At 50.7% G+C, this 142,909-nt stretch overlaps 2 protein-coding genes across 2 annotated transcripts; one reads left to right on the top strand and one right to left on the bottom strand.

The window, feature by feature from the left end:
* The first annotated feature begins 54,718 nt into the window (after positions 1–54,718).
* LOC129326441 (erythroblast NAD(P)(+)--arginine ADP-ribosyltransferase-like) lies at positions 54,719–114,622 on the top strand. The gene is made up of 4 exons (XM_054974601.1): positions 54,719–55,118; positions 108,501–108,505; positions 110,322–111,060; positions 114,272–114,622. The coding sequence occupies exons 1-4, from the start codon at positions 54,719–54,721 to the stop codon at positions 114,370–114,372; spliced, it is 1,245 nt and encodes a 414-aa protein (XP_054830576.1). The 3' UTR covers positions 114,373–114,622.
* Positions 114,623–118,602: 3,980 nt separating this feature from the next.
* Positions 118,603–134,857, bottom strand: LOC129326440 (uncharacterized). Its single transcript, XM_054974600.1, has 7 exons — positions 134,771–134,857; positions 132,889–133,158; positions 125,164–125,236; positions 123,822–123,856; positions 122,532–122,603; positions 121,529–121,563; positions 118,603–120,111 (listed from the first exon to the last, which is right to left on the bottom strand). Exons 1-7 carry the CDS (start codon positions 134,855–134,857, stop codon positions 120,048–120,050), a joined length of 636 nt encoding a protein of 211 aa, XP_054830575.1. The 3' UTR covers positions 118,603–120,047.
* Between the last annotated feature and the right edge of the window lie 8,052 nt (positions 134,858–142,909).

Raw genomic sequence — 142,909 nt, 5'->3', positions numbered from 1 at the left:
CCACTCAGAGCGGTTTACAAAGTGTGTCATTATTATCCCCACAACAACAAACATCCTGTGAGGGGGTGAGGCTGAGAGAGCTCTGAGAGAGCTGTGACTGACCCAAGGCCACCCAGCTGGCTTCAAGCGGAGGAGCGGGAAATCAAACCCTGTTCTCCAGATTAGAGTCCCACTCTCTTAACCACGACACCAAACTGGCTGTCTCAGCGCCACTCAACGCACAGGGTGATTGTCGTGGGGATAATAATAACACATTTTGTAAAACTCTCTGAGCGAGTGTTAAGTTGCCGGATGTTGTCATTGTTGTTAAGCCCTAGCCCCTTCCAAGCCCCAGCCCTCTCACCTAGCGGGGCTCTGCACTTCAGGCCCCTTACTCGCCACACGTCCCAGAGGATCTGCTGGTCCCAGTGGAGGCACCGAGGGTGAGCTTTGAAGGGCCTCCTGAGCAGGGACGCACGCTGCAGAGGGCGAGAGGTTCTGGCAGCCCCTTCCTCGTACGGCACGCTCGGCTGTGACACTCCTCCCCTTGCCCTCCGGTCGTCGCTGATCCAGGCTCTCAGCTCCAGGTCCCGGATGGCAATGGCATGCTTGATAATGTCGTCCTGTCCGTCTGTAGAGCAGCCGGTCCGGCAAGTCCAGCTTGACCTCCTTCGTTTGGGCCCTGGCTCTGAGACTGCGTGCCCACCGCCTCTTGAACACAGGTACGTGCAGCCTCGCAGCGGAAGAAGCCAAGACCTGGACGTGCGCCACCTGCTTCCCCTTGCATCGATAGAAGACACGGAGGAGGTAGCCCTGCTGCTCCAAAGTCTCTGGGGGGTTGAGGAAGCGGATGACTGGGCTGCCCCCCTCTTCTCTGTCCTGAGCCAGAAGCAGCTGGGGAAGAGGTGAGAATGCTTGTTAGGACCCCCGCTGGGCTCAGATCAACAGGCCAAGAGACTCTCATCCCCCTTGTGCACCAGAAGCACGGGGATGGAAGAGAGTTACGCGGACAGAACGGCAGGCCTGGATGGAGAGATCCAGATTTAAATCCTCCTTCGATCACAATCTCCATTTAGTGGCCTCTGGCAAGCCACTTCCTCCCAGATGGACCTTCCTTCTAGGACTGTTGTGAGGACAAATGAGTGGGAAAGGAAGGACAGGAGCATCTCTTTGCTGGCTGAAGGAGCTCCGGGCTGGGTTTCTCTTTCTCCTCTGGCGCAGGGTTTCCCCTTAGGCACAAGGGCTTGGTGCAGGCGGAAGGGCGAGAGCCAAGCGCTCTCAGAGCCAGACTACAAGTGACGCCTTACACAGGTTGGACACTTGTCAGCTTCCCTCAAGTTTTGATGGGAAATGTAGGCGCCCTGGTTTTACAGCTTGGCTCTCCATTACAGCTGCAAGTCCAGGATGCCTACATTTCCCCTCAAAACTTGAGGGAAGCTAACAAGTGTCCAACCTGTGTCAGGCGTCACTTGTAGTTTGGCTCTCAGTCCGGGGCCTCTGGCCTGCAGTGAGCCTGCCCCCTAGATCTTGGATTAGCCCCAGCGATAAGAGGTCAACGGTATCTGTTTTGTGTGTCTGTCAAATGCTTCACTAACGAGTTAGGGACCATAGACTTCACCACCGTGTTGCCTCAAATCCTATCAGTTGCTTTAAGTGTATGCTCCTAGGTGCTACCTGTGCTTCAAGTATGATCCTACTGGGTACTTCTACGGTGTCTATTGTCAGCCCTAGAATTGCTTATGTTCTGTTTCAGAATTTCTTCTACTCTGTGTTGGATTCCTGCTAATGCTCGGTCTTTGTAAACTTATGTTTATTCACCCTATGGCATGGTTTATGGAAATGTAATCTGCCTGGAGTCTCAGTGAGAAAGGCAACCTATAAAAGACATAAGCAGGGGTCACTTCATAGAAAAAGAGCTGGAGGAACTCATTAGCATCACCCATTAGCATATGCCACACCCCTTGACATCATTGGAAGCGTGTCATTAACACATCTCATCTCATAAGTCATAAAATGTGATTTATATACCACCCTTCAAGATGACTTAACACCCACTCAGAGCAGTTTACAAAGTGTGTCATTATTATCCCCACAACAACAAACATCCTGTGAGGGGGTGAGGCTGAGAGAGCTCTGAGAGAGCTGTGACTGACCCAAGGCCACCCAGCTGGCTTCAAGCGGAGGAGCGGGAAATCAAACCCTGTTCTCCAGACTAGAGTCCCACTCTCTTAACCACGACACCAAACTGGCTGTCTCAGCGCCACTCAACGCACAGGCTGATTGTCGTGGGGATAATAATAACACATTTTGTAAAACTCTCTGAGCGAGTGTTAAGTTGCCGGATGTTGTCATTGTTGTTAAGCCCTAGCCCCTTCCAAGCCCCAGCCCTCTCACCTAGCGGGGCTCTGCACTTCAGGCCCCTTACTCGCCACACGTCCCAGAGGATCTGCTGGTCCCAGTGGAGGCACCGAGGGTGAGCTTTGAAGGGCCTCCTGAGCAGGGACGCACGCTGCAGAGGGCGAGAGGTTCTGGCAGCCCCTTCCTCGTACGGCACGCTCGGCTGTGACACTCCTCCCCTTGCCCTCCGGTCGTCGCTGATCCAGGCTCTCAGCTCCAGGTCCCGGATGGCAATGGCATGCTTGATAATGTCGTCCTGTCTGTCTGTAGAGCAGCCGGTCCGGCAAGTCCAGCTTGACCTCCTTCGTTTGGGCCCTGGCTCTGAGACTGCGTGCCCACCGCCTCTTGAACCCAGGTACGTGCAGCCTCGCAGCGGAAGAAGCCAAGACCTGGACGTTCACCACCTGCTTCCCCTTGCATCGATAGAGGACGCGGAGGAGGTAGCCCTGCTGCTCCAAAGTCTCTGGGGGATTGAGGAAGCGGATGACTGGGCTGCCCCCCTCTTCTCTGTCCTGAGCCAGAAGGAGCTGGGGAAGAGGTGAGAATGCTTGTTAGGACCCCCGCTGGGCTCAGATCAACAGGCCAAGAGACTCTCATCCCCCTTGTGCACCAGAAGCACGGGGATGGAAGAGAGTTACGCGGACAGAACGGCAGGCCTGGATGGAGAGATCCAGATTTAAATCCTCCTTCGATCACAATCTCCATTTAGTGGCCTCTGGCAAGCCACTTCCTCCCAGATGGACCTTCCTTCTAGGACTGTTGTGAGGACAAATGAGTGGGAAAGGAAGGACAGGAGCATCTCTTTGCTGGCTGAACGAGCTCCGGGCTGGGTTTCTCTTTCTCCTCTGGCGCAGGGTTTCCCCTTAGGCACAAGGGCTTGGTGCAGGCGGAAGGGCGAGAGCCAAGCGCTCTCAGAGCCAGACTACAAGTGACGCCTTACACAGGTTGGACACTTGTCAGCTTCCCTCAAGTTTTGATGGGAAATGTAGGCGCCCTGGTTTTACAGCTTGGCTCTCCATTACAGCTGCAAGTCCAGGATGCCTACATTTCCCCTCAACACTTGAGGGAAGCTGACAAGTGTCCAACCTGTGTCAGGCGTCACTTGTAGTTTGGCTCTCAGTCCGGGGCCTCTGGCCTGCAGTGAGCCTGCCCCCTAGATCTTGGATTAGCCCCAGCGATAAGAGGTCAACGGTATCTGTTTTGTGTGTCTGTCAAATGCTTCACTAACGAGTTAGGGACCATAGACTTCACCACCGTGTTGCCTCAAAGCCTATCAGTTGCTTTAAGTGTATGCTCCTAGATGCTACCTGTGCTTCAAGTATGATCCTACTGGGTACTTCTACGGTGTCTATTGTCAGCCCTAGAATTGCTTATGTTCTGTTTCAGAATTTCTTCTACTCTGTGTTGGATTCCTGCTAATGCTCGGTCTTTGTAAACTTATGTTTATTCACCCTATGGCATGGTTTATGGAAATGTAATCTGCCTGGAGTCTCAGTGAGAAAGGCAACCTATAAAAGACATAAGCAGGGGTCACTTCATAGAAAAAGAGCTGGAGGAACTCATTAGCATCACCCATTAGCATATGCCACACCCCTTGACATCATTGGAAGCGTGTCATTAACACATCTCATCTCATAAGTCATAAAATGTGATTTATATACCACCCTTCAAGATGACTTAACACCCACTCAGAGCGGTTTACAAAGTGTGTCATTATTATCCCCACAACAACAAACATCCTGTGAGGGGGTGAGGCTGAGAGAGCTCTGAGAGAGCTGTGACTGACCCAAGGCCACCAAGCTGGCTTCAAGCGGAGGAGCGGGAAATCAAACCCTGTTCTCCAGATTAGAGTCCCACTCTCTTAACCACGACACCAAACTGGCTGTCTCAGCGCCACTCAACTCACAGGGTGATTGTCGTGGGGATAATAATAACACATTTTGTAAAACTCTCTGAGCGAGTGTTAAGTTGCCGGATGTTGTCATTGTTGTTAAGCCCTAGCCCCTTCCAAGCCCCAGCCCTCTCACCTAGCGGGGCTCTGCACTTCAGGCCCCTTACTCGCCACACGTCCCAGAGGATCTGCTGGTCCCAGTGGAGGCACCGAGGGTGAGCTTTGAAGGGCCTCCTGAGCAGGGACGCACGCTGCAGAGGGCGAGAGGTTCTGGCAGCCCCTTCCTCGTACGGCACGCTCGGCTGTGACACTCCTCCCCTTGCCCTCCGGTCGTCGCTGATTCAGGCTCTCAGCTCCAGGTCCCGGATGGCAATGGCATGCTTGATAATGTCGTCCTGTCTGTCTGTAGAGCAGCCGGTCCGGCAAGTCCAGCTTGACCTCCTTCGTTTGGGCCCTGGCTCTGAGACTGCGTGCCCACCGCCTCTTGAACACAGGTACGTGCAGCCTCGCAGCGGAAGAAGCCAAGACCTGGACGTGCGCCACCTGCTTCCCCTTGCATCGATAGAAGACACGGAGGAGGTAGCCCTGCTGCGCCAAAGTCTCTGGGGGGTTGAGGAAGCGGATGACTGGGCTGCCCCCCTCTTCTCTGTCCTGAGCCAGAAGCAGCTGGGGAAGAGGTGAGAATGTTTGTTAGGACCCCGCTGGGCTCAGATCAACAGGCCAAGAGACTCTCATCCCCCTTGTGCACCAGAAGCAAGGGGATGGAAGAGAGCTATGCGGACAGAACGTCAGGCCTGGATGGAGCGATCCAGATTCAAATCCTCCTTCAATCACAAACTCCATTTAGTGGCCTCTGGCAAGCCACTTCCTCCCAGGTGGACCTTCCTTCTAGGACTGTTGTGAGGACAAATGATTGGGAAAGGAAGGACAGGAGCATCTCTTTGCTGGCTGAACGAGCTCCGGGCTGGGTTTCTCTTTCTCCTCTGGCGCAGGGTTTCCCCTTAGGCACAAGGGCTTGGTGCAGGCGGAAGGGCGAGAGCCAAGCGCTCTCAGAGCCAGACTACAAGTGACGCCTTACACAGGTTGGACACTTGTCAGCTTCCCTCAAGTTTTGATGGGAAATGTAGGCGCCCTGGTTTTACAGCTTGGCTCTCCATTACAGCTACAAGACCAGGATGCCTACATTTCCCATCAACACTTGAGGGAAGCTGACAAGTGTCCAACCTGTGTCAGGCGTCACTTGTAGTTTGGCTCTCAGTCCGGGGCCTCTGGCCTGCAGTGAGCCTGCCCCCTAGATCTTGGATTAGCCCCAGCGATAAGAGGTCAACGGTATCTGTTTTGTGTGTCTGTCAAATGCTTCACTAACGAGTTAGGGACCATAGACTTCACCACCGTGTTGCCTCAAATCCTATCAGTTGCTTTAAGTGTATGCTCCTAGGTGCTACCTGTGCTTCAAGTATGATCCTACTGGGTACTTCTACGTTTTGTAATTTCAGCCCTAGAATTGCTTATGTTCTGTTTCAGAATTTCTTCTACTCTGTGTTGGATTCCTGCTAATGCTCTGTTTTTGTAAACTTATGTTTATTCACCCTATGGCATGGTTTATGGAAATGTAATCTGCCTGGAGTCTCAGTGAGAAAGGCAACCTATAAAAGACATAAGCAGGGGTCACTTCATAGAAAAAGAGCTGGAGGAACTCATTAGCATCACCCATTAGCATATGCCACACCCCTTGACATCATTGGAAGCGTGTCATTAACACATCTCATCTCATAAATCATAAAATGTGATTTATATACCACCCTTCAAGATGACTTAACACCCACTCAGAGCGGTTTACAAAGTGTGTCATTATTATCCCCACAACAACAAACATCCTGTGAGGGGGTGAGGCTGAGAGAGCTCTGAGAGAGCTGTGACTGACCCAAGGCCACCCAGCTGGCTTCAAGCGGAGGAGCGGGAAATCAAACCCTGTTCTCCAGATTAGTGTCCCACTCTCTTAACCACGACACCAAACTGGCTGTCTCAGCGCCACTCAACGCACAGGCTGATTGTCGTGGGGATAATAATAACACATTTTGTAAAACTCTCTGAGCGAGTGTTAAGTTGCCGGATGTTGTCATTGTTGTTAAGCCCTAGCCCCTTCCAAGCCCCAGCCCTCTCACCTAGCGGGGCTCTGCACTTCAGGCCCCTTACTCGCCACACGTCCCAGAGGATCTGCTGGTCCCAGTGGAGGCACCGAGGGTGAGCTTTGAAGGGCCTCCTGAGCAGGGACGCACGCTGCAGAGGGCGAGAGGTTCTGGCAGCCCCTTCCTCGTACGGCACGCTCGGCTGTGACACTCCTCCCCTTGCCCTCCGGTCGTCGCTGATCCAGGCTCTCAGCTCCAGGTCCCGGATGGCAATGGCATGCTTGATAATGTCGTCCTGTCTGTCTGTAGAGCAGCCGGTCCGGCAAGTCCAGCTTGACCTCCTTCGTTTGGGCCCTGGCTCTGAGACTGCGTGCCCACCGCCTCTTGAACACAGGTACGTGCAGCCTCGCAGCGGAAGAAGCCAAGACCTGGACGTGCGCCACCTGCTTCCCCTTGCATCGATAGAAGACACGGAGGAGGTAGCCCTGCTGCTCCAAAGTCTCTGGGGGGTTGAGGAAGCGGATGACTGGGCTGCCCCCCTCTTCTCTGTCCTGAGCCAGAAGCAGCTGGGGAAGAGGTGAGAATGTTTGTTAGGACCCCCGCTGGGCTCAGATCAACAGGCCAAGAGACTCTCATCCCCCTTGTGCACCAGAAGCAAGGGGATGGAAGAGAGTTACGCGGACAGAACGACAGGCCTGGATGGAGAGATCCAGATTTAAATCCTCCTTCGATCACAATCTCCATTTAGTGGCCTCTGGCAAGCCACTTCCTCCCAGATGGACCTTCCTTCTAGGACTGTTGTGAGGACAAATGAGTGGGAAAGGAAGGACAGGAGCATCTCTTTGCTGGCTGAACGAGCTCCGGGCTGGGTTTCTCTTTCTCCTCTGGCGCAGGGTTTCCCCTTAGGCACAAGGGCTTGGTGCAGGCGGAAGGGCGAGAGCCAAGCGCTCTCAGAGCCAGACTACAAGTGACGCCTTACACAGGTTGGACACTTGTCAGCTTCCCTCAAGTTTTGATGGGAAATGTAGGCGCCCTGGTTTTACAGCTTGGCTCTCCATTACAGCTACAAGACCAGGATGCCTACATTTCCCATCAACACTTGAGGGAAGCTGACAAGTGTCCAACCTGTGTCAGGCGTCACTTGTAGTTTGGCTCTCAGTCCGGGGCCTCTGGCCTGCAGTGAGCCCCCTAGATCTTGGATTAGCCCCAGCGATAAGAGGTCAACGGTATCTGTTTTGTGTGTCTGTCAAATGCTTCACTAACGAGTTAGGGACCATAGACTTCACCACCGTGTTGCCTCAAATCCTATCAGTTGCTTTAAGTGTATGCTCCTAGGTGCTACCTGTGCTTCAAGTATGATCCTACTGGGTACTTCTACGTTTTGTAATTTCAGCCCTAGAATTGCTTATGTTCTGTTTCAGAATTTCTTCTACTCTGTGTTGGATTCCTGCTAATGCTCTGTTTTTGTAAACTTATGTTTATTCACCCTATGGCATGGTTTATGGAAATGTAATCTGCCTGGAGTCTCAGTGAGAAAGGCAACCTATAAAAGACATAAGCAGGGGTCACTTCATAGAAAAAGAGCTGGAGGAACTCATTAGCATCACCCATTAGCATATGCCACACCCCTTGACATCATTGGAAGCGTGTCATTAACACAACTGATTTGCATATGCCACACGCCCCGACCTCACCTATCCTGGCTCTTTTGGACCCAATCCTGGCCATTCAGGGCCAAAATTAGGCCCAAAATGGCAAAAGGGGCTGAAAATGGCTGAAAAGTGGCCCAAAATGGTCAGGATTGGGCTGCTGCTGAGCAGGAGAGTGATCCACCACCCGTCAGAGGCCTGATCTGGGCCATTTGGGCCCCAATCCAGCCCGAAACAGGCCCAAAATGGCCGAGAGGTGGGTGGGGCCACCTGACATGTGACCTCTTTGGGGAACTGCTGGAACTGTGTTCCAGCATGTTCCCCCTTGAAATGAGCCCTGGACAGACGTAAGTAAGTAAGTAAAGTAAGTACTTTTTTATTCTACAGAAACCACTTTAAGTACCCATGAAGGAAGAAATGGGGTAGATACATGGAAAAGAATTGGCACTGGGTCTACTTAAAAAAAAAAAAAGAGTTATCTTAAGCCCTCCCCCGTCTCTCCTAAGCCCGTCCAAACCCCGTTCCTGCCAGCACTTAGGCTTCAATCCCCGCTCCGGAGGAAACGTGAAGGGATCGTTAGTCCATTCGTTCAGTTAGCTTTGGGAATCTACAGTCAGGTTCCTGAAGCCCCGCGGCAGCCGGCCGCACCGTGCTTAAGAGTTTTAAGGTACACTCTTGGGCGCACCGTGCTTGAGAGTTAGTAGGACTCCTGAGTGCACCTCGCTTGGGACTTAGTAGAAGTCTTGAGCGCTTTTGCTTGGGAGTTATTTGAACTCTTGAGCGCCTTCCTGCTTGGGAGTATTGTGGTTTTACTCCTGGGCACTTTTGCTTGGGGACGTGCAGAGGCAGTCCTTGAGCGCTTTAGTCTTTTGGTCTAGGCTTGGAGACAGTTTAACCGTTTGTCTCTGAGCACGAGGCCTGGGGACTTTTTCAGTGTAGTTCTTGGGCAGAGAGCTTGAGAGCATTTTCGCTTCTGAGCAGAGGCTTGGGAGCATTTCTGGTTTTCTGAGTACAGGCTTGGGAGACCCCTGAGCTTTGGCTTCTGAGCAGAGGCTTGGAAGCATTGACAGTTTTGATTCTTGGGCTTAGAGAAGCTTGAGAGCACCTTCTGAGCCAGTAAACCGGGCAGTACCGCTGCTAGTCCGGACTTTTCCCGGTCCCGTGGCCTGTAGGCAGGCTTGAAGCGGGGATAGGAACTTCACTTCTCCCCCGGTGGAGAAGAACCAAGTGTAGGACCCTTAAAATACCCTTGTGAACCTAAAAAGTAGGACCCTTAAACACCCCCGCTAAAGTAAGCTTTGTAGAACCCAGTAAAATCCTTTGTGTAATTTTTTTAAAATGCCTTGAGGACCCGAGGGAACATATCCCCTAGACGGCCCATAGAGAGGAGCTGGCCCGCCAGCCCCGAAATAGTCTCAGCCCTCAACACTTATGTTTCTAACCAAAGGCTAGCCACCCGCAGCCAGTATGGGGCCATTAAAGAGTTGTGCGCATTCCTCTGGCCCACCAAGAGTTTAAAGGCCCTGTACATTGCAGAGTCTCAAAAACCCGGAGAGGACCCAGAAGCATACTTGGCCAGGAAGCAGCTCCTTGCGGAGCTAGCTGATGAAGTGGATTTAGATACCAGTGACATACCCGACTTTGACGAGCTAGAGTTCAGAAGGGCAGTCATAGATGGACTTAATAGCACTACCCGCCTAGCCCTAGCAGGAGTAGAACCCGGGAGCATCACATGGGGAGAACTGGAAGCTCACATCAGAAGCATTGCTGGCCTGTTGCGAGAAACCGGAGCGATCCGCCATGTGAAGTCCCCAGCCCCACGTAGGAAGGAGAGCGAGCCAATAAATACCGTAACCTACGCCAATAACGGCCCCCACTCCCAGTACCGATCACAAGGATGCAACTTGTACCCGGAGTCGCAGGGAGGGATCCTGCGGGGAAGGAGCAGCAGTTTCAACCGAGGAAGAGACCCGAGGGACTACCGTTCGGGAGTCTCCTTCGCGCCCACCCCGAGCTACGGCTCTTCCTCCCAGCAGGGGCCCCACGAGCCCCGGACGCAAGAAGCGCCCTGGACACCCTCCCACTCTCGGGCATCGCACCCGTACAACCACCAGGTCTGTCCCCCTCCAGATCAGTCTAACGCATGGGGAGTATCTCAGGGCAACCACGAGGGCTACTTGGACCACGGCGGCGCGCCCCAGTCCAAGGACCCCCTCCGTTGGGAACTTTGGATGCGCCTCAAAAAGCTCGGAGCAGACATGGAGCTATTCCACGGAAAGCCCACGTCTACTCTGATGAAGGCGATCATGGACTGGGAAGACCAGCAGCAGCCTCCGGCACTCCCAACGGCACCCCCCTTGCCGCCTGAGCCCCCCTTCTCGGACACCCCGATAGCAGCCGTTCGGGAGCACTCGAGCTCCAATAACCCCTTCCGGGGAAGCGCCACCTCCACTGGCCAGGCCGCAGGGTCAGACTAGGGTTGCCCCGAGTCCCAGTCTCCCTCCGTGGGCATAGTCGCCAGGCTAAAGCCGGACACATGGGGGAGACCGACAGTGAAGGCAGGGATCGGGACTCCCGGGGAAAAGAAGAAGCCTGCCACCCTCCTTATAGATACCGGAGCATCACTTAATATACTCCGGCCCACCTTAGTCACAAAGGGAACCCGGACCCCTACTACCATGCAGCTCGCCGGTTTCGGAGGCGGCATGCAGGAATCCTCGGTCTGGCAGGACATCCCCCTCACAGTTGGGAACATGGCCACCCGGATTTCGGCATGCGCGAACCAGGGAGAGGACGATGGACTTTTGGGCATGCTGTTTTTCAGAGCTGAGGGACTGACGATTGACTTAGCGAATGGGCTCCTTTGGTGAATTCCAGGAGGCCCAGACTTTGTCAATGCCGTCCACCGGTGCGCCGCCCTCAAGGCCCCCCTGCCTCTCGCCCCCATCGCAGAAGACCCCTGGGTTCAGGATTTCCTTGAGGTTTGGGTAACCGACAAGGCCGAGTGCGGGAAAGTTAAGGGCGCTTGCGTCCTAATCGAAGGGAAAGATCCCCCTCCCCAGAAGCAGTACAAATACCCCGCCGAAGCCGAGGCAGGGATAGCTAAGACAATAGAAGGACTCCTTAAGTGGGACGTCATACTCCCGATGCAGTCCATCTGCAACGCCCCGTTGTGGCCGGTCCTGAAAGCAGATGGAGTGACCTGGAGAATGACGGTCGACTTCCGTGCCCTAAACGCCACCACCCCTCCAGTTGCCCCGTTCGTGGCTAAATACAACGAGATCTTGACGGCCATTGCCGCTGGATCCCGGTTCTACTCGGTCATAGACCTGGCCAATGCTTTCCATTCCATCCAGTTGCATGAGTCTTGCTGGTATAAATTCGCATTCACTTTCCGCGGCCAGCAATACGCATTCAAACAGACACCCCAGGGATTTCACTCCAGCCCCAGTATATGTCACGCCCACGTGGTCCAGATGTGGGAGCGCCTCCAACCTTCCTCGAGGCCCCACGTCCTGAGCTATGTGGATGATATCCTGGTCCACGCCCCCACGGAGGAATTAGCCCACCAAGTCACCCGGGAAGTCCTAGAGCTTCTCCGCGAGACGGGATTCAAGGCCAGCAGGGAAAAGGCCCAATTGGTTCAGACCAGTGTCAAGTACCTGGGTCTGACCCTGGGACCCGAGGGTCGCACCCCGGACGCCCAGCGAATGGAGGTCATTTCCAAGCTGCCTGCCCCCACCGACGTCCCCTCTCTCAGAGCTCTCCTAGGGACCTTTAACTTCTCCCGGGACTTCATCGAGTCCTTTGCAGATAAGGCTCGCCCCCTCTATGCTCTCCTTAGGAAGAACACCCCTTAGGAATGGGGACCTGACCAGCAGAAAGCCCTAGCCGAACTTAAACACAGCCTGGCCGCAGCTCCGGCATTAGCTCACCCAGACGTTGCCCAGCCATTCTACATTCAGTTAGCCGTTTCCGACAAAAGCATAGGAGCCACGCTCACTCAGCAGCAGGCAGGAGCCGCACGAGTAGTAGCTTATGCCTCTCGCAATCTAACTCCGGTAGAAACCAAGTTCAGCCCATGTGAGAAGACTTGCCTTGCCCTAGTTTGGAGCCTGACCCATTGGGAATTTATTATAGGAGGCTCCCGCACCATCGTGCAAACGACCCACACGCCCCTTAAGTACATACTCTCGGGCAAGATCCAGGACGGGCAGGTATCGAACGCCCGCATAGCGCAATGGACCTTGGCCCTAGTCAATTGTGGCGTAGAATTCAAGAAGGAAGCTACCGAGCCACCCGCCCCATATGGCCTTTTGGTAACCGGGACCGAGAATGAGTGCCCTCTAGATCCGCCACCGCATGTTGTCTGGCCAGTCACTTGGGGGGTCCCGCTAGAGGAAGCCCGGCTGAACGGCTTCACGTGCTGGTTCTGCGACGGCTCCTCCTTTCATGTCGGTGGCTCCCCTCGGACAGGCTATGGCGCAGTGCGAGTGAGCGATGCGTTCACCCTCAAGGGACCAGCCCACCCCCATTCCAGCCAAGCGGCTGAGGTGCAAGCGCTTCTGGCGGTGCTTGAATTTGAGCCCCCAGAGAGCCCCCTTGCCATTTACACAGACTCGGATTGGACGGCCAAAGCCGCCACGGTCTGGCTCCCGGTGTGGCAGAACCAAGGATGGAGAGCTAGCGACGGGAAACCCGTAGCCCACCTCCAGCTATGGCAGCACGCGGCCGTGCTCTTCCAGTCCCGCACGGGTCCCACACAAGTGACCCACGTTAAGGGGCACCAAAAGTCAAACTCGGAGACCGCATATTGGAACGACCAGGCAGACCTGGCCGCTAAAGCCGCCGCCGCTGAGAGCGCCCTTTTGCCAGAACCAGCCCCAGGCTTCCCCCTCCATCCTGTTACTACCCGGGCACGGGCCCGTGATCAGGCTAGGGAGCCAGCATGCACACTGGACCTGGCCCAGCTGCAAGCATCCAACCCCGAAGTAGCTAGCCTTCTAGCCGTAGGAGGAGACCAGACAGGAAGACTAGCCATTAAGGAAAAAGAAGAAGGTGTAGTATGGGCAGTAGGTGCGGATGGCGAACGCCACTGGGTGGTACCGCTGGAAGTCAGGGCCGACCTGATTCAGTTTGTCCACAAGCAGGGACACCGAGGCAAGGATCTGACTCTGGAGAGGGTAAGAGAGGTCGGTTGGTGGCCTGGCATGCGCACCGAAGTAGCACAATGGGTAGACAACTGTCTGTCCTGCACTATGGTCAATGCAGACCCCACCGGACCCAGAGCTCCCCTCCAGCATCAGAGAATTGATGGGCCCTGGGCTCGCATACAGATTGACTTTATCGGTCCCCTTCCCCCAACACCCCGCGGCAATCGCTACTGTCTCACTGTCATAGATCCCTTCAGTAAATGGGTCGAAGCGTTCCCATGTAAGCACAACACCGCAGCCACCACAGCCAAACTTCTGTTTAATAATGTATTTTCACGATGGGGCACTGTAAGAGTCATGGATTCAGATTTGGGCTCACACTTCATTGGAGAAGTCACCCAGGAGCTTTGTAAGGCGCTAGGCATTCAACAGCGCTTTCACATAGCCGGCCACCCTCAGGCCTCCGGCGCCATAGAAAGAACCAATCAGACCCTCAAGGAGGCTCTCCGGAAGATGGTTCGCTCCTCCGGGAGAGACTGGGATGAAAAACTCCCCATCATTCTAATGGCCATCAGGGGCACCAACGCAGTTCACGGACTTACGCCCCATATGGTCATGACAGGACGGAAAATGCAGCTCCCAGAAGCCTTCTGGCTAGACACGCAGCTCCCTTCCGACATGCAGCCCGTAGTAATCAATGATGCATGGGTTCAGGACCTAATCTCGTCAGTACACGCCATCCTCATGCAAGTGGCCCAGAAGTTAGGTGTAGCACAGAAAGACATGGACCGCAAGCTAGGATGGGTCAGGAACCCAAGACAGTGGGAGGAAGGACAGCTCGTTTTATATAGGAAGTTCTCACAGAAGGCCCACTCGCTAGCAGCCAAATGGCAAGGCCCCGTCCCGATTACAAAAAGAATCTCCCCAGCAGTCTACCAGGTAGCCATTCAGAGAAAGACAGGAGGAACTTGGCTCAAATACTTCCACGCTTCCCAACTGAAGGAATGGAAAGGGAAGCCGCTCCAAACACCCCCGCCGGTGTATGATTCTGGGGGAGCAGCCGCCAGCCCCATCCCTCTCCGCCCAGTAGTTCGCCAGATATCCCTTCACCCTGGGCCGGAGATACCCTGTGTTCCTCTAGATCAAACCTTTGTTGCTTTAGTATAGAAAAAATCAGAGTGTATAAGTGTTAAGAGTTTTTTTCAGTTCTGTTCTTCAACCTTCATAGGCGGGCCCCATAGTTGGGACCCTTGGGGGAAAAACAGCCCCATCCCTCTCCGCCCAGTAGTTCGCCAGATATCCCTTCACCCTGGCCCAGAGATACCCTGTGTTCCTCTAGATCAAACCTTTGTTGCTATAGTATAGAAAAAATCAGAGTGTATAAGTGTTAAGAGTTTTTTTCAGTTCTGTTCTTCAACCTTCATAGGCGGGCCCCATAGTTGGGACCCTTGGGGGGGAAAACGGCAGCCAAAGCCAAAGAAGACCACCAGCAAAAGTGATTCTTAATAGGATTTTTAAGCCGCATGTTCGGGAAAAAATTACACAGGCTAAAGAGAATTGCCTGGTGTCAAAGTATTTCGAGAGGCTTTAGCCCAAAGGTGATTGTAGCATTTCCAATATTGGGACCACCAAATAAGGTGATCCCGTTGTTTGAAAATGTTTCACCCGCGCCGTGCTGGTGCAGATCCCGCATCTATGTAGATTCGGGGTCTCACCTGCCAGACCCATGCATTTGCATAGCGGTCGGCTGTGGCTTTGAAGGCCGTGCCTCCCCTTGAGAAAATTCCCCCACTAGGTTCGCCACCCCTCTTTTACCAATGTTCTTATTCGTCATGGTGAGTTGCTATACGGCGCCGCCATCTAGTACACTTTAGTGCAAGGATAAAAGACCCGTCAGTATTTTGTAAATATGTGCCCTCTGGAATGTGTTATTGAGGTGCGTTCGCTACGCACAGATGGCAGCGTGCCTCATTTACATAGCCAGAAGCCCCCGCGCCAAGATGACCCCTGAGCAACCCAGACCCAGTGGCGCCGGAAGATTTCCGCCGCCTTCGCCGCTTTTCGATAAACGCCGCCGAGCGCCCTTGGCTCCCCTTCGGCCCTTTCCGCCCGCCCGCCCGCCCACCCCGTTTTATGTAGTCTTTTCCCTTGCCCGTACCATATAAGGGAAAAGAAGGGGGGGAGACATATTGAAGTTATAATGAAGCCATGCCAGGCCTTCCAAGTGAGGGCAACCCGAAATCACCCCACGCCCGTGTGCTTTGCTTTGTGTGTTTTTCTTTCTTTTAACCAGAAAATTGGGGCCTCCCGAGGGAGTCCCTCCAAAAATTGTTCCTAGGAAAAAATATGGTCTGCTGAAATACATAGATGAGGTTCTGCAAAAAAGCAGAGGGAAAAAGGCAAAGCAAAGCAAACCATCATAAAACATACCTTCAACCCTAACCACACCTACTTAAAAATAATTTCAGAAAAATTAGATGAAGGTCTCCGTTAGCAGTAGCCCTTATGGTCACCGAGAACCGCTCTCTAACAAAACAAACGGCAAGGCCAGGCCAAGCCGGACCGATAGCTCTCAGCCCGCAAAATAAGTACAACCCGCCACCGAGCAAGGGACACCTGGAGGCCACATAGTCTAGGCACCCAGGCACCCTTGGGGCGAGTTTGCATAACCCCGCCTAACGCACAGCCGATTTTCGCTCAACGTAAGGACGTTCCCCCTGAAATATACATGCTATAGAAAGGAGCTCCCGCACAGGAGTTCTCCAGGGTAACAAGCTGGAAGGCCCGCTTAGTGCCCTGGGCCTCCTCGTTCGAGCCCCAACTAATAAACAGTGCTGGCAGAAAGACGCCTTCCCTTTTCCTCCGCTTCATTTATTTTATGTGTTGCAACAAACTCAGGGGACCTGTATTTGTACCTGCAGGTCTCCCCAGGAAATTCTTACTGCAAAAAGGAAAGGAAAGGCCAGGAGATGAGGCACCTGGCTACTCTGTGTTTGCTCGTGCTGACCGGCACCCTAATAGGGGGACGCCCGTCCAAATTAATGCCCTACCCCCACTGGAGATGCATCAATGCCCTAGCCGAAGACGAAATGATGGTCTGCAAGGTTGTGCAGCAGAACAATATAACCTTCCCCACGGATCGCACCATCTTCCGCGGTTGTGAAGAGCAGTGGATCCGACCCCCCGAGCTCGTTATATTATGTGTGGGAGGGACTGTACCACACGTGTGCATCCTAAATACACGTGTCAGTTTCCTGCCTGTTTGTTAGTCACTTTGCTGCTGCCATAGACTGTGTCAGTTACCTGCAGCCATGCCTGGATTACGGCACAAAAGGACTCTCTTTCTGGGCAGCCCTGCCTGGACCTGTATCTGTGCCTCCCAGTGGGAGTGTTTGGACTTTGCTACACGTGTGCCCCGTGCCCGCCTTGCCATCTGCCACGGACCGTGCCTGTTCCCTGCTATGGACTGTGTTTTACATGCTGTTCCCCCTGCCTCCATGGAAGCCTGCCTCATTCGGGCCCAAGCCGCTGCTAGCAGCCGGGCACCAGCCGCGGAAACCTCCAGCGAGCCTGGCCAGGCGCCCCCTGGCTAGTTCCCGCCTGGAGCCTCCCGCGGGCCGGTTGCCGAGCTTGCCCTCGCTACCGGGAAGCCTGCTATCCAGCCCCAGCCTTGCCCAGCCGGCGTCCATGTTCCCAGGCAGCCAGAAGACCGAGAGAAGAAGCTTGCTTTGAGAAGCCGTTTCGGAGAAGCGGGCACACCACGTCTGCAGCGAGGGAACCTCGCCCCGCTCTGCATATCTTAGGAGCCGCCCCGGAGAAGGAACTAAGTGCTGACCATCCCAAGCACTTAGAGAATGCATCTCAAAGAAACCTCCGCATTCCAGAAGCTGATGACATCAGGACAAGCCCTGTCCGCTGGAACATCCTTCCAGCACACTTGGGCTTCCCCCTCCCTCCTTTGTTCCCCCTTCCTGAGGTGTCATTATAACTTGATCAGATTCCTAAAGTGGCCCATCCAAACCATTCAGTGGATCATTAAAGTCTTTGTTTTAATCTGTGAGAAACACCAAGTATAGCACCGGCCCCAGGGTACATCCTAGGGTATTTAAGCCGGCCTCTCAGACCACACGTTGTTCGTGCCATTCCCATCCTGTCCCGGCGCGTGCCATCCTATCCAGACCCCTTGCTGTCTCTCTGTGGCTCCAGTGCGGGCATTTGGCCATCTTGCTGTCGTGTCTCTGCTTCGCTTCAGGAAAGTGAGTATTCCCCACCATCATTGGGATCCTGCTAATGCGAAAGTCTCTGTATGTCATACTCTGTATTCCTAGTTCTTGTATGCTCTTGTGTGTATGTGCAAGTTCAGGCTTACGCCACATTATTAGCAAAATACACGTGTTTGAACCTATTTTGTAGTCTGCCTCTTTGTCACTTGAGTGTCTGGAATCGGGACCTCCGTAAACATAGGTTATGATCCGCGCTTATTTTTAGTTCCAGACTGCTAAAGCTAATTTCCCCATTTAATAAAGAGCAGTTCTGGTAACACGCCACAAGGGGTTGCCATAAGTCAGCTGTGACTTGATGGCACTTTAAACACAAATCATAAGGAAATTTGCAGTTGTGGTGTCAGAAGCAACTGCAAGCTGCAGAGAAAGGCGTAAGAACACTGAAGACTGGAAAGAGTCAATGGACTGCCTATTGAGGGACAAGGCCTTGTTAGACTCCCCCCCTCAGACATGTGGTGGATTGTCAGCCCCCAGACTCTTTACCTGGGCAAAGTGATGTGTTCCTGCCTCCTTTTCTCCAGGACTTTGTCCTTGAAAGGTTCCAGCTGTTTCAGAACCCCAAATTTCTCTCCACTGGAGGCATAAACAAAGGCCAACAAAGGCTCAGCATCTGCAGAAGCGGGGAGAAAACTGTCTTCAGAATCACACCCAAATCCCAGTTCTGTCAAGAGAACTCAACATTGGGTGTGCCGGGTGGCGATCCAAGAGGCACCAGCTTCAATCTAAGGCCGTCTCTTAAAAAGTGCAGCTGTGCTTCTTGCTGCCTTATATACAGAGGAAAGATTCGAGAAGAGAAACACCCATTCAGGTCAATGTCAGTTTCACATTTGCAAAGACCGAGTCTTAAAGGGCTCACAGACAGGAGAGGAAGATCTCAGCACTGCTTCCATCCCTAAAATGCAAAGCCCAGCCTCAGCTTGCCTCGGGGCAGTGCAGAGGAGCCTGAGGGAGCTTAACCCTTCAATTGCCACTCAGTTTTGCTCGTCCAACCAGGCTAACCTGCTTTGTAAATCTCTCTTTTCCTTTAAAATGCTCATAGCAGAGAGGGGTGAGCCCATTCCAAACAGAGAAGCCAACTGGGGGTTCAAAGGTTAAGCCCCCTCTCCCTTCCCTCCGTGGCCCTGCGGCAAACTGGAGCTGCACGAGTCTGCACTTTGAATTGTAGTGACTGGAGAAGAAGCCGGAGCTTCATCTCAGCTGTCTGGGCGCGTAGGGAAGCCTCCTACATGTAAACCAGTTTGGTGTCGTGGTTAAGAGCAGCAGGACTCTAAGCTGGAGAGCCGGGTTTGATTCCCCACTCCTCTGCTTGAAGAGAGCTTTGTAACCTTAGGTCAGTCACAGCTTCTTGGAGCTCTAATAATAATAATAAAATGTGATTTATATACCACCCTTCAAGATGACTTAACACCCACTCAGAGCGGTTTACAAAGTGTGTCATTATTATCCCCACAACAACAAACATCCTGTGAGGGGGTGAGGCTGAGAGAGCTCTGAGAGAGCTGTGACTGACCCAAGGCCACCCAGCTGGCTTCAAGCAGAGGAGCGGGAAATCAAACCCTGTTCTCCAGAATAGAGTTCCACTCTCTTAACCACGACACCAAACTGGCTCTCTCAGCCCCACTCAACTCACAGGGTGATTGTTGTGGGGATAATAATGACACATTTTGTAAAACTCTCTGAGCGAGTGTTAAGTTGCCGGATGTTGTCATTGTTGTTAAGCCCTAGCCCCTTCCAAGCCCCAGGCCTCTCACCTAGCGGGGCTCTGCACTTGAGGCCCCTTACTCGCCACATGTCCCAGAGGATCTACTGGTCCCAGTGAGGCACCGAGGGTGAGCTTTGAAGGGCCTCCTGAGCAGGGACGCACGCTGCAGAGGGCGAGAGGTTCTGGCAGCCCCTTCCTCGTACGGCACGCTCGGCTGTGGCACTCCTCCCCTTGCCCTCCGGTCGTCGCTGATCCAGGCTCTCAGCTCCAGGTCCCGGATGGCAATGGCATGCTTGATGATGTCGTCCTGTCTGTAGAGCAGCCAGTCCGGCAAGTCCAGCTTGACCTCCTTCGTTTGGGCCCTGGCTCTGAGACTGCGTGCCCACCGCCTCTTGAACCCAGGTACGTGCAGCTTCGCAGCGGAAGAAGCCAAGACCTGGACGTTCACTACCTGCTTCCCCTTGCATCGATAGAAGACATGGAGGAGGTAGCCCTGCTGCGCCAAAGTCTCTGGGGGGTTGAGGAAGCGGATGACTGGGCTGCCCCCCTCTTCTCTGTCCTGAGCCAGAAGCAGCTGGGGAAGAGGTGAGAATGTTTGTTAGGACCCCGCTGGGCTCAGATCAACAGGCCAAGAGACTCTCATCCCCCTTGTGCACCAGAAGCAAGGGGATGGAAGAGAGCTATGCGGACAGAACGTCAGGCCTGGATGGAGCGATCCAGATTCAAATCCTCCTTCAATCACAAACTCCATTTAGTGGCCTCTGGCAAGCCACTTCCTCCCAGGTGGACCTTCCTTCTAGGACTGTTGTGAGGACAAATGAGTGGGAAAGGAAGGACAGGAGCATCTCTTTGCTGGCTGAACGAGCTCCGGGCTGGGTTTCTCTTTCTCCTCTGGCGCAGGGTTTCCCCTTAGGCACAAGGGCTTGGTGCAGGTGGAAGGGCGAGAGCCAAGCGCTCTCAGAGCCAGACTACAAGTGACGCCTTACACAGGTTGGACACTTGTCAGCTTCCCTCAAGTTTTGATGGGAAATGTAGGCGCCCTGGTTTTACAGCTTGGCTCTCCATTACAGCTGCAAGACCAGGATGCCTACATTTCCCATCAAAACTTGAGGGAAGCTGACAAGTGTCCAACCTGTGTCAGGCGTCACTTGTAGTTTGGCTCTCAGTCCGGGGCCTCTGGCCTGCAGTGAGCCTGCCCCCTAGATCTTGGATTAGCCCCAGCGATAAGAGGTCAACGGTATCTGTTTTGTGTGTCTGTCAAATGCTTCACTAACGAGTTAGGGACCATAGACTTCACCACCGTGTTGCCTCAAATCCTATCAGTTGCTTTAAGTGTATGCTCCTAGGTGCTACCTGTGCTTCAAGTATGATCCTACTGGGTACTTCTACGGTGTCTATTGTCAGCCCTAGAATTGCTTATGTTCTGTTTCAGAATTTCTTCTACTCTGTGTTGGATTCCTGCTAATGCTCGGTCTTTGTAAACTTATGTTTATTCACCCTATGGCATGGTTTATGGAAATGTAATCTGCCTGGAGTCTCAGTGAGAAAGGCAACCTATAAAAGACATAAGCAGGGGTCACTTCATAGAAAAAGAGCTGGAGGAACTCATTAGCATCACCCATTAGCATATGCCACACCCCTTGACATCATTGGAAGCGTGTCATTAACACAACTGATTTGCATATGCCACACGCCCCGACCTCACCTATCCTGGCTCTTTTGGATCAAATCCTGACCATTCAGGGCCAAAATTAGGCCCAAAATGGCAAAAGGGGCTGAAAATGGCTGAAAAGTGGCCCAAAATGGTCAGGATTGGGCTGCTGCTGAGCCGGAGAGTGATCCACCACCCGTCAGAGGCCTGATCCGGGCCATTTGGGCCCCAATCCAGCCCGAAACAGGCCCAAAATGGCCGAGAGGTGGGTGGGGCCACCTGACTGTGTTCCAGCATGTTCCCCCTCGAAATGAGCCCTGGACAGACGTAAGTAAGTAAGTAAAGTAAGTACTTTTGTTATTCTACAGAAACCACTTTAAGTACCCATGAAGGAAGAAATGGGGTAGATACATTGAAAAGAATTGGCACTGGGTCTACTTAAAAAAAAAAAAGAGTTATCTTAAGCCCTCCCCCGTCTCTCCTAAGCCCGTCCAAACCCCGTTCCTGCCAGCACTTAGGCTTCAATCCCCGCTCCGGAGGAAACGTGAAGGGATCGTTAGTCCATTCGTTCAGTTAGCTTTGGGAATCTACAGTCAGGTTCCTGAAGCCCCGCGGCAGCCGGCCGCACCGTGCTTAAGAGTTTTAAGGTACACTCTTGGGCGCACCGTGCTTGAGAGTTAGTAGGACTCTTGAGCGCACCTCGCTTGGGACTTAGTAGAAGTCTTGAGCGCTTTTGCTTGGGAGTTATTTGAACTCTTGAGCGCCTTCCTGCTTGGGAGTATTGTGGTTTTACTCCTGGGCACTTTTGCTTGGGGACGTGCAGAGGCAGTCCTTGAGCGCTTTAGTCTTTTGGTCTAGGCTTGGAGACAGTTTAACCGTTTGTCTCTGAGCACGAGGCCTGGGGACTTTTTCAGTGTAGTTCTTGGGCAGAGAGCTTGAGAGCATTTTCGCTTCTGAGCAGAGGCTTGGGAGCATTTCTGGTTTTCTGAGTACAGGCTTGGGAGACCCCTGAGCTTTGGCTTCTGAGCAGAGGCTTGGAAGCATTGAGAGTTTTGATTCTTGGGCTTAGAGAAGCTTGAGAGCACCTTCTGAGCCAGTAAACCGGGCAGTACCGCTGCTAGTCCGGACTTTTCCCGGTCCCGTGGCCTGTAGGCAGGCTTGAAGCGGGGATAGGAACTTCACTTCTCCCCCGGTGGAGAAGAACCAAGTGTAGGACCCTTAAAATACCCTTGTGAACCTAAAAAGTAGGACCCTTAAACACCCCCGCTAAAGTAAGCTTTGTAGAACCCAGTAAAATCCTTTGTGTAATTCTTTTAAAACGCCTTGAGGACCCGAGGGAACATATCCCCTAGACGGCCCATAGAGAGGACAGCTTTTAAAAGCTCCTACCACCCCAACCTTAGTAACACTGATCCGCGGTTTAATTGCCTTCGGATCAGCCCCAAACGCAAGATAAAAATGTACCGGGCAACCCCCACCGTGCCCCGCCTAGAGAAATGGTTAGTTAAGAAGGGAGATTGCCCTTGGGAAGCCGGTTCCTTCAAGGGACCCGACCTGCTCTAGATAGTTAGGAGTGCCTCCCAGGATTTCTGTGACAAGGAGAAACCTAGGTCTAGCAAGAAGGACAGATATGGAGCCTGGGCCCTTTTCACCACCCTCCAGGACAGTGTGTCCCTAATTAATAAGCTACAGGCAGCTCAGGAAGAACAGGAACAGGAGATAGAGAAGCTAAAGAAGGAAAAGAAAGAGTATGAGGAAAAAGCAGCCGAGTGGCGTTCCGAGCGTGTTAATTTCATGCTGGAGAAGCAGGGACTAGCTGCTGCTCTCCAAGACGCTCAGCACAAGGCTGAAGTGGCCACCGCTCGTGCCGAGATGGCCGAGCACGCTGTGATTGAAGGCCAGGAGAAAATTGCAAAGTTAACTCATGCTGCCCAGTTCATGGCAGAGCAGAAAGTTGCGAAGGTAACCGCAGCGGACCACTCCGCTTGTAAGAGGGAGCTAGAGGCCCTAAAGCAGCACCTGGGGATGCGGCAGGCAGTAATTTCAGCCGTGCATCCCACAGCCCTCTTGGCCCTCCCAGAAGATAGCACCGATAGCTGGGCATCTCACTCACCCCAGCCCGAAGAAACCCCGCAGCTCCTCCATCCAGTAGCCACTAAAGAAATCGTCTCCACAGACGAAGATGGCAGGAAAACAGATCGAATTGTGAAAGAGACCCGCAATTGGAGGCCCGACAAGCTCCAAGCCATAGCAGACCGCATGGGACCCCTAAACCGAGACACAGCCATCCAGTGGTTCACCCACGTGACCACCTCCCAGCCCTCCGCTAGTGGCTCCAATGTGGCCCAGCTGGCCCGCCAGCCCCGAAATAGTCTCAGCCCTCAACACTTATGTTTTTAACCGAAGGCTAGCCACCCGCAGCCAGTATGGGGCCATTAAAGAGTTGTGCGCATTCCTCTGGCCCACCAAGAGTTTAAAGGCCCTGTACATTGCAGAGTCTCAAAAACCCGGAGAGGACCCAGAAGCATACTTGGCCAGGAAGCAGCTCCTTGCGGAGCTAGCTGATGAAGTGGATTTAGATACCAGTGACATACCCGACTTTGACGAGCTAGAGTTCAGAAGGGCAGTCATAGATGGACTTAATAGCACTACCCACCTAGCCCTAGCAGGAGTAGAACCCGGGAGCATCACATGGGGAGAACTGGAAGCTCGCATCAGAAGCATTGCTGGCCTGTTGCAAGAAACCGGAGCGATCCGCCATGTGAAGTCCCCAGCCCCACGTAGGAAGGAGAGCGAGCCAATAAATACCGTAACCTACGCCAATAACGGCCCCCACTCCCAGTACCGATCACAAGGATGCAACTTGTACCCGGAGTCGCAGGGATGGATCCTGCGGGGAAGGAGCAGCAGTTTCAACCGAGGAAGAGACCCGAGGGACTACCATTCGGGAGTCTCCTTCGCGCCCACCCCGAGCTACGGCTCTTCCTCCCAGCAGGGGCCCCACGAGCCCCGGACGCAAGATGCGCCCTGGACACCCTCCCACTCTCAGGCATCGCACCCGTACAACCACCAGGTCTATCCCCCTCCAGATCAGTCTAACGCATGGGGAGTATCTCAGGGCAACCACGAGGGCTACTTGGACCACGGCGGCGCGCCCCAGTCCAAGGACCCCCTCCGTTGGGAACTTTGGATGCACCTCAAAAAGCTCGGAGCAGACATGGAGCTATTCCACGGGAAGCCCACGTCTACTCTGATGAAGGCGATCATGGACTGGGAAGACCAGCAGCAGCCTCCGGCACTCCCAACGGCACCCCCTTGCCGCCTGAGCCCCCCTTCTCGGACACCCCGATAGCAGCCGTTCGGGAGCACTCGAGCTCCAATAACCCCTTCCGGGGAAGCGCCACCTCCACTGGCCAGGCCGCAGGGTCAGACTAGGGTCGCCCCGAGTCCCAGTCTCCCTCCGTGGGCATAGTCGCCAGGCTAAAGCCGGACACATGGGGGAGACCGACAGTGAAGGCAGGGATCGGGACTCCCGGGGAAAAGAAGAAGCCTGCCACCCTCCTTATAGATACCGGAGCATCACTTAATATACTCCGGCCCACCTTAGTCACAAAGGGAACCCAGACCCCTACTACCATGCAGCTCGCCGGTTTCGGAGGCGGCATGCAGGAATCCTCGGTCTGGCAGGACATCCCCCTCACAGTTGGGAACATGGCCACCCGGATTTCGGCATGCGCGAACCAGGGAGAGGACGATGGACTTTTGGGCATGCTGTTTTTCAGAGCTGAGGGACTGACGATTTACTTAGCGAATGGGCTCCTTTGGCGCATTCCAGGAGGCCCAGACTTTGTCAATGCCGTCCACCGGTGCGCCGCCCTCAAGGCCCCCCTGCCTCTCGCCCCCATCGCAGAAGACCCCTGGGTTCAGGATTTCCCCGAGGTTTGGGTAACCGACAAGGCCGAGTGCGGGAAAGTTAAGGGCGCTTGCATCCTAATCGAAGGGAAAGATCCCCCTCCCCAGAAGCAGTACAAATACCCCGCCGAAGCCGAGGCAGGGATAGCTAAGACAATAGAAGGACTCCTTAAGTGGGACGTCATACTCCCGATGCAGTCCATCTGCAACGCCCCGTTGTGGCCGGTCCTGAAAGCAGATGGAGTGACCTGGAGAATGACGGTCGACTTCTGCGCCCTAAACGCCACCACCCCTCCAGTTGCCCCGTTCGTGGCTAAATACAACGAGATCTTGACGGCCATTGCTGCTGGATCCCGGTTCTACTCGGTCATAGACCTGGCCAATGCTTTCCATTCCATCCAGTTGCATGAGTCTTGCTGGTATAAATTCGCGTTCACTTTCCGCGGCCAGCAATACGCATTCAAACGGACACCCCAGGGATTTCACTCCAGCCCCAGTATATGTCACGCCCACGTGGTCCAGATGTGGGAGCGCCTCCAACCTTCCTCGAGGCCCCACGTCCTGAGCTATGTGGATGACATCCTGGTCCACGCCCCCACGGAGGAATTAGCCCACCAAGTCACCCGGGAAGTCCTAGAGCTTCTCCGCGAGACGGGATTCAAGGCCAGCAGGGAAAAGGCCCAATTGGTTCAGACCAGTGTCAAGTACCTGGGTCTGACCCTGGGACCTGAGGGTCGCACCCCGGACGCCCAGCGAATGGAGGTCATTTCCAAGCTGCCTGTCCCCACCGACGTCCCCTCTCTCAGAGCTCTCCTAGGGACCTTTAACTTCTCCCGGGACTTCATCGAGTCCTTTGCAGATAAGGCTCGCCCCCTCTATGCTCTCCTTAGGAAGAACACCCCTTAGGAATGGGGACCTGACCAGCAGAAAGCCCTAGCCAAACTTAAACACAGCCTGGCCGCAGCTCCGGCATTAGCTCACCCAGACGTTGCCCAGCCATTCTACATTCAGTTAGCCGTTTCCGACAAAAGCATAGGAGCCACGCTCACTCAGCAGCAGGCAGGAGCCGCACGAGTAGTAGCCTATGCCTCTCGCAATCTAACTCCGGTAGAAACCAAGTTCAGCCCATGTGAGAAGACTTGCCTTGCCCTAGTTTGGAGCCTGACCCATTGGGAATTTATTATAGGAGGCTCCCGCACCATCGTGCAAACGACCCACACGCCCCTTAAGTACATACTCTCGGGCAAGATCCAGGACGGGCAGGTATCGAACGCCCGCATAGCGCAATGGACCTTGGCCCTAGTCAATTGTGGCGTAGAATTCAAGAAGGAAGCTACCGAGCCACCCGCCCCATATGGCCTTTTGGTAACCGGGACCGAGAATGAGTGCCCTCTAGATCCGCCACCGCATGTTGTCTGGCCAGTCACTTGGGGGGTCCCGCTAGAGGAAGCCCGGCTGAACGGCTTCACGTGCTGGTTCTGCGACGGCTCCTCCTTTCATGTCGGTGGCTCCCCTCGGACAGGCTATGGCGCAGTGCGAGTGAGCGATGCGTTCACCCTCAAGGGACCAGCCCACCCCCATTCCAGCCAAGCGGCTGAGGTGCAAGCGCTTCTGGCGGTGCTTGAATTTGAGCCCCCAGAGAGCCCCCTTGCCATTTACACAGACTCGGATTGGACGGCCAAAGCCGCCACGGTCTGGCTCCCGGTGTGGCAGAACCAAGGATGGAGAGCTAGCGACGGGAAACCCGTAGCCCACCTCCAGCTATGGCAGCACGCGGCCGTGCTCTTCCAGTCCCGCACGGGTCCCACACAAGTGACCCACGTTAAGGGGCACCAAAAGTCCAACTCGGAGACCGCATATTGGAATGACCAGGCAGACCTGGCCGCTAAAGCCGCCGCCGCTGAGAGCGCCCTTTTGCCAGAACCAGCCCCAGGCTTCCCCCTCCATCCTGTTACTACCCGGGCACGGGCCCGTGATCAGGCTAGGGAGCCAGCATGCACACTGGACCTGGCCCAGCTGCAAGCATCCGACCCCGAAGTAGCTAGCCTTCTAGCCGCAGGAGGAGACCAGACAGGAAGGCTAGCCATTAAGGAAGAAGAAGAAGGTGTAGTATGGGCAGTAGGTGCGGATGGCGAACGCCACTGGGTGGTACCGCTAGAAGTCAGGGCCGACCTGATTCAGTTTGTCCACAAGCAGGGACACCGAGGCAAGGATCTGACTCTGGAGAGGGTAAGAGAGGTCGGATGGTGGCCTGGCATGCGCACCGAAGTAGCGCAATGGGTAGACAACTGTCTGTCCTGCGCTATGGTCAATGCAGACCCCACCGGACCCAGAGCTCCCCTCCAGCATCAGAGAATTGATGGGCCCTGGGCTCGCATACAGATTGACTTTATCGGTCCCCTTCCCCCAACACCCCGCGGCAATCGCTACTGTCTCTCTGTCATAGATCCCTTCAGTAAATGGGTCGAAGCGTTCCCATGTAAGCACAACACCGCAGCCACCACAGCCAAACTTCTGTTTAATAATGTATTTTCACGATGGGGCACTGTAAGAGTCATGGATTCAGATTTGGGCTCACACTTCATTGGAGAAGTCACCCAGGAGCTTTGTAAGGCGCTAGGCATTCAACAGCGCTTTCACATAGCCGGCCACCCTCAGGCCTCCGGCGCCATAGAAAGAACCAATCGGACCCTCAAGGAGGCTCTCCGGAAGGTGGTTCGCTCCTCCGGGAGAGACTGGGATGAAAAACTCCCCATCATTCTAATGGCCATCAGGGGCACCAACGCAGTTCACGGACTTACGCCCCATATGGTCATGACAGGACGGAAAATGCAGCTCCCAGAAGCCTTCTGGCTAGACACGCAGCTCCCTTCCGACATGCAGCCCGTAGTAATCAATGATGCATGGGTTCAGGACCTAATCTCGTCAGTACACGCCATCCACATGCAAGTGGCCCAGAAGTTAGGTGTAGCACAGAAAGACATGGACCGCAAGCTAGGATGGGTCAGGAACCCAAGACAGTGGGAGGAAGGACAGCTCGTTTTATATAGGAAGTTCTCACAGAAGGCCCACTCGCTAGCAGCCAAATGGCAAGGCCCCGTCCCGATTACAAAAAGGATCTCCCCAGCAGTCTACCAGGTAGCCATTCAGAGAAAGACAGGAGGAACTTGGCTCAAATACTTCCACGCTTCCCAACTGAAGGAATGGAAAGGGAAGCCGCTCCAAACACCCCCGCCGGTGTATGATTCTGGGGGAGCAGCCGCCAGCCCCATCCCTCTCCGCCCAGTAGTTCGCCAGATATCCCTTCACCCTGGGCCGGAGATACCCTGTGTTCCTCTAGATCAAACCTTTGTTGCTTTAGTATAGAAAAAATCAGAGTATATAAGTGTTAAGAGTTTTTTTCAGTTCTGTTCTTCAACCTTCATAGGCGGGCCCCATAGTTGGGACCCTTGGGGGAAAAACAGCCCCATCCCTCTCCGCCCAGTAGTTCGCCAGATATCCCTTCACCCTGGGCCGGAGATACCCTGTGTTCCTCTAGATCAAACCTTTGTTGCTTTAGTATAGAAATCGTCATGGTGAGTTGCTATATAATGAAGCCATGCCAGGGGGGGGAGACATATTGAAGTTATAATGAAGCCATGCCAGGCCTTCCAAGTGAGGGCAACCCGAAATCACCCCACGCCCGTGTGCTTTGCTTTGTGTGTTTTTCTTTCTTTTAACCAGAAAATTGGGGCCTCCCGAGGGAGTCCCTCCAAAAATTGTTCCTAGGAAAAAATATGGTCTGCTGAAATACATAGATGAGGTTCTGCAAAAAAGCAGAGGGAAAAAGGCAAAGCAAAGCAAACCATCATAAAACATACCTTCAACCCTAACCACACCTACTTAAAAATAATTTCAGAAAAATTAGATGAAGGTCTTCGTTAGCAGTAGCCCTTATGGTCACCGAGAACCGCTCTCTAACAAAACAAACGGCAAGGCCAGGCCAAGCCGGACCGATAGCTCTCAGCCCGCAAAATAAGTACAACCCGCCACCGAGCAAGGGACACCTGGAGGCCACATAGTCTAGGCACCCAGGCACCCTTGGGGCGAGTTTGCATAACCCCGCCTAACGCACAGCCGATTTTCGCTCAACGTAAGGACGTTCCCCCTGAAATATACATGCTATAGAAAGGAGCTCCCGCACAGGAGTTCTCCAGGGTAACAAGCTGGAAGGCCCGCTTAGTGCCCTGGGCCTCCTCGTTCGAGCCCCAACTAATAAACAGTGCTGGCAGAAAGACGCCTTCCCTTTTCCTCCGCTTCATTTATTTTATGTGTTGCAACAAACTCAGGGGACCTGTATTTGTACCTGCAGGTCTCCCCAGGAAATTCTTACTGCAAAAAGGAAAGGAAAGGCCAGGAGATGAGGCACCTGGCTACTCTGTGTTTGCTCGTGCTGACCGGCACCCTAATAGGGGGACGCCCGTCCAAATTAATGCCCTACCCCCACTGGAGATGCATCAATGCCCTAGCCGAAGACGAAATGATGGATGGTCTGCAAGGTTGTGCAGCAGAGCAATATAACCTTCCCCACGGATCGCACCATCTTCCGCAGTGGTGACGAGCAGTGGATCCGACCCCCCGAGCTCGTTATATTATGTGTGGGAGGGACTGTACCACACGTGTGCATCCTAAATACACGTGTCAGTTTCCTGCCTGTTTGTTAGTCACTTTGCTGCTGCCATAGACTGTGTCAGTTACCTGCAGCCATGCCTGGATTACGGCACAAAAGGACTCTCTTTCTGGGCAGCCCTGCCTGGACCTGTATCTCTGCCTCCCAGTGGACGTGTTTGGACCTTGCTACACGTGTGCCCCGCGCCCGCATTGCCATCTGCCACGGACCATGCCTGTTCCCTGCTATGGACTGTGTTTTACATGCTGTTCCCCCTGCCTCCATGGAAGCCTGCCTCATTCGGGCCCAAGCCGCTGCTAGCAGCCGGGCACCAGCCGCGGAAACCTCCAGCGAGCCTGGCCAGGCGCCCCCTGGCTAGTTCCCGCCTGGAGCCTCCCGCGGGCCGGTTGCCGAGCTTGCCCTCGCTACCGGGAAGCCTGCTATCCAGCCCCAGCCTTGCCCAGCCGGCGTCCATGTTCCCAGGCAGCCAGAAGACCGAGAGAAGAAGCTTGCTTTGAGAAGCCGTTTCGGAGAAGCGGGCACACCACGTCCGCAGCGAGGGAAACTCGCCCCGCTCTGCATATCTTAGGAGCCGCCCCGGAGAAGGAACTAAGTGCTGACCATCCCAAGCACTTAGAGAATGCATCTCAAAGAAACCTCCGCATTCCAGAAGCTGATGACATCAGGACAAGCCCTGTCCGCTGGAACATCCTTCCAGCACACTTGGGCTTCCCCCTCCCTCCTTTGTTCCCCCTTCCTGAGGTGTCATTATAACTTGATCAGATTCCTAAAGTGGCCCATCCAAACCATTCAGTGGATCATTAAAGTCTTTGTTTTAATCTGTGAGAACCACCAAGTATAGCACCGGCCCCAGGGTACATCCTAGGGTATTTAAGCCGGCCTCTCAGACCACACGTTGTTCGTGCCATTCCCATCCTGTCCCGGCGCGTGCCATCCTATCCAGACCCCTTGCTGTCTCTCTGTGGCTCCAGTGCGGGCATTGGGCCATCTCGCTGTCGTGTCTCTGCTTCGCTTCAGGAAAGTGAGTATTCCCCACCATCATTGGGATCCTGCTAATGCGAAAGTCTCTGTATTTCATACTCTGTATTCCTAGTTCTTGTATGCTCTTGTGTGTATGTGCAAGTTCAGGCTTACGCCACATTATTAGCAAAATACACGTGTTTGAACCTATTTTGTAGTCTGCCTCTTTGTCACTTGAGTGTCTGGAATCGGGACCTCCGTAAACATAGGTTATGATCCGCGCTTATTTTTAGTTCCAGACTGCTAAAGCTAATTTCCCCATTTAATAAAGAGCAGTTCTGGTAACACGCCACAAGGGGTTGCCATAGGTCAGCTGTGACTTGATGGCACTTTAAACACAAATCATAAGGAAATTTGCAGTTGTGGTGTCAGAAGCAACTGCAAGCTGCAGAGAAAGGTGTAAGAACACTGAAGACTGGAAAGAGTCAATGGACTGCCTATTGAGGGACAAGGCCTTGTTAGACTCCCCCCCTCAGACATGTGGTGGATTGTCAGCCCCCAGACTCTTTACCTGGGCAAAGTGATGTGTTCCTGCCTCCTTTTCTCCAGGACTTTGTCCTTGAAAGGTTCCAGCTGTTTCAGAACCCCAAATTTCTCTCCACTGGAGGCATAAACAAAGGCCAACAAAGGCTCAGCATCTGCAGAAGCGGGGAGAAAACTGTCTTCAGAATCACACCCAAATCCCAGTTCTGCCAAGAGAACTCAACATTGGGTGTGCCGGGTGGCGATCCAAGAGGCACCAGCTTCAATCTAAGGCCGTCTCTTAAAAAGTGCAGCTGAGCTTCTTGCTGCCTTATATACAGAGGAAAGATTCGAGAAGAGAAACACCCATTCAGGTCAATGTCAGTTTCACATTTGCAAAGACCGAGTCTTAAAGGGCTCACAGACAGGAGAGGAAGATCACTGATCCCATCACTGCTTCCATCCCTAAAATGCAACGCCCAGCCTCAGCTTGCCTCGGGGCAGTGCAGAGGAGCCTGAGGGAGCTTAACCCTTCAATTGCCACTCAGTTTTGCTCGTCCAACCAGGCTAACCTGCTTTGTAAATCTCTCTTTTCCTTTAAAATGCTCATAGCAGAGAGGGGTGAGCCCATTCCAAACAGAGAAGCCAACTGGGGGTTCAAAGGTTAAGCCCCCTCTCCCTTCCCTCCGTGGCCCTGCGGCAAACTGGAGCTGCACGAGTCTGCACTTTGAATTGTAGGGACTGGAGAAGAGGCCGGAGCTTCATCTCAGCTGTCTGGGCACGTAGGGAAGCCTCCTACATGTAAACCAGTTTCCAAGCCCCAGCCCTCTCACCTAGCGGGGCTCTGCACTTCAGGCCCCTTACTCGCCACACGTCCCAGAGGATCTGCTGGTCCCAGTGGAGGCACCGAGGGTGAGCTTTGAAGGGCCTCCTGAGCAGGGACGCACGCTGCAGAGGGCGAGAGTTTCTGGCAGCCCCTTCCTCGTACACCATGCTCGGCTGTGGCACTCCTCCCCTTGCCCTCCGGTGGTCGTCGCTGATCCAGGCTCTCAGCTCCAGGTCCCGGATGGCAATGGCATGCTTGATAATGTCGTCCTGTCTGTCTGTAGAGCAGCCGGTCCGGCAAGTCCAGCTTGACCTCCTTCGTTTGGGCCCTGGCTCTGAGACTGCGTGCCCACCGCCTCTTGAACCCAGGTACGTGCAGCCTCGCAGCGGAAGAAGCCAAGACCTGGACATTCACCACCTGCTTCCCCTTGCAGCGATAGAGGATGCGGAGGAGGTAGCCCTGCTGCGCCAAAGTCTCTGGGGGGTTGAGGAAGCGGATGACTGGGCTGCCCCTCTCTTCTCTGTCCTGAGACAGAAGCAGCTGGGGAAGAGGTGAGAATGTTTGTTAGGACCCCCGCTGGGCTCAGATCAACAGGCCAAGAGACTCTCACCCCCCTTGTGCACCAGAAGCAAGGGGATGGAAGAGAGTTACGCGGACAGAACCTCAGGCCTGGATGGAGCGATCCAGATTCAAATCCTCCTTCGATCACAAACTCCGTTTAGTGGCCTCTGGCAAGCCACTTCCTCCCAGATGGACCTTCCTTCTAGGACTGTTGTGAGGACAAATGAGTGGGAAAGGAAGGACAGGAGCATCTCTTTGCTGGCTGAACGAGCTCCGGGCTGGGTTTCTCTTTCTCCTCTGGCGCAGGGTTTCCCCTTAGGCACAAGGGCTTGGTGCAGGTGGAAGGGCGAGAGCCAAGCGCTCTCAGAGCCAGACTACAAGTGACGCCTTACACAGGTTGGACACTTGTCAGCTTCCCTCAAGTTTTGATGGGAAATGTAGGCGCCCTGGTTTTACAGCTTGGCTCTCCATTACAGCTGCAAGACCAGGATGCCTACATTTCCCATCAAAACTTGAGGGAAGCTGACAAGCGTCCAACCTGTGTCAGGCGTCACTTGTAGCTTGGTTCTCAGTTTCACATTTGCAAAGACCAAGTCTTAAAGGGGTCACACGCAGGAGAGGAAGATCCCATCTCTGCTTCCATCCCTAAAATGCAACGCCCAGCCTCAGCTTGCCTCGGGGCAGTGCAGAGAAGCCTCAGGGAGCTTAACCCTTCAATTGCCACTCAGTTTCGCTCTTCCAACCAGGTTAACCTGCTTTGTAAATCTCTCTTTTCCTTTAAAATGCTCATAGCAGAGAGGGGCGAGCCCATTCCAAACAGAGAAGCCAACTGGGGGTTGAAAGTTTAAGCCTCCTCTCCCTTCCCTCCACGGCCCTGCAGCAAACTGGAGCTGCACGAGTCTGCACTTTGAATTGTAGGGACTGGAGAAGAGGCTGGAGCTTCATCTCAGCTGTCTGGGCACGTAGGGAAGCCTCCTACATGTAAACCAGTTTGGTGTAGTGGTTAAGAGCAGCAGGACTCTAAGCTGGAGAGCCGGGTTTGATTCCCCACTCCTCTGCTTGAAGAGAGCTTTGTAACCTTGGGTCAGTCACAGCTTCTTGGAGCTCTAATAATAATAATAAAATGTGATTTATACACCACCCTTCAAGATGACTTAACACCCACTCAGAGCGGTTTACAAAGTGTGTCATTATTATCCCCACAACAACAAACATCCTGTGAGGGGGTGAGGCTGAGAGAGCTCTGAGAGAGCTGTGACTGACCCAAGGCCACCCAGCTGGCTTCAAGCGGAGGAGCGGGAAATCAAACCCTGTTCTCCAGATTAGAGTCCCACTCTCTTAACCACGACACCAAACTGGCTCTCTCAGCCCCACTCAACTCACAGGGTGATTGTTGTGGGGATAATAATGACACATTTTGTAAACCTCTCTGAGCGAGTGTTAAGTTGCCGGATGTTGTCATTGTTGTTAAGCCCTAGCCCCTTCCAAGCCCCAGCCCTCTCACCTAGCGGGGCTCTGCACGTCAGGCCCCTTACTCGCCACACGTCCCAGAGGATCTGCTGGTCCCAGTGGAGGCACCGAGGGTGAGCTTTGAAGGGCCTCCTGAGCAGGGACGCACGCTGCAGAGGGCGAGAGGTTCTGGCAGCCCCTTCCTCGTACGGCACGCTCGGCTGTGGCACTCCTCCCCTTGCCCTCCGGTGGTCGTCGCTGATCCAGGCTCTCAGCTCCAGGTCCCGGATGGCAATGGCATGCTTGATGATGTCGTCCTGTCTGTAGAGCAGCCGGTCCGGCAAGTCCAGCTTGACCTCCTTCGTTTGGGCCCTGGCTCTGAGACTGCATGCCCACCGCCTCTTGAACACAGGTACGTGCAGCCTCGCAGCGGAAGAAGCCAAGACCTGGACGTGCACCACCTGCTTCCCCTTGCAGCGATAGAGGACGCGGAGGAGGTAGCCCTGCTGCGCCAAAGTCTCTGGGGGGTTGAGGAAGCGGATGACTGGGCTGCCCCCCTCTTCTCTGTCCTGAGACAGAAGCAGCTGGGGAAGAGGTGAGAATGTTTGTTAGGACCCCCGCTGGGCTCAGATCAACAGGCCAAGAGACTCTCACCCCCCTTGTGCACCAGAAGCAAGGGGATGGAAGAGAGTTACGCGGACAGAACCTCAGGCCTGGATGGAGCGATCCAGATTCAAATCCTCCTTCGATCACAAACTCCATTTAGTGGCCTCTGGCAAGCCACTTCCTCCCAGATGGACCTTCCTTCTAGGACTGTTGTGAGGACAAATGAGTGGGAAAGGAAGGACAGGAGCATCTCTTTGCTGGCTGAACGAGCTCCGGGCTGGGTTTCTCTTTCTCCTCTGGCGCAGGGTTTCCCCTTAGGCACAAGGGCTTGTTGCAGGTGGAAGGGCGAGAGCCAAGCGCTCTCAGAGCCAGACTACAAGTGACGCCTTACACAGGTTGGACACTTGTCAGCTTCCCTCAAGTTTTGATGGGAAATGTAGGCGCCCAGGTTTTACAGCTTGGCTCTCCATTACAGCTGCAAGTCCAGGATGCCTACATTTCCCATCAAAACTTGAGGGAAGATTTCAAGTGTCCAACCTGTGTCAGGCGTCACTTGTAGTTTGGCTCTCAGTCCAGGGCCTCTGGCCTGCAGTGAGCCTGCCCCCTAGATCTTGGATTAGCCCCAGCGATAAGAGGTCAACAGTACCTATTTTGTGTGTCTGTCAAATGCTTCACTAACGAGTTAGGGACCATAGACTTCACCACCGTGTTGCCTCAAATCCTATCAGTTGCTTTAAGTGTATGCTCCTAGGTGCTACCTGTGCTTCAATATGATCCTACTGGGTACTTCTACGTTGTCTATTGTCAGCCCTAGAATTGCTTATGTTCTGTTTCAGAATTTCTTCTACTCTGTGTTGGATTCCTGCTAATGCTCGGTCTTTGTAAACTTATGTTTATTCACCCTATGGCATGGTTTATGGAAATGTAATCTGCCTGGAGTCTCAGTGAGAAAGGCAACCTATAAAAGACCTAAGCAGGGGTCACTTCATAGAAAAAGAGCTGGAGGAACTCATTAGCATCACCCATTAGCATATGCCACACCCCTTGACATCATTGGAAGCGTGTCATTAACACAACTGATTTGCATATGCCACACACCCCGACCTCACCTATCCTGGCTCTTTTGGACCCAATCCTGGCCATTCAGGGCCAAAATTAGGCCCAAAATGGCAAAAGGGGCTGAAAATGGCTGAAAAGTGGCCCAAAATGGTCAGGATTGGGCTGCTGCTGAGCAGGAGAGTGATCCACCACCCATCAGAGGCCTGATCCGGGCCATTTGGGCCCCAATCCAGCCCGAAACAGGCCCAAAATGGCCGAGAGGTGGGTGGGGCCACCTGACATGTGACCTCTTTGGGGAACACAGTTCCAGCATGTTCCCCCTCGAAATGAGCCCTGGACAGACGTAAGTAAGTAAGTAAAGTAAGTACTTTTGTTATTCTACAGAAACCACTTTAAGTACCCATGAAGGAAGAAATGGGGTAGATACATGGAAAAGAATTGGCACTGGGTCTACTTAAAAAAAAAAAGAGTTATCCACATAAGGAGCAGAACGCAGCCCCTGGCCTCGACTGCCAGCATTTCCTGTAAGTGCCCCACGAGTACAGAATTCGGTCACCAGAGCAGCCACTTTTTAAGAAGAAGCCCAAAAGGATGAATGGGCCATCTCATGCACGCTTACAAACAGGAGGTGGTGTAGTGGTTAGAGTCAGACTAAGATCTGGGGCCCCGACTCTGAATCCCCGGTCGCTGGGTGACCTACAGCTAGCCATTCACTCTCAGCCTACCTCACAGGGTTGTTGTAGAGATAAAGTGAAGGTGAGGAGAATGATATAAGCTGCTTTGGGTCCCCACTGTGGAGAAAGGCAAGGGAAGGAAGGAAGGAAATGTTCACATGGCAGAGGCAGGACTGGAAGTCAGACCTTTTTCCTGATCTGCCTTTCTCTACCCCCAGGCCATGTAGCAGCCCTTCAAAAGAGGGGTGCTTGAACTGGGGCTTCACAGAGGAAAAGGAGAGAGGAAACTCTTATCTGGAAGAGGGCAGCCCAGAGAGCCAAGAGCATTCCTCCCCCATGGGGGCAACAAACAGGAGAGAGGATCCCCCCATTAAAATTAAGAAAATTAAGTTTCTAGCCCTGATTGCTGAAAAGTACTTGGGCAGCCATGTGTTCCAAAAGCTCGGCAACCAGAAGGTGGGTTTCCCCAAATGTCCTGCATTTTCAAGTCTCGCATCTCACACTTGTATGGTCAGAGATGGCAAAACTATCTCCTTTTTTGGCTTATGATGCTTTATTTTAAGCACTCTGTTTGTCCATGAAGATTTTTTTTCCTCTTAAAGCAGGGAGCCACTTGGGCAGTTCCCAGGGGAGAGAGGTGCCTGGGCAGAAGTCCAAGACTTCACTTGAAACAGGCCTTCGCATTTGAAAACACATAAAAGGAAGGGAGGCTCATGAGGGACAAGGTACTCTGCACATGCTCAGAGGCATCGTCACCTTTGTTCCACGTTGTTCCCAGGTTGAAGGGTGGCATTAGGGGAAAGCTGCAGGATGGAGGCAAGAGATCTAGAGCGCCCAAAGCAGATAGCAAAGAAAGCCTTTCAAAATCTTTCTCTGATGTGGATGAAACTCTGGCAAACGCTCTTTTCATGTAGACAGATCAAGATGGGTAGCTGTGTTAGTCTGTCTGTAGCAGTGGAGAAGAGCAAGAGTCCAGTAGCACCTAGAAGACTAACAAAAGTGGTGGCTGGGTAGGAGCTTTTGTGAGGCACAGGTCACTTCTTCAGATACAGCTGTGAAGAAGTGAGCTGTGACTCACTAAAGCTCATACCCGACCACCAATTTTGTTAGTTTGATAGATGCTACAGGACTCTTGCTCTTTTCCCCTTTTGCATGTGTGTGGGGAGGGGGGGGGTTCACCCCAACAACTCCCTGGTAAAGAAGACGTGGACAAGTCACCAAGCAAGCAGGGCCTGTGACACGGAGGGAAAGCAAATGAAAGCACGGACAGGCCAAGCTGCAGGGTGGGACAAAAGCGGCTCTCAGCTGCCGAGGAACCAGACACCGACTATGCCTTGAGGGCAGGCATTTCCCAGTTAGGATCCAAAGCCCTTCTGCTGAAATAAATGACATTCAAATCAATGGGACTTACTTCCAAGTAAACCTCTTCACCAGGGGGTGCCCGGAACTCAGGCGCCGAAGCTTCTCAAGGCAGAGCTGGAAAGTGGCGGACGGGAAGGTTGGTGCTGGTAAGAACCAAAGAATACTGGTTTAAGGCAGGGGTGGATTAGATGGCCTCAAGGCACCCTTATCAGTTATTTTACTTCCTATCCCGGAAACCTTAAAGGCAATCTGGTATCACGACAGGTGCTCCGCTGTCTCTCCCCATGGCACTCCCAGAAAGCCTCGCCCCTCCCTCTGCCCCCCAGTGTAAAGAGAAGACCCCCGTCTCCCTCCCCCAGGGCAGACGGCCCCGTCGCCCCTGCCCGCAGAGAGGAAGCAGCCCTGGGAGCTCAACCTGCCCCCCCCGGCTTCTCACCTCCTCCCTCTCTGCATCTCAGCGGAGCCGCCAGATCCCGGATCCCGGGGATCCGGCTGGCGAGGTGGAGCCCGGAGCGCACGCGGGGGGAGGGATCTCTGCGCCCCTCCCCACCTTCAGCGGTCCCTCCCTCCCCATCGCAAGGCGCTCAGCTGCGGGGCTGTCGCGCACAGGGCTGGGCACAGCAGGCAGGAGGCTCACTGGTACTGCAGGGCTGAACACAGCAGGCAGGAGTTCAGGATTACAAGACAGCAAACCGGGGTCCAGGAGTCAGGCCAGGTGTCAGGATCAGGCTATCAGTCAGAGAGAGAGGGGGGCAGGCAGAAGAGTAGTCAATAGGCAGGCCAAGGTCAAAGTCCAAGCAAGCAGCAGAGCAGGGTACACGAACGTCCAGGTAGCAGGGAGTGGCAAGCTGAGTTGCTTCCACGCTTCGGTCTTCCCAGCGTCTTCCTTTATTGCTGTCCTAATGAGGGGCAGCTGTTGCCTCTCCCTCGAACAGCCCAGCCCGGCGTTGTGCTAGTAGCCGGCCACTCCTCCGCCTTTCCAGGAACGCTGCCTTATCTCTAAGTTTCCTCCTTTCAGCTGGCCCCAGAGGCTCGGATTTCGCTCTTGCCCTGGGGGAGTCTTTGTCTCTTACAGCCTCTGTGGAGGTTTCTGGCTGTTCCTCGTCCCTGACAGTCTCTGCAGGAGCTCCAGGCTGTTCCTGCTGAATTCCCTCTGGAGCAGCAGCAGTAGTTTCTGGCTGCTCCTCCTCTCCCATAGCTTCTGCAGGGGCTTCCAACTCCAGAGGAGATCCTGCTGGCCCTTCCTGCTCATCTTCTGAGGAGGACTCTGAGGAGGACTCTGAGGCACTAGGTAAGGTGGCCAGTTGGGGCTGGGGCTGACTCATGACAGGGGCTTTGCAAGAGGGTGGTGTACCTGGACAATATCCTGATCTACTCCTGCGACCCTGCCCGCCACATGGACCATGTCCGGACCGTACTGCAACGCCTCCGGGAACACAGGCTCTATGCTAAGCTGGAGAAGTGCGCGTTCCATCAGACCACCATTGACTTCTTGGGCCACCGCATATCCCCCCGAGGCATCCGGATGGACCCAGAGAAGGTGGCAGCTATCCTTACGTGGCACCTCCCCCCCCGGAACCGCAAGGATCTGCAATGGTTCCTTGGGTTCACCAATTAATACCGTCAGTTCGTGGCAGGGCGGCCCCCCTGACCCGGCTGCTACGACCAAAGGAGCCCTTCTGATGTGACCAAGAAGCTCAGGGGGCATTCCAAGTCTTGAAGGAGTGCATGGCTTCCAACCCGGAGTTGCGACATCCCGACCCCGCCTTGCCCTTCGTGGTGGAGACAGACGCCTCCAATGTTGCAGTGGGAGCTATCCTGTCCCAGCGGCAAGGACCAGCCGACCCGCTCCAGCCCTGTGCTTTCTATTCCCGCCAGCTGACTCCTGCAGAGCGCAACTACACCATTTGGGAGTGAGAACTACTGGCCATCAAGGTGGCTCTGGAGGTCTGCCGTCACCACCTCGAAGGGGCATGTCATCCCGTGCAAATCTGGACCGATCACCGGAACCTAGAATACATGCAGACTGCCCGACAGCTCAATCAGCGGCAAATCTGGTGGTCGCTCTTCTTCTCTCGCTTCGATCTCACCATTACGTACATCCCTAGTACCCAGAATCGGAAAGCAGATGCTTTGTCTCGGAAACCTGAGCACTACCAGGATCAGGCACCCATGACTTCCCCCACCACGATGTTGCCGCCAACTGCCTTTACTGCCGCCACCGATCCCTCGTCCCTCCGGGAACGCATCCAACAGCAGCAACTCCATGATCCCTGGGCCCAGAAGCAGGTGCAAGCGATGCGCGACCAGGAATCCCCTGCAGGAGCAGAGATCACTGTCCAAGCTGGCCTGGTACTACATCAAGGGCGTCTCTATGTGCCGGCTGGGCCCTTGCGTAGGGAGGTCCTTCACCTGTCCCATGATGTGGGCTCTGCAGGACATTTTGGGAGGTACCGGACGCTGCACCTTGCCACACGAGAGTTCTGGTGGCCTCGGATCCACGCCGACGTGGCCCGCTATGTCAACACCTGCGATACCAGCCACAGGGCCAAGAATCAACAAGGCAAGCCGGCCGGTCTGTTGCAACCCCTGCCCACTCCACCGAGACCCTGGCACACTGTCACCATGGATTTCATCGTTGAGCTGCCTAGGTCGGGACCCTATTCCTCCATTTTGGTAGTGGTGGATTCCTTCACGAAGATGGCTCACTTCATCCCTTGTTCTGGAACACCGACGGCCCGGGAGACCACGTTATTGTATCTGCAAAACATTTTCCGGCTCCATGGACTCCCTGAACATATCATCTCAGATCGCGGCACTCAGTTCACCTCACGTTTCTGGGGGGCCCTACACTCCCTCCTGGACACCCGAGTGCACTTTTCCTCAGCCCACCACCCGCAGACCGATGGGCAGACCGAACGGGTTAATGCAGTCCTCGAGCAGTACCTTCGCTGTTATTGCAATCATCAACAGGATAATTGGGCATCCCTGCTGGCCCTTGCAGAATTTGCATACAACAACGCCGTTCACTCTTCGACACGACAGACTCCTTTTCAAGCCAACTATGGGTACCACCCACGCCATTTTCCGGAGGTTCTGCCTCGCTCCCTTGTCCCTGCAGCAGACACCCTGACCCAGGAATTGCAAGCTCAGTGGGACCTGCTGAGGGAACACCTCGACCAGGCCAAGGCGGCCTACAAAGCCAGAGCTGACCAAGTCCGGCAACCGGGAAAGGACATCCATGTTGGGGACAGGGTATGGCTGTCCACTCGCCACCTCCGCAGTACCAGACCCTCTCAGAAACTGGATGCCCGATACATCGGACCCTTTGTGGTGGTGGACCAGATCAACCCTGTAGCTTTCCGGTTGGACCTGCCACGTACGCTTTGGGTGCACGCAGTTTTTCATCGTTCCTTACTCTTGCCAGCCCCAGACCTGGACCCGCTGTGCCCTGCCATGCCGACGCCCCCGCCCATATGGGTGGATGACCACGAGGAATATGAGGTCGCCCGGATCCTTGACTCCTGTCGGCGCCGAGGCCAAGTGCACTATTTGATTGAATGGAAAGGATATGGGCCCGAGGACAACTCTTGGGAACCTGCAGACCAGGTCCATGCCCCAGCATTGGTTCGATCTTTCTACGAGGCATACACCTGCAAGCCGGCGCCAGGGCTTCCGGAGGGGGGCCCTGAGGGGGGGGATAGTGTCGTGGCCTCTGAGTCCTCAGAGGACGAAGACCTTGGGGAGGACGACAGGAGTGGGAATACTCCAAGCTCCTCCAGCGTCAGCTGCTTGGAAAACCAGCAGGGACTGGAGCAGCAGGAATCCCTGCCAGAGCAGGTTGAGGAATCCAGGGCAGACTCAGGGACAGAAGCTGCCCCTTTACCTGCATCAGCTCCTGAGACTAGGGCAACATCCCCACCTAGCTCCTCCGAACCTCCTCCGCGCAGAGGGAGGCAGCGGCTTGCTGCACAGGAAAGGAGGCGAAGTGCAAGGCTTCAGGCACTCAAGCAGCGTCGGAATGACCTTGAGTTGTAACAGAGTGCAGCACCGTCCTGCAGGTGAGAACTCTTAAGCCAGGATGCCCTCTCCTTCAGTGCAGAAGCACCTGCGCACAGACCCACCTGGTTCCACTGCGACTCCATTCTGCTCTGACTGCTTTTCGGCTCTGACCCCTGCATTTCAGCTCCTTAGACTATGCTCCTGGCTCACCCCCTTATCAGCTTGTTTGAACTAGGACTGCGGGAGAGGCTCGTGGCTGTCTCCCTGCCTGCATTCCAGCACAACCCCGGTGCACTGCTGGATCCCGGTGGCGGATGTGATGGGACGCACTCAGCCGTGTCCTATGGTCTGGGTCACGGTGGAATACCTGGGGGTGCTCCGCCGCATGGAGGTCGCCAAGGTAGCCCACTTACCCCATGCTGCTAGGAAGAGATGCCCCTGAGTTTTCCTGGTTACTCAGGAAGGCGATGGGGGAGTTGACAAACCCCCAGGCTGCCACGGCTCTGCAGGTAGAAGAGGCAGCCAACCCCAGCAAGGGCCCTTCCTGCGGACCAGTGGATGAACCATAGGCCGAAGACCCCGCAGGACCTCCAGCAGACCGCCGGTTCCGCAACGCCCAAGGTGCAGACGAGTCCTTGCAGCGCCTGCGGGATACGGCAGCTCGTGAGGAGGAGCAAGTGCGGGACAAGAGAAGGGCCCAGCGGCTCCCACGCATCGAGAAGCAAGGAGAGGTTTGGGTCCGTCTGGCCCGCGCCCCGAATGGCCAGGGAGAGGTCCGCCAGCTACTGGTGCCGGCAGCCTACCGGGCGGAAGTCCTCTGCACGGCCCATGAGCACACTTGGGCCGGGCACCTGGGGCACCACAAGACCCTGAAGAAAGTCCTTGAGCAGTTCTTCTGGCCCTCCATGAACGCAGACGTGAAGGCCCACTGCTGCTCATGCCCCACCTGTCAGCGGGTGGCTGCACGATGCCCCCCAAAGGCCCCCCTCTCCCCGTTGCCCATCATGGAGACGCCCTTCCAACGCATCGCCATGGACTTTATCGGCCCGCTGCCACACACACCCTGGGGCCACTGCTTTGCCCTGGTGATCGTGGACTATGATACGCGGTTTCAGGAGGAAAACTTCCTCCCAAGTTTTCATTCAGCTGCCGTGCGGCTCCAGGTGCATGGGGGCACTCAGGGCAGGAAACCACTAGGCCAAGCAAGTAATTCCAAGAGGGAGAGGCATAGAGGAGACCGCAGGTGGCTAGAATGAGGCACTGCTGTGGCTGCCAGCAGGAAGAGGCCCTGGAAGGCTTGGGAGGTACCAGGAGCAGACAAGGGAAGGAAGTGATGCTCCCTCAGCATCTGGAGAGGTCTGACCAGCCCCACCCTGTGGATCCATCAGGAAAGGACCAAGGGAAGCCCTACCCAAGGCTCCCAATTGGCCCCAAGGCAGACCAGAGCCAGGGGGGAGGACAGAGGTTGGAGCCTGGGGGAAGGGCAGGAAGTGACCCAGGAGGCTCCAATCGAGGGAAGCCTTGAAGGCAGGTCAGGGAGGAAGTCGGCTGAGGAGTAGCGTGTCTCAGTAGTGGGACAGAGAGAGCGCTAGCAGAAGGAAGAGAGTTGGTCCAAGACCCACCAGAGTTGTCTACCCAGCCACAAGGGAGAGAGGGAGCAGGGGGGGGCGGAAACTCCCTTCCTCCCCCACCTTCCAAGACCAGCCTAGGGGATCACCTGGCTAGAGGGGCACCCTGGAGGGCAAGCCACCCCCAGGCTCCAATGACTCAGGCACAGGCAGTGACAGAAGGGAAGGGAGGGGAGGGGAGGGAAGACGGAAAGCAGGGGAAGGAGAAGGGAGGGAATGCGAAAGGAAGAGGGGGGAGGGGAGAAAGGGGAAGGGAATGGGAGGAAAGCGATGGGAAGGAAGAGAACGGGCAGGGAAGGGGAACGGGAGGGAGGGGAGGGGAAGGGAGGAGATGAAAAGCAAGGGAAGGAGAGGGAAGGGAGGAGAAGTCAGGGGAGGGGGAAGAGAGGGAGAGAGAAAGAGAGAGGGGGAGGGAGATGGAGAGAGGGAAAGAGGAGGGGGGAAAGAGTGATGGAGAGAGAAAGACGGAGAGGAGAGGTGGAGAAAGAGAGAGAGATGGAGAAAGATAGAGGGAAAGCGAGAGGCAAGTGGGAGAGATGTTGATGGGGCATCTATACAACAGTAGCCATGTGGACTGATTAAACGGAGACCCCACAAATGTACACCAGTTGTTGGAATCAAGGGTGAGTTCACAGTCTAGGGCCCCCTTTCTCATAGTACCTACTTTCTACTCACACATCTCTCATCCTGGCCATCTCTCATCCTGGGACACTGAGGTGGGGGGAGTTCCATATCTAGCATTACAAGTTCCATTTGTCAGTTAGAATCAATACAGTTTTGCTTATACCAAGGTGTGTAGAAAGCGGGTACTTTAAGAAAGGGAACCCTAGAATGTGAACTCACCCTTGTTTCCAACACCTGGGTTACATTTATTTAGCAACCAACATACTTGATAGGAAAGTGGAGAGAGAGAGGCAGACATCTGTCTATCTAGCTGACTGAGAGAGGTTCTGAGAAGTCCAGAGAACACCAATCTGGAGACAAGACAAGGAAATAGCAATGACACTCAATAGAAAGAGAAGTGCTGACCTCACTGCCTGGCCCTTGCTGCCCCGTGTAGGGTCTTCCTCTTTTCCTCTTTGTACCCCACCCAGACGTTGCTTCTTCCAAGGCCCTTTCTCAAGGTCTAGTGTCCAGATTCGTTATCTTATGGAGACTCTAAAACTTTTCTTGAGAAAGGGGCTTGGTGAGAGCATCTGCAATCATTTCTTCTGTAGCACAATACTGTCTCTCAACAAGCCCTTCTTTTTGTATATTTCTTACTCCGTGTCACTTTATATCTGTGCGCTTAGTTTTTGAGGGGTTCTTCTCATCTTTGCAAGATTTATTCGTCCTTGATTGTCTTCAAAGAATTGTATGGGTCTTGGTTCATCTGCCCCAGAGACTTCCATTAGCTGTAGTATCCAGTGGAGTTTACACGCTTCCGTCACCGATATATATTCAGCTTCAGTAAAGGATACAGCTACAGTTTCTTGCTTCCTGCTTGCCCAGCTGACACCTCCTCTGCTACAGAAGAATAGCTGTCCACCGGTGGGTGGACTTGCTGTCTGCCATGTCTCCTGCCCAATCCGCATCCATGTATCCAACTAGTCTGGGCTTGTCACTTGTTGGTAACTTGAGTTTCCGGTGTGCAGTGCCCCTGAGGTATCTTTCTAGTTTCTTGAGGCTTGCTAGCCTCCAGTTGCTTTTGCTCAAATATTAGCTTTTCCTGCATATTATTCCGATTATTGTTGCAATATCATCTGACTTACATCTGACTGTTTTCCAACTGCTTCTCTGTACTGTTTGCTCTTCAATAGAGGTTGATTGTTTCCATTATGTTTCAGGTACTTTGTTTCCACAGGAGTGCCTCCTGGTCTGGCTCCTTTCCTGTTCATACAGTTTAGAAATTCTAGAATTTTCTGTTTCTGGTTAAGAAGTTAGCTCCCATCCTCCTCTCGGTCTATCTGTATTCCAAGATAGTAACCAATGTTTCCCAGCTATTTCAGTTCTATTTCTTGATTCAGGCATTGAACAATTCAATCCCAGCCTTTCTTATCTCACAGCAAATAATCAAGTCATCCACATACATAAATACGTCCATTTATCTTCTCTGTTTCTTGAATACACAGAGTTCTGCCCCGTCTTGTTGGAGTCCTTCCTTTATAAGCATTTGGTTCAGTTCCTGATTCCAGGTCTATGCTGCCTGTTTCAGCCCACAGATGCTCCTTTGACGTTTACTCAAGAGTTGTTCATCTTTGGATGGCTCAGATCCCCGTTGGTGTTCCATGTAGACATTTTCCTTCAGTTCTCTATGTTGAAAAGCAGTTTCTTCACATCCAGATGCTCCTTGTGCCTCTTGCTTGCTGCTGCTATGCTCAGAAGTGTTCTTAGTGAAGTGTGTCTCACCACTGGTGCAAAGGTTTCATCATAGTCCTCTGTATTTTTGAAAGTATCCTTTAACAACTCGTCTGGCCTTGAACCTCTGTATTCCCCCTTCTGCATCACGCGTGGTCTCAGAGATCCAGTTGCCCGCTACTGCTCTCTTCCCTGGTGGTAGTTCTGTAAGTGTCTGTGCCTGGTTCTTCATTAGGGATAGAGTTCCTCCTTCTGCAGCTTCTCTCCATTTCTCTGCTTTCTTTGCTGGCATTCTTTCTAAATCTTCCCAGCTAGAAGGTTCTGGTACAGCTTCTGTTCTTGCCTCATAGGAAAGTCCTCTTGGTGGGATTCCCTTGTTTGATCTGGTTGAATTCCTGACACTTGGTTCCTCAACCCCATCTCCTTGTTGAGGCTCTGAGAGTATGTCCTGTGTGTCAGCCATCTTGTTCAGCTCTGTTGTTTCTGTGCTTCACTGCACTCTTTTGGTGTAGATTCTCCAAAGTGTATTTTCTCCATCTTCTTTGGTTTCTCCCTTTCATCAACGTAGACCACGTTGCAGATCCTGACTGTTTCTGTTTGTGGGTTGAGGATTTTGTATCCTTTGCATCTCAGAGGAGGACCAACAAATGGCCTTCTTCTGCTCTAAGATCCATCTTGGTCTGTTTTTCTTAGGAAGTTAAGCAAAGACTTTTGATCCAAACAGTCTTAGATAATTCATGCTTCTTAAGAAAATAAGGCTTAATTTGAACACTTAATTAAACTGAAGTCAATTGAAATCCAACCAATTCAGGTCTCAGCAGTTTGGAAGCTCCAGAAAATAATAAAGCTACCTTATCTTAGCTGTTAAAATAGGTACTTGGAGTTGACCCGGAATTTTGCTCCAACGCACCGAGAGGGGTCTTTTCTGCATGGGCCTCTTTCATTGGTTCTGCCTCCATTCTGCATCGATTTCTCTCCAGACTTTTCTGTGTTCCACATGTAGAAAAGCTGCATTGGTCATGGAAATGCAGGCTTGCTGCAGCTTTTTCCCTTGTGCACACACCCCTATGGTTCTCCCCCCCCCCAGCAAAGTCAAACTGGGGCTTTTTTGAAGTGCAGAATGCTTTCTTCAGTGTGATGCCTGCCTTTTGCCCTCCCCTTTATTTTCCTGTATCCTGATTGGGTGAACAGCAACCAATCCAGGTTTTTTTTCTTGATTTGTTTTTTTAAAAATAGCAATGTTGCAATGTTGCAACACTGGTGACTTAAAGAGAAACAACCTTCCAACAGCCAGGGGGAATGCTGCAACATGGCTAACACCAAAATTTTGCAGACAGCCATGAAACCAGCTTGATATTTTAAAGTTTTCACCCGTGCTTCCTGTACATAATAGCCCATTTTTGCAACGCCAAATCCGATGGGTGTTGTTCTTCTCCCGCTTTCAATTTACTATCCAATATATCCCTGGCTCACAGAACAAGTTGGCGGATGCCCTGTCCCAGAAACCTGAATTCAGCCAGCAGGCAGGAGAGAAGCCGCCAGCCACAACCATTCTGGCTCCTGAGTGCTTTGCAGCCACCAATGCCCCAGATGCCCTGCAGGATCGGATCCAGCAAGCTCAAAGCATGGCCCCCTGGACACAACACATCACCCAGGGACTACAGGACCCCGCACAGCCAGACCCCCCAGGCTACCTCCTGCAACAGGGCCTCCTTACATATGAAGGCCGAGTCTATGTTCCCCCAGGTGCGCTACGAGGGGAGGTACTGCAGCTTGCTCATGACACCCTAGCCGCTGGTCACTTTGGGAGATACAAGACCTTGCACCTATTGTCCAGGGATTTCTGGTGGCCCCGTATGCAAGTGGACGTGTTTCACTACGTGCAGTCCTGTGATACATGCCGGCGGGCCAAGGACCTTCCAGGGAAACCAACAGGACTGTTACAACCACTGCCCGCACCTGAGGGGCCCTGGGAAACTGTTTCCATGGATTTTGTCACGGACCAGCTACCCTCTAAAGGGCATACATGCATGGCGGTGTTTGTTGACCTGTTCACCAAGCTGGCCCACTTTGTACCTTGCCCATCGCTGCCTACCACCAAAGATCTGGCATACCAGTATGTCCAAAACGTGTTCCGGCACCATGGGATTCCACGGCACCTGGTTTCAGATCGGGGGGGTGCAATTTAGTTCGCGTTTTTGGAAGGCCCTCCAGACACTGCTTGGAACCCAGGTTCACCTGTCCTCGGCCCATCACCCACAGTCCGATGGGCAGACGGAGTGGACCAATGCCACGTTGCAGCAATATCTGCGCTGCTACATAAACTACCAGCAGGATGACTGGGCGGACCTCCTAGCCATGGCCGAGTTCGCGTATAACAATTCAGTGCACGCCTCCACACGCCAGACCCCGTTCCTGGCCACCTATGGACGCCACCCATGTTACTTTCCCAGAACAATGCCAAACTCATCGGTACCATCAGCAGATGCCTTTGTCCAGGAGCTGCAGGCCCTACACTTGGTTCTGCGGGAACAGTTAGACTGAGCCAAACGGGCCTACAAAGCAACCGCAGACCGGCGATGGTGGGAAGGGGACCCTTTGAAGGTGGGGGACTCGGTGTGGCTTTCCACTCGGCATATTCGGTCACAGCGGCCCTCCCAGAAATTGGACCACCGTTTCATTAGGCCCTACCGAATTACCGCCCAGATCAATCCTGTGGCCTACCGATTGGTGCTCCCGCCAACACTCTGGATCCATCCTGTGTTCCATCGTTCCCTGCTCAACCCGGCAGCACCTCCACACCCCCTCTGTGAACCTGTACCACTGCCTCCCCCAGTCCTGGTGAACGGACAGGAGGAGTACAAAGTAGAACGGCTCGTGGACTCTCGCTGGCACCAGGGCCATCTGCAGTACCTGGTGGAATGGAAGGGCTATGGACCCGAGGATAGATCATGGGAACCGGCCGAAAACCTCCATGCACCCCGCTTCATCCACCAGTTCCATCGGACCTACCCCAGCAAACCCGGACCCTCGGGTGGAAGGGGCCTTGGGAGGGGGGACTTTGACCTTGGCCTGCCTGCTGACTACTCTTCTGCCTGCCCCCCTCTCTCTCTGACTGATAGCCTGACCCTGACACCTGGCCTGACTCCTGGACCCTGGTTTGCTGTCTTCTGTAATACTGAACTCCTGCCTGCTGCGTTCAGCCCTGCAGTACCAGTGAGACTACTGCCTGCTGTGCCCAGCCCTGTGCGCGACACCTTCCCCCAAGCCTTCCCCCAAGCTTTCATTCAGGCAGCGGGGGTGGGTGGGTTCTTCACGGCTTGCCTGCTCTCCCTCTAAGCCTCGATCTGCGGTGGGGTGGCAGAGTAGCAACAGGGAGACGGCCAGCCAGCCCCACCCTACAGGCAGGTCTTATATTGCCACAGCTGGAAACGAAGGGTAGGGGAGAGCCCAGGAATGCAGGAATGGGCGGAAGGGCCTGTCAATAGGTAAGAGGGGCGGGTGGAGTCTGGGGGAGGGACAGGGAACCTATGCAGGGTGAGCCTGGGGGTGGGTGAGGAGAGAAGGGAGGGAGGCGGAGCTGAGCTATGATTCGACACGCACCGTCTTCATTGAGCCTCAGCAGGAGAGCCTCCGGAGTGTTCTTTTTTCTCTGTAGGTAAAAGAAGGGAGTGCTGATTACTTCCGAGTATCTGATCATCCCTCTTCCCCCCTTCAATTCTCCTGGCAGACTCCCTTGGGTTGCAAAGGGGGGCTGCCCAGGCCACCCTCAAATCTTCTGCCTTGAGCTTCTTGGATGGAAGGCAGGATAAAAGGAGACAGAGAGAATGGTCCTTTACCCTTTGGCTTTCTCCTGCAGGAGGCTGGGCTGGAGGAGGAGGAGGAGAATTCCTCCTCCTCGATGATTTCATCCAGCACCTGAGAGAGAGAAGACATCGTAATATTTTGCAAGTAAATCAGTTTCTGTCTTTTTTCCCCCTGCTGCTCAATGTGGCGTTTGAGTGTTGGTGACTGTGGGTTGAAATGAGGCCTCTGGACGGGTGAGCGGAGGGCGCTGTGATGGGAGGGTGGCTGGACCTTGCGGACTGGAGGGAACTGCAGTTGGTAGCCAGCATGCTGAGAGAAAGCATTCATTCTGGATAAGTCCAGCCAACTTGGGAAAACCCAAAGGAGGTCCCATTCTGCCAAGTTCAGGGTGGGCAGCCGTGTTGGTCTGCAGAGCAGGAATGGAGTCCGATGGCTCCAAAGAGACCAACAGGGTTTTGAGGGTATGAGGTTTCGAGGGTCAGAGACCCCCCTCTTCAGAATAAAAGGACATCAATCAGACTTGCAAAGCCACAACCCCCCAAAACCAGTGGGAATGTTCCAGAACATTCCATTGCTGACCTAGGGGTGGCTCTCCTCAGACAGAGAAACTTCTAGGGGTGGGCACAACAACGTGAGGGTGCTGAAATGGAGTTCGTTCACAAATTCAGAACAATGGACCTTCCCAGCACAGGGCGGAGGATTCTTATCTCATCACAGGTACTAATTTCTGCTCTAATCGAGCTTCCCTGAACGTTCACATCCTAATGCCCTCTCTTGTAACCACCCTCCCACCTTCTGTCTGGGATGTAAAGGCTCAAGGATTTCCATTCCTACTCATAGCTGAAGAAGAGAGCTCTGACTCTCAGAAGCTGACCCCGGGACCTTGTAGGTCTCGAAGGTGTCTCTGGGCTCCAATCCTGCTGTGCTACCAGACAGGGCAGGAAATTTCTCCCCAGCCTCATCAAAGGCACTCCCCCAAACTGGAGCTCATGGGCATAGTGATTCCTGCTGCTAATTCCCCAGGAGGTCTCCACATTTGCTACCAAAGAGGATGTGGCTGGCTAAGAATTCCCACCTCCATTCCCAAAGAAGAGAATTTTTTCTGGCTTCAGCAGACACGGCTGCCATTGGAGGAGGATGACATCTATCTCACCCCACGCTTCTGCCTCATCTCCCTGGCCTGGACTGACGTGGGATTGGGAATCCTGGCCAGAGGCCGCCTTGGGCTCCCTCCCTTACTTCCTTCCCATCTCCTGAGGAGCAGTGAGATCTAAGTGGATGAGTCTCTTTGTTGACTAACTCCTTTACTCACCACAACTGAGCCATTTTTGCAAGATGGAACTGTGGATGAAAATAACAACACAGTCAGTGATTCTGCATTGGTAAGCTCATTGCTAGTTCGGATTCTGTGGACATCAACGATCCCTGCTTTGAGGTCTCCATGCCCAACACAAAACTGGAGAGATTTTTTTCCCTCTCATGCCTGCGACAGGCAGAAATCCCCCAAATCTCTCCTTCATGTCCTCGGATTTCCTGTTAACAAAGAGAGGGGCACTGTGTCTGCTTAGTGTGGGGAAATCGTTCTAAGTTTGGAAAGTGAAAGAAGAAAAACAATCCTTGCCCGGCAGAGGAGTGCCTCTGCATTGGCCCTCCCCATCCACTTCTGACTGCTGGCCCTGGGCAGGGTGCAGGCCTTCTGAGGCTGAGAAACTGAGGCACAGGCAGAGGGAGCACTGGAGACAGCTGCCAGGGGAGGTTTGCCAACCACCATGTGGACTGGGGCATGTGTGTGTGTGTGAGAGGAGATCTTCTGGATGAACTACTGATCACCAGATTACAGAAATAAGATCCCAGGAGAAAGTGGTTGCTTTGGAGGGTGGACTCCAAAAGCAACACCTACTGGCTCCACCCGCCCACCTGCAGGAATTTCCCAACCTGGACCTAGCAATCCTGCCAAGCTCCATATTCAGGCCAACACAGAGAATCAGCAGGGCAGCGCCTCTGCCTCTTCCCTTGCCACTCGCCACCCTCAAGCTTCCAGGTAAAGTGCAGAAGGGATTCCTGATTTCCTGTATTGTACTCCCCCATCAGTACCATACTGGCTCTCAGGATCACAAGAGTGAAAGATTCTCTAGAGGGAGTTTTTGAAAGAACTTTGAAATCTCAAAATCTGCTTGAGATGCCGATGGTAGATTTCATCCTGGTTGTCAGAGTGTCAGTTTGCTTGTCAGTTCTCTAACCAGAGTTATGCCATATTATTTTGTTATAATCTGTAGTTGTTTAGTTTTTCTCCCTCTCGGCCCAGGTGGTGCCCGGGCCGCATATAGCCATGGGAGCGAAATGTTCTTATCAGCCCGTTCCAGCCGAAGACTTTGACGTCCTCGTCTTCCCATGCCTTCGCAGAAAGGACTAAGGGGGGAGGCTGGGAACGGGTGTTTGAAGTGTTGTTACTTTAATTTTATGTGTCACTCTCAACAAAGCTTTCGTTCAGCCAAGGGTCTTATGCCTTTGGATTGTGGACACCTATATCCTGAGCATAGTCTTCCAATAAACCTTTTGAAACCAAGGAACCTTGTGCTTCTTGCGGAAGGGGGGAGACGGACTCTAGATAACTGGGATTCTGTAGTCTGACATTTTGTTGAGAAACCCCTTACTCCCCCAACCGCTCGCCCTAGAAGGATGAATACCGGATTTACTCCGACAGACCCATCTGATCCTGGTACAGTGGGTGCAGGGCCAGCTACCTTGCCTGACAGTGGTACCGCACAGGCATGAGTGAGCGGAGAGGGTGCCTGGCCAAGAGTTGGTGTGGGACGAGTATTCAACCCATTGACGTCATTGGCAACGCCCTGGCAGCGGTGTTCGAGGCCCCGGGAAAGGAGCGCAGGCACCATGTTGTCTCATTCTTTGATTGACTTGAATTTGGGCCCCTTGTCGGAAGACTTGGGGGCAACTGGAGACCAGGCTTGGGAAACCAGCCGGTTGTCCACTTTTTCTGTGGATGCTGCCAAGGTCAGCACCCAGCCTTGGTACTACTGGGATGAGGAGGCAGGCTGCCTCGTGGAGTGGACTTCCCCAGAAGAGACTGGCAGTCTCCCGTATTGGTTGGCGCTGCGCAGAGAGCTGAGGAGCTGGGATTGTGCAGACGCTGCTTCAGCCGGAGCGTGGGAGAGTGAGACGGTAGTCCCTGGAGGAGAGGGACGTTGGAGTAATTTACAAGGCCAAGGCCAAGTACTGCAGTATGGAATACGGGCTGTGACGGGTATAGCCAAAGGTTGGGTCGCCAGTGCTTCGGAGGGATCGGGCCCGTCTGTCGCCGGACCTCAAGGTGCACAGGCCACGCAGGAGATGGCACCCGGCATGTTGGAGGAGGAGGTGGAGAGAGCTGATCACCGCTAGAGAGCCTGGGAGGAGAGTTTGCTCCAGCCAACAGGATAAGAAGAGCGGGAACCAGACTCCAGCATCCTGGTTGAAGATCGCTCCCAAGCCTTGGAGTCACAAATGGAGGTGATGCGAGAGGACTTAGCACAGGCCACCTATCTCATTGGTCTGTTGGTCCAGGGAGAAGCTGGAGAGATGGGGCCAGTGCCGGGACCGCCGGTTCAGCCAAGACCAGGGTCTGCCGTCAGGCCAATCCAACCAAGAGGCCTGGCCCGACTGCTCCTTGCTCTGCTGGTGCCCAGATCGTACGCGGCAGCCCGCCCCACAGGCTCCGGGGCTGCCAATTCCTCTACCACTTCCGCTGGGACCAGCAAGGCCTGCCGCGGCTGGGGGGGGCGCGCCTGCTGGGCCAGTGCCAGAGGCCCCAGTGATACCGCCAGCCGGCCTCGTAGTACCGACCGGGGCGGTTGCCCCAACAGGACCTGGACCTGCTGCCCCACGAGGGGCTGCTCCTCGCCGCACGGTCCAGTGCCGCGGCCGCCACAGCCAAGGCCGCCACCGGGTCTGGGAGGAGCCGGGCCAGTGGGTCAACCTCAAGCCCCGCTCCACCCACAACCGCGTCCAAGGGTCCAAGGGGGTGCTGTTAAGACCCATGCTCGGAGCAGGAGTGCTGTTTCAGCTGCCACCGCCAGTGTCGCCCCGGCCAAGGGCTCCTGCGCCACGAATGCCGCCCTTGCAGCCAGTCCAGCCCGCAAAAGCAATGGCAGCTGGGGGAACCAAGCTGCCTATGGGATGGATTAAGCTGGAAGCAACTTTTGATGGGGACCCCCGTAAATTGGGATTCTTCGTCGTTCAAGCCTTACAATTTTTTAATCAGTGGGGCCACCTTTCCCCAAACGAGGAAAGCTGAGTGATGCATTTAGCGGCCCGCTTGGAGGGCGTCGCCGTTGAGTGGTATGTGACCCTTTATTATTTGGGGGGCCCTGAATTGGGAAGTTTGCAGGCCTTCCTTGCGGCACTGAGAGCCCAGTATGAAGATCCACTGGAGGGGGAGAGGGCCCACACTGAGCTCCAGACCCTGCGCAAGGGTCCCAATCTGTGAGAGACTACACGGCCAAGTTTCGGCAGTTGGCTGCGAGGTGTCTGTATTACGAGGAGGGAACAAAAGCGATGCTGTTCCTTAATGGGATGAACCCCAAGCTGCTCGGTTGAGCTCTGATGCAAGATGACCCCCCAACGCTCCTGGGTTGGATACAACTAGCATGTGAAGTAGAAAACTGCACCCAAGTTGTCCGGCTAGAAGAAAGACAACAAGCCACAGGAACCCGGCGAGCCCTGCCAGCTGCGAGAGGAGGGCAGGGTGCTTCTGCGGCAAGAGGGGCCAGAGAGATGCGTTGGAGACAGGGTCTGTGTCTACAGTGTGGCAACAGTGGGCATTTCACAGAACAATGCCCTCTCTGTGCGCAAGCTCATCCACCACCACCAGCTCGTCCCGTCCCGTCCCCACGAGCCAGCAGAGGTTGAGGGACGACTAAGTGAGGGTGTCCGGAGACGGGATTGGAAGCTGAGGAAGTGTCAAGGGAGTTTGACGCCCAGCTTCAGGATCCTGAAACCGCCAGCCTGCTGTCGGGAAACGAGATGGATCTGTTGTGAGGAGGCCCCAACGGCAGACTGAAGAGAAGACCACCCTGGAGGAGGTGAGAGAAAGAGGGGCCATACTATTTATCCCAGTCACGCTAGTGAACCCGAAAAGGGGGACCCATGTCCAAGTGCAAGCTTTAATGGATTCAGGATGCTCCCGAGACATTATTGCACCGGTGTTAGTTAATGGTCTAGGGTTGGAAGCCCATGAACTGAAAGTCCCAATTATTATCGAGCAGATGGACGGCTCTAGCATGAATCCAGCTGGTCTAGAGACAGAGGGGGTGCCCACGGGGATGGGCAAGCATTGGGAAAGTTGCTCTTATGTTATGAGTCAAGCACCCAAGTATCCACTCTTCCTGGGCAGTAGATGGCTTTGGGACCACGACCCTTATATTAATTGGGCAAAAGGAATTATTGCCTTTGATCGAGAGTATTGCCAGAAACATCATTGGAGATTGGAGTGGGGCGGGGAGGCCCTGGCGAACATGGGGGTTGCCCTTTTATCCACGGAGGAGCTAAATCTTATCCTTCTAGAGTACCGGGACATGGCTCAAGCCTTTAGTGAGGAGGAAGCGGATAGCCTGCCGCCTTATCGGAATACAGACTGTGCCATTGAGTTAATCCCAGGGGAAAGACTTCCCAAAGGGAAATTGTATACCATGAGCCCGGCAGAGAGACAGGAGCTCAGAAAGTTCATAGATAAGAACTTGGAGAGGGGCTTCATCCGACCTGCCAGCTCCCTGCATGCGGCCCCTGTTTTGTTTGTGAAGAAAAAGGATGGGGGGCTCAGGCTTTGCACAGGCTTTCGAGGCATCAGTGCTGTATCTATGACCAACGCCTATCCGATTCCGTTAATCAGAGACCTGCTCCGTGTGGTGACGCAGGGTAAGATCTTTTCAAAATTAGACCTCAAGGATGCTTACTTTCATGTCAGGATAAGGGAAGGGGATGAATGGAAAACCACTTTTAATACCCCCTTAGGCCAATAGGAATATCTCGTAATGCCGTTTGGCTTAAAAGGGGCCCCTTCGGTTTACATGACGATGATCAATGAAGTTCTGCATGAATTTTTATATAAGGGGGTCGTTGTTTACCTAGATGATGTGCTAATTTATTCAGAAAGTAAAGAGGAGCATGTGAAACTAGTCCGAAAAGTGTTAGCCGCCCTGATGCGCCACAAGCTCCTAATCAAACTGTCCAAACGTGAGTTCCATAAAAAAGAGTTGGATTATTTGGGCTATTGTATCTCGGGGAAAGGATTAAAAATGGACCCTGCTAAAGTCAGAGCAGTGCAGGACTGGCAGACGCCCACCACCCGAAAGCAATTGCAATCATTCCTGGGATTTGCTCATTTTTACAGACAGTTGATTGAAGGCTTTGCCCAAATCGCCCTCCGTCTAACGGATTTGCTTAAAACAAAAGGGAGAGGGGAGCCAGCCAATAAGCCAATGGCTAAACTCGGGTGGGGCCCAGACTGTCAGTGGGCGTTCGACATGTTAAAGGACCGTTTTACCACAGAGCCAGTTCTGCAGCACTCCAACGAGAACTGAGCCTTCATAGTTCAAGTGGATGCCAGTGACTCAGCCATTTGGGGGCATTCTCATGCAGGAGGGGGAAGATGGCAAAGTACGGCCGTGTGTGTATTTGTCCCATAAGTTCACAGAAGCAGAACAAAACTGGAGTGTGTGGGAGAAGGAAGCGTTTGCCGTAAAAATTGCCCTCACCACCTGGTGCCACTGGCTGGAGGGAGCGCGGCACCCGTTTCAGGTGTGGACAGATCACAAAAACCTAGAGGCGCTCCGCACGCCCCGGCATCTCAATGCTAAGCAACTTCGCTGGGCAGAGTTCTTTTCAAAGTTTGACTTCACTTTAAATTTTTTACCGGGCAAGTCTAACTTTCTGGTGGATGCTCTCTTGTGCATGCCCCAACATCAGAGCAGAAGGGAGGAGACTATTGACACAGTATTTCCCCCCACCCAGTTGGGAAGAGCAGTTACTACACGTAGCCAAGCAACCAAAAAACAAGATAGCCTCGAGGGGTGGAAAGCAAAAGTGAAAAGTGAAGTGGAAAAGGAGGGGGAGCAAGCGCCCACAGAGAAAATGACACAAACGGCTGCTGGAGAGTGGGTGAAGGGAGACAAGTTAGACATCCCAGCTAGCTTGAGGAAAGAGGTGCTGCAACAATGTCACGACGCTTGGACCGCTGGCCATTTTGGATACCTAAAAATGTTGCATTTAGTACAGAGACAATTCTGGTGGCCCAGTATCAGGAAGGATATGTCCCAATAAGTGGCGTCCTGCCATACTTGTATCATGGCGAAACCTAGGAGGGGAAAGCCCCTGGGGCTGTTACAACCCCTGGAAACCCCCTCCAGGCCCTGGGACGTCATCTCCATGGATTTTATCAAAGAGCTGCCCCATCTAAGGGTTGCACATGCATTTTAGTAGTGGTGGATTTGTTCTCAAAACAAGCTCATTTTATTCCTTGCACCACTATACCGACTGCTAAAAAGCTGGCCATCTTGTTCATGAAGCACATTGTAAGGCTGCATTCTTTTCCTTCCAAGATGATCTCGGATCGAGGTGTTCAATTTGTTGCCAACTTCTGGCAGGAGCTTTTACAAGTGGTGGGCATTGAACCAGGATTCAGCTCCGTCCATCATCCCGAGAGCGACGGGCACGGAAAGAACGAATCAGGTGTTAGAAGAGTTCCTCTGATGTTATATTAATTTTCGGCAAGATAACGACTCAAATTCTGCATCTGGCTGAGTACGCCTATAACAATTTGGTTCACAGCTCAACAGGAGAGACCCCCTTTAAAATTGTACATGGGTATGAAGGATTAGCATTCCCCTTTGAAGGACAGCCAGAATCCAAACGTGCGGGGGACTTAGGGGAATGGTGGATCTCCCTCACAGAGCAATGGACTATTATCCAAAAGACTTGGACCAAAGCAAAAGCAGACTACAAAAAGTATGCCGATCGCCATCGTGTGGCGCAATGGGAATTGCACCCTGGAGACAAAGTTTATGTTTCTACTAAGAATTTCAGATCAGAGCAACCCAGTAAAAAGCTGGGGCTAAAGTATCTAGGACCTTTCCCAATTAAGCGAGAAATCAACAATGTGACAGTAGAATTGGAATTACCAAAGAATCTACACCAAGCCCACCCCACCTGCTCAAAAAGGCACCTTCCCCAGATGAATGGCATCCAGAAAAGCCAGTGCCTCATCCAACGGTAATAGATGGCCAAATCCACTACAAGATAGATCCTGGATTCTAAACGCAGACACAACAAGACTTTTTACCTGGTCAGGTGGAAGGACTTTGAGGAAGGGTTTTGTGAATGGGTGGAGGCTTCTCATGTAGATTCCCCTAAGCCAATCACTAAATTCCACAAGAAATATCCTGAGAAAGCGGGGGCTGAAGGGTGAGGGGAAGGGCCTTAAGGGAGGCAGAATGTCAGAGTGTCAGTTTGCTCGTCAATTCTCTAACCAGAGTTACGCCATATTATTTTGCTATAATCTGTAGGTGTTTAGTTTTTCTCCCTCTTGGCCCAGGTGGTGCCCAGGTCGCATATAGCCATGGGAGTGAAATGTTCTTATCAGCCCGTTCCAGCCGAAGACCTTGACGTCTTCCCATGCCTTCACAGACAGGACTAAGGGGGGAGGCTGGGAATGGGTGTTTGAAGAGTTGTAACTTTAATTTTATGTGTCATTCTCAACAAAGCTTTCGTTCAGCCAAGGGTCTTATGCCTTTGGATTGTGTACACCTGTATCCTGAGCATAGTCTTCCAATAAACCTGTTGAAACCAAGGAACCTTGTGCTTCTTGCCGAAGGGGGGAGACAGACTCTAGATAACTGGGACTCCGTAGTCTGACACTGGCATACAGATGGAAGGCCCAGAGATATGGATTCTCTCTCGATGAGACGACTGGGCACATGTTCCTCAAGTGTCGGAAGAGGCAATGCTAGTTGGGCATTATAGTTCTGAAAGGCGGAGCCAGCGGAGATCGCTCCGGAGTGGACAGCTTCTCTCACAGCCCTCTGGCTGCGAGAGGGCCAGCCAGCCCCACCCTGTAGGCGAGGCTGAAACTGCCACAGCTGGATGCTAAGGGTGGAGAAGAGCCCAGGTATCCCGGAATGGGCTGTTGGACATGTCAACTGGTAAGAGGGTCGGGCAGCCCTGGAAAGGTTGGAGCCTGGGAGAGGGACAGGGAACCTATGCGGGGTGAGCCTGGGGGTGGGTGAAGTGAGAAGGTAGGTAGGCGGAGCTCAGCTATGATTCGACACAAACGGTCTTCACTGAGCCTGCCCAGCTGCCCGAGGACTGCATCTATCAGTTATTTCTTGTCTGCAAAATGGCTGGAAGGCAGGATAAAAGGAGACAGAGAGAATGGTCCTTTACCCTTTGGCTTTTTTCTGCAGGCAGCTGGGCTGGAGGAGGAGGAGGAGAATTCCTCCTCCTCGATGATTTCATCCAGCACCTGAGAGAGAGAGAAGACATTGTAATATTTTGCAAGTAAATCAGTTCCTGTCTTTTATTCCTGCTGGTCAATGTGGCGTTTGAGTGTTGGTGACTGTGGGTTGAAATGAGGCCTCTGGACGGGTGAGCGGAGGGCGCTGTGATGGGAGGGTGGCTGGACCTTGCGGACTGGAGGGAACTGCAGTTGGCAGCCAGCATGCTGAGAGAAAGCATTCATTCTGGATAAGTCCAGCCAACTTGGCAAAAAACCCAAAGGGGGTCCCATTCTGCCAAGTTCAGGGTGGGCAGCCGTGTTGGTCTGCAGAGCAGGAATGGAGTCCGATGGCTCCAAAGAGACCAACAGGGTTTTTAAGGTATGAGGTTTTGAGGGTCAGAGCCCCCCCTCTTCAGAATAAATGGACATCAATCAGACTTGCAAAGCCACAACCCCCCCAAAAAACAGTGGGAATGTTCCAGAACATTCCATTGCTGACCTAGGGGTGGCTCTCCTCAGACAGAGAAACTTCTAGGGGTGGGCACAACAACCTGAGGGTGCTGAAATGGAGTTCGTTCACAAATTCAGAACAATGGACCTCCCCATCCTTGGGCAGAGGATTCTTATCTCATCACAGGTGCTAATTTCTGCTCTAATCGAGCTTCCCTGAACGTTCACATCCTAATGCCCTCTCTTGTAACCACCCTCCCACCTTCTGGCTGGGATGTAAAGGCTCAAGGATTTCCATTCCTACTCATAGCTGAAGAAGAGAGCTCTGACTCTCAGAAGCTGACCCCGGGACCTTGTAGGTCTCGAAGGTGTCTCTGGGCTCCAATCCTGCTGTGCTACCAGACAGGGTAGGAAATTTCTCCCCAGCCTCATCAAAGGCACTCCCCCAAAGTGGAGCTCATGGGCATAGTGATTCCTGCTGCTAATTCCCCAGGAGCTCTCCACATTTGCTACCAAAGAGGATGTGGCTGGCTAAGAATTCCCACCTCCATTCCCAAAGAAGAGAACTTTTTCTGGCTTCAGCAGACACGGCTGCCATTGGAAGATGACGACGATGGGAATGCATCTATCTCACCCCACGCTTCTGCCTCATCTCCCTGGCCTGGACTGACGTGGGATTGGGAATCCTGGCCAGAGGCCGCCTTGGGCTCCCTCCCTTACTTCCTTCCCATCTCCTGAGGAGCAGTGAGATCTAAGTGGATGAGTCTCTTTGTTGACTAACTCCTTTACTCACCATAACTGAGCCACTGCAGATTTTGCGAGTTGGTACTGTGGATGAAAATAACAACACAATCAGTGATTCTGCATTGGCAAGCTCATTGCTAGTTCAGATTCTGTGGGACATCAACCATCCCTGCTTTGAGGTCTCCATGCCCGACATAAAGCTGGAGAGATTATCCCCCTTTCGAGCCTACGACAGGCAGAAATCCCCCAAATCTCTCCTTCATGTCCTTGGATTTTCTGTTAACAAAGAGAGGGGCACTGTGTCTGCTTAGTGTGGGGAAATCATCCTAAGTTTGGAAAGTGAAAGAAGGAAAACAATCCTTGCCCAGCAGAGGAGCCTCTGCATTGGCCCATCCCGTCCACCTGCAGGAATTTCCCAACCGGGACCTAGCAATCCTGCAAAGCTCCATATTCAAAGGCACCTCTGCCTCTTCCCTTGCCACTCGCCACCCTCAAGCTTCCAGGTAATGTGCAGAAGGGATTCCTGATTTTCTATATTGTACTCCCACATCAGTACCATACTGGCTCTCAGGATCACAGTCAAGAGAAAAAGATTCTCTAGAGGGAGTTTTTGAAAGAACTTTGAAATCTCAAAATCTGCTTGAGATGCCGATGGTAGATTTCATCCTGGCCTACAGATGGAAGGCCCAGAGATACGGATTCTCTCTCTAGCTGGGCATTGTAGTTCTGAAAGGCTGAGAGGGCCAGCCAGCCCCACCCTGTAGGCAAGGCTGAAACTGCCACAGCTGGATGCTAAGGGTGGAGAAGAGCCCAGGTATCCCGGAATGGGCTGTTGGACATGTCAACTGGTAAGAGGGTCGGGCAGCCCTGGAAAGGTTGGAGCCTGGGAGAGGGACAGGGAACCAATGCGGGGTGAGCCTGGGGGTGGGTGAGGAGAGAAGGGAGGGAGGCGGAGCTCAGCTATGATTCGACACACACGGTCTTCATTGAGCCTGCACAGCTGCCCGAGGGCTGCGTCTTTCAGTTATTTCTCGTCTGCAAAATGGCCCTGAGGTGTTCCCTATCTGCCGCAGGAGAACAGCCTCTGGAGGAATGTTCTTTTTTTCTCTGCGGGTAAAAGAAAGGAGTGCTGATTGCTTCAGAGTATCTGGTCTCCCCCCTTCCCCCCTTCAGTTCTCCTGGCAGAGTCCCTTGGGTTGCAAAGGGGGGCTGCCCAGGCCACCCTCAAATCTTCTGCCTTGAGCTTCTTGGATAGAAGGCAGGATAAAAGGAGAAAGAGAGAATGGTCCTTTACCCTTTTTTTTTCTCCCGGCTCTTTTGGTGGAGGCGGAGATGAACTCCGCCTCTGTTATTATTTCATCCTGAACCTGAGAGAGAGAAGACATCGTATTATTTTGCAAGTAAATCAGTTTCTGTCTTTTATTCCTGCTGGTCAATGTGGCGTTTGAGTGTTGGTGACTGTGGGTTGAAATGAGGCCTCTGGACGGGTGAGCGGAGGGCGCTGTGATGGGAGGGTGGCTGGACCTTGCGGACTGGAGGGAACTGCAGTTGGCAGCCAGCATGCTGAGAGAAAGCATTCATTCTGGATAAGTCCAGCCAACTTGGGAAAACCCAAAGGAGGTCCCATTCTGCCAAGTTCAGGGAGGGCAGCCGTGTTGGTCTGCAGAGCAGGAATGGAGTCCGATGGCTCCAAAGAGACCAACAGGGTTTTGAGGGTATGAGGTTTCGAGGGTCAGAGACCCCCCTCTTCAGAATAAAAGGACATCAATCAGACTTGCAAAGCCACAACCCCCCCCAAAACCAGTGGGAATGTTCCAGAACATTCCATTGCTGACCTAGGGGTGGCTCTCCTCAGACAGAGAAACTTCTAGGGGTGGGCACAACAACGTGAGGGTGCTGAAATGGAGTTCGTTCACAAATTCAGAACAATGGACCTCCCCAGCCCAGGGCAGAGGATTCTTATCTCATCACAGGTGCTAATTTCTGCTCTAATCGAGCTTCCCTGAACGTTCACATCCTAATGCCCTCTCTTGTAACCACCCTCCCACCTTCTGGCTGGGATGTAAAGGCTCAAGGATTTCCATTCCTACTCCTATCTGAAGAAGAGAGCTGTGACTCTCAGAAGCTGACCCCGGGACCTTGAAGGTCTCGAAGGTGTCTCTGGGCTCCAATCCTGCTGTGCTACCAGGCAGGGTAGGAAATTTCTCCCCAGCCTCATCAAAGGCACTCCCCCAAAGTGGAGCTCATGGGCATAGTGATTCCTGCTGCTAATTCCCCAGGAGCTCTCCACATTTGCTCCCAAAGAGGATGTGGCTGGCTAAGAATTCCCACCTCCATTCCCAATGAAGAGAACTTTCTCTGGCTTCAGCAGACATGGCTGCCATTGGAAGATGACGACGATGGGCACGCATCTATCTCACCCCACGCTTCTGCCTCATCTCCCTGGCCAGGACTGACGAGGAATTGGGAATCGTGGCCAGAGGGCTCCTTGGGCTCCCTCCCTTACTTCCTTCCCATCTCCTGAGGAGCAGTGAGATCTAAGTGGATGAGCCTCTTAGTTGACTAACTCCTTTACTCACCGTCACCAAGATGCTGAATATCACATCTGATGAATCTGTGGATGAAAATAACAACACAATCAGTGATTCTGCATTGGCAAGCTCATTGCTAGTTCGGATTCTGTGGGACATCAACGATCCCTGCTTTGAGGTCTCCATGCCCGTCACAAAGCTGGAGAGATTTTCCCCCTCTCGTTCCTGAGACAGGCAGAAATCCCCCAAATCTCTCCTTCATGTCCTTGGATTTTCTGTTAACAAAGAGAGGGGCACTGTGTCTGCTTAGTGTGGGGAAATCATCCTAAGTTTGGAAAGTGAAAGAAGGAAAACAATCCTTGCCCAGCAGAGGAGCCTCTGCATTGGCCCATCCTGTCCACCTGCAGGGATTTCCCAACCGGGACCTAGCAATCCTGCAAAGCTCCATATTCAAAGGCACCTCTGCCTCTTCCCTTGCCACTCGCCACCCTCAAGATTCCAGGTAATGTGCAGAAGGGATTCCTGATTTTCTATATTGTACTCCCACATCAATACCATACTGGCTCTCAGAATCACAGTCAAGAGAAAAAGATTCTCTAGAGGGAATTTTTGAAAGAACTTTGAAATCTCAAAATCTGCTTGAGATGCCGATGGTAGATTTCATCCTGGCCTACAGATGGAAGGCCCAGAGATACGGATTCTCTCTCGATGAGACGACTGGGCACATGTTCCTCAAGCGTCGGAAGAGGCAATGCTAGCTGGGCATTGTAGTTCTGAAAGGCTGTGCCAGTGGAGATCGCTCCGGAGTGGACAGCTTCTCTCACAGCCCTCTGGCTGCGAGAGGGCCAGCCAGCCCCACCCTGTAGGCGAGGCTGAAACTGCCACAGCTGAAAGTTAAGGGTGGAGAAGAGCCCAGGTATCCAGGCTGTTGGACATGTCAACTGGTAAGAGGGGCGGGCAGCCCTGGAAAGGTTGGAGCCTGGGGGAGGGACAGGGAACCAATGCGGGGTGAGCCTGGGGGTGGGTGAGGAGAGAAGGGAGGGAGGCGGAGCTCAGCTATGATTCGACACACACGGTCTTCATTGAGCCTGCACAGCTGCCCGAGGGCTGCGTCTTTCAGTTATTTCTCGTCTGCAAAATGGCCCTGAGGTGTTCCCTATCTGCCGCAGGAGAACAGCCTCTGGAGGAATGTTCTTTTTTTCTCTGCGGGTAAAAGAAAGGAGTGCTGATTGCTTCAGAGTATCTGGTCTCCCCCCTTCCCCCCTTCAGTTCTCCTGGCAGAGTCCCTTGGGTTGCAAAGGGGGGCTGCCCAGGCCACCCTCAAATCTTCTGCCTTGAGCTTCTTGGATAGAAGGCAGGATAAAAGGAGAAAGAGAGAATGGTCCTTTACCCTTTGGCTTTTGGCGGCAGGAGGCTGGGCGGGAGGCGTGGATTTCCGCCTCCACGCTGATGTTACTCATAACCTGAGAGAGAGAAGACATCATATTATTTTGCAAGTAAATCAGTTCCTGTCTTTTATTCCTGCTGCTCAATGTGGCGCTTGAGTATTGGTGACTGTGGGTTGAAATGAGGCCTCTGGACGGGTGAGCGGAGGGCGCTGTGATGGGAGGGTGGCTGGACCTTGCGGACTGGAGGGAACTGCAGTTGGCAGCCAGCATGCTGAGAGAAAGCATTCATTCTGGATAAGTCCAGCCAACTTGGCAAAAAACCCAAAGGGGGTCCCATTCTGCCAAGTTCAGGGTGGGCAGCCGTGTTGGTCTGCAGAGCAGGAATGGAGTCCGATGGCTCCAAAGAGACCAACAGGGTTTTTAAGGTATGAGGTTTTGAGGGTCAGAGCCCCCCCTCTTCAGAATAAATGGACATCAATCAGACTTTCAAAACCACAACCCCCAGAAACCAGTGGGAATGTTCCAGAACATTCCATTGCTGACCTAGAGGTGGCTCTCCTCAGACAGAGAAACTTCAAGGGGTGGGCAAAACCTGAGGATGCTGAAATGGAGTTCGTTCACAAATTCAGAACAATGGACCTCCCCAGCCTTGGGCAGAGGATTCTTATCTCATCACAGGTGCTAATTTTTGCTCTAATCGAGCTTCCCTGAACGTTCACATCCTAATGCCCTCTCTTGTAACCACCCTCCCACCTTCTGGCTGGGATGTAAAGGCTCAAGGATTTCCATTCCTACTCATAGCTGAAGAAGAGAGCTGTGACTCTCAGAAGCTGACCCCGGGACCTTGTAGGTCTCGAAGGTGTCTCTGGGCTCCAATCCTGCTGTGCTACCAGGCAGGGTAGGAAATTTCTCCCCAGCCTCATCAAAGGCACTCCCCCAAACTGGAGCTCATGGGCATAGTGATTCCTGCTGCTAATTCCCCAAGAGCTCTCCACATTTGCTCCCAAAGAGGATGTGGCTGGCTAAGAATTCCCACCTCCATTCCCAATGAAGAGAACTTTCTCTGGCTTCAGCAGACATGGCTGCCATTGGAAGATGACGACGATGGGAACGCATCTATCTCACCCCACGCTTCTGCCTCATCTCCCTGGCTTGGACTGACGTGGGATTGGGAATCGTGGCCAGAGGGTTCCTTGGGCTCCCTCCCTTAATTCCTTCCCATCTCCTGAGGAGCAGTGAGATCTAAGTGGATGAGCCTCTTCGTCGACTAACTCCTTTACTCACCTTAACTGTCCGACTGCGAGATGGAACTGTGGATGAAAATAACAACACAATCAGTGATTCTGCATTGGCAAGCTCATTGCTAGTTCGGATTCTGTGGACATCAACGATCCCTGCTTTGAGGTCTCCATGCCCAACACAAACCTGGAGAGATTTTTATTTTATTTATTTATTTATTTATTTATTCAATTTATATACCGCCCATCCCAAGGGGCTCTGGGCGGTGAACAGTTAAAATCGATAAAAACAAAAACTAAAATCAATATACAAATAATAAAACAAATTAACAAAGTGCAGTGGTGGGGAGAACCCTCCCCCACCCCAAAGGTGGGAGGCCGACATGGCACCGCCCCCTTCAATCACCAAACGCCTGTCGGAACAGCTCTGTCTTACAGGCCCGGCGGAACGATAATATGTCCCGCTGGGCCCGGGTTTCCATTGACAGAGCGTTCCACCAGGCTGGGGCCAGGACTGAAAAGGCCCTGGCCCTGGTTGAAGCGAGGCGGGCTTCCTTAGGGCCGGGGACCACAAGTAAATATTTGTTCGCTGATCGGAGCGATCTCCGGGGAACGTACAGGGAGAGGCGGTCCCGAAGATATGCCGGTCCCAACCCACTCAGGGCTTTAAAGGTAAGAACCAACACTTTGAACCTGATTCGGAATTCAACCGGAAGCCAGTGCAGCTGGTGCAGGACAGGTGTGATATGTGACTGGTAAGATATACCAGTCAGGACCCGTGCCGCCGCATTCTGGACCAGTTGTAGTTTCTGGATCAGGCCCAAGGGTAGCCCAGCGTAGAGTGAGTTACAGTAATCTAGCCTGGAGGTGACCGTTGTGTGGATCACTGTAGCCAGGTCCTGGGGTGTCAGGTAGGGGGCAAGTTGCCTGATCTGATGAAGATGGAAAAATGCAGACTTGGCAACCGCCGTGAGCTGGGCCTCCATCGATAGGGAGGCATCCAGGAGCACACCCAGACTCTTTACCACTGGCAAAGTTGCCAGTGGTGTCCCATCCAGGACAGGGAGCTGGATACCAACATCTGGCAGCCCCCGTCCCAGCTGCAGGACCTCCGTCTTCACTGGGTTCAATTTCAGCCTGCTCTGTTTCAACCATGCCGTCACAGCCTCCAAAGCTCTGGCCAGATTGTCTGGGGCCGTGTCTGGCCGGCCGTCCATCAACAGAAAAAGTTGGGTGTCATCTGCGTATTGATGACAACCCAGCCCAAACCTCCGCACCAACTGGGCGAGGGGGCGCATATAGATGTTGAATAACATCGGGGAGAGTATCGCCCCTTGGGGAACCCCGCACACCAAAGGGTGACGGGCCGATAGATCTCCCCCGAGTGCCACCCTCTGTCCCCGACCCTGGAGAAAGGAGACCAGCCACTGTAAGACTGTCCCCCTAATCCCCACGTCGGCAAGGCGGCTGGCCAACAAATCATAGTCAACCGTGTCAAACGCTGCTGTGAGATCAAGTAACACAAGCAGCGCTGACCCGCCTCGATCCAGATGCTTGCGAAGGTCGTCTGTGAGGGCACCCAAGGCTGTCTCCGTCCCATGGCCAGGACGGAAGCCAGACTGGAATGGGTCCAGGACTAGAGCATCATTCAGGAATTCCTGCAGTTGTACCGCCACCGCCCGCTCAATCACCTTGCCCAGGAACGGGAGGTTCGACACTGGGCGGTAACTGGACGGGTTGGTGGGGTCCAAAGATGTTTTTTTCAGGAGAGGCTGCACTACCGCCTCCTTTAACGCTCCTGGAAAAACCATAGAGCTCAGGGAGATGTTAACAATGGCCTCCAAATGGTCCCGTAGCCCCTCCGAGCTGGCCTTCACCAGCCAGGATGGGCAGGGGTCCAGAGGACAGGTGGTTGGCCTCATCCCCTGCAGGATCCTGTCAACATCGTCCTGAGAGAGCAGCCTGAAAGGATCTAATACGGACCCAGAAGACGGCCAAGGGGTCTCCAGTTCCCTTACTGTATCAACAGTGGGCGGCAGGCCACGGCGAAGGGACAAGATTTTGCCCACAAAATAGCTTGCAAAAGCCTCGCAGCCAATAGTCGAATTAAGAATTTGGTGGTCTCCCTGAGAGAGGGAGACCAAGGACCGAACTGTTCGAAATAATTGAGCCGGGCGTGAGCTAGCAGACGCAATGGAAGCAGTAAAGAAATCCCTCTTTGCTGCTTTCACTGCCACCTCATAGGCTTTCATAAACGTCCTATAAGATGTTCTTGCCTCTTCGTCGCGCCCCTGCCTCCACACTCGCTCTAGTCGTCTCAGAGACCGCTTCATCTGGCGAAGCTCCTCGGTAAACCAAGGAGCTACCCGTTTGCGGGCTCGGAGAGGACGGCAGGGGGCAATAGCGTCGATGGCTTCGGAAAGACGGCCATGCCAATCATCCACCAGCTCATCTAACGTACTGCCAGGGGGCATCGGATCCTGCAGAGCCGCCTGGAAACCAATTGGATCCATAAGCCTCCGCGGGCGAGCGTAAATCCGCTCACCGCCCACCCGGGAAAGGAGCGGCATGCTCAGACGAGCCTTCAGAACAAAGTGATCTGACCATGGCACTGCATCATAGGCATCCAGGACCACCATCATCCCTGCCCCAAAAATCAAATCCAGCGTGTGACCTGCTTGATGCGTGGGAGCTGAAACAAACTGGGAGAGTCCCAGGGCCGCCATGGAGGACACTAGGTCAATGGCCTGCATGGAGGCATCGTCGTCAGCATGGACGTTGAAATCCCCGAGAACCAAAAGTTTTGGGAATTCCAAGGCCCAGCTGGCCACCGCCTCCAAGAGACCAGACAGGGAAGATGCAGGTGCAGTAGGCGGTCGGTACACCACGCATATTGCCAACCTCTCCTCGGCGTCCAACGCTAGGCCCACACAATCGATGCCAGTAATTTTTGGGGTGGGGAGTGGTCTGAAGGAGAAAGACTCCCGAATGAGCAAAGCCACGCCTCCCCCCCGACCACTTGTCCGGGACTGGTGGAGGACCGTACAACCTGGGGGGGGGGGCTAATTCTTTCAAAGCGACCGTCTCGTCCTCCCTCACCCAGGTCTCGGTCACGCAAGCCAGGTCCACATTCAAGGCTGCAAGATAATCTTGCAGCGTTTTGGTCTTATTATTTATGGACCTGGCATTGCCCAGCGCCAGTGTCGGAGAGTGGTTTAATATCCTAGCCCCACAACAGGTATATCTTGGGATGGGACGCAGATTGGAAGGGCACCGAGCCCTACCATGTCTCAATGCCCTTCCTTTCCATAATCTGCTCCCACCACCATACCTCCCGCGTCCCCGGATCACTGGGATCCTCGACCCCAAGCCGGCCTCCTCACCAATGATCATAGTGCTAACCCACCACCCTCACAAAAGCAACAGCCCACCAACTATCACAGACTAAACTATCAAACATACACAAAACCCCAATACCCTACCAATTAACAACATAGACTACAATAACTAACACACATAGCGACGGGCAGAAATCATGCCTGTGACAGGCAGAAATCCCCCAAATCTCTCCTTCGCTTTGATGCCCTCAGATTTGCTGTTAACAAAGAGAGGGGAACTGTGTCTGCTTAACATGGGGAAATCGTCCTAAGTTTGGAAAGTGAAAGAAGAAAAACAATCCTTGCCCAGCAGAGGAGTGCCTCTGCATTGGCCCACCCCGTCCACTTTTGACTGCTGGCCCTGGGCAGGGTGCAGGCCTTCTGAGGCTGAGAAACTGAGGCACAGGCAGAGGGAGTACTGGAGAAAGCTGCCAGGGGAGGTTTGCCAACCACCATGGTGACTGGGGTGTGTGTGTGTGTGTGTGGAGATCTTCTGGATTAACTACTGATCACCAGATTACCGAAATAAGATCCCAGGAGAAAGTGGTCGCTTTGGAGGGAAGACTCCAAAAGCAACACCTACTGGCTCCACCCGTCCACCTGCAGGAATTTTCCAACCGGGACCTAGCAATCCTGCCAAGCTCCATATTCTGGCCAACACAGAGAATCAGCAGGGCAGCGCCTCTGCCTCTTCCCTTGCCACTCGCCACCCTCAAGCTTCCAGGTAATGTGCAGAAGGGATTCCTGATTTCCTGTATTGTACTCCCACATCAATACCATACTGGCTCTCAGGATCACAGTCAAGAGTGAAAGATTCTCTAGAGGGAGTTTTTGAAAGAACTTTGAAATCTCAAAATCTCCTTGAGATGCCGATGGTAGATTTCATCCTGGCCTGCAGATGGAAGGCCCAGAGATATGGGTTACCCTCAAACCTTCTGCCTTGAGCTTCTTGGATGGAAGGCAGGATAAAAGGAGAAAGAGATAATGGTCCTTTACCCTTTGGCATTCTCCTGCAGGAGGCTGGGCTGGAGGAGGAGGAGAATTCCTCCTCCATGATGACATTTTCTGGAACCTGAGAGAGAGAAGACATTGTAATATTTTGCAAGTAAATCAGTTCCTGTCTTTTATTCCTGCTGCTCAATGTGGCGTTTGAGTATTGGTGACTGTGGGCTGAAATGAGGCCTCTGGACGGGTGAGCGGAGGGCGCTGTGATGGGAGGGTGGCTGGACCTTGCGGACTGGAGGGAACTGCAGTTGGTAGCCAGCATGCTGAGAGAAAGCATTCATTCTGGATAAGTCCAGCCAACTTGGAAGACCAACAGGGGGTCCCATTCTGACAAGTTCAGGGTGGGCAGCCGTGTTGGTCTGCAGAGCAGGAATGGAGTCCGATGGCTCCAAAGAGACCAACAGGGTTTTGAGGGTATGAGGTTTCGAGGGTCAGAGCCCCCCCTCTTCAGAATAAAAGGACATCAATCAAACTTGCAAAGCCACAACCCCCCCCCCCAAACCAGTGGGAATGTTCCAGAACATTCCATTGCTGACCTAGAGGTGGCTCTCCTCAGACAGAGAAACTTCAAGGGGTGGGCACAACAACGTGAGGATGCTGAAATGGAGTTCGTTCACAAATTCAGAACAATGGACATCCCCAGCCCAGGGCAGAGGATTCTTATCTTATCACAGGTGCTAATTTCTGCTCTAGTTGGGCTTCCCTGAACTTTCACATCCTAATGCCCTCTCTTGTAACCACCCTCCCACCTTTTGTCTGGGATGTAAAGTCTCAAGGATTTCCATTCCTACTCCTATCTGAAGAAGAGAGCTCTGACTCTCAGAAGCTGACCCCGGGACCTTGTGCGTCTGTAAGGTGTCGCTGGACTCAACTCCTGCTGTGCTATCGGACAGTAGGAAATTTCTCCCCAACCTCATCAAAGGCATCCCCCCAAAGCGGAGCTCATGGGCATCGGGATTCCTGCTGCTAATTCCCCAAGAGCTCTACACATTTGCTCCCAAAGAGGATGTGGCTGGCTAAGAATTCCCATCTCCATTCCCAAAGAAGAGAACTTTTTATAACTTCAGCAGACATGGCTGCCATTGGAGGATGACGACAACGGGCCCGCATCTATCTCACCCCACGCTTCTGCCTCATCTCCCTGGCCAGGACTGACGTGGGATAGGGAATCCTGGCCAGAGGCCTCCTTGGGCTCCCTCCCTTACTTCCTTCCCATCTCCTGAGGAGCAGTGAGATCTAAGTGGATGAGCCTCTTTGTTGACTAACTCCTTTACTCACCTTAACTGCCCGACGGCGAGATGGAACTGTGGATGAAAATAACAACACAATCAGTGATTATGCATTGGCAAGCTCATTGCTAGTTTGGATTCTGTGGGACATCAACGATCCCTGCTTTGAGGTCTCCATGCCCAACACAAAGCTGGAGAGATTGTTTCCCTCTCATGCCTGTGACAGGCAGAAATCCCCCAAATCTCTCATTGATGTCCTTGGATTTGCTGTTAACAAAGAGGGGAACTGTGTCTGCTTAGCGTGGGGAAATCGTCCTAAGTTTGGAAAGTGAAAGAAGAAAAACAATCCTTGCCCAGCAGAGGAGTGCCTGTGCATTGGCCCACCCCGTCCACTTCTGACTGCTGGCCCTGGGCAGGGTGCAGGCCTTCTGAGGCTGAGAAACTGAGGCACAGGCAGAGGGAGTACTAGAGAAAGCTGCCAGGGGAGGTTTGCCAACCACCATGGTGACTGGGGCGTGTATGTGTGTGGAGATCTTCCGGATTAACTAGTGATCACCAGATTACAGAAATAAGATCCCAGGAGAAAGTGGTTGCTTTGGAGGGTAGACTCCAAAAGCAACACCTACTGGCTCCACCCGCCCACCTGCAGGAATTTCCCAACCAGGACCTAGCAATCCTGCAAAGCTCTATATTTAGGCCAACACGGAGAATCAGCAGGGTGGCACCTCTGCCTCTTCCCATGCCACTCCCCACCCTCAATAAAGGAGTGGTTAGAGAAATGTTAGAATTGGCAGTGACTGGTGTACTGCAGCAGCAAGAAGGAAGAAGAGCCTGCCATGCAGGGGGCAGCAAGGGTCACTTTGTTAGGACAGTGAGAGTAGCACCTCTTTTGTTTCCTGGGGCTCATTTCCTTGTGTTGTCTCCTATTGGGCTAAATAGGGCAATATCCTGCTTCTTCTCTCTCCTGCCACACTTCTTCTCTCTCTCTCTGCAAGATGTAGTCAGATAGCTAGAGTCTCTCTCTCTCTTTCTTTCCCTCAAGTATGTAACTTCCTCAAATAAAGCTTTTGCCTCTCTAATCAGCTCAGCGTTTATTCTGCAGCGTTATTTACACTCGCTCTAACAGGGTTATGGGCCCAGAAGCAATTAACGCAAGCTGAAATTAAGATAGAGTAATAAAACTTCTGCCATAGCCGCAGGCTAAAGTACAGAGGGCAGACAATAGAGGAAAGATGGCCGACTCCTATAGTGCACAGCAGGGGTTCAAAGTCGATCGGCTAGACGATGGAAGGAATTACGATCTCTGGGCAGAAAGGATAAAGGCGCACCTCATACAATTGGACATCTGGTCTGCGGTAACAGATGAAAAACCGACAGGAAACCAACAGAATGAAGCCAAATGGATAAAGCAGGATAATAAGGCAAGATCTATTATCATTAATGCTTTAAGTGATAAACAATTGTTAAGAGTTATTCATGAGCCCACGGCAGGACAAATATGGAGGTCTCTTCTACAAATAAACAGGCAAGAATAAATTAAAACTAAAATCTTGCTATTGAGACAATTATCGGATTCAAATGCAGCCCCAGCAACAACTAAAAGACCATATTGCAAATTTCATGGAATTAACACAGAAATTAAGATCCCTCGGAAAGATCCAGGATGAGGATTTAGCTATAATTCTGTTAAGCAGCCTTCCTCAATCTTATGCAAGCATTGTGCATGTTTTGGAAATGAGAGAAAGTCTAAGCTTAAACTATGTACTCGCAAGATTGCAAGAAAAAAATCTTAACAGACATGATCAGCCAAAAGAACTTGCGTTAAGAGTCAGTTCAAGAAATGATTTCTTCTGCAGCATCTGCAGAAAGAGAGGACATTTAAGAAAGGACTGCAGGTTTCGTGATTCACAGAGAGTGAGCAAATCGCCACGAGGGACGGAAACAAAAGCCTTTAGGAATGCAGATAGAGTTAATAGCTCACCAAATGCCGATAGCCGAGGAAGAGGCAGATTGAATAATAACTGTTTAAATGTTGGTAAAAATGATCAAAGCATATGCAAATGGGCTGTTGACAGTGGATGTACTAACCATTTATGCAAAGAGGAAAAACGTTTTGATGAGATGAATACATATCATGAAAAATTGTATACGGCAAATGGAGAAGCTTTAACAGCTCGGGGACAAGGGACCGTATCTGCATGTTGTGTGCTACCCAGTGGCCAAACTAGAGAAGTGCAGATTGCTGATTGTCTCTACATACCTGAACTTAAAACTAACTTGTTATCTGTATCTATGATGGCGAAAAAGGGCATTGAAACTGTATTCAAAGGAGAGAAATGTTTTACTAGCAATGAAGGTGAATTAATTGCACATGGCACATTAAAGGATGGCCTGTATATGCTGGATTGCTCTGAAGGGGCAGTGAATTTAATTGAAAAGTGCAGTCACAAGAATTGTACTCATCTTATCCACAGAAGGCTTGGACATGCTAAAATGGTAAGTATTTTCTGACTTTTACTGATGATTTTTCAAGATTTACTATGATCTACCTGCTCAAGGAAAAGAGCCAAGTACTGGAAAAATTCAAGGTGTACCTAGCAATGGTGCAGAACAGATTCCAGAGAAAACCAATGGCTATCCGCACAGACAATGGAGGCGAGTACGTGGGGAAGGAGATGACAAGCTTCTTAGCAGCTGAAGGAATAGAGCATCACCTGACCGTGGCATACACCCCTGAACTCAACGGGATAGCAGAGAGGAAAAATTGTTCTCTCACAGAAATGTGCCGAAGCATGCTGCAAGAAGCACAGCTACCTCAAAAAACATTGGGGAGAAGCTATCAACACTGCTGCCTATCTGCAGAACATGCTACCTACAAAGGGTGCAAGCAGCACACCATTTGAACTGTGGTACAAACGCAAGCCCAGTGTCAGGCATCTGAGAGCATTTGGATCAAAGGCCTACACTTATGTTCCGAAGGAAAAGAGGTCTAAGATGGATCTCAGAACAGAAGAAGGCAGATTTGTTGGATATGCACTGGGATGCAAGGGATACCGAAGCCTCAACCCAGAGACAGACATGGTGAAGATCCGCCATGTGGTGTACATTGATGAAAAGGAGAAGGCAAGCAAGCCTGACACCAGAGAGTCTACACCAAAGGAAGCTGATGCAGCACAGCAGCCAGAGATTGTGCAACTCTGGGACCTGATTGAGACGCAAGAGACACCTGCAGAGCCCACAGAAAGAGAAGGGGAAGCAGAGCCAAGTGTCAGACACTCAGACAGAACAAACAAAGGAGTTCCACCACTGAAATTCTCTTACCTGGCAAAAACAGAAGCTGTACCAGAACCTTCTAGCGGGGAAAGACATAGAAGGAATGCCAACAAGAGAAGCAGAGAAATGGAGAAAAGCTGCAAAAGAAGAAATTGACTCTCTGATCCAGAACAAGGCATGGATCCTCACAGAACTACCACCTGGAAAAAGGACAGTAGGATGCAAATGGATTTTCAAAACCAAACTTGATGCAGATGGAGAAGTACAAAAGTACGAAGCAAGACTAGTTGCAAAGGGATATTCCCAGAAGTATGGAGAAGACTATGATGAAACCTTTGCGCCAGTAGTGAAACACACTTCAGTAAGAACACTACTGAGCATAGCAGCCGCGAGGAAGATGCATGTGGAGCATCTGGATGTGAAAACTGCTTTTCTACATGGAGAGCTGGAAGAAGACGTGTATATGACACAGCCTCCTGGATTTGAACAGTCCAAAGACAGAGGACTTGTATGCAAACTGCAGAAGAGCATTTATGGACTGAAACAGGCTGCAAGAGCCTGGAACCAGAAACTGAACCAAATGCTCATCAAAGAAGGATTCAAGCAAAGCGGGGCAGAATGCTGCCTGTACACAAGAAAGAAAGACAACAAATGGACTTTTATTCTGATTTATGTAGATGATCTTCTCCTTTGTTATGAGGATCAACAAGATTGTGATGAAATAATTCAGCACCTGAACCAAGAGGTTGAAGTAAAGCATCTTGGAAATGTCAGTTTTTACCTCGGCGTTCAAATAGAGCGAGAGGAAGATGGAAGCTATCTTCTCAATCGAAAGCAAAAGATCATGGATTTCCTAGACTACATGGATATGAAAGATGGAAAACCAACATGTACTCCAATGGAAACAGATTTCCTGAAACAAGATGGAAACAATGAACCTCTGAGAAACATCAAAGTGTACAGAGAAGCAATTGGAAAACTGCTCTACATAAGTACAGTGACCAGACCTGACATAGCAGCAGCAGTTGGAATACTGTACAGGAAAAGTGCATCACCAAGTGTGAATGACTGGCAAGCAGTCAAAAGACTGGCAAGATACCTGAGAGGTACTGCACAACTGAAGCTCAAGCTACCAGCAAGCGACAATCCCAGACTAGTGGGATTCATGGATGCTGACTGGGCAGAAGACATCACAGACAGAAAGTCTACCAGTGGATGAGTATTCTTTTATGGTGGAGGAGCAATCAGTTGGACAAGCAGAAAGCAAGGCCTTGTAGCGGCATCAACTACAGAAGCTGAATACATAGCAGCAGCAGAAGCATGCCAAGAACTCAAGTGGATTGTACAACTGTTAGAAGACTTTGGGATATATGAACCCAAACCATATGGAAACCTTGTTTCCATATGGGTTAAACAATGAGACGGAACTCTCTTGCTATTTGTGATATAATTATGCATCTGTTTAATACAACACTGTACCTATAAATCTGTAATTTATGGCTGCAAAAGTGTATTTATATGACATCATGAGCATTAGAACCCTACGGCAATGGTCCGTCGGCTCCTTCATCTTCCAGGAAACGAGTGTGGGGGTGTTGGAGTGATTGTAAGTAACAGGCATATATATGATTTGATTAAGGGAGGTTGTAATCGTGTAATATCGTGTAATATTTAATGCAACATCATATGGTTTCATTACAGTGTATGTTGATTTGAGCCTTTGAAAAAGACATGGTGGAAACGGGAAAGCAGGCTGGCGACATCCGCCAGGCTCTTACAGCCCAATTTTTAGATGGTCTCAGCTATAACCACTGGGCAATGCTGTTGTCTGAAGATATGAACAGTTCTGAAACTTCAAACAGATATCAACAGCTTTGAAACAGAATAAAGAACAAGATCATACAGGTTCTCATAGCCCAACCTTGGAGAGTTTCAGCTGTAACCACTAGGCAATGCTGTCACCTGAAGATACTCCACACAGACATTTATAGGTTTCAAGCTCCACACAGATATTAACAGCTTTGAAATAGAATAAGAACTAAGAATGTACAGTTTACAACTCTGGTATTTGAAATTCAAACTGGACTGGAAAGATTGGACGCTTGATGAATATTTATGATTATTTATGAAGATTTACTAGCTGTATATTTATTGTAGTATATTTATTATAGAATATTTATCACATTTGAGCACTTGCACCGTTCTAAGAATTAAAAATGTAAAAATTTACAAAATATATTTAACATATAACCTTCGAGGTTTGTAATATGTTTTGGAGTGTACCTTAAATAAAGGCCTTTGATATAAAAACCATAGGACCGCTGGATTAAATGCAGCTTGATCTGCAGCAGGGGAATTCCAGCAAGAAAGTTGTTGAGACCCACCTGGGAGACAGAGTCACACATAGATTGACTCAGATACAATGTAAAGGACTGGAGTAATTGATTTAATATCCTTCCAGCAACTCGGATGAGATCATAACGATAGCGGGCTTCACTGAGTCCCCCCATTAGCACGTTCCAGTGCCCTCTTCCCATGGTGACATCCTCACCCGAAGATCGAGAATAACAACAACAGCAACAACATTCGATTTAATCAATCAACCAGGGCCATGGCTCCAGAAGGGGAGATGCCAGAGGTGCTGGTGGGCTGTGCGAGGATAAGTCCCCAGGAGAGTGATCTCCACCGGCTCTGTCTTTCAAAAGTGCATTCCTGGATAACACTGAGTCTCTCCACACTCGATGAAGAGGCACCCAGGCACCTCGTCTAGGGAGACCAATGGACGTCGCTTCTACCTGTTCCTGTCACACTCGCCAGCCGTAAGCTTCCAGGTAACGTCCAGAATGGAATCCTGATTTCCTTGACCGGACTCCCACACTGACACCATATTGGCTCTCAATGTGCTGGTAAAGATTAACGGTTTCTCTAGAGACTGCTTTGAAAAAACTTTGAAAACTCAAAATCCCCTTGAGATGGGCAAGGGTAGGTTTCATGCTGGCATACGGTTGAAAGGCTAAGAGGTATGGATTCTCTCGAGATGAGACGACTGGGCCCGAGTTCGCTGTGACAGAAGACGTACAGTTAGCCAGGAAGCGTAGTTATAAAGGACTGAGCAGACAGAGATTGCTCCATAGTGGATGCTTTTCTCACAGGCCTCTGCAGCGATTAGCATACCAGACAGTATCACCTTCCGGAGCTTTTACAATGTCACCGTCGCAGCTTAATACTTTTAGGTAACTGACTTCCGGCTTGGGGATTCATGGAGGTCTAACGCAGCTCCATTTGTGGAGCTGACCGGACTGCCGTTTTAAGCGGCCGGCGGGGTGAAAATAGCCCGCGGCCGACTGCTCTCAGGCGGAGAGCAGGCAAAGAACGCTCAAGACCCTAGGGTGAGTTAGATCTCGGACGAGGGGGGGCTCTACATAACGGGTCCCCTCCCGATCCTTGAGGTCCCACCTTGCGACGGGTCGGCTACAATCTCTGCGGCAGTTTTGGGGCCAATTCGGCTGGCATAAGACCTACATACCCAAGCTTCGATTGGGGGAAGAAGTGGAAAGGAGAACTTGAAATCGAAACAGCGATTACAACCCGAGGAAAGTGAAGGGAAGGTAAAGATCACTATCTTCCGATACGGGACAGATTGATAAAAACAGAGAGGAAAAAAAGTAGACTTTTAAACTGCAACAGACTAGCGAAAAGGAGGGGAAGCTCCGGCAGGAGTTGTATTAGAAAAGAGACTAAGTTTAAAGAAGTTATTAAAGAAATCGGATTATTGTTTTGAATACCTGTGGCTTTGGAGCTGTGAGAAAAAGACACCATCGCGAGACCTGCTGTGGGAAGACGGGAGACAGGAAGTGCGTAACAACAATAGAGCGGCTGGAGAGAAGCGGCCCTTGCTGGAGGGCAGGAAGAAGGGAATCGCCATCTTTGAGAGGGGAAGGGTCGCGGCTTCAGCGGAAAAGGAAGTAGGCCATATTGGATTATAAAATCATAGAGAGACCATAGAGAAAAGACGCCCGACATTTTGGACCCTTTAAAATTAATTTATGCAAGAAGACCGGGACATTTGAAATAAAAAAGGTACTAAATTTAACGCCACGGAGCTAAGGAAGAGAGCGGATTCGTGGGAGCGAGCTAAAGCAAGCCCCACGATGTCGAAGAAAGAGTGGCAATCGGCAATAGAAAACCTGGATAAAAAACTTTTGGAGGTGATTAAAGAATTTAAAGACATGAAATTGGAGCTGATCAAAGAGGTTAAACAGACAGTAAAATCGGAGCTGTCAGAAGTAAAATCGGAGCTGTCAGAAGTGAAGAAAGGTATGGAAACAATACAAAGTGAATTACAAGGGACGCAGCAGAGAGTTAAAACAGTAGAAGGAGCGATGGAGAACTTAGCAGATACGCAACAAACAGAGATGAGGTTGATGAGGGGAAGGATGGCGGTTGCGGAAAGTAGACATATGGAGAAGCAGCTCAGATTTCGCGGCCTGCCGGAAATGGAAGGAAAGACAGCGCAAGAGCAGATGACGGAGGTGTTAGCTGAATACCTGGGGAAGGAGGAGGAGGATGTTGTGGCTATCCTAGATGTGGCATATCGTGTGAACTCGAGAATTGCAACCCAGAGAAAAGTACCAAGAGACGTGATTGTACAATTTACAACAAGAAATATGAAAGAGAAGATTGTGACTAAACAGTTTCAAGATCCATTGGAGATCGATGGCAAGACAATCATTATAATGAAGGAACTACCCAGATCAGTGTTACTAGATCGGAAAAAATATAGAGCGCTAATCCAGATGCTGAAGGACATGAAAATCAGGTACAGATGGGAGCTCCCAGAGGGTTTGTCCTTCGAATTTGGAGGCGCCAAAAAGCGTATCAGATCTGAGCGGGAGATGGAGCGATTTATAAGGGACAATGAAAAAGACTTACCAACAAGATTATGAATATGGAGTGTAAAGTGTTATCTTGGAATGTAAATGGACTAAATTCACCGAATAAGAGAAAAAATATTTTTCACTGGCTACTAAAACAAAAATGTGATATTGTTTGTTTGCAAGAGACTCATATTCGAAAACAGGATGTAAAATATCTAAAACTGGGAAAATTGGGCAAAGACTTTGTAGCGGCCTCAAGTAAGAAAAAAAGAGGAGTGGTGTTGTATGTAAAAGAGGAGCTGCAACCAAAATTCATAATGAAAGATGTGGAAGCCAGATTTGTAGCAGTGGAATGTACTTGGAATTTAAAGAGAGTGTTGGTAGTCGGAATCTATGCACCCAACGGTGCAAAAGAGAGCTTCTTTGAGGATTTGAGGAAGCATTTAGATGATCTTTCATATGACCAGATAATTCTTGCTGGAGACTTCAATGGAGTGACAGATTTGGAACTGGATAAAAAGACTACAATGGCACAAAAGAAAAGAGGACTATTACCAAAGCTTTTTTTTGAGCTGATTCAACAAGAGACTCTTGAAGATGTATGGAGGAGAGAGTATCCTAAAAGCAGACAGTTTACTTTTTATTCTGCAAGGCACTCCACATTATCAAGAATTGACATGATCTGGGCCTCAAAAGATTTGGCGTTATGGACTAAAGATGTAGAAATAATGCCGATGGTAGGCTCAGATCACAACCCAATTATGTGGAAGCTGGGGAAAAGGAGGAAAAGGAAAGCATGGAGAATAAATGAGGATTTGTTACAGGAAAAAGAGAATATGGAAATATTGAGAAGAGAGACAAAGTTTTTCATACAATATAACGTGAATAAAGAAGTACCAACTGATAAAGTTTGGGATGCTTATAAGGCGGTTATAAGGGGTATACTAATGGACTTAAATGGTAGAGCAAGAAAGAAGAAAGAGGAGAAGAGACAAGAGATTGAGGAGAAAATAAAAGCTAAGGAAATACAGTTAAAAAAGAGACCAGGGAAAAAGAAATTATACCAGGAAATTAAAATATTGCAAGAACAGCTAACAGCAATGAGTAATAAAGAATTGGAGTGGAATCTCAAAAGGCTGAATCAGAAAGCATTTGAGGGTGCAAATAAACCTGGGAAGTACCTGGCATGGCAACTGAAGAAGAGAAGGGAAAAGAAAACAATAAATAAAATTTGTGAAGATGATAAAATGTATTTGGAACAGAATACCATTAGTAGAGCCTTTTATAAATTCTACGCTAAACTGTATAATAAGAAAGAAGTAAATAAAGATTCAATAGCGTCATATCTGGAGAAAATGACACTTCCAGAAATCTCGGACGCTTGGAGAAATAAACTGAACAGTGAAGTAACGGATGAGGAAATAAGTAAGGCAATACAATCTGCAAATTTAGGAAAGGCGCCAGGGCCAGACGGACTTACAGCTAAATTTTATAAGACTATGGCCAATGAGCTGGCACCATTCCTAAAGGAGGTGATCAATGGAGTTTTAAGGGATCAAAGGATTCCAGACACTTGGTCTGAAGCGAACATATCATTGATCCCAAAAGAGGGCCAAGACTTGACTAGTGTGAAAAATTACAGACCTATATCGTTACTCAACAATGATTATAAAATCTTTGCGAAGATACTGGCGGAGAGACTGAAGGGGTGGCTTTCGGAAGTTATAGAGGAGGAGCAAGCAGGCTTTCTGCCAGACAGACAAATAAGAGATAATTTAAGGACAGTGATTGATGCTATTGAATATTATGATAAGCGTTGTGATAAAGAGGTTGGTTTCTTCTTTGTTGACGCTGAAAAGGCATTTGACAACTTAAACTGGGACTTTATGTTTGCCACTATGGAAAAGCTACAATTAGGAGAAAGATTCATCAGAGCAATTAAGGAAATTTACAGAGACCAGACTGCAGCAATTGTGGTGAATGATGAATTGACCAAGAAATTGACTATAAGCAAAGGAACAAGACAAGGTTGCCCGTTGTCTCCACTGTTGTTCATTTTAGTATTGGAGATTCTGATGATACAAATACGACAAGACGAGGAAATTCGAGGAATAAAAATAAAGGACTATTCATACAAGGTCAGAGCATTTGCGGATGACATAATGTTAATTGTAGAGGACCCACTGGAGAACATGCCAAAAGTGATAGATAAGATCAAGGAGTTTGGAGACTTGGCAGGTTTCTTCATTAACAAAAAGAAGTCAAAGATACTATGCAAAAACATGACTAAGCAGAAACAACAATTGTTAATGGAAACAACGGATTGTGAAGTAACAAGTAAGGTGAAATATTTGGGAATTGAACTGACTGCAAAGAATATAGATTTGTTCAAGAATAATTATGAAAAATTGTGGATTCAGATTGAGAGAGACTTGATTAAATGGAATAGGCTCAATCTGTCATGGTTGGGTAGGATTGCAGCGGTTAAAATGAATGTGTTACCAAGAGTGATGTTTTTGCTACAGACAATACCAATCATCAGAGACTCTAAACAATTTGAAAAATGGCAGAGGAAAATATCAGATTTTGTATGGGCAGGCAAGAAGCCTCGAGTGAAAATGAAAGTTTTACAAGAGGCAAAGGAAAGAGGCGGAATGCAACTGCCCAACCTGAGACTTTACCACGATGCAATCTGCCTAGTTTGGTTGAAAGAGTGGATGACATTAAAGAACAAGAAACTATTAGCCCTAGAGGGATATAAAAAAATATTTGGATGGCATGCATACCTATGGCATGACAAAGTAAAGGTCAACTCGATGTTCCTGCACCATTTTGTACGGAGAAGTCTATACACAATCTGGAAGAAGTACAGAATTTATCTACAAGAAGGAACTCCTTGGTGGGTGGTTCCATATGAGGTGATAGACCCGAGAGCTGTTGATAACGAAAGACAATGTTTGACTTATAAAGAAATAACTAAAATAGAAGCATCTAAACTTAGAATAAAGACGCAAGAGGAACTATCACCGAATTACGACTGGTTCCAGTATAGACAGATCAGAGATTTGTATAACTCGGACTCTGTAATGGGAGGTATACGAATAGAGAATTCGGAACTAGAGCAGACCCTTCTTAAAGAGGACAAGAAAAGAATATCCAAGGTATACCAAGTACTGTTGAAATGGTATACTGAGGATGAGACAGTTAAAACACAAATGGTGAAATGGGCTATAAATTTTAACAAAGAGATAACAATGGAGGCATGGGAATACTTGTGGAAGACTACAATGAAGACAACGACATGTACAAATATTAAAGAGAATATCTATAAAATGATTTATCGTTGGTACATGACACCAAAGAAGATTGCGCTAGGGAATTTGAACACTTCTAATAAATGCTGGAAATGTAGGAAGCATGAGGGCTCCCTCTATCATATGTGGTGGTCGTGTGAGGTAGCTAAGCAGTACTGGGGGGAAATAATAAGAGAAATGAGTGAAATTTTACAATTTCAAATAAATAAGAACCCAGAACTCCTGCTACTAAACTTGGGAATGGAGGGAATTCCAGCCCATCATAGGACGTTGATATTTTATATGACAGCAGCAGCTAGACTTTTGTATGCGCAAAAATGGAAAGTACAAGAAGTGCCAACTATTGAAGATTGGACCTACAAATTGCTGTACATGGCAGAAATGGACAAGATGACAAGAAAACTGAGAAATCTGGACTCAGGGCAGTTTAACACAGATTGGGAGAAGCTGAAACAATATCTGGAGAAGAAATGGGAGGTGGGAGGAAAACTGTGGCAGTTTGAGAACTACTGAAGTATAATAAAATGTAGAGGGGGGTGACTTTACCGGGGGGGGAAGAGATAAATGTGAATTTATAAGCAGTTAGATTAACAGATTGATATATACATAGATATATATTGGTTAATAAATAGAATATTGATAGAAAATAATTAAGGATAAGGATTAAATATACGGATTGAGTAATCAACAATATTTTCTTTCTTTGATAAGATTTGTATAATGCACCAAACTGAATGTATAGACGAGTCAAATTGATTGACTATGTGACGAGAGTTATATAGAATTACCATAAAAAGATAGAATGAGTAATACATAGAGAATAAGTCAAATTGTTTGATTTAAATGTGTAAGATTTTTATGGTTTATGATATATAGGTTTATGATATATAGAAATATTCAAAATTGGAAAATGGGATAAATTGTTTATCCAAGATGGAAACAAAGACTTACAGTTTGGGTATACAATAAGAAAAGTAGTTAAGGATGTACTGCTTAGTATAACGGAGAATATGTATTTGTTTTAGATAGAGAAATTTAATAGAAGTAAGGGAAAAGGGACAAAGGGTTGGAAAACTGTTGGAAGTCAACAAAAGGGGGGGAAAGGGAGGGGGTTAGAAAGGAAAAATTTGGGGAAAATTGAATGTAAATGTAAAAATAACGGATTCTAACCCAATAAAAAATTTTTCAAAAAAAAAAATACTTTTAGGTAACCGATCTGTAGGACATAGAAGAACCTACAGAAGCAATAGATCCCTCGATGAAGAAACTAAGAAGATTTGGCTAAATGGAAGGAATTAGACTTAATTACCAAAAAACAAAAATAATTACTAAGAATAGGACAAAAATACAAATCAAGAAGCTAATGGAGAAATCCGGTTTTCAATGAGAAAAAATGCGAAACGCTTAGGAATCCACATAACTAATAGGGTTTTCTCCTTAATGGAAGATAACTATCAGAAATTGCTAAAGAAGTCAAGGAAGATCTGAATAAATGGAAAGACATGCATATCTCTCTGCTGAGCCAAATAGCTACAATTAAAATGAACATACTACCAAAACTCATGTTCCTGTTTCAGACTATCCCAATCGTAAGAAAGCAATCCTATTTCCAAGAATTAAACAAAATAACCTCAAAATTCATATGTCAAGGTAAAAGATCAAGAATAAGATTCAAAGTCCTACAGAACTCCAAAGAGAAAGCCGGATGTGACCTACCTGATTGGGAGTTATACTACAAGGCCTGTACTTTGGTATGGATACAGGAATGGATCTTATTGCACAACCCAAGGCTTTTAAAATGAGAATGGCATGACCTTAAAATGGGATGGCATGCCTACCTCTGGTACTAAAAAAAAGATACACATAATTATTTTAAGGATCACTTAATAAGAAAATCCCTGATGAATGTCTGGGAGAAAATAAAACTCCAAATATATACCAGAACACCAAGATGGATATCACCAGTGGAAGCATTCACCCAACCAAATTTACTAAGGTGGGAGAATATCCACACCTGTGAACAGCTATTGGGGAAGTGGTAAGCTAAAGTCAGCAGAAGAACTAAAAGAACAGAACATAGAGACAGGATGGTGGCTAAGAGCGCAAAGAGAATCCAGATTTGCCAAAGACAAAACACAGGGATTCTACATGGAACGATGCCCTTTCGATAAGTTGCTGTTAGAAACAGATGGAAAACTGATAGGAAAATTATATGCCTTCATGAAACAACTGAAGACAGAAGAGGAGGCCTTAAAAGTTCATATGGCAAAGTGGAAACAAAATCTGGGACACGGCATAGATCTGGAGCAATGGCTACAGTCATGGAGAGTAAACATCAAGATAACAAAATCAACCATCTTTAAAGAAAACCTATATAAAATGGTGGTATGTGACGCCAGAAAAATTAGCAAATATGTACACTGAAATACCCAATAAATGCTGGAAGTGTAAAGAAAAAATGGGCACCTTTTTCCATATATGGTGGCTATGTAAAAAAGCGATATTGGAAAGGGATAAATGAGCTGTTGCAAGAGCCCTATAAACTGGAAATGCTCCTGTTAAATAGATATTTGATAATACATATAATAACAGCAGCAAGAATAGTATATGCCAGGTACTGGAAAACACACAGATATACCAGCAAGAGAAGAATTAATAGAGAAAATTTTAGAGATGGCAGAAATGGACAGCCTGACAGAATTAATAAAAGAAATAAACGGACATGATGGAGGAAAAAATGGCCCCCGTTTTATAGATGTCCCGCCCGCCTCCCTCCCCACTCCCCCATTACGTCCCTACTTGCCATTCCTCCCCAGACCCCTCCTGCTTCACCCTCCCAAGACCCCCATTGCCTCCCTACCTGCCATTTCTCCCCAGACCCCTTCTGCTTCTCCACCCTCCCAAGACCCCCATTGCCTCCCTACTTGCCATTCCTCCCCAGACCCCTCCTGCCTCTCAGCCCTCCCAAGACCCCCCTTGCCCCTTTACCTGCCAATCCCCCACCCCCTCCTGCTTCTCACCTCTCCCCAGACCCCCCTTGCCCCCACCTGCCAGCCCTTCCTAAGCACTCCCCCCCAGCCCTCCCCAGCCCCAGCTTTCTAGAGCCCGTTGTATTTATTTCCAGAACGGGTTCTGTTTCTAGTATAGTCATAATAGCATAGTGAAAATAGTGTAATTATGATGGACCTGTAGAGATTAAATGGAACGTATTATTTATAACATGTATCCAAAGAATGTAAGACTTTTGATCAATTTGGTTATTAGAATAAGATGGAACTAAAACAAATTAAAATATTTTTAAAAAGAAAGGCGAAGAGATATGGATTCTCTTGAGATGAGATGACTGGTCCTCAGTTCGCTGTGTCAAAAGACGTAAAGTTATCCAGAAAGCGTAGTTTTAAGAAGACTGTGCCAGCGGAAAACAACAACACAGTCACAGATTATGCGTTGGCAAGGTCAGTGTTGGTTCCAGTTCTGTGGCCTGTGGCCTATCAACCATCCCTACTTTTTGTTCTCTCTGCCCAGCGCAGTGCTTGAGAGAGGGTTCTCCTGTGGACAGGCAGAAATCCCCCAAATATGCCCTTGATGTCCACTCATTTGCTTATACATTTTTTACGCCATTTGCTGAAGTGGGCACGGCAGGGTGTCCTTTTGTGTGCGTGTTTGCAAGCCCACTTGTCGTGAAACGTACATCCTGAATGCAGCTCTCTCACCAACTCCGAGCCCTGAGCCGGGCCCCCTGATATCTACGTAAGTGTGGTTTACATTTTGAGAGGTGAAGAAATGAAACTCTGTCCTACAATGTCTCATCTTGTCATTTCCCCTCCTTGGTATGAGGATATACCTATGAGTTCGTCCTGATTATATAGGGTCCTTTTTGAGCATGGAGAATCTGCAGAATCACTGTCCGGGGGTTTGGGGCCAATCCCAAAATATAACCTTCCCCATAAAGCCATTCCACATCCTGCAGTCTATCTCCGTCTTCCCAGATGGCCCACCCATTCCCCATAGTAGTGAAGAGTCCAGTAGCACCTTTAAGACTAAGCAAGTTTATTATAGCATTAGAAACAAAGCCCGTTGTGAGAAAAAAGTACAATGGGCTCTGGAAAGGGGAGAGTGGGCAGGCAAGCATTCCCTCCTCCTCCACCACTAATCCCGGACAGTGAAGGAGGGGGATGGGCATTGCCACCTGCTCCGCACCTGATCTCAGCAACGTGAAGGGGTGGGTGGTGGGCTTTGCTGCCTGCTGCCTGCCTGATACAGGTTGGGTAAAGGGGGACAGGCATTGCCACTTGCTCTGCTTCTGATCCCAGCCACTGAAAGGAAAATGGGCATTGCCTTCTGCTCTGTGCCTGATTACGGCTGGGTGAAAAGGGACAGGCAGTGCTGCTAGTGTGGCCATGGTGCATTATTCCTTTACATGAGCTCTGATGGGGATTGTCTATGTGTCATAGATGGATTTGTAAAATTCCTATTGTATAGCACTTGCACTTTACGTGATTGGTAGTAATTATATTAGATGTATATACTTTGAATAGTGTATTGGGTATATAGTAATAATTACGGGGACACCTAGTGTCTGTTTGACTTGACTTGCCTGATCCTGACAGGCGAAGGCGGGTGGTGGGCTTTGCTACGTGCTTCGCTCCTGATCCCAAGTGGATGAAGGGGGTGCAGGCATTGCCACCTTCTCTGCTCCTGATTCCGGCAAGTTGAAGGGGTGGGGGACGGAGATTGCTGCCTGCTTGGTGCCTGATCCCAACAGAGTGAAGATGGGGTGGACACTGACGCCTCGTCAGTGCTGTAATCCAGTAGGTTGAAGGGGGCAAGCATTGCCACCTGCTCCACTTCTTATCACGGTTGGGTGAAGGGCAGAAGGTCATTGCCTTCTGTTCTGTGCCTGATCCCGTCCAGATGAAGGCGCTGGCTGGGCATTGGCACCTGCTCCACTCCTGATCCCAACTGGGTGAAGGGGGGTGGGTATTGCCACCTGCTCCGCTCCTGATCCCAGGCGGCAGAAGGGGGTGGGCATTGCCACCCGCTCTGCTCCTAATACCACCTGGGTTATGGTTGGGGGTGAGCATTGCCACCTGTACTGCTCCTAATGCCAGTTGTGATAAGGCAGGGGGTTGGCATTGCCACTTACTCCGCTCCTAATTCCAGCTGGGTTATGGTGGGAGGTGGTCATTGCCACCTGCTCCACTCCTAATACCAGCTGGGTGAAGGAGGGCAGCCATTGCCACCTTCTCTGCTCCTAATACCATCTGGGTTAAGATGGGAGTTGGCATTGCCACCTGCTCCGCTCCTATTACCGGGTGTATTAAGGCAGGAGATAGGCATTGCCACCTGCTCCACTCCTAATACCAGCTGAGTTAAGGTGGGGAGTGGGCATAGCCACCTCTTCTGCTCCTGCTCCCAGCTGGGTGAAGGGGGGAAGGGCATTGCCACCTGTTCTGCTCGTAATAACAGCTGGGTTAAGGCAGAGAGTGGACATTGGCATCTGCTTCGCTCCTGATCTCAGCTGGTTGAAGGGGGGCAGGTTTTGCCACCTGCTCTGCTCCTAATATCAGCTGTGTTAATGTAGGGGATGGTCATTGCCACCTGCTCTGCTCCTAATACCAGCTGGTTTAAAGTGGAAGATGGGCATTGCCACCTGCTCCACTCCTAATACCAGCTGGCTGAATGGGGCGGCCATTGTCACTTGCTCCACTACTAATACCAGCTGGGTTAAGGCAGGGGGAGGGCATTGCCACTTGTTCTGCTCCTGTTTCCAGCCTGGGATTCCCACCATGGCATGTTTTCTGGAGTGATATGGTGAGTTACCTGGGCTATACCCTGCAGCATCGCCCTCTGGTGGTGCACCAGGGTATAAAGTGAGTTGTCTGAAACATGCTTACTCAATTATATAGTAAGATAAGCTTTCAAGAATCACAGCTCTCTTCTGAAGAATCCCTGAAGAGAGCTGTGACTCTCGAAAGCTTATGCTACAATAAAGTTGCTTAGTCTTAAAGATGGTACTGGACTCTTTACTATTTCGCTACTACAGATTAACATGGCTTGCTCCTCTGGATCTCTTTCCCACAGTGGTATTCATTACCGAGCTTTAATGAGCCCGAGTTTTAGTTCAACTGAGACGTGGGAAGACGCAGAAGAGTTGCGCTCTCTCTCCAATGGCAGCATTGTAGGAAGATTTGTTGAGAAGGAAAATACTTCCCTGGAGTAAATAGGAGGCCAGTGCATGAGGACATATGATACTGCTCCAGAGGTGGCATCTCCAGAGCATGTGCAGAAGGTCTTCTCCCCACTATGGAGACCTTACAGGCACGTCTTTGGGGGTAACGGCTATGCCTAGAATGGGGTTGAGGAAGCTAGGCTGCACGTTGCCAAGGAAGGAGGGCAACTCCAAGGGGCGGCGGGGAGGCCGGTCCGTGGGTTGCGGGAGGCGAGATTCCTTCCTTCCGTCAGTAGCTTAGGGTAGTGCAGAGACTGGGAGGGGGAAGAGGACTGTGAGCCAAACTTGCAGCACTCGGGGCTGGAAAGAACAGTCTGCCTCCCCCACACACCCTTTGGGTCCCAGCGTGCTGAGTCTCTGAAGAAAAGTCACGACGGAGCAAACCTCAGCGGCCCTTCTAGTCCACTTTCCCATTCGTAGCCGGTCACCTCTGGGAATCCCCTTAGCAAGGCAAGGCATGAAATCCCCCAGGCAAGGCAAGGCAAGGCAAGGGGAAACTTGCAGAGCACACAGGGACATTGTCACATGGAAATCAGCCCTAATATGGGATGTGTGGGGCGTTCAGGTTGAATGGATGTCTCCAAACTGAGCCGCGGGTTCGTTGCTAGTTCAGGAATCCAGGAATCTCTTTGCCCAATTGCCCCAACCAGCAAGTTCTGATAGGTTCAGAAAGGACTTAATCTGGTACCCCCGTTTATTTCTACTGTTTTCACTGTTATCACAATTGTTTTCTCTGTCATGAAAACTTTTCTTTTTTTACATGATGGTGAAGGTCCCAGTTCACCAGATAATACAGGGAAATAGTAAGACTCTGTAAAGTCAACGGAAAGTAAAGGCCAGCAATGGTCTTGGGCTCTGGATCCATTCGCAGAGGGACTCAGTTGCTGGAATCAACCCCCAGAGAGTGAAGAGCTCCAAGTGCGGACGGGAGGCAACGCCCAGCACCTTCCAAACCACGTACCTGGTTCCACTCGGTTTGCCTTCCTCCCCAGCCTCAGCCTCCTCCACAGTCTCAAGCAGCCGGAGTGGCACTCGGTGCTTTTCTCCTGCAGGATTTCAGAGCACAACATTCAGAATCGCACAGCACAAGCATCAGACATTGGGGGAAACACAGCACAATTGGGGTTCACTCTAAAGGCTCGTTGTTTCAAGCGAGGGCCTAAGCATGGGGGTGGGGGGAGAGGGGGGCATCCAGTCCTGTCCAATGGCCCCTTCGCACACCAATGCTACAGTCCCCCATCCCATACGTATAATCCCATGAAGCATGGAAAAGATTCTTTCAGTTATGAAATTGCTGTTGCATAGTCCACCTTTCTGAAAAATGCCCACGTATGGAGCGTTGCACCTTGGCGTCCTCTTCCATGCCCTGTGAGGCCCCCAACACCTCGGATTGCCAGGGAGGCGGGTGACGCCAAGTGGACTAGAAGATGACTGGAGCAGAAGATTCCGGATGAACCGGACGCATCCCGTCAGAGAGCCCCTTTGCAGGCACGGAGGGGGCAGCGCCGGGGGCAAAGGGGGCTGTCTTCTCTGCCGCCCCCACGCCTCTCCCAGCTCAACCGTGACTCGGTAACACCGACGTCTGATTTCGCCCTGAGCAGCGACGGTCTTTGCGGACAAAACCTCCCTCCTCCTTTCCAACGTGGAGGCCCGGCTGAGAGCAGATCCCGTATCTGAGGGGCCAGAAGTGCCGGCTAGTTGTTTAGTTATGGATACTGAGGGGTCCAGCAGCACCTTCCAGACTAACCAGCTTTACTGCGGCACGAGAAACAAAGCCCGTTGTGGGGAAAAATGTAACGGGCTCTGGAAAGGGGAGAGCGGGCAGGCAAGCATCCCCTCCTCCTCCGTCACTGATCCCGGCCGGCGAAGGGGGTGGGTGGGCATTGCCACCTGCTCCGCACCGGATCACAGCAATGTGAAGGGGTGGGTGGTGGGCTTTGCTGCCTGCTACCTGCCTGATGCAGGTCGGGTAAAGGGGGACAGGCATTGCCACCTGCTCCGCTTCTGATCCCAGCCGGGTAAAGGGAAAACGGGCATGGCCTTCTGCTCTGAGCCTGATTACAGCTGGGTGAAGGGGGATAGGTAGTACTGCTGCCTGCCCCAAGCTTGATCCCAGCTGGGTGAAGAGGGGTGGGCACTGCCACCTGTTCCCTGCTGGGTGAAGGAAGGCGCAGGCAATACCTTCATGCCTTGCCTTGCCAAGTCCAGTCCATATTGTGCAGTCTATTCCGGGATGCACCCCCCCCCACTTGTAGGGTTGAGAAAAACTAGAAGTGTCAAGGATACGATTGTACATTCAGATTTTGGCAAGGACGGTGTCCTGTACAGGGCGACTGGAATCCTGGGGCAGCTGTGACATCACAGAACCTAACTGCCTACTGTGCCAAGCCTCAGGCAGAGATGCCACCCCACCCCCATGGCTCAAGCTCCAAGACTCGGCCAGGTGGGTGGGCTGGAATGATCTGGAATGAGTTAGTCAAGCAAAAGGGGGTAGGAGAGTAAAAAACAGATCCCCGAGGATCCTCTGTTTTTCTTTAACAAAATAACCCCAAGTCAGCTTAGAACACGCAAAACTCATATTAAAATCCTGAAGATCCCTGAGAATATCTGCTTTGACACCCCATTTTTTTCTTGGCCTTCTACAATGGAGCAAGATTGATTTACAATGCAATCCTAAACAGAGTTTCTCCCGTCTAAGTCCACTGAAATCAATGGGCTTAGACTGGGGAGCAAATGACACTCCTCGGAGTGAGTTACTGGTACCCAAAACCAGACAAAGTGAGGACAGAATGGGCAATAGATTTCACCAACTAAGAGCCAAGCTACAAGTGACAAATGACACTTGCCTGTCAAGTGAACAGACTCACGTGTATTCCTCCCTGTTCGCTTGCCATTCACTTGCGCTGAAGTGGAGCGCAAGTGAATGGCAAGTGAGCAGGGAGGAATACACGTGAGTCTGTTCACTTGAAAGGCAAGTGTCATTCGTCACTTGTAGCTTGGTTCATAATGAGATTCCGCACACGTTGGGTACTGCACTTTCAATGCACTTTAGCAACCGTTTGGAAGTGGATTTTTTGTTTCACACACGAAACATTCAGTTCCAAATGATCTCTAAAGAGGATTGGAAGTGCATTATCCAACGTGTACGGAATCAGCCATAGTCTCGGGTACTGGGAATATAATTTGAAACATTGGCATGTAGTATCCAGCACTGAAGGCTGTAGTTTGACGCCATCTATTGGATATAGAAGGAGCAGAAATTTCAAAGATACTTTGGTTCATTCATCCCAGGCGGAAGCTGCGAATAACAGAGATCTCCCCGGGGTCATTTCTCCTGTGAAGGGGGTGGTGCAATATTTGTCCATTAACCAGAAAGATGTCTGAAGTTATTAATCCCATCACTAACAAACCCCTATATGCGACTTCCTTTTCTACTTGCAAAATGACCAATGTGATTAATTTAATCCAGTGTAGTTGCCCTTTATTATGTGGAGAGCAGGACTCGCCAACGCAAGGTGTGAGTTAGGAAACATTTATCACATATTAAGCATAAGGTTATGGAATCACCTTCAGTTGAACATTTTGCCCAGTGCCCAGTTCACCGAAAGGCCTTAAGAGTTTCTCTATTAAATGTGTTGGATACTAAGGAAGGAATATACAACAGAAGCTTTTACAGTTAGGAGTCACAATGGATTTTCTGTTTATTTTCTGTTTTCTGTCTGTCGCCTTATGGCCTTAATATAAGTATTTACTGTACTAATTGGCTGCTGTCTCCTTTAAGAATGTGTAGCTTTAAATACTCAATGGCTTAGTAGCCAACCACGGCTTCGGACCGTCTTTAGCAACCAACATGGTGGTGTAATACTGATTGCTTTGCTAGTTGTAAGTAGATTGCTTTCTTGTGAGTTTGGGATGATTAATGTGAGTACTCTGGATTGGGATAACTAATTTTGTTTTGCTGTGAAATAGATACTGTGAGCCTATGAAGAAGTGAAAATACGAAACGGGATTGAATGAATACATGCCGGCAAAACCTGTAGGCACATTTGTGACATTCTAATTTTGCGGGCAAACTTCACAGCACTGGCATCTTTGTGAGTTTGCCGCTTTGGTGGCAACATTATAACATTGGATGAACACTTGTTTCAGCGCATTGAGATGGCGTACATAGTGGGATACTGTCCAAGCGCTTTTGGGACTTTTGTGAATACATCACAAAAACTTTGATGCCTGGAGATTTTATCCCCACCAGTTGGACAGTATTATAAAAATATTCATCACAATCAATTCATTTGTATATATGTATTTATGGAATGATGGAAAAGTGTACTAATTGTATGTAATTGATCCTATTTATTAGAGCAATGGTGGCACTTTAATGTTATAAATTGAGTGATTGATTGTTCCATTGAATAGTGTTTGTTGCAGACTCCGGGAAGGGGTGTGTTGAAGTGTCTCCATTGCAGAAGGCCTGAAGTTTTGAGGAATGCCAGCTTGCTGAACCTTCTTTCAGCTTCTTCCTCAGTCACTGACAGTAGGCAAAGAGGCTCTGCACTGGGCATTAGTTGCCACAGAGGCCGACTCTATAGAGAAACCATTTTCATCTCGATTTTGTTCCCCCGCTTCCCTAGTTACTGTATCATTGCCTGGCTGCTGAATGGCTTTCTCTGATTGGAAAAAACTTGAACGAAAGATTGGTTTCCTTTCCCTTCTTTCGGTTCCTGTTCATTTACTTCCTTACATTTCCAGCTGCGTGGTTTGTATTTATAACCCCCAGCCGACATGGCTGCACGGAGCAAGCGTGTCTGTGACGGGGAGTGGATTACGGTGCAACCCTAAGCGGAGTTAGGCCAGTCTATGCCCATTGACCCCAATGGGCTTAGGGTGGAGTAACTCGGCTTAGGACAGCACTGTTAGACGCATCTGTTTTAGGCGTGTAAATCTCACCAGAACAAGGAGCAGCACCACCTCCCACTGTCTAAGGGCGATTGCCCTTCCCACCAGGTGTCCCTCTGGGGTTGGCAATCTCCAGGTGGTGGCTGGAGTTCTCCTGGAACGACGACTCTTCTCCAGACTTCAGAGCTCACTTCCCTGGGAGCAAACGGCTGCTTTGCGGGGTGGGCTGTGTGGCCTTATGCCCCACTTCCCTCCTGGAAACCTGCCTTCCCCACAGATCCACCCCAGATCTCCAGGGCTTACCAAACCCAGAGTTGGCAGCCTTCTGTCCCTCCCTCCTGAGTATGCAGAAGGAACCCCGGGGCTGGCAGTCCTTCCTGCGGTAGACCCAGGGGGACCTGCAGACCAGCTTGCTTGAGAAAGCTGCTCTACCAACACTGCTTCTGACCGACTCCGGGAACTCTCTAGGATCCTAAACCTCACGAGGTCTGGGCAAGAGATGCGGAGCAGACGTAACAGGGCCTGCTGCCTGGGCTGGCCCCTCTGGATCTCAGGGCTCCAGTAGAGTGTGCCCTCCCTTCCCATACCAGGGGTCCTGGTTCTAGCCACCCCACACCCCCTCTCACGAAGATCCTCCTGTCTCTACCGTTGTATTCGAGATTGCCCTGAGCTTTCCTGGGGGGGGGGGGGCAGATCGGAGAAGCATCCCCCACCTCTCTGCAACTCAGGGGGCATCCCAACATTTTGTTCTGAGGGCCACGTGGAGAAATGGTGGCCAGAGTTGCCCCCGGTTCTCTGCACAGCTGCTCCAACGTGAGCCGGGCTGAACAGCAGGGAAGGGGGGCACCAGCTGTTCATCCTCCCTCCTGAAAGGGCCTCTGGGATCAGCACCGTTGGGGGAGAAGAAGAGGCTATTTGGGGGGGAAAGGGGAGCAACAGGCTGTGTCTTAAGCTGAGGCAAAACCCCAGGAAGGCTGGGGGGCTCATGGGGCCAAATGAAAAGGTTGTGGGGACTGGTGGCACCCCCACCCCCCCACCCCAGCCATACATCTAAGGCCCCAGCTTCAAATTCATCCTTTCTTTCCACCCCCATCCCACGTTCTCTGTCTCCATTTATTTTCTGGATCATTTCTGGGTGGGAGGGGGGAGAAAGTCCACCCACCCAGGAGGGTTGCCAGCTTCCAGGTGAGGGCTGGAGATCTCTGGGAATGACAAGCGATCTCCAGGCCTCAGAGATCAGTTCCCCTGGAGGAAACGGGTGCTTTGGAGGGTGGGATCTATGGCACCGTGCCCTGCCGAGTTCCCTCCCCTCCACATACTCCAGCTTCCCCAAGCTTCACCCCCAAGTCTCCATGAATATCCCAACCTGGAGTTGGCGACTCTGCCCCCCACCCCAGGGGGGCTCAGGGGGGTTCGTTCCCTACCTGCTCCATCTCCATCAATCCACTCCTGGAGACCTGTCTAGCACAAGTGGACCGGAACCCCGAGGCGACTGTGACTCAAGCCTCAGGCAGAGATTCCACCCCTCCCCCACCCCCAGGGCTCAGGCTCCAAGACTCGGCCAGGTGGGTGGGCTGGAAGGATCTGGAAGGATCAAGCAAAAAGGGGGAGTCAAAGATGTACAGGGATCCTGGTGGATCCTCTGTTTTTCTTTAACAAAATATCCCCATGTCAGGAAAGGAACTTGAGCCTGAAAGAATGTATCGGCGTGAGCTGACTTTAGGAGCTGTTGAAAGTAGTGCGACAGGCTTGAGAGGGGCTTAGCAGGCAAACTGCCTGCACCCGCGTGAATTTGGCACGACGGGTGCGTCGTCCTGCCTTCTCTCCTCTCACAAGTTTCTCAGGGCAGCAATTGTCAAGCGGGGGTTTGCCCTGGCTGGCCGGATTCGCTTTAAGGTGGGCCTGTTTCCAGCCATGGGGTGGGGGGTGCGGCTTTCTCCGCTGCCGACGCTGCGGGACCACTGCCTTGATCCGAACGGCGCAAGACCTGTGATCACGCTGTGGAGTCCGTTGGTGAGGCCGACCTGTGGGAGTGTTCGTCAGCTCATCGAAGCGTTTCCGTTACGTTAGCCCTGATTAGCCTTTGAGTGAGGATTTATTTGATAGATGCTTGCAACGTTTGAGTTCCTCAGAATAAAAAATATTTTTCTTTCTGTGTGCCTTGCTTCACTGTCCCTGCCCCATCAGCTGTGTCACACTGGGCGAACTCACATCTAGGGACAAAGGGGTCCCCCTTGACGCGCTAAGTCAGCTTAGAATTACATGCAAAGCTCCTGTTAAAATCCTGAAGATCCACGAGGATCTCCGCTTCGACACCCCGTTTTTTCGCCCTGGTAGTGGAAGACAGCTCCATGCGGTCCCTGCAGGATCTCCCAGCCACAGAAGACTTCCCGGTGGGATCCTCAGTTCACCCCCACCGACTCCCAGGGGAGACGTGATTCCTTTTTCTCCTGAGAGGCTCCCGCAGTATTCAAGGGTCCCTGGGGCTGTTTCCCCAACTGGCAAGATCCGTCTTTGGGTCCTCGGCTGCCCCTTTCACCCCCAGAGCTCCTTTTCATAGGACCAGGACACAGAAAGTAGATGGGACGGGCCCTTGGTGGGGTTTGTGGGGCCGTTTTCACACGACTAACCTGCTTCTGCAATGTTGCACAACGTTCCGGAAGCAGGTTAGTGGTGTGAAAATGGCCCTTGTTTGTCTCAGCAAAACAAGGTCCCCTCCCTAACCTGACCCCAAATTTCAACTGAAAGCCAAATGAAAATCCTGTCTAAACTGGATTTTAATCTAAAGCATCAATTCCCAGTTTGAGGGGGGAAATCTCTCCTCTCCTTCTTAAACTGAGGCTGGTTCACCCCCTCTCGTGCAGTGGTGTCCCAGGGGCTCCGATTAGCTGGCAACAACAACAATAAAAACTGCACTTAGATATAATCCCTTGGATTTGCAGGACGCCAAAATGACAAGGATTGGTTCAGAGCCCTGGAGGAGAGGAGGGACTTTGGGGATGACCCCCAACGGGGTCCAACTTTACAGACCCCTGAACAAGATGCCCCCCAGCCACCCTGGCCTCCTAGAATCAGAGACGTCTCGAGGGGGAAGGGGACTTAGAGACCACCCAGTCCAACTTCCTGCTCAATGCAGCAACAGCCTAGAGCATCCCCAACAAGTATTCATCCACCCACTCGTTGAAGACTGCCAAGGAGGGGGAACCCAGCACACCCCTAGACAGCCGATTCCATGGCTGAATTACGTTTAACATGAAGAGGTTTTTCCTAATGTCCAGCCGGTACTTTTTCTCTTCAGTTTAAACTCATGATTGCAGATCCGCTGCCAGCAGGAACAGCTCCCCTCCTCTAAGTGACAGCCTTTTAAATACGTAAAGAGAGTAATCGTGTCTCCCCACAACCTCCTCTTCGCCTAACTGAACAATCCCAGGTCCCTCCGTCCTTCCTCACAGGGCTTGGTCTCTGGGCCCCTGACCATCCTGGTTGCTCTCCTCTGCACCCCTTCCAGTTTGTCCACGTCCTTTTTGAAGCGAGGCCTCCAGAACTGCGCACAATACTCCAGGTGGGGCCTGAGTAATGCGGTACATCGTGTAATGAGGACACCCTGTTATTTGGGTATTATGCCTTTGTTGATACACCCCAAGACTACATTTCCCTTTTTAGCTGCTGCGTCACACTGAGGGCTCACATTTAGTTCCTCTCCACCTGTATCCCAACATCTTGTTCACACTCACTGCTACCCAGAAGTGCATCCCTCACCCCGCATGCATGCTTTGCATTTTTGTCACCCAGATGGAGAACCTGGCACTTATCCATGTGCAATGGCATCTTATTCAAATCCCACCACTTTTTCAATGTGTTCAGGTCTTGTTGAATTCTATTCCCATCTTCAGTAGTGTTTGCTACTCCTTTCAGTGTGATGTCATCTGCAAGTTTAATGAGTAATGCTTTCACGCCCTAGTCCAGATCATTTTTAAAAATACTGAAAAGCACCAGGCCCAGGGCCCAGCCCTGTGGCACTCTACTGGACACCTCCCTCCAATCAGACGTGGTGCCAGGGGCAACTACACTTTGGGAGCTGTTCTCCACCCAGTTCCCTGACCATCTAACCATCTTAAGAGTCCTGTCCCCAGTCCCACAGTTTACCCATCCGAACATCATGAGAAACCTTGTCAAAAGCTTTACTGCAATCTAGATAAACTACATCAAAAAGCATTCCCACAATCCAGGAAATCTGTGACTCGATCATAAAAGGAGTTGATCTGACAGGACCTGTTGGGGACAAATCCATGCTGACTTCCCTGTATCAGCATGTTGTCCCTCAGAGCCAAGCTACAAGTGACGAATGACACTTGCCTGGCAAGTGAACAGACTCATGTGTATTCCTCCCTGTTCACTTGCCATTCACTTGCTCTCCACTTGATCTAGTAGAGCACAAGTGAATGGCAAGTGAACAGAGAGGAATACACGTGAGTCTGTTCACTTGCCAGGCAAGTGTCATTTGTCACTTCTAGCTTGGCTCTCAGATGCTTGCAGCTTGATGCCTTTAACATCTTCTCCAGTATCTTCCCTGGGACAGAGGGGAGGCTGGCTGGCCTGTCGTTCCCAGGATCACCCTTTTCCGCTCTCTTGAAGACTGGGGTGATGTTTGCCCTCCTCCCGTCTTCCAGCACATCACCTTTCCTCCAAGAGGCCTGGGAGATGATTGACAAAGGATTTGCAAGCACTTTTCAAAGTTCTTTTATCACTCTCGGGTGCACCCCATCTGCCCCAAGGGATTTGTACCCATCCAGTACAGCAAGGTGCTTCTCCACAACTTCTCTGCCCATGCAAACCAGTAGCCCCAATGCCAAGCTTTGCCTACTACCACCTCTAGGTGGGCCTCTTCTCGCCTTCAGGGAGAAAACTGAGGAAAAATAGGCATTAAGCATTTCTGTCTTCTTTCTGGCCTCTGACAGAGTTCCTCCATTTTCACCCAGCAATGGGGGTATCATCCCCTTCACCTTCCATTAAAAAGGCAAAGGTAGTCCCCTGTGCAAGCACGAGTCATTACTGACCCATGAGGGGATGTCGCAGCACATTTTCTTGGCAGACTTTTTGTTACGGGGTGTTTTGCCATTGCCTTCCCCAGTCATCTACACTTTACCCCCAGGAAACTGGGTGCTCATTTTACCGACCTCGGAAGGATGGAAGGCTGAGTCAACCTTGAGGTGGCTTCCGCCAGGATTGAAGTCAGGTCGTGTGAGCAGAGCTTGGGCTGCTGTACTGCAGCTTACTACTCTGCACCACGGGGCTCCTCACCTTCCATTAGCTCCTCACATACCTGAAGAACATCTTCATGTTGTGGCAAGCCCCCCTGGCTAGTCCAAGTTCATTCTGAGCCTTGGCTTCTCTGACGGCTGCCCTACAGTGCCTAGCTATCCCTCGATACTCTTCTTTGGATGCATTTCCTTCCCTCCATTTCTTGAACGTCTCCTTTTTCCTCATTAGCTCATCACAGAGCTCTCTGTACATCCACATTGGCTTCTTAGATCCTCTCCTGCATTGAATAACTCGTATCCATCCACTACCGTATTCCAGTCTTGAGATTCATTCCATCAAGTCTCCGTATTGCCTACTAAGTCATATCTTTCCAGCTGTATTGGTAGCTCAAGTCCCTCCTTCTTATTGCCCAAGCTCTTGGCATTGCTATATAGGCACCGGACACCCTGAACGCTCCCTCTCTCTGACCTCGCCTTCCCAGGTAGGCCTCTGCTATTTGCTCTCCTTCTTCTTGAAATTCCTCTTTACTGGGAAAGTTCCTGAGGGCACTGCCCGAGGGGAGGCTCTGGCAGTCAGATGCCAGCTGTGCCAAGGGCCTGCAAGGGGCTGCTGAGATCAGGTCTGTTCCGGGGGGGGGGTTGAGATTGATGGCTTGCCTGCCCAGCGGAGGCCACTTGGCCCATCTTGATCTAGGGCTAATTTAGCATCCCAGAAAAGGACCCTCCCTCCTTTCAGGACTGGCTGTCTACAGCACTTTCCCAGTAAATCCAAGGTCCAGTCTTCCATGCACACAGCTGCGTAAAGCACACCGGAGCGAACAAATGCACAATTCGGAGCAGACCACAGAAGGGCTTCAGCACGCACCCAGACTGCCAGAGGCCAATCTGAGCGCCAACTGGCCACGGCCACCAGGGCTGGTGTGCAGCCAGTCTTTTGCAAATCGTGTTCGGATAAGGAGGTGTGGGCAGAAAGGCACACATCGATGGGCCAGCTGTGATCTCAAAAAGTGGGAGACAGCTCTCAAACAGTTGCCAGCTCCAGGTCAGGCAATTCCTGGAGATTTGGGGGTGGAGCCTGGGAGGGATCTCCGCAGGGCATGATGCTCTAGAGTCTACCTGTCAAAGCGGGAGCTCAGTTGTCATTCTGGGAGATCCTCAGGACCCACCTGGATATTGGCAACCTTTTGTTCAGGTGAGCATTGGGTAAATCGGTCCGGCAGCTGTCTATACAAAGGTTTGCACACCTGCCTTGGTCTTTGGCAAAGATCTGTGAAATGTCTCCCCTGCCTGCCAAATGCCACTCGTACCCAGCAGGGAAATATAGCAGCATGCAACAGAACCGTACCAACTGACTCGTGCTTCTGCGAGCCCTTGCAAGGCCCGCATGCCATTGTCCAGGCCTCAGCCTGCCTCGCGGTTGACATACAGGACTCACTGCTGACATTCCTGCCATCTCCAAGACTGCCTTGTCCTGGGACTAAGATGAGCCCAGCTGTCTCAAGGGCTGGGGGGAGCCTTGGCATGGCTTGGCATGTGTGCAGTTCAGTTTTGCTGACTCTTAGGTCCTAGAGGACTCTCACAGCCTATGTGTCATTTCAGTGGTTCCAGATGTGCTTGCACCACTGTCAGGTGCTAAGTGGCCGGGATGCAGAGGAGAACTCATCAGAAATGGTTTGGATTCCTCCACATTCTCTTGTCCCCTCCGTCAGCCGAAGATCCTTTTTTTTTTTTTTGCTTTTGAACAGTATGTCACCTTTCCACCCAGATAGGTTCCTACAGTGCCGAACATCAAGGCATTAAAAGGATTTAAAACATTAAAGCAGCATTGAAAATGTAGATGTGAACATTTAACGACACAGTAAAAAGCATACAAACACAAGACAACCAGGGGAGAGGAACAAGAAGAGTTTACTGGGGGCTGGCCAAATGAAACCCGAAAGTGTTCACCCACTGGTGGAAGACAGTGACGGAAGGAGACAGACGAATTTCCGTGGGGAGGGAGTTGCAAAGTTTGGGTGCCTCCACCGAGAAGGCCCTTTCTCGGGTGCTACTTGTCTAGGGTCAGACAGCAGAGGCACCCGAAACAAGGTCTCTGAAGATGATCGGATTGGATCCTCAATCCAAGGGAGAGACTTCTGTCATTTTAATCATGTATACGCTACACTAGTGTCAAACTTCTATTCCTCAGGTTCACACACTTGGTCTGTAGTTCCTTTGCCTCCCTTTCCCCTTCCAGGCGAGCTCAGTCTCTGTTCAGGCAAGCTCACTCTCTGTCCAGGCAAGTTCAGTCCCCATCCATCCCTGCTTCCTGCCTTGAGGTCCAACTTCAAAAGCAACAATACTGTGACGTGCTAATGAAATAAAGACTTATCAACCACTTTCAAATGACTTATTTTGTTATTGCCAGAAACAAACTGCTGTTCAATATTTCTCAGTACACACAGTCTTCATATAGACCCATACCGATAACCTTCTCTAGGAGCAGCAACCAACGTTTATAGGAGTGATACCTGAATGGAAGTGTATGAATCTTGGAATCCATGTTGGTGGGATAACCATCTTGGATAAAGATTCAGAAAAAGGACCCTACAAATGTAGCGGTCAGCCTGTTAGATGGTCTACTCTGCTTGCACTACTTGTACTCAGCATCTAAACCTGTGGACTTTTTGAACTTGGCATAATAATTTTTAACTGTATTTGTACTGAAGGAATACCAATTGTTCACGGGCTATACCATCATTATGACTATGCACTAGCACTTTATGTATGGGTCTATATGAAGACTGTATGTACTGAGAAATTGTCAGGCCTGCTATCCACAGTGACTCCATGTTATATTCAGATGCTTGCTCATGGTGTAGTTTTCCAGTGTTTTCTGTCCACAGGTTCACAGAGAGCCAGCTGTGTTCCCAGGGAGGCAGGAAGGCCTTATCTACTAGGACTAGACATCGACCTTGGAGGAGCATCCCTTGCCTTCCCAGGCGTCTATTGTAGCCGGGCAATGGGGGGGGGGAATAGAGGGAGGTTTTGATATATTGCTTTTTGTAACGAACACATCATTCTCAACAAAGCTTCATGGTCAGCCAGAAACTTTGATGCCTTTGGATTAATTATGGACACCTGTACTTGGAATATAATCTTTCAGTAAAGAACCTTTTGACTCAAGACCTTGGATTTCTTGCAGCAAGGGGTGGGAGATGAAATCAGAGTAACGTGAATTCCATTAACTGACAGAAATATTGAATGTCAGTTTGTTTCTGGCAATAACAAAATAAGTCGTTTGAAAGTGGCTAAGTCTTTATTTCGTTAGCACGTCATGTATTGTTGCTTTTGGTTACTGGCTTTCATGACTCTCCGTACTTATTTGAGGTCCAACTTCAGCATCACGCTATGTGTGTGTGTGTGTGTGTGGGGGGAGTGGTGTTACACATGTCCCGGGGTCTTCTTGAAACTGGGTCCTGAGCGACCACATGTGCAATCTTAGCACAAGAAGCATTCGAAATCTTAGTGGTGATTGTGCTTGTGCGCTCACTTTGCAAGCCTGGCGGCCTAATTTAAATCACAGGTGCCTGGCGGCCTCTTGCCTGGAGTCGCAGGTAAGTTGGGCCTGACTCCCTGTTGGTCCGCTCCAGATTGGGGCTGGATCCAGTTTCCCAGACATGGGAGCGTGCAGAATTCTCAAGCACATCCTTTCGCTTTAAATTTGCTCTCAAAATCGGAAGCTAATCGGAGTATCTTTCATCATGATTAATTAAGCATACCGCTGAGCAGGCTAGTTTCTTTAAGGTATAGAGTTAATGTCTTTCTACAAGAACACTCCCAATGGTGGCCTTCGGATTAAATCAACAGGCTCGGGGATATTCCCATTACCCCAAGAAAAGATAAGATTTGGTGCCAGGCAAACTTCTGTGAGGAATTCTACAGTCTTAGTGCCCCCCCCCCCCAAACGTGCTCAGACCCTTGCTTCTGATAAAGGGCCACACAGAGCCAGGGCAGAGGGGTGTTTGTGTGGGGGGGGTAGAGGGATTGAGAGATTCTTGCAGAACAAACGCTTTTCAGAAAGAGTTGTTCTGACCCAGAAACCTGGACTTTGGGCCTCCACTTTTCTTGGGGCCACCAGTCCCCTGGTGGGGGCGAGGGGTCCCCCACTCCCAGCCTCTGTGCCCCCCCCCACTGCTTACCTGGCTGGCATGAGGGAAAGATGCGAGGAGCGGGCCCAGGAGACAAGGCACCTCCTGGACAAGCTTGCAGTGGGCACACTCCCTAGCAGGCACGACAACTCGCTTCCTCCATCATTGTGCCTGTCAGTGGGCATGATCCTGCACTTCGCAAGGGTCAATTTTGGCCCCATGTGGAACCTGGGAACAAGCCTGCTGCTAGTGCGATGATGTCACTTCCCGGAAATAGCATCATTGCGTTAGTGCTAGGAGCATGCACATGTTGCATGCACACAGGAAGAAGACGTGAGGTCAGCACCAAGTCCCCCGTTCCCGCCAGGAGGGTATCGGGAACTGGCGCCCTAACTTTTCCGCTCATGTCTTGCTGTCGCTTTCTCCAGCTGTGCCCTTTCTTGGCTATAAGCACCTTGTCTTTTTTGACGGAGGCACTTTTACAGCAGGCAGTAAGGACGCAGAATTTCAACTGAGGAATCATTTCCCAACATGGTTACATACTACATGCTGTCAGGCTGTGGAGAAACACACAGAAACCATACTTGCTTTGGTTGTTGTGGATTTTCCGGGCTGTATAGCTGTGGTCTTGGCATTGTCGTTCTACAGGAACGACAATGCCAAGACCACGGCTATACAGCCCGGAAAATCCACAACAACCATCGTTCTCCGGCCGTGAAAGCCTTCGACAACATACTTGGCTTTGTTTTATTTCACTTCAAAACAATCTTGATTGTCCATGTCCTGACCATCATACTTAGATCATATGCCTTGTAGCTACATCTGTGTGCTGCACAGCATCTAGCCCAATACCGGCAATCTTTTTTTTTAAAGAGAAGAGAGGATAAAGTCAATTAAACTGAAAATAAACTTTTAAAAACGGCAATATAAGGCAACATTGTCCTCTGGTGGCCAGTTCAGGAAATGCATGTGAAATATTTCCCCCTGAGCTCCTAGCAGTAGCCTTGAAGATACCCAAATTGCCATGAAAGCAGGGAAAACCAGTGAGATCATAGAATCATAGAGTTGGAAGGGGCCATACAGACCATCTAGTCCAACGCCCTGCCCAGTGCAGGATCAGCCTAAAGCATCTCTGACAAGTATTCATCCAGCCTCTTCTTGAAAACTGCCAGTGAAGGGGAGCTCACCACCTCCCTAGGCAGCTGATTCCACTTTTGAACTACTCTGACCGTGAAAAGGTTTTTCCTAATATCCAGCCGGTACCTTTGTGCATGTAATTTAAGCCCATTGCTTCGGGTCCTACCCTCTGCTGCCAACTGGAACAGCTCCTTGCCCTCCTCCAAATGACAGCCTTTCAAATATTTCAAGAGAGCAATCGTGTCCCCCCTCAACCTCCTCTTCTCCAAACTAAACATTCCCAAACATTCCCCTCTGCCTTTCCTTGTAGGGCTCAGTCTCCAGACCCCTGATCATTCTTGTCGCTCTCCTCTGCACCCTCTCGATTTTGTCCACATCCTTTTTGAAGTGAGGCCTCCAGAACTGCACACAATACTCCAGGTGTGGCCTGACCAAGGCAGTATAGAGAGGGGCTATGACCTCCTGCGATTTCAATGCTATGGCCCCTTTGATACAACCCAGGACTGAATTAGCCTTTTTTGCCACCGCATCACACTGAGTGCTCATATTTAGTTTACAGTCCACTCTTACCACAAGATCTTTTTCGCTTACACTACTGCCCAGAAGTGTATCCTCCATTCAGTATTTGTGCTTCTCATTTTTGTGGCCCAGATGTAATACTGTGCACTTGTCTTTGTTGAATTGCATCCTATTCACAGCTGCCCACTTCTCCAGAGTATTCAGGTCTTGTTGAATTTTAATTCTATCTTCTTGGGTGTTTGCTACCGCTCCCAATTTGGTATCATCAGCAAATTTAATGAGCAGCCCTTCCACTCCTTCATCCAGATCATTGATAAAAATATTGAAAAGTACCGGGCCCAAAACCGAGCCCTGCGGCACCCCACTGGACACCTCCCTCCAGTCTGATGAAACGCTGTTGACCACCACTCTTTGAGTGCTGTCCTCCAACCAGTTCCCTATCCACCGAACTGTCCTATAGTCTACTCCACAGTCTGCCAGTTTGCCTATCAGAGTGTCATGGGGGACCTTATCAAAAGCTTTACTGAAATCCAGATAAATCACGTCAACAGAGTTCCCCCGATCCAGTAAGCTGGTCACTCAATCAAAGAAGGAAACCAGGTTGGTCTGGCAGGATCTGTTAGGAACAAAACCATGCTGACTTCCCCGGATCACTGAGTGGTCCTTCAGATGCTTACAGATTGATCCCTGTAAAATCTGTTCTAATATCTTCCCAGCAACAGAAGTCAGACTGACCGGCCTGTAGTTTCCCGGGTCATCCTTCCTCCCTTTCTTAAAGATTGGGATAACATTCGCTCTTCTCCAATGTCACATGTTGGGATTATTGACACCCAGTAGGAGGCTGCCTACTTCCTCTTTGTATGTCATTAAGTGTGCGCTGAATGGCCTTGCATGCGGGTGTAGTAACCAGAGACCACAGATATGAGTAAAAACAGGCACTGCTGTGTCGTTCCTCCAAGGCGCCCAGGCACCAGGGGCCATCCGGGTCTCTACCCAGTCCTGCTCCACCCTCCTGGTTTTCCTGACCCTCGGAGGGGTTTTTTCCTCCCTCTTTCAATACACCAGTGCCACCACCTGGCCTTTGTAGGTATTACGCACCAAGAAGACCCGGGCTTCCAGCTCCCTTTCTCTGCATTGCTGTTTGAATGCCCCACACTTCATGCCTGCAGGGAGTACTTACAGTATTTGCACCATTGTGGGGGTTAGCGCTGCTTTCACAGTGGCAAAAGAAGGCACGAGGAAGCGCGTCACTGAGTGGATGCAGCCTGGTACACTGCGGAGAGGCAGAACCTGAAGAGGGAGTGAAGCCAACAACACTCGTTTGGGCCAAACGTGATATTTTATTTCTCAGAGTTTCACTGCCAGCTGCTCCTTCCCTCGACAAGGAAAGAACACTTTCTCTCCAGTCTGAAGAGACAAAACAAAGGCACAGAAAGATTCAGGCGCAGAAAAGGTGACAGGTGGGGGGGGCTGGGGGTTCCTTCTGCGGCTTCTCTGACATGAAAAACGGCCTCCTGCTCTACGTGCCACCTTTCAGCTGCTGCCTCTTGACGGCTTCTGTGCAGGCTTCCTTTTCATTTTCTTTAAAAACAAAAAAAGCAGGAGAGGGAAGAAATTAGTGTTGCCCCCCCCCTTACCTGTGAGGGTACAACGGGGGGCTGTCTTGCCCTGCAGTCTTAAGAGCTTGATTTGCTAAGCAAGTGTCAAGACTTCTTGAGGCATCATTCATTCCAACAGGGGTCTTCCCACCTCCCTTCGTCTGTTTCCTAAGAGATCCTTTTTATTGTTCTTGCACAACTGGACCGATCTGCAGCACAACCCCATGCAATGACATTCCTTCAGCTGAGCAGCGTAGCAGGTGTGACGCTAGCAAGGAGAGCCCAAATCGGATCTAATTGCCTTCTGGGCTAACGTCACCTTTCTGCAAGTTTCAAATCCGGCAGCACTCCGACTGATTACAGAGGGAACCGTTACCCCAATCAGAGAATCACCATAAGGGAGTCACAGTCCGTCTATTGAGGCTGAGGGAGACCAAAATAGCTTCCGCTCCAGATGCTGAAGCTCTGCAAAGTAGTTTGGAGTTGAAGTAAGAGAAAAGCCTCACTCATAGCCTCTCTGGTGTGTCACCCCACCATGGCCCCAACCTCTGATCTCATCCAGATCAAAGCTTGTGTGTGTGTGAGTGTCATGCCCTCAAATCAGAGTTGACTTATGGTGACCCCGGTGGGGTTTCCAAGGCAAGAGACTATCAGAGGTGGTTGGCCATTGCCTGCCTCTGCAACCCTGGTCTTCGCCGGAGGTCTCCCATCCAATTACTAACCAAGGCCAACCCTGCTTAGCTTCTGAGATCTGACGAGGTCAGGCTCACCTGGGCTATCCAGGTGAGGGCAGATCAAAGCTTAGCAGGACAGAAACCACAGCGTCCTGAAGGAAACATCTGAAACCTTAGTAGACCACCAGGATCTCAAAGGCTTCTTCCATTTCTCCTCTTCCCCTCGGGGGAACAGCCCATGAAAGCAGCCTGAGGTGGAAGGGCTTCTGGAACAGATGGGACTTCCGCCAACAGCTTTCAATTATTCCCTTCTACAGATATTTTAATGATGATCAAAAAGAGTCTAGTAGCACCTTTAAAACTAACCAACTTTATTGTAGCATAAGCTTTTGAGAATCACAGTTTTCTTTTGCTACTACAGACTAACACGGCTAACTCCTCTGGATTTAATTATAATGATGATGATGATAGCGTACTTATATACCACCCTTGGGGACAGATTCGTGCTCATTCAGTGCAGCGAAGAAAGTCAATGTTATTATTTCCCCCGCGATACATCTGGGGAACTGGGGCTCGGAGGAGGGGCTTACCCAAGGCCACCCATGGAGTTCACAGCAGGAGTGGGAGTCGAACCAGCAGAGCGCTGATTGGCAGCCCCGCCACGCAACCCCTGTGCTGCAGCCCCTCGCAGCCTGTGGGTGGTCAAAGGCTTTTCTAGCGAGGGAGGGGAATCTGGGGCACAGCTTTGCCAGCTACTAAGATCTGGCCTGAATTTCTGGTTCTCTTCCTGATACAGGTACGTAAGCTTTGGGGTGACTAAAGGTGCAAGCCTTTCAGCTGAGCTGGAGGGAAAGAGCCAAAGGGCTTTTAGCCAAGGGCTGGCTGCGGTGATCCAGAGTAATACGGCTCAATGGATCCAGCGTGGGGAAAACACAAGGTCAAGCTACAAACTAAAACAAAAATATTCCAAATAACGATTTATTATGAGTGTGCACAAGGTTTTAGTTAAAACAAGGTTAAAACACAGGGCCTAAATTACAGGCTACGTGCATCTGTTAAAAGTAACTTAAACATTCTCCATATACAGATGATGCTACAGTCCAATGACCGACGTAAAGACAGACCCACCGCATTTCGGCCCCCAGGCCTTCCTCAGTGGTCAAGGGTGCAATGTTTGTGTTACGGCCCAGTCCAGATTGACGAAACACACCCAAAGACATTGGAAACCAAGCCTCAGAACAATGTGCCAAGCGAAGGTCGTCGTGCGAGTGCAGCCTGCCGCCTGCTGCAACCATTTCAATTATACCACACACAATTATACAAGAGACAAGACCACCGGGAACATTTTTATATTGGTTTCTAAATGTGTGGGTGTGTTCGTTTGACGTAACTTGAAATCACGCGTAATTTAGGCCCTATGTTTTTAACTTCTTTTTGACCACAACCTTGTGTACACTCATAATAAATACTTATTTGGAATAGACCCCAGTCATGTCTGGGTTGAGTCTGTGGGGGCTTCCCCACCCCACCCCCTTTTCTTTTTTGTTGTTTCCAATGGACCTGGGACCACAAGTTTAGGTTCCACCGCATTTTGTTGTTGCTGTTCTTGGTTCTTGGACTAAATTATCTCTCTTTAGGCCTCCGATGGGGAGACTCAAGATTGAGACATTCACATAAATAAATTACTTACTGTCTGTTCAGGGCGTGGTCTAGGTTCTGGCTGTAGAGAATGTTGTGGTTGTAGTGTTGGCTCTGGCTGTGGTGTCTGGTGTGGTTGTGGTGCCTGGTGTGGTTGTGGTGCAGGTTCTGGTAGAAGTGTGCGTTTTGCAGGTGATGTACGTTGTGGTTCTATTATAGGTCCTGGTTCTGGTATATGGTGTGGTTTTGATGTGCGTTTTCCTGGTGACGTGCGTTGTGATTGTGCATGTTTTACAGGTGAGGTATGTTGGGATTGTGGTAGAGGTTCTAGTTCTGGTGTTTCTTCTGGTTCTGGTATCGGTTCGAGTTGCAGCGGTTCTTGTTTCTGGACTGATTTAGCAAACCTGCAGAAGCAAAGCACAGGGGCGTTCATAGACTTGCATTACAAGATGGACAGTCAGGCGACAACTTGAAACGGAGTTATTAGAAACCGGGGGCTTTTCACATTGAGGCATACGGCAAGCAGCACTGCCGCGGTCTCGTCATACGGTGCCAAGAAAGAAGCAAGCTGACTTACCAAGCTTTCAACTGCTCCCTCTTAAGGACAGAAATGATGAGAAATGCAAAGAGAGCCACTCCGATTAGTGCAGCTATTGCAATGATGAGGGCTAAATTACCTGGAAAGGGGAGGGGGGAGAGAGAGAAGCATTCAGGGCACTCCAGGTATGTCTTGCTTTGCCCTTGTTATGTCACATTAGGGTTGCCAGGGAACTGGACTGCCTTGACAGGAGATCCTGTCAGTCCCCACCAGGTAGATCCCTCAAGCCCCTCTGGAGTGAACACACGTTGGTTCCATAAGAAGCAGTTTTATTAAAACCCATACCATGCAGGTCTGCACTCCTTCAGGGAGTTTGACAGAAGTGGCAATTCAAATCAGGCAATCTCTGTTATACTTCATTTGCCTGCGCTTCAAACAACAGTTGGAGTTTTGGCACGCATGCTTACACAGGTTCTGTGAGGCTCAACTTACTTATGACTATGAATCAGATAGGCAACAGCTTATTCCCAGCATCTGGGGAGAGTAGCTGAAACCAGCATTGAGACACTTCAAGGTTACAGCTAGCCGAGACTTGCATATTTCTCTAAGATAAGTGAGAGGCCCTTGCTTGGGCCCTCAGTAACATCTGCACTACAGTTATGCAGGAAGAGAGTGCATACTAATTAACACACATTAACACAGTCGCATGACAGCAGTAGTCAACAAGGAATGTCAGCAACATGATCATGGCATGTATGTAGACAGACAGACATGACAGATTCCAGATCCCTGGACTCTTCCAGTGGGAGATTGGCAACCAGAACCCCTAGTTCCCTTCTTTGCATGTGCTCCCGTATCGTGTGATGATGTCACTTTGGGGAGTGATGTCATCATGCGGGGTCAAAGGGTGCCGCCGCATGCCTGCTCTCGTCACCACCTGCTCTCACTGCAGCCATGGGCCACTCTTGCCTCCACCGCCATGGCCAGCTCATGCATGAAAAAGTAAGTCCATCTCTCTTCTCCTCAGGGTCTGGTATTAGTCCAGACCCCATCTGGCAATCCTACATACTAACAGATTTTAAACGTTTAAGGTATGATGGATCACATGATCCTGTTAAGAAAATCTCAACTCTCTTTAAACGCTTATTTATCTTGGGCCATAGAGGGTAGAATTTCTTTGTATCTTTATTCAGCCACAAGGAAACTTACAGTGCAGTCATACATAGGGTTGTCTGCAGGTGACTCTTATTGGGGGCTGGCCGGCAACGTGGTGACACATTTAATCACAGAGTTGTGGGTGAATGCTAGAGCGTCCTCCAATGCGATGACATCACTTCTGAGTCGTGCCAGAAGTGACGCAATGGCATCAGACCACCGCCCTTCCCATTTCCTTTGCTGCCTAGCTTGGCAGTGGTGGAGCCAGCAGGGGGTGGAGGTCTCTTGCCACAGCAGGAGACCTGTCAAGCTTGCCACAAGCATAGTTACACCTTGCTTAGCCCATTCTGGGGCCCAGGCACGCCGTCCCTCTCTCAGCCTGCCTTTGCTCTAGCTGTCTGCCCACATATTCCTTTCTGATTCAGGTCTTCAGCTTCTCCATAGAGAGAAGCTTCTCATCGATCCGAGAGGTGCCATTTGACATGGCCACAACCTCTTTTGATGACCAATACAACGGCTGCCAGGATATGATGGAGGATAAGGTGGGGGCTCTCCTCCGCACTGAGTTTGCCGATACCATCTATGCCAAGGTCTGGGAAAATGCAACTGCCAAGTGGGACGAGATGAAGGCCTCTGCCTCAGTCCCCAAAGACCTCAAGCCGGAGTACGCCATCGCGGCCTTGGCCTACACACGGAAAGAGGCCTTCTTATATCGCGATTTAAACAGAGCTGTAAGGAAAGCAGGGGAGAGCGAAGAGTATTACCTCAGGGCCTTCCACTTCAAGGCCTTCCATTTCCTCTTGACGAGAGCCCTTCAAGTCCTGCGGGCCAACGCCAGTCCCAAGTGCCACGAAACGTACCGCGGGGTCAGAGGTGCCAGCTTCATTGCGGAGCCCTCCGAGAAGGCCCGTTTTGGATACTTTGCTTCCTCCTCGCTGGACAAGGACCAGGCCATGAGCTTTGGAAAGGACACCTTCTTCACCATCGAGACCTGCTACGGGGGCTACATCAAGGAGTTCTCCTTCTTCCCAGAAGAGGAGGAGATTCTGATCCCACCCTTCGAGGAGTTCCAGGTGGCAGAGGTCACAGAGACGCCTGACGGGGTCCACATCCGTCTCATCTCCGCTGGAATATTCAGCAAGTACAACTGTGTATATGTCAAAGGTAACCATGTGAGCAACTTCCAAATTCGGAAACCAGTAGAGCTCAAGGTCCCACAATAGCCTAGAATGTGACGTCCAGCTTAGGCACAGCCGTGTCTGTAAATTCCTTTATGCAATCCAGACCAGGGTGTCTGGCAAAACCACTAGGAACAGATGCAATGAATTATATTATATTATATTATATTATATTATATTATATTATATTATATTATATTATATTATATTATATTATATTATATTATATTATATTATATTATATTATATTATATTCCGCCTTTCTCACTGAGACTCAAGGCAGATTATATAGTGTGAGATGAGTACAGTCAGTATCAGGGACATTTCCCTACAGCATCAAGGACATTTCCAGAAACAATGCCATAGGGTAAATAAATACAAGTTTATAAAGGCATAGCATTAGCAAGGATCTAATACAGAGCTGAAGAATTGCTGAAACAGAACATAAGCAATTCTAGGACTGACATTACACAGCATGAAACAAAGGTAGTTCGTAGGAGTACATATTTAATTTGCTTGAAGAGCAAATAGAGCAGATGGATCAGGTAAGCAAGCCAAGCTACATATGAAAAGCAAGACCAAAAAACCGCTTGTGGGTATGCATGTGCGCACACACAGAAAGTCAGTAGTCAACATCCTTTGTCAACAGCAAGTATAATTTAATGATTATACTTTAATGATTATGATTAAATCTGGAATCTGAGCGACTCTCATCCAGGTAATCCCACTGAAATTTTAGGGTGGGGGCACAGTATGACCCAGAAATGTGACGGCGCAGAGGAAGGCGATGGGGTCAGACTGGAATTATCCCCAGTCTTCCACAGCACTGTTGCCACCCAAGAAGGGCTGCCCTGGAGGCGGTTCAGAAACTGCCCTCATTGCAGAATTCTGCAGCTTCGGTAACCAAAACGGTTAAAAAGGGGGGGGGGGAATCATTATGTATAAATGTCAAGGTCAATGCAAAAAAGCAAAAAAAATTAATAAAATTGCAAACAATGTTTATTTTATTTATTTATTTTATTTATATTTAATTTACATTCCGCCCTCCCCACATCAGCAGGCTCAGGGCAGATCACAACCAAGTTTAAAAACATATTTCATTATATATACAATTTAAAATCATAAACATCCCAATACACAGATTAAAATACATGTAAACATATTCACACACACACACGTGTGTGTATGTATGTATGTAAACACAGCAGCACATAATCCAGACGACCCCCTATTTAGCCATCTTCAGGGTATTTTGCCAGGGATGCATGAGAGATGGAAGGTGTCACTAGAAGGGAGGGCATATCAGTACTCCCCCGGCTAGGGGGCACCGCCCGGCATCAACCATATGCCTGGCGGAACAGCTCCGTCTTACAGGCCTGGCGAAATGCTAATAAATCTCGCGGGGCCCTGGTCTCATTGGACCAGAGTGTTCCAAACAATAAAACTGGGTAGTTAAAACAACGGAAGTCTGGTTCCGCTGATAAGTACTTTATCTGTGTAAAAAGTATTGAACAAATCTCCCTGAACACACAGAGATCTCACACGTTAAAGACTGCTTACAGATGGCCTAGTACTGTTATAATATACATCATCATAATATACATGGCGCCAAGTGCATTTCGGACGTGAGGCTTTTCTCAGTGGTCTTAATTTATTTAATACACACCATATGATACATTCTTAAATGACAGAATGAGCGACCAAGCACAGAATAAACACAAAAAGGATAGAAATGATCATGGGATGAGTAGATGCCACTTCGCCATGCAAAAACATTGGGACTGTCAAAGGCACCGTGGTATAAATGAGGGTTTTTTGGTAGACCTCGATAAGCCAGGTCAGTTTCCCGCAAGTTTCCATGGGAAGTGTAGTGAGAAAGAACGGCCGCTCGATGCGATTCTCTGCCAGGGAGAGAAACCTTCCCACCACTTGAGGACTATTTTGAGGTGGGCAGCTCACAAAGCCAGCAGCCAGCCCCACCTGCCTGCCCTCCTTGCCATGTGGTGATGGTGCCCAGCACTCCCTCCTCTGCCCGCCTCAGCAGGAGTGCTTGCGGCAGCCTCAGCCACCAACTCTCATTCAAGGACTGAGCGATGCCGTGCGCGCTCCGTCGCCTCCCTGGGACCGAGGGCTGCAGCATAGTCCACTCAGCCCCCTCTGGCCACCACTGGCACATTTCCTCCTTGCAGAGTGTGGAGTGCATTTAGGGCAGAGAGGGGAGCACGTCAGCGGCGGCCAGTCGACTACGCCCCAGCCCTCAGTCCTAGGGAGGTGGTGAAGCGTGCGAGGTGTTCGCTCCATCTCCGAGTGGGACCTGGTGGCCGCAAGCGCGCCTGGCTGGAGCTGGAAGAGAAGGAGCACTGGGCACCACCACTGCATGGCGAGGCGGGCATGCAGGCGGGCTGGCTGCTGGCTTCCTGGGCTGCCCTCTTCAATATTTGTGATGTTCGTTTGAATGTCTGAATTTTATACAGTTTTATTGCTTTTATGATGAAAGTATATGAATGTTTTTTATCTGCTGTAATCCACCCTGGGCCTGCTTGCGGGGAGGGTCCAATAAAAGTCTAAAATAAATAAATTAATAAGTAATTAAATAAAATATGGTCCTTGAACAGTGGGAGGGGAGAATTGCATCGAGTGGCCTTCCTTTCTCACTACACTTCCCATGGAAACTTGCGGAAAACCAACACGTGTTCTTCACATGTTGGATGTCTTGTGTAGTTTCCCTCTAAGCCATTTGAGCATCTCTGTATAAGATGTCTTATGTAGACAGACTCGGAGAGAAGGGAATTAAAAGCCAGCCTTGAAGAACTCAAGGAAGCAAAAGCGGGAATTAATCTTTTAAAGGAAATACGAGCCAAAGTGTTCACTATAGGGGCAGGAGAGACATCAGGAGATAATTCTACGGAAGAGGCTGCGGCAACTTTCAGCAATCTGGAAAAGAGGCACGAGAAATGCTTCCAGGGTGGGTGAATGCCACTAACTCCACAGGCAGCACATGCTCCATAGCCAAGGTCGGCTCTCTGTCCTGTGCAACGGAGGCAGCCTGCCCTGGGACTCCTGCTCAGCATCCCGGCCTTTTCAGAGGGGAGGATTGCAAAGCAGTATTTATTAATTTATAGCCTAATTTACCATTTCAGCCCAGGAAAAGGAGCTACTTACAGAGTTAACCCAACCTGCTTTTTTTGTCTTAACAGATGCAGGTCTGAGCCATTTATTTGCTAATGTCCGAATGCCCTTCCTCTTCTGGGGATTTCTTCTCATTGCTGGTGCCCTTGGAGACCCGGGATTTCTCTGAACACAGTGTCAGTCTTTCCATTTCCTAGTATTTTTCAGAATCCGCCACTGGGGATGAAATGGGGCAATAATGTGAAATGTAAAGGAAACCAGACATTGGCTTTAGCTACAATACCTAGCAACAAGTGCCAAAGAGGTTTTTGCAGCCCAAAATATGCAGTTAGATTGAATTTCATTATTAGTTTGCAATTTCTGAATTACTCTTTTGCTGCTGCAGTAGTCATTTAAATGTCTCACTTGATGAAATAATGAGATGGGAACAAGATTGCCAATTGGCGTGGAAGAAAATGTCGCTTCGCAGAGGTTTAATATTCAGAAATGTGAGGCTGGAGCCTGCGTGATGTGGAGGATTCATGGCACCAGCCAGTATCTGCTGCAGATCAAAACCAGTTTAGAAACTGGCAACCTTAGGTAGCAAGAAATGTAACACAAACATTTTTCATTTTTCTGAGATTGCTTAAGAGTTCCAAATGTGTACCATTAATATATGTTAAAACTCCACAATGGGTTTCACCTTTGGAAGCTTTTACACAACCGAATGTATTTTCGATGGATAAGATAGTTAGATATAAAGAATTATTGGACGAGAAAGGGGTTTTAAAAGCAAAAGAAGAGCTATTAAAGCAAAATATTAATTTAGATTGGTGGTCAAGGACGCAGATCGAGTCTAGATACCATAAAGACAAAAAGTCGGGAGGGTTCTACACAGAACAAACTAAATTTGAATAACTGTTATGTGACTCTGATGAAAAATGGATTAAAAAGATGTATGTCTTTTTCATGCAAACGAAGAAGGGAAATGAAGTGGTAAAAAATTGTAAGACTAAATGGTTACAAAATTTGGGACAGGAAATTGAACTAGAACAATGGAATAAAATATGGAAGGTTAACATGAAAATAATGAAATCAATTAACTTGAAAGAGAATTTGTATAAAATGTTTTATAGATGGTACTTAACACCAGATAGATTGGCTAAAATGTATAAGAATACACCAGATAGATGCTGGAGATGTAAAGAATGTAAAGGAACTTTCTATCACATGTGGTGGACCTGTAAAGTTGTACGTAGATTTTGGATAAGGACACATACACTGCTTCATACAATCTTACAGATACCAATACCTTTTAGGCCAGAACTGTTTCTACTGAACTACAATCCAGATTAATTTAATAAGGATCAAAAACACTTTATAATACATGCAGTGACAGCAGCCAGAATTTTATTAGCATTTTATCGGAAACAACAAATAACACCAATCCAAGAAGAACTTGTGGGAGAGATTATGGAAACAGCGGAAATGGACAAACTGACAATAATATTAAAAGGGAAAATGGAAGAAGAATTTGCCGGACCTTGGATACCGTTTTATAATTGGATTACAAATAAGCATAAAGACTTGAACTTGCCAAGAATGTAAAAGGACTTAAATATATTGTTCAACTCTATACGGAGCAGTGTTGTAAGTGGACCATAATAGATATGTTTACTTTTCTTTATTCTTTTCTTTTTCGTAGTTTTCTCTCTTCCTTCCCTGTTTCCTTGCCCTTTTCTTTTCAACTGTTTACCTAAGTGAAACCAAGAGCCCCGTGGCGCAGGGTGGTAAGCTCCTGGCTGCTTGGCAGTCCCAGCCTGGGACCCTCCTTTAGAGAAACAAATCCGTTGCCAGAGAAAAGGTGCTTCTGAACACATGCAGAATGGCTTTCTGTGGCTGCTAAGCAAGTGCCTCCATCTGCTAGGAGCAGGGTGTGTGTGCTCCAACTCGATGCAGATATCACTCAAGCCTTGTGCGCATGTGCTGTCCTGAACTGTCGCTGCCTTGTGGACCCAGTTTTGGGTAGAAAGGCAGCAGGCAAATGTTTTAAGCAAACAGAGTAAATTTCCTTTCCCTGATGCAGTCTCCCTTTTCTTTCTATACCTTATCTGTTTTAAAAAATAAAAATTATTTTCAAAAAAAGAACTGCTGAACTGTGGAACTCACTGCCACAAGACATGGCAATGGTCACTGGCCGAGAGATAGCAGATGGAGGGATAGTCCTACTGGGGGCTACTAGCCATGATAGCCAAACGGGGATTCAGCCCAGAAGCATTATATTTGGGAGGCTGGGGCAGAAGGGAGGCTGTTTTCTGCACATCTTGACTGGGTGGCGTCTTAGAGGCATTCTGTACATGATGCGTGAAAGAGGAGGTTGAATTCTGAACTGCGCCTCATCAGACCACAGGTGGGAATTGTAGTTTTGAATCCTTCTCAACTTACCAAAACTTTCTTCACTAATTAACACGTCAAGCCAAGCGCTGCCCTAAACCTCTCTCCCCTATGCACTTGATTTCTACATGCAAGGAATGGTCTAGAGCCTTTTTTCCCCACACAGGAGCCTTTCAAAATATGACGCACCTGCAGTTGGCCTTGGAACAGTGCAGGATTTTTCCCCTTCATCCTGCCTAGTGCAACGGCTGCCACAGGGACCAGAATCCACTCCCAGCAATCTGCATACCCCCCCCCCCAAGAAAACCCCACCACTCCCGGTTCCAAAGTAAACCTTCACAGAGGGAGGGAGGCCCCCCCATCCTCCTTGTCTCTGAGACGCCAGCTGCAGCCAGCCGCCCATGTAGCACAGCACAACGCAGCAGCAGGCATAGCAACAAACTGGCACCACAGCCTGCCAAAGCTCTTCTGCGCCCAGCAGGTGCAGCAGCAGCCAGTGTCGCTGTTCATCTTGCTTCTATCAGCTGCTCCTCCTCACCTCCCCACCGCATGAAAATACTGGACATTTATATGTCAGGTATTTTATTTGAAGATTTCCCGGACAGTCCAATAAAAAACTGGACTGCTCGGGTGGAAACCAGACACCCGGCAACCCTCGGTGTCACTGCTGTCAGGAACCAAGTCTAAACTGTCTCCCGTCCCCCGTGGGTTCCCAGGTGCCCGCCAGTTGCAGGAAACCTCCCAAGGGTTTGACACCTTGCCCGCTGCCCTGCCAGTGGTTGGCGGGAGATGGCAAGCGCCTGGCATCATCAGGCTGGCCGCAGGAGCCTTCCTGCACTTCATTAGGGCCGAAGACCTTGCCACCTGCCGGGAGGGTATAGGGACCTGACAACCCTAGTCCCCCACCCACTCTGCCCCTGTAATGCCCCAGGGGGCTGAGACGTGCGTCTGCAGCGGGATAGTGCCCTGGCCTGACCAGGTCTGCTTGTCTTACCTTGCCCAGGAGCACACCCCCTCCTCTCGGCCCCCCCTGCTTCCCTTCTCTGCACCCCCCCCCCACCTCTTTATTCATCCCCAAGGCCCTGTCCAGGCTGGCTGTCAGGTCTGCTGCCCACAGTCCTTCCATGTTGTTTTTGCTTTGCTGTACTTTTCCAGCAATATTTCCTGTGTGTGTGTTAGCAGGAGCAGCTTGGTTCCCGAGACAGCCTTATCTGAGATGGCCCACCACCGCGGCCTTGGGACAGCTCCGTTCACTTTCCCACCTTCTGGACCAGCTGGGTAGACACCGAGAGTGGGGGCTGGCCTAGAGGGTTTGATATACTGTAGCAAGCCCCTAATACGTCATCCTCAGCAAGAGATCTGTGTACAGCCAGAAGCTTGCTTTAGCCTTTGGATAACCTATGGACACTTGTACTTTCTGAATATATCATCTCTCAAGAGAGGACCTTTGACTCAAGAGACCTTGGATTTCTTGCTGCAAGGGGTGGGAGACGAAATCAGAGTACCCTGCTTTCCACAGACTGACACTGGCCACAGCCAGGGCTGCCCCTCCCTTTCTCTGAGCCCCCTTCCTCTCTTTACTCCCCCCTGCTGGGCTTGCAGAGGGCTAGCCGGAGACCCTTCTTGCAAGGCTTGCTGCAGGCTGGCAAAACTCCCGCCCCTGCCGGGGGAGGGGGCCTCAACAGCTGATTTGTGGGGGGGGGGGAGGCTCTCCTGTGAGTGGTGCACCCCTGCTCCTGCTGGGGCCTCCCCAGGTGGTGCCCTGCCCAGTCTTGGAGCAGCTGCTGCCTCTGGCCTAGAGTTGCCAACCTCTAGGAGGTGGCTGGAGATCTCCCAGGATTACAACTGATCTCCAAGCAGAAGGGATCAGTTTCCCTGGAGGAAACGGGTACTTTGGAGGGTGGACTCTGTGGCATTGTGCCCAGCTGACACCCCGCCCCTTCCCAAACCATGCCCTGTCAGTTCTATGGGCAACAAGACTAAGGCAGACAGGCCCCTGAACCCTCACATCAAGCACTCCAGGGTGTTGGGTGAAAAGGCTTTAATCAGAGATCAAATCATGTTCATAGGTACGTCCACAGCTGACCAGAAAGTTGGCAGGAATGGTTACATAGGCACAGAATACTACTGACCCCTCCCCTTAGCAAAACATCTTTTGGGCGCAAAGAGATCACGAGAACTTCCCAAATAGCTTTCATGCTTTGTCTAGACACCAGGAAGGCAAAAGATGACAAAGAATCACAGTTACTCCATCTCTTCCCCCCCCCCCGGAAACAGCACATCTGCAAGGTCAGAGGCACAGAGAGACATCAAAGGCATTCTCATAAGAGATAAGACACTTTTGATTTCAAGCAGGCCTGTGAATACAAGGCAGGCAAAAATTGGCATTTGCAATATGACATCAAGGCACAGCATAAAACAAGGGCATGGATGGGCACAGACATGACATGCCCTCCCCAAGCTCCCTCCCCACAAGTCTCCAGGAACTTCCCAACCTAGAGCTGGCAGCCGTCACGACCCCCTTGGAACTGCTCAGCAATGGACTCAGAATCCCCGGAGGAGGAGCCCCAGCTGCTGGGTCAGGGACTGTCGTGGGCCAGAGGGACCAGGAAGGACCCAGCTCCACAAGGGCACCCGAGGACGTCTCATCAGTGCCAGAGGACCCCCTGCCAGGGCCTGAGAGGGAACCCCCTCCATCAGCCTCTGAGACCGTCGCCAGCCCTCTGCCCGGCAGGACTCTGGCCTGTGGTCCCCCGGGACCTCCCCCAGTCTGCAGGGACACAGGCAGCAGAAGGCACCGGCTGAGGTGGCACAGAGGAGGGGAAGGGCCAGGCTGGCTGGACGCAACCCTGGGGTGCAGCTCAAGCAGTGGACCGGGGGTGGTTCCTTGCAGGATCCTGGCCAGTGTGCCAAGCAGCCTCAGGAACTCCAGCATTGGCCAGCTGTTCATCTGGGGCCGCTTCTCTCCCAGCCTGCTGAAACCAAGACTTGGGAAGACAGCCAGTTCTCAAGAGGACAACCTCGAGTGCTAGGTCCAGCTCCTGACCCTGCTCAGGCGACACCTGGAAGGTACATCCTGCCTCAGAGCAGACCCCAAAGGCAATTTTCACTAATGGCTCCAATACCTTCTCCCAGCAAGATGTTAACAGCCAGGAAGGGAATGGGACCAGAGCAGAAGTGGGGGGTCTCACACTCCCCATGCAGTGGTGTAGTGTGGGGGTGGGCAAGAGGGGCAGTCACCCTGCGCACAAAAAATTGGGGGGGGGGCTCCCTGGAGCGCCATGCTGAGGACAGCCTGCGTTCTGCAAAAGGCCACCTGCAGTGCCCTGGCCAACTGCTGTGCTGATGGGGAGGCCGTCCTGCAGCTGAGGAGCACGCCAAGCCAGTGGGAGCACTGGTGGCTCCCGTGGAGGGCTGCCTGATGGGCACGGGGAGGTGAGCAGCCCGAATCGCGGGAAGTGCTCCCATGCCCTACGCGATGACATCATTTCCAGAGCAAAGATACAGGTTGATCTCGACAGGCTGGAAAACTGGGCTAAAACAAATAAAATGAATGTCAACAGAGATAAGTGCAAAGTTCTGCATTTAGGAACAAAAAATCATGTGCATAATTGTAGGAGTGCCATTATTTATGGAAGAGGTGATGGGGAAAGATCAGAGGGCTCCAGAACTCTGCACTTCTTTGATCTGTAGATTTTGCACAAATTCCAGGGGGCTGTGGGGCTGTTAGTGCACCATTCCCATGACCCCCAGTTCAGTATTTTTCCAGTCTCCTGGCCAGGAGATGGCAACTGCATTCCTGCCTTTGCCAGGGCAGTGCATGTTATGTAGAGTGTGGGCCTGGTGGGGTGGGCTACCACACAGTTCCACGGAGGCTGTGACGGACAGCTGCGAGTCTCCCTAAGAACAGCCAATCGGAGCTGTTGGAATGTGAGCAGTGGGAGAGTTGGGGAAAAGCCGTTAAGTGGCAGTTGAGGGCGCTGAGGGGTCCGGCTTGTGGCTTGCGAAAGCTGCTCTACCAACACTGCTTCTGACTGACTCCGGCAAATCCCACCAGGTCCGGGCAAGAGATGCATAAATCCGAGGGAAGAGTTTCTCTGCTTCGCTCCCAGTCACAGACATGCTTGCTCCGTGCTGCCATGTCTGGTGGTGGCTAGAAATACAAATCAGGCAGCCACAAGTGTGAGGAGGCGAATCTTTGGAGAAGCATTTCCTCTTCGGCAAAGCTGGTCTCTCCTCCCTGCATGCACGTCTGTCACTACCAGAGCTCACCTGCTCGATGCCTTAACAAAGACAGGAAAATGAAGCTCTACCAGAGTTCAGCTGCATGAGAGGGAAGTTCAAAACAATGCGTCTCCTTTGCTGCCTCAACCACTAACGATACATGTCTTTGAAAAAACTTTGACAACTCAAAATCTCCTCAAGATATGCAAGAGTAGCTTTCATTCTGGGACACAATGCAAAGGCTAAGAGAGATGGATTCTCTTGAGATGAGATGATTGAGTCCAAGTTCACTGTGTCGGAAGACGCTAGCCAGGAAGCGTAGTTTTAAAAGACTGTGCTGGCAGAGATCGCGCCGTAGTGGACAGCTTCTCTCACAGGCCTCCACTCCACACTGTATCACCTTCCGGAGCTTTTACACTGTCGCTGTCCCTGCTTAAAACTTTGCTCCCAAAGAGGATGTGGCTGGCTAAGAATTCCCACCTCCATTCCCAAAGAAGAGAACTTTTTCTGGCTTCAGCAGACATGGCTGCCATTGGAGGATGACGACAACGGGTATGCATCTATCTCACCCCACGCTTCTGCCTCATCTCCCTGGCCAGGACTGACGAGGGATTGGGGATCGTGGCCAGAGGCCTCCTTGGGCTCCCTCCCTTACTTCCTTCCCATCTCCTGAGGAGCAGTGAGATCTAAGTGGATGAGCCTCTTCGTTGACTAACTCCTTTACTCACCGTGACCAAGATGCTAAATATGGCATCTGATGGAACTGTGGATGAAAATAACAACACAATCAGTGATTCTGCATTGGCAAGCTCATTGCTAGTTTGGATTCTGTGGGACATCAACGATCCCTGCTTTGAGGTCTCCATGCCCGACACAAAGCTGGAGAGATTTTTTCCCTCTCTTGCCTGCGACAGGCAGAATTCCCCCAAATCTCTCCTTCATGTCCTCGGATTTGCTGTTAACAAAGAGAGGGGCACTGTGTCTGCTTAGCATGGGGAAATCGTCCTAAGTTTGGAAAGTGAAAGAAGAAAAACCATCCTTGCCCAGCAGAGGAGTGCCTGTGCATTGGCCCACCCCGTCCACTTCTGACTGCTGGCCCTGGGCAGGGTGCAGGCCTTGTGAGGCTGAGAAACTGAGGCACAGGCAGAGGGAGTACTGGAGAAACCTGCCAGGGGAGGTTTGCCAACCACCATGGCGACTGGGGCGTGTGTGTGTGCGTGGAGATCTTCTGGATTAACTACTGATCACCAGATTACCGAAATAAGATCCCAGGAGAAAGTGGTTGCTTTGGAGGGAAGACTCCAAAAGCAACACCTACTGGCTCCACCCGCCCACCTGCAGGAATTTCCCAACCTGGACCCAGCAATCCTGCCAAGCTCCATATTCTGGCCAACACAGAGAATCAACAGGGCAGCGCCTCTGCCTCTTCCCTTGCCACTCGCCACCCTCAAGCTTCCAGGTAAAGTGCAGAAGGGATTCCTGATTTCCTGTATTGTACTCCCACATCAATACCATACTGGCTCTCAGAATCACAGTCAAGAGAAAAAGATTCTCTAGAGGGAATTTTTGAAAGAACTTTGAAATCTCAAAATCTGCTTGAGATGCCAATGGAAGATTTCATCCTGGCCTACAGATGGAAGGCCCAGAGATATGGGTTACCCTCAAACCTTCTGCCTTGAGCTTCTTGGATGGAAGGCAGGAGAAAAGGAGACAGAGAGAATGGTCCTTTACCCTTTTCCTTTCTGCTGGAGGAGGCAGGGCTTGAGAAGGAGGAGGAGAATTCCTCCTCCATGATGACTTTATCTGGAACGTGAGAGAGATAAGACATCGTATTATTTTGCAAGTAAATCAGTTTCTGTCTTTTATTCCTGCTGGTCAATGTGGCGTTTGAGTGTTGGTGACTGTGGGTTGAAATGAGGCCTCTGGACGGGTGAGCGGAGGGCGCTGTGATGGGAGGGTGGCTGGACCTTGCGGACTGGAGGGAACTGCAGTTGGTAGCCAGCATGCTGAGAGAAAGCATTCATTCTGGATAAGTCCAGCCAACTTGGAAGACCAACAGGGGGTCCCATTCTGCCAAGTTCAGGGTGGGCAGCCGTGTTGGTCTGCAGAGCAGGAATGGAGTCCGATGGCTCCAAAGAGACCAACAGGGTTTTGAGGGTATGAGGTTTCGAGGGTCAGAGCCCCCCCTCTTCAGAATAAAAGGACATCAATCAGACTTGCAAAGCCACAACCCCCCCCCCAAACCAGTGGGAATGTTCCAGAACATTCCATTGCTGACCTAGGGGTGGCTCTCCTCAGACAGAGAAACTTCTAGGGGTGGGCACAACAACCTGAGGGTGCTGAAATGGAGTTCGTTCACAAATTCAGAACAATGGACCTCCCCAGCCCAGGGCAGAGGATTCTTATCTCATCACAGGTGCTAATTTCTGCTCTAATCGAGCTTCCCTGAACGTTCACATCCTAATGCCCTCTCTTGTAACCACCCTCCCACCTTCTGTCTGGGATGTAAAGGCTCAAGGATTTCCATTCCTACTCCTATCTGAAGAAGAGAGCTGTGACTCTCAGAAGCTGACCCCGGGACCTTGAAGGTCTCGAAGGTGTCGCTGGACTCAACTCCTGCTGTGCTACCAGACAGGGCAGGAAATTTCTCCCCAGCCTCATCAAAGGCACTCCCCCAAAGTGGAGCTCATGGGCATAGTGATTCCTGCTGCTAATTCCCCAGGAGCTCTCCACATTTGCTCCCAAAGAGGATGTGGCTGGCTAAGAATTCCCATCTCCATTCCCAATGAAGAGAACTTTTTCTGGCTTCAGCAGACATGTCTGCCATTGGAAGATGATGACAACGGGCACGCATCTATCTCACCCACGCTTCTGCCTCATCTCCCTGGCCAGGACTGACGAGGGATTGGGAATCGTGGCCAGAGGGCTCCTTGGGCTCCCTCCCTTACTTCCTTCCCATCTCCTGAGGAGCAGTGAGATCTAAGTGGATGAGCCTCTTAGTTGACTAACTCCTTTACTCACCGTCACCAAGATGCTAAATATCACATCTGATGAATCTGTGGATGAAAATAACAACACAATCAGTGATTCTGCATTGGCAAGCTCATTGCTAGTTCGGATTCTGTGGGACATCAACGATCCCTGCTTTGAGGTCTCCATGCCCGTCACAAAGCTGGAGAGATTTTCCCCCTCTCGTTCCTGAGACAGGCAGAAATCCCCCAAATCTCTCCTTCATGTCCTTGGATTTTCTGTTAACAAAGAGAGGGGCACTGTGTCTGCTTAGTGTGGGGAAATCCTCCTAAGTTTAGAAAGTGAAAGAAGGAAAACAATCCTTGCCCAGCAGAGGAGCCTCTGCATTGGCCCATCCTGTCCACCTGCAGGGATTTCCCAACCGGGACCTAGCAATCCTGCAAAGCTCCATATTCAAAGGCACCTCTGCCTCTTCCCTTGCCACTCGCCACCCTCAAGATTCCAGGTAATGTGCAGAGGGGATTCCTGATTTTCTATATTGTACTCCCACATCAATACCATACTGGCTCTCAGAATCACAGTCAAGAGAAAAAGATTCTCTAGAGGGAATTTTTGAAAGAACTTTGAAATCTCAAAATCTGCTTGAGATGCCGATGGTAGATTTCATCCTGGCCTACAGATGGAAGGCCCAGAGATACGGATTCTCTCTTGATGAGACGACTGGGCACATGTTCCTCAAGTGTCGGAAGAGGCAATGCTAGCTGGGCATTGTAGTTCTGAAAGGCTGAGCCAGTGGAGATCGCTCCGGAGTGGAAAGCTTCTCTCACAGCCCTCTGGCTGCGAGAGGGCCAGCCAGCCCCACCCTGTAGGCGAGGCTGAAACTGCCACAGCTGAAAGTTAAGGGTGGAGAAGAGCCCAGGTATCCAGGCTGTTGGACATGTCAACTGGTAAGAGGGGCGGGCAGCCCTGGAAAGGTTGGAGCCTGGGGGAGGGACAGGGAACCTATGCTGGGTGAGCCTGGGGGTGGGTGAGGAGAGAAGGGAGGGAGGCGGAGCTCAGCTATGATTCGACACACAAGGTCTTCATTGAGCCTGCACAGCTGCCCGAGGGCTGCGTCTATCAGTTATTTCTCATCTGCAAAATGGCCCTGATGTGTTCCCTATCTGCCACAGGAGAACAGCCTCCTGAGGAGTGTTCTTTTTTTCTCTGCGGGTAAAAGAAGGGAGTGATGATTACTTCTGAGTATCTGATCTTCCCCCTTCCCCCCTTCAGTTCTCCTGGCAGAGTCCCTTGGGTTGCAAAGGGGGGCTGCCCGGGTTACCCTCAAACCTTCTGCCTTGAGCTTCTTGGATGGAAGGCAGGAGAAAAGGAGACAGAGAGAATGGTCCTTTACCCTTTTGATTTTTTATGGAGGAGGCTGGGCTGGAGGAGGAGATTTCTGCCTCCAAGATGACTTCATCCTGAACCTGAGAGAGAGAAGACATTGTAATATTTTGCAAGTAAATCAGTTCCTGTCTTTTATTCCTGCTGGTCAATGTGGCGTTTAAGTATTGGTGACTGTGGGTTGAAATGAGGCCTCTGGATGGGTGAGCGGAGGGCGCTGTGATGGGAGGGTGGCTGGACCTTGCAGACTGGAGGGAACTGCAGTTGGTAGCCAGCATGCTGAGAGAAAGCATTCATTCTGGATAAGTCCAGCCAACTTGGAAGACCAACAGGGTTTTTCGGGTATGAGGCTTTGAGGGTCAGAGCCCCCCCTCTTCAGAATAAATGGACATCAATCAGACTTTCAAAGACACAACCCCCCCCCCAAAACCAGTGGGAATGTTCCAGAACACTCCATTGTGGTGAGCCAGCTACAAAGCAAAACATGTACGATAAAAGAAAAGCAAGGATGAACACGTGGCCTTGGGTGACCCACTCCTCTCAGCCCAGCTCCTCTGCAGCCCAGAAGGGCAGTACGTGGGCACATTGTTGTTATTATAAGCAAAGTTATTAATATTAGTAGTGGGTGATGTTGCATACATATTGCATACAGAACCTTATGGCTGGAAACAGCTTTGTGCTGTTAGGAATGACAAATAAGTCGTATGTTGGCCCCAGGAACCTAATTAAAGGATTTCATGTTTGGGCTGTTAGCACAGTCTATCGTTTAGCAGACAAAGCGTGATTCTAGGTGGCTGTCAGCTGGTTCTGCTGACTGGTGTAAGAAACTAACAAAGCATACACTTGCTTCTATTTAGAAAGGAAATAAGAGCTCTTTCTTGTAGGAATGCCATACTCTGATAGGAAAGGAGGAAAGACAGATCCTAACTACCTATCTAGTCTAAGGATAGGCATGGATGCTAAGACAAGTCCTGCATCCATGCTTGCCAGATGGAGGGAGGGGAAGGAGAAAGATGGTGCCCGGGACAAAGCAAGGAAGAGAAGAGTGAGAAGGAATCAGGGCACCGTACTGAGGATAAGGGGAACATGCCCTCAGAAGGGACCTCTTCTTCAGTTGGTGAGCAGGTTTCCTTTTGCATCAAGGAACCATCCCTGGGTGGGGCGGGAGGGAGGCTCTTGGTAGTTGGTGATTCGATCCTTAGACAAGTAGATAGCTGGGTGGCACAACCGCGTTCTGACCGTATGGTGACTTGCCTGCCTGGTGCGAAGGTAGCGGACATTACGCGTGTTATAGATAGGCTGGTAGATAGTGCTGGGGAAGAGTCAGCGGTCGTGGTCCATGTTGGAACCAACGATGTTGGGAAATGCAGTCGTGAGGTCTTGGAACAAAAATTTAGGCTGTTAGGCAGGAGACTCAAGGCCAGGACCTCCAAGGTAGCCTTCTCAGAAGTGCTACCTGTTCCACACGCAGGGCCAGAGAGACAAACGCAGATCAGGAGTCTCAATGCGTGGATGAGACGATGGTGTAGGGAGGAAGGGTTCAAGTTTGTTAGGCACTGGGATTCTTTTTGGGACAAGCGGGAGCTGTACAAGAGAGACGGTCTCCACTTGTCCCGAGAAGGAACCCGGCTGCTGGCACTTAAAATCAAAAAGGTGGCAGAGCAGTTTTTAAACTAAATGCTAGGGGAAAGCCGACAAGAGATAAAGTGTCTCTGGTTCAGGATGGTTCATCTCAGAGAGATGAAGGGCTAGGTATAACACTTCTACAGGGAGATAGATTAGAGTTGTCAACTGAGATGGAGACAAACAGTGCAGATGACCTAACTACGTCTCGAGGCAAAGTGTGCCGGGGAAGTTACAGGTGTTTATATACAAATGCTAGAAGTGTCCGAGGTAAAATTGGGGAGCTGGAATGTTTAGTGTTGGGCGAATCCATAGACATTGTGGGCATATCAGAAACTTGGTGGGATGAGGAAAATCAGTGGGACACGGTGATTCCTGGATATAAATTATATCGGAAGGATAGGGAGGGAAGGGTTGGTGGTGGGGTGGCTCTATATGTCAGAGAAGGTATACATTCCAGTAAGATTGAGAAGGTAACTGAATTAGATTCGCTTCTGGAAATGCTATGGGTTGAAATTACGGGCCCAAATGGAAACTTAACTGTGGGAGTTTGTTATCGCCCTCCAGATCAGAAAATAGAGGAGGATTATAAAATGATGACAGGATTAAAGATGGCTGCTAAACAAAAAAACTGTGTGGTAATGGGTGATTTTAACTACCCACACATTGACTGGGCCAATGGGTGTTCGAATCGGGGGAGAGAAAGTGAGTTTCTAGACTGTCTCAATGACTGTGCTATGGAACAGATGGTTACAGAACCTACTAGGGGAGAGGTGATCCTGGATTTGGTCCTCAGTAATGCTGAAGACCTGGTGAGAGATGTAAATGTGATTGCACCACTTGGGAACAGTGACCATAATGTTATTGAGTACAACATATGTATAAATAGGAAATTGCCAAATAAGACCAACACAGCCATGTTTAACTTCAAAAGGGGTAACTTTTCTGAGATGAGGGGGTACGTGAAGAAGAAACTGAAAGGGAAAGTAAAAAAGGTCAAAACACTTGGGGAATCTTGGAGACTATTTAAAACTACAATCCTGGAAGCTCAAAGTAAATATATACCGCTGGTTAGGAAAGGCACAAATAGGTTTAGGAAAAGGCCAGCATGGTTAACAAGCAATGTAATAGAAGCTGTAAAAGGTAAAAAGGATTCTTTTAGGCAGTGGAAAACTAGTCGGAGTGAGGTTGATAAAAAGGAGCATAAGCTGTGGCAAAAAAAGTGCAAGTCTGTGATCAGACAGGCAAAAAGGGAATATGAGGAGCATATTGCAAAGAACATAAAGAAAAACAATAAACAATTCTTTAAATATATTAGAAGTAGGAAACCAGCTAGGGAGGCAGTGGGGCCCTTGGATGACCAAGGCGTAAAAGGATTACTAAAGGGTGATAGGGAAATGGCCGAGAAGCTGAATGCGTTCTTTGCTTCTGTCTTCACTGTGGAAGATAAGAAGTGCATGCCCACTCCGGAAGCACTGACTTTGGGAGGGGTTTTGAAAGACCTGAGTCACATTGAGGTGACGAGAGAGGAGGTTATGCGACTGCTAGATAATTTAAAAACTGATAAATCACCGGGCCCAGATGGCATACATCCAAGAGTTCTGAAAGAACTCAAGTGTGAACTTGTAGATCTCCTCACAAAAATATGTAATCTGTCATTAAACTCTGCATCTGTTCCTGAGGACTGGAAGGTAGCTAATGTTGTCCCCATCTTTAAAAAAGGTTCCAGGGGAGATCCGGGAAATTACAGGCCAGTCAGCCTGACGTCAATACCGGGTAAGTTGGTGGAAACTATTATCAAAAATAAAATTAGTGGGCACATTGATGACCAAAAGCTGATGAGGAAAACTCAGCATGGGTTCTGTAAGGGAAGATCTTGTCTCACCAATCTGTTAGAGTTCTTTGAGGGAGTGAACAAACAAGTGGACAAGGGAGACCCGATAGATATTGTTTATCTTGACTTCCAGAAAGCTTTTGACAAAGTTCCTCATCAAAGGCTCCTAAGTAAGCTCAGTAGCTATGGGATAAAGGGCCAAGTCCTCTTGTGGATCGAAAACTGGCTAATTAATAGGAAACAGAGAGTGAGTATAAACGGGCACTTCTCACAGTGGAGGGTGGTGAGCAGTGGGGTGCCACAGGGGTCGGTATTGGGTCCAATGCTTTTTAACTTGTTTATTAATGATTTGGAATTGGGATTAAGCAGTGAAGTGGCTAAATTTGCAGATGACACGAAATTGTTCAGGGTGGTGAAAGCCAGAGAGGATTGTGAGGCACTCCAAAGGGATCTGTCGAGGCTAGAAGAGTGGGCATCCATGTGGCAAATGAGGTTCAATGTAGCCAAGTGCAAAGTAATGCACATTGGAACCAAAAATCCAAAATATAAATACAAGTTGATGGGGTCTGAAATGGCGGAGACTGACCAAGAGAGAGATCTTGGAGTCATGATAGATAACTCACTAAAAACGTCAGCACAGTGTGCGACTGCCATAAAAAAAGCAATTGCTATGCTAGGGGTTATTAGGAAAGGGATTGAAAACAAATCAGCCGGTATCATAATGCCTCTGTATAAATCGATGGTGAGGCCTCATTTGGAGTACTGTGTACAGTTCTGGTCGCCACACCTTAAAAAAGATATCATAGCACTGGAAAAAGTACAGAGAAGGGCAACTAAAATGATTAAAGGGTTGGAACACTTTCCCTATGAGGAAAGATTGAGGCGCTTGGGGCTCTTTAGCCTGGAGAAAAGACGACTGAGGGGAGACATGATAGAGGTTTACAAGATAATGCACGGGTTAGAGAAGGTAGAGAAAGATGTGTTTTTCTCCCTTTCTCACAATACAAGAACTCGTGGGCACTCTATGAAATTATTGAGCAGTCGGGTTAGAACAGATAGAAGAAAATACTACTTTACACAAAGGGTGATAAACACATGGAATTCGTTGCCACAGGAGGTGGTGGCAGCTACAAGCATTGCCAGCTTCAAGAGGGGACTGGACAAATATATGGAGCAGAGGTCCATCAGTGGCTATTAGCCACAGGAGATAGATGGTATTCTCTTTGTGGGGAGGTGGTGCTCTGTTGTCTTGGTGCTGGAAGGAAGGCAGTGGGAGGGCTTCTGGTGTCCTGGCCTCACTGACAGTCCTTTAGATGGCACTGGATTTTTAGCCACTGTGTGTGACAGAATGTTGGACTGGATGGGCCACTGGCCTGATCCAACATGGCTTTGCTTATGTTCTTATGTTCTTATGTTCTGCGTGCTAGACAGGCCCCGTGCCTCCGCACTCCAGGCTCGTCTGCAAACAGGGAGGTGACAAAGTACACTGGTTTGTGTCAGGCAAGGACCAGAGGAACGCAAATCCAAATCTCGGCGTATATGACCTCACAGGATTGCAGCTGCACGAGTTCCATGAAAGCCAATGTGCACGTGGGAGAGGAGGGGAATAAAAATGGGCAGATTGTACAGAAGAGGCCATGTTGACAGGGCACCACGTGTCACGCGTGGGAGAGCTTCTCCCTTCTCCCTTCTGAAAAACAGGTCTTCCTCTTTTGCTTCAAGACACACTACACAGCAGGGGTGTGTGGCGGTGTTTGTGGGTTCCAACTTTAGGGGAAGAAGGGATCCTTGTCAGTGAAAGCTGAGAGACAAGAGGATATGCAAACCGCCGGCTTCATTTCACAAACCACTCCAACAGACAGAAATCTGGGTAAGATGCTGTAGAACTAGATTTAGAGGAGTTAGCTGTGTTAGTCTGTAGTGGCAAAATAGTAAAGAGTCCAGTAGCACCTTTAGGACGAACCAACTTATTTGTAGCATAAGCTTTTGAGAACCACAGCTCTCTTTGTCAGAAGTAAACCACAAATTTCCCTTCCTCGAATATCTTGAAATTAGTAGATCCTATCCAGGCTTAAAACAGTTTTATTTACATTCATATGTGTAAATTACTTTTATGTGTCTTACTAAATTTAAGGGTTTTTATGTATGGTGTTGTGTATAATAGTATTCATTCGCCTCTTGTCTCTCATAAGCAACCGCTACATTTTACTACACTTTATTGTAAAGTTTTTTAATCTAAAATTTTCTGTAAATGACAAACTACAATCTGTATCTTATGTATTTGATTACAAGAAAACTGTTTAATTAAAAAAAAAGAAGTATCTGATGATGCATCTGACAAAGAGAGCTGTGGTTCTCAAAATTTATGCTACAATAAAGTGGGTTAGTCTTAAAGGTGCTACTGGACTCTTGACTATCGTAGAACTAGGAGCGGCGTTTTGGTGCCCGAGACTGAACATGCAAAGGATTCCCTCCTCCAGGGGATAGCTCAACCAGTACGCAATGAATATAAGCAGGGCAAGAACATGGTAGGATGCAGCCTGCTTTGCCACAGAACTTCTGTCCTTTAATGCCTCCGCAAATCCTCCTCTTAGGACCTCCTCTGCCACCCACCTTGCAACCATATGTGGCACTTGGCAGAGAGGTTCCAGTGAGAGGGGCCGTAGCTCAGTGGCACAGCCCTCGCTTGGCATGCAGAAGGACCCATGTTCAGTCCCCGGCATTTCCTGTTTGAAAGATCAGGTACTGGGGGAAAACCGAAAAGAGTCCAGCAGCACCTTTAAGACTAACCAACTTTACTGTAGCATAAGCTTTCGAGAGCCGCAGCTCTCTTCGTCAGATGCATTGTCAGCTTTCGAGAACCACAGCTCTCTTCGTCAGATGCATTGTCAGCTTTCGAGAACCACAGCTCTCTTCGTCAGATGCATTGTCAGCTTTCGAGAACCACAGCTCTCTTCGTCAGATGCATTGTCAGCTTTCGAGAACCACAGCTCTCTTCGTCAGATGCATGGTACCTCTGGATCAGGTACTGGGGGGTAAGTGAAAGACGTCTGCCTGAGGCCCTGGAGAGCTGCAGTCAGTCTGGACAGACAATACTGACCTTGATGGACCAAGGTCTAATTCTGCATAAGGCCCCTTCAAATGTTTGATCCTTGCAACAACAACCCCGCAAGGTAGGCTTCATGTGGATGTGAACCTGAGCTCTCTTTCCTCTCCTGTCTCCTGTGATGCTCTAACCACTAGGAAACACTGGCACTTAGGGTTGGGAAAATCGTGGAGGTTTGCAGGTGGAGAAGGACCCCGCAGAGTCCATTCAAGACTCCCATCTCCCATCCCGGCCCCACCCTGTTGCTGGCCAGCTGCAAGTCAAGGCAGCCTCTTTGCTTGCAGCCACTGCGGGGTAGCCTGAGAAGCCAAACCTCCATTCCTGGCTTGGCTCAGGGCAGGGCCAGCAGTGACTCAGCCAGAATGACAACCAGGCCAAGCAAAGCAGCAGGAGGCCGGGAAGCCCAGCCAGAGGGAAGGGCTGGGGAGGGAGCCAGCCTGCTAGCCGCATGACCACCCCGCAGGGGCCAAGGGACCCGGGGCGGCTGCTCTGGGCAGGTGTGCCACACCTGGCCGGGAAGCAGGTGCAGAAGGAGGAGGAGGAAACCAAACCATCAAAGGCCGGCAGGGCAAGGGTTGCTCTTCCAAAAAAGCGGCCCCCTCTCTTTCATTTCTGCCGGAGTAGGTGTAGCGTAGCCCGGCAGGCATGTCTGTTCCAGAAGGAAGGCCTGCTCGGGAGGAGGAGAGAGCCGCGTCGCTCCGGAGCAAAGCAGCCCTTTCCTGAGGGGGGGGGGGGGTCCTTGCCCGAGCTTACTCAGGGCTTCTGCCGGCTCCTTTTTGGCTAGCCATCAAGGCGAGCCTCCTTTTCCCACCCGCACATCTGTCCCGAACAGCCAACCCATCCTGCGCCCGGCCCGGCTCGCGAAGGGCCCTGCGGTTGCCAACCTCCAGGCCAGACCGGGAGTGCTCCTGGAATTACAATCGATCTCCAGCTTGGGGGGGGGGGTTCGTTCGCCTGGAGAATCTGGCTGCTTTGGAGGGGGGGGGCTCTAGGGCGCTCTATTCCCTCCCCGGGAACTCCCCGACCCACCCAAAGTGTCAGTAGCGGCTAGTGGTTAGAGCATGCCGGCAGGGCCGGGCCGGGCCGGGGAGAGACCCGGGTCGGAGCCTACCTGGCGGGCTGTTGCTGCCGAGGGGCAGACCCCCGCGCCCGCGCCCCACGCACGCACTCACGGGCCTGCACCAGGTCTCGGAAGCGCGCCTTCTGCGCCCGGTCGCGCCGCTGCAGCTGCCGGAGGACGTGCCGCTTCCAGCCGCCGCCGCCCCGCTCAGCCATGGCGCCGCGGCCGGCCCGGACAACGGGCGCCGCCGGCCAAGGGGAGGCGCCTCCCGGCCGGCGCCGAGGCGGGGCCAGCGCGGAATCCCCGCCGGCCGCCAGGTAGACCGCCGCGGGGCGGGGAGGCTCCTCGGCGCCGGAGCCCTTCGGCGGGGCGCGGGTGCCAACTCCCGGGGGGGATTCCTGGAGGCTCGGGGGTGGAGCCTGGGGGGGGAGGGAGGATCTGGGCACCTTCGAGAGCAGCGTCTGTGCTTTCGAGAGCCAGAGCTCTCTTCCTTCCTCAATAGAAAAGCGTCCAGTAGCACCTTTAAGACTAACCAAGTTTACTGTAGCATCAGCTTCCGAGAACCACAGCTCTCTTCGTCAGATGCATGGAGGGTATGAAGAAAATGGTTAGCTATATAGGTGGAGAGGGGAGGGGGGAGTAGATGCAATCAGTCGCTTCTGATAAGGAAATCAGTTACTTCCGATAAAGAGAGAACCGTTCATAGTCCCTATTCAGTCCAAGCCTGACTGAATGAAATTTCCATAGGAATTCCAATTCAGCAGCTTCCCGCTGGATTCTGTTCTTGGAAGGTTTCTGTTGAACTACAGCGACCTTTAAGTCCTTGATGGGATGTCCTGGTAGATTGAAGTGTTTTCCCGCTGGTTTCTGGACGTTGCCATTTTTAATGTCAGATTTGTGTCCATTTATTCTTTTGCGTAGAGGTTGGCTGGTTTGTCCAATGTACAGAGCAGAAGGACATTGTTGGCACATGAGGGCATATATCAGATTGGAGGATGAGCAGCTGTAAGAGCCAGAGACAGTGTAGTTGATGCCATTGGGTCCTGTAATTGTATTCCCTGGGTAGATATGGGGGCAGAGCTGGCATCTGGGTCTGTTGCAGGGCCTGGTACCTGTGCTGGTGACTCTGCCAGCCGATTCATGGTTGTAGATGAGAAGTCGTTTCAGGTTGGGGGGCTGTCTGTAGGCAAGGAGAGGTCTTCCACCCAGGGCTTCTGAGAGAGAGGCATCATTTTCCAGGATGGCTTGTAGATCACTGGTGATACGTTGGATGGGTTTGAGCTGGGAGCTGTAGGTGACAACCAGCGGTGTTCTGTTGTTGGGTTCCATTAGGTTAGTTCCTTTAGGTTAGAGTAGGCTGTTTCTGGGTACTAGTCTGGCTCTGTCCATTTGTTTCCTCACTTCATTAGGTGGCTACTGTAGCCCCTTCCTCAGGCCCGAATGGGAACGGAGACCCCTGAGCCTCCCTATTCCAGACAGAAGGGGGGATCTCCCGGGGAAGCAGCAGCAGCAGCAGCAGCCGGACTCACACGATGCCGGCGAGCTCCGCGTTGGGGAATGCCTTTCGTGAGGCTGGGGAGAGAAGTTCCCTAAACGGAGAGTGGGAGTTGAGTCCAGAAGCACCTTAGAGACCCAAGAGATTTCCAGAGGCAGAGCTCCCTTCTTCAGATACAAGTAGGAGTAGAGATCTTTTATACCTCAGGCAGAAGGTTGTTAACAAGGCATTGGGATGCAAAGCTGCCATGCAACTCGATTAGAGGGGAGCAGCAAAGGAGGCTGTCAGGATGCAAAGGTGCAGTGGTTCAGGGAAGCTCGGTTCCAGCGTCTGTAATGAGAGAAGGATCCTAAATCTGTTCAGCCCTGAGCCTTTAGATCCCAGACTGAAGGCGGGAGGGCGGTTAACAAGGGAGGGCATCAAGACGCAAAGGTCCCCGTCTCTGTTCTGACTGAGAGCCAAGCTACAAGTGACGACCCAAGCAAGTGTCATTCCTCACTTGTAGCTTGGCTCTGAGGGCTCGTATCTCGCTCGGGATGCACCGTTTGCTCTCATCGAGCTGCGTTGTCCCGTCGTGCCTTTCCATCCTGGCCTCTGCCTTTGCAACACCCTTCCCGTCTTGTCAAGCTGCATTGTGCCTTTGCTTCCTGGTGCCTCCCTTGTGAAACCCCACCCAGCTCTGGCTGGGCTGTAAAAGCTCAGAAGTCTGTGTTCCTATTCAGGGCAGAATGCTGGCTCAGAGCCCAGCTTCTTAACCGCTATGCTACTACAGAAGCATGCGAAGGCTCCAGGATCTGTGTTCCTACTCGTGTCTAAAGAAGGGAGCCCTGGCTCTCCAAAGCCCACACCCTGAAAATCTGGTTGGTTTCTAAGGCGCCACTGGACTCACATCCAGCTGTTCTACTGCAGACCAACACGGCTACCCACCTAAAACTACCCTCAGTGGGACATTGTGCCAGAGAATCCGCCTTCCAGAGCAGCCATTTTCTCTAGGGGAGCCAATCTATGTGCCCTGGAGGTTAGTTGTCATTCCAGGAGCTCTCCGGGAATCACCTGGAGGTTGGCAACCCTAAGTCAAACACGCCATTGCCCGTGCAACCAGAATCAGGATTACACGGTGGCCTAAACAAGGGGGTCAGGGAGCAGAGAAAAAACACCCTGGGAGGTCTCCGAGCTGCACCCATCACCTGCCGCACACCCCCTTACCCATCTGCGCTTGCCCTGTTCTTCCGTCAGTCCCTCTAGCTGACTCCTCTGAACACGTTGGGTTTGCAGCAAACTCCCAGCCGGTGATTTCAGCGCCAGGCCACGCAAAGCTTCCGCTGTCCATTTCTGCAACAGGAAATGTTTCTCCTGGCTACTTGGCAGCCCCAGACTGGCCCCTCCTTTTAAGAAACAAGTCTGTTGCCGGAAAGAAAGGGGGTGTTTCACTCAGCGCGGATGCCACTCAAGCTCTGAGCCCTCCCTGTGCAGATGCTATGTGCCGCCTCTGGACTCTGTGCATCTCGGGGACCCTATTTGGGTAGAAAGATGGCATGCCAGTGTTTTAAGCAAATAAACAGAATAAATTTGCTTCCCCCCATACAGTAAAGATGATGAGAAAGTGTACAGAGAAAACCTTTTCTTCCTTTCCCGTTATGCTAGATCTCAGTGGCCTCATGGCGGGCTGGGCGATCGGTTCAATGCAGACAAAAGGAAGAATTGCTTCCCATAAGGGGCTGAACAGTGGAACTCACCACTACAAGATGCGGCAATGGTCACTGGCTAGATAGGAGACGGAGGGATAGTCCTACAGGGGGCTGCTAGCCATGATAGCCAAACGGGTTTCAGCCCCAGAAGCATTCTGTTTGGAAGGCTAGAGAGCAGTCAGCAGGGCAGAAGGGAGGCTGTTGTCCGCACACCTACCATTGGTACGATCCGGTAGGGTGACTCTTATTTTCCTATGTTCCAAGAGGCATTCTGTACATGATGCGTGAATGAGGAGGTGAAATTTGGAACTGCACCCCTTCAGACCACAGGTGGGAATTGTAGTTTTGAATCCTACTCCAGCAAGTGCCGCCCTAAACCTCTCTCCCCTACGCACCTGATTTCTTCATGCAAGGAATGGCCTCGAGCCTTTTTTTTCACAAGGGAGCCTTTCAAAATATGATGCACCCGCAGTCGGCATTGGAACAGTGCAGGATTCTGCCCCTTCATTCTGCCTAAAGTGCAACGGCGGCCACAGGGCCCTGCACCCCCTCCCAGCAGTCTACATACATCCCCCCAAACCACCACTCCCAGTTCCGGGGGGACCCTCCCTTCACAGACGGTCAGTTCCCTCCTCGGCCCATTTGGAAGGGCTGGTTTGTACCTTGAAAGGCCTGGTGATCTGGGGGGGGGCAGGCACTCAAAGGACCGCCTGCTCCCTCCCCAGCTGTGATCATCTGCTGGTCTTGCTCGAAGGGGCATAGCCGGGAAGGTGGCTGGCATCGCCCCCTGGACCCGTCGCACAAGCCAAGTCCTTGCAAGGTCTGGCTCAGGGGGGGGGGGAGGTGGAGTCCCTTGCATGTGGAGCCAAAACGCCTCGAGCGAGGCCCAGCGCTCCCCCTTAATGCACTGAACCATTCAAGCGACATTGTGCCGGTTCTGTTTCCTTTGGTGTGTTCTCACGTTGCTAAAGCATTTCATGCTATTGATTTTTTGAAACTGGTTTTAGGAAGAGCCGCCATTTGCTTTTCAGTGCTCTTTAATGTTTTGAAGGGTTTGCCGTGTTATTGTTCTAGGATAACCTCTTTCTAATTCTGGTCACACCTTCAGGCACCTTTCCTGGGCTTTGCCGACCCAGCCGTCTGTCTCGTATTTGATTTTTAAAGCATAGATAATCGTATGTGCCCTGCAGTGGTTCTCGTCACCTCTGTGAAAGTGATGATGGAAGTACCCCGTTGCTTTTATCCCTGACACTTAATTAGTGTCGCTGAAGAAACAGTAGATTTATTGCCTTTTTAATTGCCAGTAAAAGTTAAGTTTAGTCTTGCTGGAGAAACGAGCCATAGCAAAGAGGTAATTTCAAAGCACCTGTTCTTTATCTGGTAGTCATTTTAGAGTCATGTGTGTTCAAGTTGCAAAGACTTATCCAAGTTTGTGACTGTCACTCTTTCTATAAAAAGTGTCCTGTAGAGAGCTGATGAGGTTTTGATGGATGGCTGTGGCAGAGGAGGTCTGGGTGAGAGAGACGCGTGTGCGTGCGTGAATATGTGCATTGGGTTCAAAATCCTTCCCAGCATTCTGATGCCTTCAGCTGAAACCTGATTCTCTTTCAACTGCAGGAGTTCAGTGAAGTTTGGGAAATGTTGAAATGAAATCCTGACCCCAAGTCATAGTGGACTTAGGGCGACCCCTGGTGGGAAATGTTAGGACGCTGGATTTTCATGGCATGTATTTTTCGACATTAATCTAACCAATTAGCATTTGTATGTATCTTTTAACATCTTGTTTTATTTCAAGAAAAATTATTAACTCGCTGAAAGTTTCTGCTGGGTTGCTGGGGAAAAGATCAAACGCTCGCAACTCTCACTTCATTGTACGATGAAATGTAAAGAGCCCTCCCAGCACATCTTATCTATGCAGCTCCTTTTGAGGCCTCGGATGCTACTTGACTAATTAAACAGCCTCACAGCGTTCAGTGGTATAAAATCTTAAACGGATGCAAATGAGTAAATTCATTATGGATCTATGTCACAGTAACATCAGCGCTAGACTACGGGAATGCATGCTACACGGGCTTGCGCTTGAACGCGACTCGGAGACTCCAGTGGATGCAGAAGGCCACGGCTCAAGTGCTACATGGAGTATGCATGTCACACCCATTCTGCAGCCGCTCCATTGGGTGCCCGTCCACTCCCAGGTTCAGTCAAGACTCTGGCTATCGTGTACAAAGCCCTGCATGGTCTCGGACTCTCAGATCCGCGAGGCTGCCGCTCCACCTCTGTCCCACCCTGACAACCAGGGCCATATAATTCATGAGGCTGACTAGGTTGAAGCCTAGGGGCCCCACAGGGACGAGGGGCCTGTCAGTTTTTTTTGCTGAGGCACACCCCCACATAAATAACAATAAATTGATTCTCTTATATAACCTCCATCAATCAGATAATGAACTGCTTCCTTATTGAAGTGAAACAAATTGTCTCTTATATTAATAGGGCTGTCATTCCCCCGCCTGGACAGCACAACGTCGCCACCGTGTGGTAGTAAAGCATAACTACACCAAAGTACTTCAAAATAAAATGTTATAACGAGGTTTCGATGCCAATTTAACAAAGTAAATTACAGTATGTTCACAGTAGTCTGATACAAACAATTGTTGACACAATCAGATGGAAATACGACGGGCTTCTGGTATTAATCCCGTTTCTGAATTCAAATTCCTTCTTCAGGTCAAGTGGACAGAAATCTTCAACAGGTTGCGTTCATTTCCTCTCCTGTAAACGTCTTCAGTCATTCATTGTTGCCAAATGACAAAGGACAATATCACATCAAAATGTAAATATAAATTAAATTTTGTAGGCATTGTAAGAAGTTTTTGGATTTGATTTAATTTATATTTACATTTTGATGTGATATTGTTATTGAGTGCCTGCCTATTGTATTTTGTAATAGCCGGGGGTCATTTCGTAGAAAAAGAGCTGCAGGAACTCATTAGCATAACTCATTAGCATATGCCACGCCCGTTGCCATCACCTGAAGTGTGTCATTAGCATAATTGATTTGATTGGGCCCGAAATGACCAGGATTCAGCTGCTGCCAGATGGGGGAGTGTTCCTTCACCTGGCAGTGGCCCAACCAGGGCTGTTTGGGCCCCAATCCTGGCTGAAAAAGGCCCAAAATGGCTCAAAATGGCCATTTTAGGCACGTTTTGGCCTGGATCGGGCACAAAAGAGCCCAGATCCGGTCGGTGCTGGGCAGGGGAGGGGTCTCCCGCCAGGCACCAACCCAGTCCCGGCTGTTTTGGCCCCAATCCGGGCCGTTTCGGCCTGGACCAGGGCTGAAACAGCTGAGATTGGTTCAGTGCCTGGCAGGAGAGGGTTCTCCTGCCTGGCACCGACCAGATCTGGGCTGTTTTGGCCATTTTGGGCTGTTTGGCACCAATCTAGGCCGAAATGGCCCCAAATGGCCGAAAGTCAGGTGGGCGGGGCCACCCAACACGTGACCTGTTGGGGGAACTGGCGGAATGGCGTTCTAGCATGCCCCCCCCACCCCAAATGAGCCCTGGTTATAGCGTTGGCCTTTGTAATTTGGCAACAATTAATGACTGAAGATGTTTACATGCGAGGCAGTGAATGCAATCTGGCACTGATGCCTCATTATAACATTTTATTTTGAAGCGCATTGGTGTAGCTACGCTTTACTACCACACAGGGGCTCTGTTGTGCTGTCTGGGAACATTACCTCACGGTCCATTGTTTTGTACTATATCGCCTGCTCCCACCTTCCCTCCCTGTGCCCACTTACTTGGCTGGCGGGGGGGGGCACACTCCCCGGGACTCCAACCCCCCCCCCGGGAAGCATGGCACGCCCCAAGTGGTGCAGCGTGCTCCTACACCCTCAGTGGCCCGAATCGCACCATGAAGCACTTCTCAGAGGGCCCATTTGGGGCCGAATCGTGCCCCTCGGTGAGCACAGGAGCACCCTTCGATCTGTGGGGCTGCCCTTTGACCTGCACGATGATGTCACTTTCCAGAAGTGATGTCATCACGCAAGCCGGGGGCACACGCACGAGTGAAAAGACAACTCAGGGATACGGCAAGGTCAGTGCCACGCTCCCAATCTCCCGCCGGTGGAGTCAAGGGACCTGGCATCCCTCTATATTAAATCAATTATCCATAAATTATATATATATTTAATAAATAATAAAAAAATATTCACTTCACGCCATAATGCGCTTTCCTGAAGAGTTCTACTTGTGCAATAAAAATATTTTAAAAATTGTAAACAGAATTGTTCGGGAGACGATTCGGTTTCGTTTTCTCAGCCATGCCGGACGCTCCTCTCGGCTGGTCCGGGAGGAAACGACCGGGCACCCTGACCGGGCGGCTGATCTGCAAGGATTAGCCCCCAGGACTCCCAGGGAGGGAGCCAGGGTCCGGGACGCGGCGGGAAGAACTCCCCGAAATCAATGCGGGGAGGGAATTGCCCGTTTGTCCCTATGGAGGCCGGCAGATGTGCGCGGCGCCTCGAGTGCCGCCGGGCAACGAGAAACGGCAAGTAAAAGAAACAGGCGGAAGCCTGTAAACAAGCGAATCCCTTCTGTTCTACAAGCGTTTGTGAAGGAGAGGTTGATCTGAAGAAGACTCGCTCTTCCCCTTCGTGGAGTTCCAGAATTTTGTTGGCGCCCCCCCCCCCCCAAAATGGCAGCAAAGAAGCAAAGTCCCGCTCTCGGTAAGTCAATCTCGGCCACCTTGCAGAAAGGGGAGTCGCTCGAAGAATTGGTGCGCAGGGCGGTGGTGGAAGCCATAAAACCCTTTGTTGACAAGCTGAACGAAACTGATCAAAGGGTGGGCTTAATTGAAAGCGAGGTGAAAACCATTAAGGCAGCAGCGGGGGGGGCAGAAAAGTCTGCTCTGGAAAGTGCGTCACTTGTGAAGGCTACAAAAAAGGAGCTGAAGTTGGTGGAGAACCAACTGATCGGGCTACAAGTGGAACGAACGCAGACAATTTTGCGTCTCCAAAACGTGAAAGAGGAGGAAAATGAGGATCTGTGGGATTTGGTCTCGGAATTACTGGCGACACCCGCGAGGACGACTAAAGAAGAGGTTAAAAGCGCCATTTTGGAGGTCCGTCGGGCTTCTTCAAAATATGCAACAAAGCGACAGTTGCCTCGTGAGATCATTATTGACTTTTCAACTAAAAAGATTCGGGACACCATCCTATATAACTCATACAATGCGGATTTGGACTTTATGGGTTTGAAAGTCAAGATTTTGAAGGACGTTCCATTTCTAGTCCGGAAACGGCGTTTTAAATATAAAAAGTTTGCAGCTCTTCTGAGGGACCATGGAATAAAGTACAAATGGTTATTCCCGGAAGGAATATGGTTCAGATATAAAGATCAGGCCTATAAGATATTATCAGAAGATCAACTAAAGGATTTTGAGAATAAAAACCCAGAACTCTGCTGCACCAAGAACGAAGAAAAGGAGGAGCCGGAGGGGGGGGGGGGAGGAGGAGAGCATTGCAACAGCAGTTGCACAGAGAGAATTGCGTCCGGGACCCAGAAGGGGGAGGAAAGTTTAATCAGAATTTGAAATGTTTATTCTCTGTATGATTAACCACTCCATCATTATTCTATGGAGCTATTTTTGTATTATGACAGTATGAAGGGAAACATTGAAGTGTAGTGTTTAGTGTTTGTAGTTCATTCCCCCCCCCTTTTTCTTTTTCCACTCCCCTTTGTCCCTTCCCTCTTCCCTTTCCTTGTGATAGTCTGGTGTAGTGTTTTGTAGTTATGAAAAAAAAAATAAAAAAAATTAAAAAAAAAAAAAGAATTGTTCGGGAGACCCTCAAAATGGATATAGGGCTATGTACATAGGTCTGGTACCTACTGTGCAGGGCTCAGGCTGTCAGCTATAGTGGGATGAAAGACGGAAGTGCCGGAGGGGGCCCAAAATACCCAGCGGTCTGACCATGAGTTAATACGGCCCTGGTGACAACTTCGCTCACCTGAGCAGGGCCCTCTGCAAGCGCCAACCTGCAAATGGGCAAGATTGACAAGTGCCCTTACATGTGTGGTCTCTGTGGTGGCCGCCACGCTGTGAAATGGCCCTCTGATGAGGTCAGGAGGGCCCCCCCACTCCTGTTACTCTGCGAACTGTATAAAACTGAATGGTTCGAGAGGGCAGGCCTATCAAGGGAATATAGTCACGTTAGAACAAAATGCTTCAGGAAGCTGCTTGAATGAAGGGAACTGGTTTGTGGGCGGCCATGTATAATATAGATTATCTGTTTGCCGTTAAGTATTACCCTGCTTTCACTGCATTGTTTATATACTTACGTAATACCATGTTCTGCATTGGTAAAAACCTCATGTCTAATATTATTTGCTCTGTTTCAGACTGCTGTAATCCTCGTCCGAATACACTGCTTATTAGACAACTCATCCGATGGATTGTACTGACCAAGTCTGTGAAATCCTCCTTGCCTCTCAGCGAGAAACACGGACTGTACATAAAAGAACAAATGCTGCCTGTGGATCTGCAAGAATGAAAGAGCAGGCAGAAAAATATTTCAAAGAAATTAATTCCGATAAATAAACAGGAGGGATCCACAATGTGTTTAAGGCGTAGCAAAAGGACATAAAGGGGCTCAAAGAGATTTTTATGCACGAAATTGAAGTGGAGAACGACACCCCTGCTAGATGCCTGGAAACATGGTGGACTTTTTGTTCTTTTTTAAAGGAAAGCTGTGATTCTAGCTGGTGTATCGTTTCGGGTGGGTAGCCCTGCTGGGCTGGAGCAGAAGAGCAAGATTCGGGCGACCCCTTAAAGACCCACAAGATTTTCGGGGGAGAAGCTTTGGAGAGTGAAAACTCCCTCAGATGCAGGGAGGAGGGGAGACCCCTGAGCCTTTAAATTCCACCCATGGGAGGTGGGAGGAGCGCTGCAAA

Source organism: Eublepharis macularius, chromosome 3 (genome assembly GCF_028583425.1).
Source record: "Eublepharis macularius isolate TG4126 chromosome 3, MPM_Emac_v1.0, whole genome shotgun sequence".
Taxonomy (NCBI): Eukaryota; Metazoa; Chordata; class Lepidosauria; order Squamata; family Eublepharidae; genus Eublepharis; species Eublepharis macularius.
This window is presented reverse-complemented; position numbering and strand designations above follow the sequence as displayed.

Coding starts and splice junctions, on each gene's coding strand:
- LOC129326441 (XM_054974601.1), top strand. CDS start 54,719: ATGGGGGTTGCCCTTTTATCCACGGAGGAGCTAAATCTTATCCTTCTA. Junction 111,061..114,271: donor CAACTGTGTATATGTCAAAG/GTAACCATGTGA, acceptor TTGTCTTAACAG/ATGCAGGTCTGAGCCATTTA.
- LOC129326440 (XM_054974600.1), bottom strand. CDS start 134,857: ATGGAAAGGCACGACGGGACAACGCAGCTCGATGAGAGCAAACGGTGC. Junction 123,857..125,163: donor CTCCATAAAAAATCAAAAGG/GTAAAGGACCAT, acceptor TTTCATCCACAG/ATTCATCAGATGTGATATTT. Junction 120,112..121,528: donor TATTTAGCATCTTGGTCACG/GTGAGTAAAGGA, acceptor TATTTGTTTTAG/CCCAGTTTTCCAGCCTGTCG.